Source organism: Perognathus longimembris, chromosome 13 (assembly GCF_023159225.1).
Source record: "Perognathus longimembris pacificus isolate PPM17 chromosome 13, ASM2315922v1, whole genome shotgun sequence".
Classification (NCBI taxonomy): Eukaryota; Metazoa; Chordata; class Mammalia; order Rodentia; family Heteromyidae; genus Perognathus; species Perognathus longimembris.
This window is the reverse complement of record NC_063173.1, coordinates 16086077-16194708: the sequence shown is the minus strand read 5'-3', so window position 1 is coordinate 16194708 and position 108632 is coordinate 16086077. Positions and strand designations below refer to the sequence as shown.

The 108632-nt window shown below is 38.2% G+C and overlaps 5 protein-coding genes and 1 pseudogene across 5 annotated transcripts; 2 read left to right on the top strand and 4 right to left on the bottom strand.

Moving 5' to 3' along the window:
- Positions 1-42675: 42675 nt before the first annotated feature.
- LOC125361899 (olfactory receptor 1030-like) lies at positions 42676-43611 on the bottom strand. The gene has a single exon (XM_048360511.1). It carries the CDS (start codon positions 43609-43611, stop codon positions 42676-42678), a length of 936 nt encoding a protein of 311 aa, XP_048216468.1.
- Positions 43612-63840: 20229 nt separating this feature from the next.
- Positions 63841-67972, top strand: LOC125362139 (annotated as a pseudogene).
- Positions 67973-74807: 6835 nt separating this feature from the next.
- Positions 74808-75752, top strand: LOC125361600 (olfactory receptor 478-like). The gene has a single exon (XM_048360159.1). The coding sequence runs from the start codon at positions 74808-74810 to the stop codon at positions 75750-75752; it is 945 nt and encodes a 314-aa protein (XP_048216116.1).
- Positions 75753-80234: 4482 nt separating this feature from the next.
- Positions 80235-81212, bottom strand: LOC125362432 (olfactory receptor 502-like). The gene has a single exon (XM_048361280.1). It carries the CDS (start codon positions 81210-81212, stop codon positions 80235-80237), a length of 978 nt encoding a protein of 325 aa, XP_048217237.1.
- A 12994-nt stretch (positions 81213-94206) lies between these two features.
- Positions 94207-95148, bottom strand: LOC125362431 (olfactory receptor 502-like). The gene has a single exon (XM_048361279.1). The coding sequence runs from the start codon at positions 95146-95148 to the stop codon at positions 94207-94209; it is 942 nt and encodes a 313-aa protein (XP_048217236.1).
- Positions 95149-103084: 7936 nt separating this feature from the next.
- Positions 103085-104026, bottom strand: LOC125361557 (olfactory receptor 478-like). Its single transcript, XM_048360088.1, has one exon. It carries the CDS (start codon positions 104024-104026, stop codon positions 103085-103087), a length of 942 nt encoding a protein of 313 aa, XP_048216045.1.
- Between the last annotated feature and the right edge of the window lie 4606 nt (positions 104027-108632).

Sequence of the window (108632 nt, the reverse complement as noted above, 5' to 3'; positions counted from 1 at the left end):
AGTGATGTGCAGCGGGGTGACTCTTTTGTAAGTCAGGTAACGAGTACATTTCTTTTTTGGCACTGTCGCCCCTTCCCTCACTCTCGCCCAGGTTTTCCCTCCTGTCCCCACTCACAACTTGTGTAGTTCATTTTCAACATAGTGTCTAGTGAGAGTTTGTAAAATTTCATTGATATTAATGAGTTACTTTTGTGAATGAGTTTTATCTCCACCATACTGACCTGAAGGTTTGTTCTGCTCCACTTTCAGTTGCACTGCAAGAAGCCTGTACGTATAGAAATGAGATTTAACTGTTTTGTGATGAAAAATTTGCTTCATTAATGAATAGGAAGGAACATGTTCTTATGGGAAGGAATATAATCTCTGTATTTAGTGTCTAAAGTGATTCTGACTTAACTCTGGGTCTCATCAGATTATTTTAGGATATAGTCACCTAGTGTTTTGTTAGTGAACATCATGGGATCATTTCTGAAAGTCAATTATGGTATTACCCTCCTTGTCATTTCCTGACTTCAGACCTTGGTCTGAATTTTCTTAATAGGGAAAATCAATCACTATCATTACTATCCTAGTAATGTATAATTTATTTTTATTGTGGAACACAACGTATTATCTTATTGTACCTCTTTTTATTTGTTCTTGAATAATATCAATGTCTGCATGTGATCTTTTCCAGAATGAACAGATATTTTCTAACATTGGAATGTAACATTTTGTTATTTTTGGTGCCAGTCCTAGGGCTTGGATTCAGGGCTGGCACTGTCCCTGTCCCTGAACTTCTGTGCTTAGGGCTCTATCACTTGAGCCACAGCTCTACTTCTGGATTTTTAGTAGTTAATTGGGGATGTATTTCACAGATTTTCCTGACTGGGCTAGCTTCAAACTCTGATCCTCAGGTCTTAGCTTCCAGAGTAGCAAGGATTATAGGCTTGAGACATTTGGTTTTGTCACATTTTAATATTGTTGCACGAGATACCAAAGTTGACATGTACTAAGTATACATCAAAACAATAAACACTTTTGCTCCAGTGGAGGCAATAAAGAGAACAGGTCACTTCCCTTCAAGATGAAATCATTTTTTGGTGAAAATAAATGATTTCATTATTTTCTTTCTATTAATATCTGGCATAGTGTCTACTGCCAAAATGAAGGTGGAGGTGAAAATCTGACGAGCTAATTGGAGAAGTTTCATCAGCCTCAATGTGAAACCCTTGGGTGATATATGAATATTGTTTCACATTGTTTGATGTAATCATCTTAAGTTTTTATTTTTATTATCAAGAAATTGTCCAAAAAGATCACACAAAAGAGTACAATGAGTTTTGATCCATGTCACCTCTTTCATCATTCTCTCCCATGACTCCCCTCCTCAAGTTGCACAGTTGAATTTTTACATAATGTGTATTTAATATAATAACTACATTTGCTCACGTTTCCTTCCTCTATTTGTGCCCTCTCCCCGACATTTTTTTTTTTTTTTTTGCCAGTCCTGGGCCTTGGGCTCAGGGTCTGAGCACCATCCCTGGCTTCTTCCTGCTCAAGGCTAGCACTCTGCCACCTGAGCCACAGCGCCCCTTCTGGGGAATCGAACAGAGAGCTTCATGTGTAGGAGGCAAGCACTCTTGCCACCAGGCCATATTCCCAGTGCCCCCTCCCCCACATTGTTTTTACTTGGGCCTTAAAGACTTGCAAAAATCTTTGATTGCATCCCATCTCTTGTTATTCTAAAATCTTCTGATAGATTCTTAAAGAGCCAATCAAGTAAGACTTGTCTAAAACAAGAAAATGTACAAAGGAAACAAAGCAGAGAACCTCTTCTTAACCATTATTTAATTAATTGGCTCATTCACTTACTGTACAGAGCAATGTTTCTTTTCTTTTTTTTTTTTGCCAGTCCTGGGGCTTGAACTCAGGGCCTGAGCACTGTCCTTGGCTTCTTTTTGCTGAAGGCTAGCACTTCGACATTTGAGCCATGGCGCCACTTCCGGCTTTTTCTGTGTATGTGGTGCTGAGGAATCGAACCCAGGGCTTCATGTATACGAGGCGAGCACTTTACCACTAGGCCATATTCCCAGCCCCAGAGCAATGTTTCTTAAGGAGAATTATTAAATTTATTTCCTTATAGTTCTGAATCTCAATGAACAGTGACACATACAGAAGGATTTAGAATTTATTGAATTACCATAGTGACTTTTGAGAGATCACGAAATCCATATTTTTATTTCCTCGTCCTTCATGGTAATTAAAAGCTTGCATGGACTTATGAAGTTGCAATAAGAAATAAGGCCCATCAATACTAAATGCATTCATGCAAGCATGCATACTTGTGTATTCAAGAATGTGCTGATTTATATATTTGTGATGTTATTTGGGGAGCTAGAATGCTCACCAGTTAAGTTGGCCATTATTTTAAAACTTTTTGCCATTCTGATGAATGAAAATTGTTGCTATGTTTTATATAATTTCATAATCCTGTCATTCCACCATCCTCTTTCTGCCATGGCTTTTAGTTTCCGTCAGGGAGGCAGACACTTCTAGTTAATTACTTTATCTCTACTTCCTTATCTTTGTGCAAGAAAAGAACGATTATTTATTTATTTAATTTTTATTTTTTTAAATTTATTTGTTTATTAATTGAACACAAATGTTTTGACAAGGTGTTGTGCAAAAAGGGTACAGTTACATAGTAGGGCAGTGTGTACATTTCTTGTGATATCTTACGTCCTGTTTTTCTATCTCTTCTCTAGGTCAGGTAGACATATATACAATATACAATGTATCAAGAACATATACAGTAGCCACGTGGCCACGCCCAAGAAAGTTCGCCTAGGGCTTTAAATGTAATGTCGATATTAGACCATATGTCGACAGTAGTCTTATATGAACGTACATACATAGCTTTTGAGCTATTGTATTCCCCTGAGAGGTCAATTTTTGACCTTTATATGTTGAGTAATTGTTTGGTTTTAGTTACATACTGTTGGGTCGCTGCCCCAATCCTGTGGGGAATACTATTTGACAAGCAATTTTTAGTTTCACAGACTTGGTCTCTACTGTCTCTCCGTCTCCCTTTGTTAACAGTCATATATCAGGGAGATCATGCCCCTTTGTTTTCTGTGTTCTAGGCTTGTCTCGCTCAACATTATTTGTTCAAGTTCTGACCATTTCCCTGCGAATAACAATATTTCACCATTCCTAATTGCTATGTAGTATTCCATTGTGTATAAGTACCATATTTTTTGGATCCACTCGTCTGTGGAGGGGCATCTGAGTTGTTTCTATATTTTGGCTATTGTGAATTGTGCCATGATAAACATGGAAGTACAAATGTCTTTTTGATATCTTGGGGTTTGCTGTTTAGGATAGATGCCTAGGAGTGGTATGGCTGGGTCATAGGGTAGGTCTATATTGAGCTTTTTGAAGAACGATTTTCTTAATGGAAGCACTGTACCCAGTTAGATACCCATTTTATCATTTTATCTTGGAGACAAGGCTAGGTTGTGACACAGGATCTGCAGGTGATTTCTTTTGGTGGGGCTACTAAGAATCTGAGACGAGTGGTCTCTGAAATAAAGGTTTATCGAGCAGTTCAAGAGGCTATCCCAACATGGAAAGACCGGTCCCAGGACAAATTCCCAAAGCTACTAGCATGGCCTGTCAGTAGTTGGGAAAATAGCCATGGGTTCTAAAGGGCTAGGATGTTTTATAATGGAATTCTGAGCAAAACAAACATAAATTATTTACCTAATACCTAAACTGTCTGTTATTGAGAAGGCAGGGCAAATGGAAGTGGGCAAAGTCCTGAGATAGAGGAGGGCTCCTCCATGAGGGAATTTTTTTGCTGCTTCTTGGTTGGTTGATTCTAAAGGAGAATGTGATGTGGCCTTGGTGTATGTGTAATGTGTGTGGGGGTAATGAGTTAAAATGGTGTTCTCTTATTTCTCTCATTCCTGTATGTTTTATAATTTAGGACATCTCAGATTTCTTCTCTTACCAAACTCTTTAGAAGAGAGTAACCTAGTGAACAAGGACATATCACTCTTTTTCCTTCACCTTCCTTTTACCTGAAGTAGCCATGATTCTGGAGCAGAGCAGATGTCTTGCAACCAAACTTAGGAACCTGTGAGCAGATGCCAGGCTTCTAAAGAGGCAGAATGCATCATGGGACCATGACGGCCTTGTGCTTCATCCCGCAAAAGCAAAAAGAAAGCCCCCCAAAACTTGAATGTTACTTGAGAAACATATCATAATGATATTGTTACCAACCAATGTAAATTAGTGAAAACTTATGTGGAGTGGAAAATTAGATATTTTAAAAGTCCACCATGCATTTAAGTTTTAAGTCAGAAAATTTTATATTTTTTTAAATTTTAGAACTATTTGGCAATAAAAAATTCTAGAAAGTAAACATACAGTTGTGATTTTCTTCCTGAAAAATCTGGACAAATAACAACTAGTAGGCTAAACCAATTTTAAGGCATTATTTTCCCCACTAAAGATATCCCAAACAAAATTGAAATGAAGAGCAAATAATGTATGTAGCTTCATTTCAAATGTTCATAGTTTTTTAAAATCAGAAAGTAATATATACTGCTCAAAGAAAATCTGCCGAAGATAAAGACGTCACTTCCAATTTTAACATTAGAAATATTCACATTACCGACATTTTGTGAGTTCTGCCATTTTCCTTTCTGAAACTGTAGAAATGCTCTACCGCTGAATTACATCCTCACAAGAATTTTATTTTTCCCATGTAGACATTTGTTATTGTTATTTACATAACTTGAATCACAGGATTATTCAAGTCTGTGGTTCCTTTCTTTTATTTTTTTATTTTTGGCAGTCCTGGGGCTTGAACTCAGGGGCTGGGCACTGTCCCTAAGCTCTATTTTGCTCAAGGCTGGTGTTCTACCACTGGAGCCACAGTGCCACTTCTAGCCTTTTCTGTGTATATGGTACTGAGGATTCGAACCCAGGACTTCATGCATGCTAGGCAAGCACTCTACCACTAAGCCACCTTCCCAGCCACTCCCCCTTTCTTTTACAAACAATGTATAAGGTATTAACTTAGAGCATTCTTATCACTGGAGATAGAGTCTCAAAGATTTCCCTACCTGGGCTGGCTTTGAATCATGATTTTAGATCTCAGCCTCCTGAGAAACAAGGATTACAAATGTGAACCACCAGTGCTTGGCTCCATTTTGGGATTTCTGAGGTCTCTCAGCTTGTTCCCCATGAGTAGGCCCAGGCCTATTCTTTCACCTGCATGGCTGTGAGGTGGGAGAAGAGATATTCTTAGGTGGAGACAGAAGGGCATGGAGGCATTATTGACACACCAGCTTCTCTCTTTTCTGTGTAGATTGTGGAAGCCCACTTTTCTCTTGCCTGAACATTTTGTTTAGTATTCAGGCTGAGGATGTGCCAAAGGCACTGGATTTCAAGGGCTCTGCAGAAGAAATCCACAACTGACTTATAAAGATGATCTGATCTGGGCTGGGAATATGGCCTAGTGGCAAGAGTGCTTGCCTCCTACACATGAAGCTCTCGGTTTGATTCCCCAGCACCACATATATGGAAAACGGCCAGGAGGGGCGCTGGGGCTCAGGTGGCAGAGTGCTAGCCTTGAGCGGGAAGAAGCCAGGGACAGTGCTCAGGCCCTGAGTCCAAGGCCCAGGACTGGGCAAAAAAAAAAAAAAAAGATGGTCTGATCTTTTTCCTTAGTTATACTATAAGATCTTTTTCTTTTTTCCTTCCTTCCTTCCTTCCTTCCTTCCTTCCTTCCTTCCTTCCTTCCTTCCTTCCTTCCTTCCTTTCTTCCTTCCTTCCTTCCTTTCTTTCTTTTTTTTTGTGTATAAGATGTTGAACTGAGGCCAGGTGGCAGTGGCTCATGCTTGTAATCCAAGCTACTCAGAAGACCTGAGATCTGAGGATCGTAATTCAAAGCCAGCTTGGGCAGGGAACTCTGAGAGACTCTTATCTCCAATTAACCACCAGAAAACCAGAAATGGCGCTGTGGTAGATCTCTAGCCTTGAGCTGAAGAGCTCAGGGACAGTACCGAGGCTGAGAGTTCAAGCCCCATGACCAGAAAAAAAGAGATCTTGAATTGACCAGTAACTGATGGATGAAGTAGTATAAGTCTGTACTCAAATCATTTTCACTTGTATATGTCTTTAAAGACTTTCATTATCAAGTTGTTCTAGTCCCTGCATGACTTTGGGTTAAATGCAAGTGACATTTAAAGGCCAACTCCCTTTATAGCAAACTGAATAAATAGCCTGTTTGTATTTGGGTTGTCTTTGCTTATTCACAGAAGCCACACTCCACTGACAATAGTTCATGCTATACCATCATCAAAATCATCATCATCATCATCATTGCCAGAACCATCATAATCACAACTGTCACCACCATCACCATCACCACCACCAAAGTCACCACCACCACAATGACCACCTTCATCACCATTATTGCCACTACTTGTACCTACACCACTACCACCACCACTACCATTGTTATCACTATAATTGTCATCAACATTGTAATCACCACTACCACCACAATCAGTATCACACAACTACTGCTACTTCTACCACCATTATCATTACAACTTTCACTGTGATCACTACCTCTACCACCACTATTTTCACCACCACTACTACTCCTATTACTACCACTACTACCACAATCATCATCATTGATATGACTACTACCACCATCAACATCAAAATTACCACCAATACTACCATTACCACATCTTCACCACCACCACTATCATCATCATCTCTACGACTTCCACCATCACCATTATCACTACCTGTCCTATTACCATCGTCACTAGCATTACTTTTCTTTTTTTGGGTGCCTGTCTTGAGGCTTGAACTCAGGGCCTGGGCATTGTCTCTGAGCTTCTTTGCTCAAGGCTCTAGCATGCTATAAGTTGAGTCACAGCTCCACTTCTAGCTTCTATTTTGATGGCTAATTGGAGGTAAGAGTCTCATGGCATTTCCTGCCTAGGAAGGCTTGGAACCTCAGTCCTCAGCTCTCAGACTGTTGAGCAGCTGACAGGTATGAGCCAGAAGTAGATCTGTGGCTCAAGTGGTAGAGTGCTAACCTTGAGCCCAGAAAGCTCAGGGACAGCGCCCAGGCCCTGAATTCAAACCTCAGCATCAGCACAGAAAAAAAAAAGGATCTCATTGGTATATGCAACTTGGATGTAAGACACAGTTCCTTCCAGGAAGTAAATAAAGGCAGTTCAAGAAAGGTGGTATTTTCCCTACCATTTGAGTAAAACTAGACATTCACTGCAAAAGAAAAATCTCAATCTCTGTTATCACAATTGTCAAGCACAGCTTGCTTTTCTGAACACAGAAGCTTTTGCTAGTAAATTCTGAGGAATCAGATATTTGCTACTTTACAGAATTCAGACACACTGCTTCAAAATACAATGGTAGCAACCTGTTTTGAGTGTTAACGCTTCTGGATGAGTTATTTCTGTTTACTCCATTAGAAATCAGAAACAGGGCAGAGTATCCTGATTTTATGACAAGGCCAGCTCTGCAGATGCTGAAGCACTTTGTACGCCAGGATGGCACGAAGCTGTGGATGTGTGAAGAGCACAGACTCCCATCCTACCCTGCAAACGTGTCTCCTGGCCTATTCCTTTCCTCCAATGTTGTAGTCAGATACAGCTATTTAACGACTACCTTCCATTGCACTTTTATTTTGAGTAGTGGTTCTTCAAAGTTGTCTTAGGGACCTCTGGGAGACGCTGAGACACCTTTTGGGGTTCTATAAGGTCAAAATTACATTCATGCTAATATTAAGATATGCCTCATAATTTTCATACATCCTTTCAGGAACTATGGCAGTTTCCCAGAAGTTATATGATACATCATGTCCCTAGAGATTGAATGAAGATACATTATGTACCTAGAGACTGAATGCAGAAACAGACATGAGAACTTAATTGTAATCTCAGCCAGATACTTAAGAGATTCACAAAAAATGTAAAATAATGGCACTCTTCTCAAACTTTTTTTCGAACTCAGGCCCTGGGCACTGTACCTGAGCTTTTTGTATTTAAGGCTAGCACTCTACCATGTGAGCCACAGCTCTACTTCTGGCTTTTTGGTGTTTAGTTAGAGTTAAGAGTCTCATAGGCTTTACTGCCCAGGCTGACTTTGAACTGTGAGCCTCAGATCTCAGACGCCAGAGTAGCTAGGATTATAGGTATGAGCCATTAGTGCCTAGCTCTCTGAACAATTTTTTTTTTTTTGCCAGTCCAAGGACTTGAACTCAGGGCCTGAGCCCTGTCCCTGGCTTCCTTTTGCTCAAGGCTAGCACTCTGCCACTTGAGCCACAGCGCCACTTCTCACCGTTTTCTATATATGTGGTGCTGAGGAATGGAGGCCAGGTATACAAGGCAAGCACTCTTGCCTCTAGGCCATATTCCCAGCCCTCTCTGAACATTTTTTAAAGGTCAAACTATTTCCCATCAACATGGCTATTTGCAATAATATGTAATAGGGATATGACAGTTCTGATGAGTTAAATACTTTCAAAACCGTTTTAAATTCTAATATAGTAAGTAGCATTTCCTATAATCTATTATTACTCTAATGTATACATTGCAAGAGGATGAAGGAATCCTACTAGAGATTGAGAATGCTGGTTGAGAGAAAAAATTCACTGAATGCCATGCCTCAATGTATGTAAGAGGAAGGATATGTGTTGATTTTTTTGTGCCCCTGGCCTTTCATGAAACAAACACCCCACCAAAACAAAACGAAACAAAACCAGGCAACAGAAATATTTGTGTTTACAGGTCTCTGGACTCCTAGAGCCAAACACTCTTCCCCTACAGTTATTTCGTTTCCTTGGTAACTAAATGTAGCTGCCACCTGTGGCCTATTAACAACCTCGCCCGGCCAGTGGGATTCCTTGCGCGAGATGATTGTCTGGGAATAATTAGGAAACTTGGTAAGGAAGTTTCCTCAAGCAGGAAATTGGTTCCTCTGGAACTTGTTAAATATCCACTCCCCAGTCAAGATCATGAAAACATTTACTGAAGCCAGTTAAGAGTGTTCAAATCTTCTGGGAGCCCTTACCAAAGGTGACTGTGTCAGGAACTAGGGACTCTGAGTTTATTCTTACAGGTTTAGATGCCAGCTCTAAGCTATGATGAGGGTGCAATTAGCTTGGAAAGACTTCTGACTTTCTAATGAAGCCATGCTTTTAAGTCTCTCCCCGGGGCTAACAATGGTCTAAAGCAGGGGTGTGAGATGTAATTAAACTCTACTCTAAAATACAGGTGTTGTCCATCACCACAGGAGAATATAGTAATTGTTACCGAGGCTTGCCAGACCTGCTGGCCAGATGGGAATTTCTAACAACTCCAACAGTCTCAACTCCATAAAAAGCAATAGCATTTTCCCCTGGATAACCCTTGGAAGCATTAAGATTTACCCTCAATAAGCCTATGAACCTATAAAAACCAACAGAGCAAATCTGAAAGCAAACCGCAGTGTGTCTTCCCCATAATGAAAAATGCTGAAGACTCAGTGGAGTGAAAGGGAAGAACGATAGGCCGAGTCCGGAGGTCTTCATGGCTGTGGCTTCCACTACTCTGCCCCAGGCCAAGCCCAGCCCCTGCAGAGAGAAATCCCTCCTTAGACAGAGAGGCGGTGTCACACCTCCTACTTAGTGCCATTCACATGCTCTCTAGATGACCTGAAATGAGCACGCTTCAGTTCCACCTGAGAGACCGACACATTCCATTCTGGATAGCAGGATCAGATAGGGAGAACGTATCAACGTGAGAAAAGGAGAGAAATAGCAGAAATATGAAAACATAACAAACAGGAGTAGTTTGCATGCCTGCTCTGGGATGGGCACTTGGCAGAGTATGTTATGATTTGAATTTAATGTTCACTATGTATGGCCTGGGAGCTGAGGCACTGTTCTTAACCTTCATTCTATTCATGTGTAATCTGGGCTCTGGAGAGCTTGAATAGTTCTTTCTTTTATTTTTGGCATTTAGTAAGAACTTTACTTAAGGACTTCCTACATGGATAACAATAAACTCCAAAGACTAACCATAAAGGAACAAGTACAAGCAGTTGTCTTCCCTTTCCCCCCTTCCCCCCTTCTCCCCTCCCCCTTCCCCCCTCCTCCTCCTCCTCCTCCTCTTCCTCTTCTTCTTCTTCTTCTTCTTCTTCTTCTTCTTCTTCTTCTTCTTCTTCTTCTTCTTCTTCTTCTTCTTCTCCTTCTTCTTCTTCTCCTTCTTCTTCTTCTCCTTCTTCTCCTTCTCCCTCTTCTCCTTCTCCCTCTTCTCCTCCTCCCTCTCCTTCTTCTCCTTCTCCCTCTTCTCCTTCTCCCTCTTCTCCTCCTCCCTCTCCTCCTCCTCCTCCTCCTCCTCCTCCTCCTCCTCCTCCTCCTCCTCCTCCTCCTCCTCCTCCTCCTCCTCCTCCTCCTCCTCCTCCTTCTCCTTCTCCTTCGTCCTCCTCTTCTTCTCCTCCTTTTTTTTTTTTTTTTTTTTTTGCTGGTCCTGAGGCTTGAACTCTCGGCACTGGGTGCTGTCTCTGAGCTCCTTTTTGTTCAAGGCCAGCATTCTACCACTTGAGCCACAGAAACACTTGCACCTTTTTCTGTGACTTAATTGGAGATAAGAGTCTCACAGATTTTCCTGCCCTGGTGGGCTTCAAACCATGATCCTCAGATCTCAGCCTCCCGAGTATTGTGGATTACAGGTGGGAGCCACTGGTGCCTGGCTTGAGCAGTTTTCTGAGTTTTGAGTCCCAGATGATGCCAGCACACAATAGGTATATTCAACAGAATTTAAGGCAGAATGCAAAACTCTCAAACATTTCATTAAAAAAAAAACACCAGGCAAGATATTCAAAGTGCATATAATACAAAAACAATGACTTCTTATCAAAAGCACTTGGACATTATTGGAGTCACTTAATTATTTCAAACAGAACTATGCACATACCTGCCCCTCCCCCAATCAAATAAATTAAGGGAAAGGCGAGGACAGAAATACAATGAAGACAGTCCATGGTGCTTGAATATTTCATTTAAGTCTAGGAGGCAAGAAATGAAAATAGGATAGCTTTTCTTTTAACTCATAGCTTTTAATAATAGGCATATCACATTCCATTTACTTCTTCATAAGCTAATATTTCCTAAGGCATTGCTCCATGCTAGATTCTAAAATAAACAGCCCAAAATAGATGAGGTTCCTACCTGTCTTGATGGGGCTTATGGTAAATAGTAAAAGAGCAAAAAAAAAAATCACATAAATAAGCAGACAAGCCAAGATAAAGGAATATGCACAAATCAATGAATATGTCTATCTATCATATATATATATTTTTCTATTATCTATCTATCTATCTGACTACCTACCTACTTATCTATCATCTATTATCTGTCTATCTGTCTGTCTATCTTGACTTAGTATGGAGAAGTCAACAAAAATATTCTCAAGAAGGTGATACAGTATTTAAATTAAAACCTGAAGTTTGAATAGGTGTTGACCTAGGAGTTTGCATAGAACAAGCTGATATAATTCTGGGTAGAATCAACGGCCTTTCTCTATGCTAACAACCCGAAGACCAAGGCTGAAATCAGGAAAGCAACTCCTTTTGCAATAGGCCCAAAAAACATAAAATACCTAGGAATAACCTTAACCAAAGAAGGGAAAGACCTCTTTGATGAGAACTTTAAAAGCTTGAAAAACGAAATTAAGTCAGAACTAAGGAAATGGAAAAACCTTCCATGCTCCTGGATTGGGAGGATTAATATAATCAAAATGGCAATATTGCCAAAGGCTATCTATAAATTCAATGCAATACCCATTAATATCCCAAGACCATTTTTTAATGAAATAGAGGAAGCAATCCAGAAATTCATATGGAACTATAAAAGACCCAGAATAGCAAAAACAATCCTAAGCAGAAAGAACAGTGCTGGAGGAACTATAATACCCAACTTCAAGCTGTATTATAAAGCTATTGTAATAAAAACAGCTTGGTATTGGCACCGGAACAGGCCTGAAGACCAATGGAACAGAATTGAAGACCCAGAGATGAACCCACAGAACTACGCCTACTTAATCTTTGATAAAGGAGCTAAAACAATAGTTTGGAAGAAAGATAGCCTCTTTAACAAATGGTGCTGGCAAAACTGGTTCAACATATGCAACAAACTAAAACTAGATCCTTATATATCACCCTGCACCAAAATCAATTCCAAATGGATTAAAGACATTGAAATCAAAACAGACACCCTGAAAACACTAAAGGAAGGAGTAGGAGAAACACTTGGGCTCCTTGGCGCAGGACGGAACTTCCTTAACAAAGACCCAGAAAGGCTACAAATCAAAGAAAGGTTGGACAAATGGGACTGCATCAAACTGCAGAGCTTCTGCACGGCGAAAGACATAGCTCGCAAGATAAACAGAAAGCCCACAGACTGGGAGAAGATCTTTACAGGCCATTCAATGGACAAAGGCCTCATATCTAAAATATAAACAGAATTAAAAAAATTACCTTCATGCAAAACAAAATCGCAAAGAACCAATAGCCCCCTCATCAAGTGGGCTAGAGACTTACAAAGAGACTTCTCTGATGAGGAAATGAGAATGGCCAAGAGACATATGAAAAAGTGCTCTACATCACTGACTATAAAAGAAAAGCAAATCAAAACAACATTGAGGGGCTGGGGATATAGCCTAGTGGCAAGAGTGCCTGCCTCGGATACACGAGGCCCTAGGTTTGATTCCCCAGCACCACATATACAGAAAACGGCCAGAAGCGGCGCTGTGGCTCAAGTGGCAGAGTGCTAGCCTTGAGCGGGAAGAAGCCAGGGACAGTGCTCAGGCCCTGAGTCCAAGGCCCAGGACTGGCCAAAAAAAAAAAAAAACAACATTGAGATTCCATCTTACCCCAGTAAGAATGTCCTATATCAAGAAACCTAACAATAATAACTGTTGGAGGGGATGTGGCCAAAAGGGAACCCTACTTCGTTGTTGGTGGGAATGTAAACTGGTTCAGCCACTCTGGCAAGCAGTATGGAGATTCCTCAGAAGGCTAAATATAGAACTCCCCTATGACCCAGCAGCCCCACTTTTGGGTATCTATCCAAAAGACCACAAACAAAATCACAGTAAAGCCACTAGCACAACAATGTTCATCACAGCGCAATTTGTCATAGCTAGAATCTGGAACCAACCCAGATGCCCCTCAGTAGACGAATGGATCAGAAAAATGTGGTATATATACACAATGGAATTTTATGCCTCTATCAGAATGAATGACATTGCCCCATTTGTAAGGAAATGGAAGGACTTGGAAAAAATTATGCTAAGTGAGCCAGACCCAAAGAAACATGGATTCTATGGTCTCCCTTATTGGGAGTAATTAGCACAGGTTTACGCAAGTCACAGCAGAGAATCACAAGAGTCCAATAGCTATACCCTTATGAGCACATAAGATAATGCTAAGTGAAATGAACTCCATGTTATGGAAATGATTGTTTTATCACAGTTGTAACTACTTTCAACGTCCCATGTATATCTGTAGCTTCTATTATTGATGATGTTCTTGTACCACCTTCCTGTGGTTGTACCTACACTATCTCTGTAATCTTATCTGAGTATATTGGAAACCGTGTATACTGGTATTAGAACTAGGAAATTGAAAGGGAATACCAAAATCGAGAGACACAGGGTAAAAAAAGACAAACAATTACAAAAGCAATACTTGCAAAACTGTTTGGTGTAAGTGAACTGAACACTTCAGGGGGGGAAAGGGAAAGGGGGAGGAGGGTGGGGGGAAAGGGGGAGGAGGGTGGGGGGAATGAGGGACGAGGTAACAAACAGTACAAGAAATGTATCCAATGCCTAACGTATGAAACTGTAACCTCTCTGTACATCAGTTTGATAATAAAAATTTGAAAAAAAAAGAATTCTGGGTAGAAACACAAGGCTTTGTAACAGGAAGAAATAAATATAAAATTCCGGCAAAGAACTTAAAGGTCAGTGGGGGATACATGACTATAGAGGCATTAGGACCACATCTGTTTTTTGTTTTGTTTTGTTTTGCCAGTTCTGGGGCTTGGACTCAGGGCCTGAGCACTGTCCCTGGCTTCTTTTTGCTCAAGGCTAGCACTCTGTCACTTGAGCCACAGCGCCACTTCTGGCCTTTTCTATATATGTGGTGCTGGGGAATCGAACCTTGGCCTTCATGTATACGAGGCAAGCACTCTTTCCACTAGGCCATATTCCCAGCCCAGGACCACATCTGTTAAGACCACTTCATTAAGGAAAATATAGAAATGGTTTATTGTTATATTTTCACAGTCTGTTTGTTTTAAATGTTTTCGTTTGTTTTTCTCCAGGAAGAACTATTTGGAGTGTAGAAGCTGGAGAAAAATGTAGTGAATATGTATGTAACCTGCCGCTAGCTTAAATGAAGTCTTACAACTAAACAATACTTTTGAGTAATAGGACTTCAAGGATAATTGAAATCTTTTCTATATCCATATGGCATAGGAAAAGTTTTAAGCCAAGGGAAAATATAGGCAGATTGGCATTTTGTAAAGGTCTTGGAGAAGATTCATGGTAGACACTGAAGGAGAAGGTAACCAGCATGAATGTGGGAATTCTAGCCAGCTAATTTCTTTCTTTCTTTCTCTCTCTCTCTCTTTCTTTCTTTCGTTCTTTCATGCTATCTCTATTTTTATTAAAGATACTATTTTTCAGTAAATTAATTTTTTTATTAAGGTGATGTACAGAGGGGTTACAGTTATATAAGGTAATGAATACATTTCTTCCCATTTCTTTATTGCCAAAGTGAAGTACAGAGGGGTTACAGTTTTATAGTAAGGCAGTGAGTACATTTCTTATCCAACTTGTTACCTCCTCCCTTATTCCCCATTTCTTTTCTATTTTCACAACATACAGTATTTTTCCCTTAGTGGATGCCTCAATTCCTCAGCACTGTATGATTATATTAACTGAAGTAATTCTATGATCTCTTTCTGGGTTGTGATTTGATTTTATTAGGTATTATCTTTTCTGTTTTTGAGATTTTGTTTCTCTTTCTTTGGTGGTTCCTTCACTTTCAGATTGAGATCTTTATTTTTCTGTGGATAATAATTTTTGATGATCTCTTCATCATTTGACAAGCAAGGCAATTCATGTGGAGGGTGTAAATAACTTCCTATTTGTTTTATGTTGTTGGTACAGTTCACCAGTCTTTCTCAACTTATTTGTTTCTAGTATCCTCACTAGCTTCGAAGGTCTTATAGGAAATTAGATTGTGCCCTTCTGCTCAGGAGAAACAGAATAAAGAAGATTGGCAAATGAAGGGAAATTTATCATTGAACTATATGTATAATTACATTGACTGGGTTTTCTAGAACACAACTTGCAACCACTTTGCCATATAGGTGTTTCATATGTATTGTGATGGCTATAGTTTTCATGTTTGTTGGCTCTTGATATAAGTGAAAGTTTCCTTTTACACAATTATGTCATATAAACATTTCTCTTTCTCAACTATATTATGATGCGGGAAAAGTCTGGGAAGTGGTACTCTAGAGCAAAGCAGAAGACAATTCTCTTCACTAAGATTTTAAAAATTTTTAATTTTTATTTTATTTGTAATGATATGGTTATAGTATCATATTGAACCCAAATTATTTTTATTTGTGGCTTCATATCTTTTTCTTAATTCTAATTTTCTGTTTTTTCTTTATTCCACATCTTCCTTTCTGTCTCTCTCCTTCCTTCCTTCCTTCCTTCCTTCCTTCCTTCCTTCCTTCCTTCCTTCCTTCCTTCCTCCCTCTCTCTATCCTTCCCTCCCTTCTTCCTTCCTTTCCCTTTCTTCTTCCTTTTTTTCTCTCTCTTGGGCAGACTTGTCCAGGATGAGCCATTTACTAGTTATTTCAAACAACTAGATTTTTCTCACTAATTGAGAATAATAATTTCCTGCAATTTATTTAATTCCTGATCTATGTATTTATTTGTCTCTTCTTGCCTAGCAATAATTTTTCTAGCCCCTTTTGTTATATGTTTTATTTTATAAATACTTTTCGTTTTTAAATAATTTTCTTCAGTTTACCCCATTGCACAAATAGTAACAGGAAATGGTTTGTTTTGCTGGAAGCAACTCATTTCTAATTATGCCACCAGTGTAAATTCTATTAAAAAATATCAAGATATTTCTAAGAGAAATACTTATTTCCAAGGGCTTAGAACCTTGTTTGTTCTTTCTACTTTCTGTAATAAATTTTGGTTTTCATTTATTTTGGTGCAAATTATATTTTGTATGATTTCTATTTCTATTTTTTCATGCCCAGCTATTTATTTTAGGACACATGTCAGTATTCTCACTTGTAAACATAAACAATGAAATGTATTTCCTCTCCCCTGCCTCCCAAGATACTTTCAGGGTCTGGTCCCAAATCACTTCCCTTAGGGGCATGAGGCAAAAATGTCAGTTTTTTTTTTTTTTTTTTGCCAGTCCTGGGCCTTGGACTCAGGGCCTGAGCACTGTCCCTGGCTTCTTCCCGCTCAAGGCTAGCACTCTGCCACTTGAGCCACAGCGCCGCTTCTGGCCGTTTTCTGTATATGTGGTGCTGGGGAATCGAACCTAGGGCCTCGTGTATCCGAGGCAGGCACTCTTGCCACTAGGCCATATCCCCAGCCCAAAAATGTCAGTTTTAGAACCACTGAGTGAAGTTTCCTTTTGTTACTGATTTACAATAAATGGGCCAAGAATGGTGGCTCATTCTAGTAATCTGTTACTTGGGAGGTAGCATGTAGGAGGACATTGTTCAAGGCCAGCCAGGCAAAAAGGTAGCATGACTTCTCAACTAACAAGACAGATATGATGGCATATATTCATAATCCCGTATACAAGAGGTATAGGCAGGAAGACTGCAGTCTAAGGCATGGCTGACCAAAAAATGTGAGATCCTATTTGAAAAATCATAATGAAAGCAGAAAAGGATGGAGGCATGCCTCAAGGGCAGAGTGCCTAGCAAGCATGAGGCTGTGAGTTCAAACCCCAGTACTTCCAAGAACAGAAAAACAAAAACAACCATGAATTGTGTCAAAACTCGCATGTCATCCTTGTGCAGGTGCCAAATGAATCTCTGCATCCTTCCATTTTCCAGTCTGTGCTGCTTAGTGAGCTCTGATTTCCGTCTTTTGGAATTGAGACTTTCTTTGTAATTTAATGAATGACCAACTGACATGTCACAGACATTCAAAATGCATGCATTCCTGTGGGATCTAGATAGAGTTAAGCTCATGCTCACTTCTGCTTCATATCAGACTCAGTGCACTTGATTGCCTGCCTGCTGCCACCTGCTGGCCAACAGGTGCTTAGCTGTTCCATTGTTGACCTCCAGTCCATCTGCTCATGATGGCTGATTCCAGTTCCATAAGGAGGATCCTTGCTGACACCCGGGCCTTGCGGCTGCTAAAACCTGGAGAGTCCGGATGGTTAAAAAATAGGTCATGTGATATATCACTCGTTTCCATAACATGGAGTTCATTTCACTTAGCATTATCTTATGCATTCATAGGGGCATAGCTATTAGGCTTTTGTGATCCTCTGCTGTGACTAGCCTAAACCTGTGCTAATTATTCTCTATGAGGGAAACCATAGAGTCCATGTTTCTTTGGGTCTGGCTCACTTCACTTATATATCACTGTTGTAATTACTTTCAGCATGCCATGTGAAACCGTAGCCTCTATTGTTGATGATCCTCTTGTATCCCCTTCCTGTGGTTGTCCCCGTGCTATCACTGTATCTCATCTGAGTACCCTGAATACTGTATATACTGGTATTAGAACTAGGAAAGTGAAAGGGAATACCAAAATCGAGAGACACAGGATAAAAAGATAAACGACTACAAAAGCAATACTTGCAAAACTGGTGTAAACCAACTGAACAACTCATAGGGGGAGAGGAAAAGGGGGAGGGGGAGGGGGGAATGAGGTCAGAGGTAACAAACAGTACAAGAAACGTATCCAATGCCTAATGTCTGAAACTGTAACCTCTCTGTACATCACTTTGACAATAAGAAAATAAAATAAAAAAATAGGTCACGTGAAGACATTAAGTCCCGTTAGATATACTACCCAAATTTAGGGTTGATAGGCCATGAGACTTTGGAGAAAGGAGGACTCAACAGCGGGATATGGTGGTGCATGCCTGTAATCCCAGCACTCTGGGAGGTAGAAGCAGAACTAACTGCAAGTTTGAGTCTAATCTGGCCTACTTGGTGAGATCTTGTATCAACCTCCTCCTTCCAAAAAGAATAATATGTGAATTGTGACTATTATACAACCAGCCAACTTATCAAAAACCTTTCCTTCTCCCTCCCTCCCTCCCTTCCTTCCTTTTCTTTCCTTCCTTCCTTCCTTCCTTCCTTCCTTCCTTCCTTCCTTCCTTCCTTCCTTCCCTCCCTCCCTCCCTCCCTCCCTCCCTCCCTCCCTCCCTCCTTCCTTCCTTCCTTCCTTCCTTCCTTCCTTCCTTCCTTCCTTCCTTCCTTCCTTCCTTCCTTCCTTCCTCCCTCCCTCCCTTTTCTTCCTTCCTTCTCCCTCCCTTTTTGTCCTTTCTTTTTCTTTCTATTTCCTCTCTCTCTCTCTCTCTCTCTCTCTCTCTCTCTCTCTCTCACTCTCTCTGTTGGTAGTATTGGGGTTTGAGTTCAGGGCCTTGCATTTTCTGAGAAACCTTGCCTCTAGTCCTGAAAAATAACTTCTAATGATCTTTTAAAAAGTTTCTTGCTATTATTATTGCTGCTGTTGTTTTTTGTTAGTCATGGGACTTGAACTCAGGGCCTAGGTGCTGTTCCTGAGCTCTTTTGCTCAAGGCTATAACTATACTACTTTGAGCTACAGCACCACTTCTGGTTTTCTGATGATTACTTGGAGATGAGAGTCTCACAGGCTTTCCTGCCTGGGCTGGCTATGAACCACGATCCTTACATTCTGAGTAGCTATGATTATGGGCATGAGCCACCAGCACCTGGCTAAAGCTTATTTTCTAAAGCTTTATAAGCTTCATCAGCTGATAAGCTTTCTTTGTTTCTTTTCAATACAGTAATTATAATTTCTTAAATGTGATGATGGCTCAAATTTATACTTAATATGTTATAAGGAGTCAGAAAAGCCTGCCTGAGACCTGGGTTATAACCACAAGCCTCCTCTGCCTGCCGGTGTGCTGTGACCACGAGAATATTACACATTAGCTTTTCCAATCCCCCGTTGTGTCTATCCTTGTAAGTGCTATGCACATTCTTGTTCACATAAACTTTCTGATGTGTGCTACTCTGAACTCTTCTTTTGCAAGTTACTATAAAGACCACAGGCATCTTTCAATGCAGGAAACAATGATGGTAGCCTATGTGTGATAGGCTTAGGTTGATTTATAAGTCCTTCTCTTGATGGGAAATTAAATGGCTTCTAGGCCTTTGTTCATTTTACAGAATGACAAAATGAATATCCTTGCATTTCCTGCTGGTTATTTTGGGGATAAGGTTTTAAGGACTTTTCTGCTTAGGGTTGGCTCTGAACTGTGGTCTTCCTATATCTGTCTTCTGAGTGCTGGGATTACAGTGTGAACCACTCTACCTGCCATTTTTATGTTTATGTGTACCAGGTGATATAATTCAGATATGAGGTATCTTCCCAACAGACTCTGGTGTGGAAGGCTTGTCCCTCTGATTCAAGTAGAGTTCAAGGGCAGGGCTCTTAGGACACGATTGGATCAGATGAATCCATGAATCTATTATATATGGTTTCATAATTTGACAGCATTGTTGGGAGGTAGTGACATTGTTAGGAGGTGAGGCCCAGTTGGAGGAAGTGGGTCCCAAGGGTGTGACTTTGCCAGATGTATCTTGTCCCCTTCTCTGTGTTACTGCTGTCTCTGCTTCCTGGCTGCTAAGCAGTGAGCAGCTTTCCTCTACCAGGCCCTTCCTCCATGTTGTTTCTCCTTGTCACAGCCCTACAGCAAGGGAGCCAGCTAACCATGGGCTGAAACCTCTGAAACCATGAGCCAAAGTAAATCCTTCCTCCTTTCAGGTTGTTTCTCTCAGGTGTCTATCTCAGCTATGGAAAAGTCTGACTAACACAACTAGTATACAAACATAGTATGTTTATATGGCTATATTCTCTATAAACTATAAAAGCATAAATTAAAGTGGATATTTATTATTTTATTGGTTTGTGAACACTTTTAAACACAGGATTATTAAATTAATTATTATAATTATTTTCACAGTTTGTTGTAGTGTGTTTTCTAATGTCTCATAGTATATTTAAAGCATGTTGTGTGACGAAACGTTATTTTCCCTTATGAGTCCTAGTCTTGGCATCATTTCAAAAAATATATTTCCAATATAATCTATAAAACATAGCTTCTGGGGCTGGGACTATTGCCTAATGGTAGAATGCTTGCCTCATATACATGAAGCCCTGGGTTCAATTCCTCAGCACCACATATATAGAAAAAGCCAGAAGTTGTGCTGTGGCTCAAGTGGTAGAGTGCTAGTCTTGCGAAAAAAGAAGCCAGGGATAGTTCTCAGTACCTGAGGCCAAGCCCCAGGACTGGCAAAAAAAATCCAACAAAATGTAGCTTCTCAGTTGGTAGAGGGCTAGGTAGCCAATGAGCGAAAGCATCAAGTACTGAGTTTAAGCCCTGGTCTCAGACCTAAAGAACAAAACAGCAATAACAAAAATAGCTTCTACTTTTTCATAGGCACCTAGGTTTGGCTATGCGAGAGCTAGAGATCTAATATTTCCAAGTTAGCAGTTAATAGTCTTGTACTACTTTTGAGTGCCATTTATTTTTTCTGCATTAACTTGAAGCATTTAATTTTCTCTTATATTGAGTGCTCAGCTACACATTACTCATCATTTGGGTTTGCTTTTTTTCTTCGATCCATTTTTCTTTATTTAGGGAAGCATCATACATTTAGATAATGCAGCTTAATTGTTTAGTTTGTTGTAGAACATATATACTGTTATTCAAGATTTAAATGTCCAATCTACACTTGTTCTTCTGATAAATTTCCAAATTTAAAGACTATTTCATAGGATATTTTTTTCCAATTGAAAAAATCCTTTCATGAAATCCTCTACTTTCCTGGTGATCTAGCTCATTACTGGGTGTGATGGCCTAGCATGTGTGAGGGTTCAAATTTCACCAGCGTGGGGAAAAATTCTCCATTTTGGGGGAATATTTTTAAAAATTATCTTTGGGTAGTTGTACAAAGGAGTTGACATTCACCAAAGCAGTTTATGAATACGGTGCCTCCTGATCATTGTCACCTCCTTTAACATTTTCACCCACCCCTCCCCAATCCTCATTTAAAAGTGAACAATCCAGTGATGTGTAGTGTAACTACAAGATCATTAAACTACAAGGTTATTTCAGGACATTTTCATCACTGCAAGAGAAACATATACCTGTTCTCAGTCATTAGCAATTCTCTTTCCTCTGGCCCCAGAAATTGTGAATCTGCTTGGTTGTGATGGCTTTGCTGGCTCTGGACATTTCCCTTCAGTGAAGTCCTATGACACTTAGCCTTCTGTTTCTTTTTCACCCAGCATGTTTTAAAGATTTCTGCACGTGGGAGCGTGTGTCAGTATTAGGTATCATTTTATGCTACGCTAATACTCCACTGAATGATGTGTTTCCCTTCGTTTGGACATTGATGAGTCGATAAATATTTGGGTGATTTTCATTTTTGGATATCATGACTTTCCCTTCTCTGAATGTGTGCAGGTTTTTGTGTGAATGTATAATTTCAGTTTTCTGTAGGTAGACTTGCTGGATCATGTAGTAACCCTATGTTCACATTTTTGAAGTCACTTTAGCTCCATCCTGTAAGTTTTGACATGCTGTATTTTTTTTAGTTTATTTTATAGTATTTTCTAATTTTCCTTTTGGCACCTTCATCAACTCATTATTTATTTATGTGTGAAGCTATTTAATATCACATATTTGTGAGGTTCCAACTTTCTGTTACTGAATTCTAATTGTGTTCCATTACAGGTAGAGAATATATATCCCACTATTTCTATTTTTTAAAAGTGTAATGGGTTTTTCTTATTAATGTAATGTGTGGCCTTTCGTGGAGAATATCCCAATTATACTTGAGTATAACACATTATAACACATACACTGTTGTTGTTGGCTTGGGTACATTATTGATTTCCACTAAGTCAATTAGGCTTATCATGTTGTTTAGCTTTGTATTTCCCTGCTGATATTCTGTCTAGATATTCTATTTTAACTTCAATTAGAATTAACTGTATATTTTCTCCTTCATTCCCATTAATTTCTATTCCATGTATTTTGTGTCCTATGATTAGGGGACAGACATGTTTATAATTGTTACATTTGGGAATGAACACTGTGCCATTATAAAATACCTCCTCTATTTGAAGGTTTGTTTGGTCTGCTAATAGTGTACTATCTCCATCTTTATTGTGGCTACTGTTTGAATGATACTTTTTACTTGAACCTGTTCAAATATTTTAATTAAAATCATGTCTCCTAGAGAGGAGCCCTTCTCCACTGTTGGTGGGAGTGTAAACTAGTACAAACACTCTGGAGAACAGTATGGAGGTTTCTCAAAAAAAACTCAGCATAGATATACCCTATGGCCCAGCCATACCACTCCTAGGCATCTATCCTGAACAACAGGGTCCAGGATACCATAAAGACACCTGCACATCCATGTTTATCACTGCACAATTCACAATAGCCAAAATATGGAAACAACCCAGATGCCCCACTACAGATGAATGGATCAAAAAATGTGGTACCTGTACTCAATGGAATACCACATAAGAATTAGAAATGATAAAATAATGGCATTCGCAGGGAAATGTGATCTTGAACAAATAATGTTGAGCGAGACAAGCCTAGAGCATAGAGAACAAAGGCATATGGTCTCCCTTGTTAGGGTGGGGGGAGAACAGTAGAGATCATGTCTGTAAAACAACAAACTTCTTTTCACATGTTTTCCCACATGTTTTGGCCAGCGACTTTAACTTATGTCTATAAAACCAAACAATTACTGAATAAGCATAAAACTAGGATAGACCTATCAGAGGTTCAAAAGAGCTCAACAGTTACATACATATGATTATATATGATGAGGCTAAGCAAAATGAACTCCAAGAGAAGGAAACAGGAGGATTTTATCGTTGTCGTTAGGTTTTATGTACTAGGTGAATTTCCTGTGATGTACCCCATGTGGTCACTGTATATTATTTTGGCACACTGGATATTGTATATATGCTTATCTGAACTAGGGAAGGGAAGGAAAAATGAGGGAGTGTGTAATAAATATGATAAGAAATGTACTCACTACCTTATTATGTAACTGTACCCCCTCTGTACATCACCTTGTCAATAAAATTTAATAAAAAAATAAAAAACAGTAACCGATGCAAAAAAAAAAAAAATCGTGTCTCCTATAGATACTAGCGTGAACTCTTGTTTTCCCTCAAGTACAGCCCAGAAGTAGAGTTGTGACTCAGGTGGTAGTGCTCTAGACTTGTAAAGAATAGTTCCCAGGCCCCAAGTTCAAATGACAGTACTGGCCTGGAAAAAGATAAAAACGAATAAAGAAAAAAAAAAAAAGCCAGATGTGGTAAAGCACCAGCTTCAGAAGAGAAAAAGCTCTGTGAACGCCAGACGCCCTGAGCAAGCCCAGAACTGGCAAAAGAGCGTTAAATGTGGGAGCAAAATATGCTATGTAAAACAACTATTAATAGTTTCTTAATTTCTTTCCCTGAAACTCATTCACTTCTCCCGATCTCTCATTTCTGTGCACCCCACATCGCTCTTCTCCAAGACTGCTACAGGAACCTGACAGTCATCACTGTCTTCACCTCAGGTCTTCACCTCCCACACGGAGTTGTAGTCACCTTTCTCAAGTGCATTTCTATATGCCTGTCCTCTGAAACTCTAGTGAATTGATGTTACTCTCAGAATAACCTCCCAACTCTCTAATATGACTGGGAAAGCATCATCTAGTCTAGACCCTCATTTCTTCCTTTTTGGGGCTCTCAGGTTTGAACTCAGCACCTCTCATTTGCAAGGCAGGTGCTGCATGCCTCCAACCCCATGGTTGGTTTTGATTCACTTACTCACCTGGCTCCTCCCCTTAGTTTTTCCCCTCCAGCCTTCCTGTCCTCTGCTTCCAGCTGCCTGCAAGTTAGAGCTCCTCATTTGAGGAATACCTTTTACCACAATTCTTAACATTTGATATTCACATCAGGAACTTACTTACCTATAACCAGGGAAGAGCATGCATGGTGATGTCTACATCAGCATAAAGTAAACATGAAGGATAAAACATGAAGAGAATAACAATGACTTCTCAAGTGTCAGTGCTCCTGCTCCTGTTCCTTGGCTTTTTATGTGCTGTAGCCTATTCAACTGTATGTCTCTGAGCTCATGACCTCTACCTGCCCTCGCCACCCCCACCCCCCCCACCCCCCCTTCCACCTGTGATTCCAAACTAGTGTCCACAAAAGGCCACAAGTGCGAAGGAACTAGCCCCAGGGAGTAGTAGGATAATTCTGGGAAATACTTTATGCACCATCTCTCAGTTTCCCATGGGCATGGACTCCAATTGCCAACCAGGGTAATTCTAATAACACCCTTGGTGGGATGTTTTTCCCCTCCCTGTACTTCATCCCCACTCCCTGCTCCTGTTCCCTGTATGCCCCTCCTCTCCAAATGCATGCGTTTATCCCTGTCTCAGGGTTTGCTTCTAAGAAAATCCAGATTTCTCTTCCCCCTTTTTTTGCACATCAGCTAGATTTTATTAGTATATGTTACATGTACAAAGGAGTTTATTGGGATAAACATGAATAAAAGGTATTTTAATAATATTCACTCCTCTCTTACTTTTTCATATCCCTCTTCGGCCTTTTCCCTTGTTACAATTTTTTTTTTTTTTTTTTTTGGCCAGTCCTGGGCCTTGGACTCAGGGCCTGAGCACTGTCCCTGGCTTCTTCTCGCTCAAGGCTAGCACTCTGCCACTTGAGCCACAGCACCACTTCTAGCCATTTTCTGTATATGTGGTGCTGGGGAATCGAACCTAGGGCCTCGTGTATCCGAGGCAGGCACTCTTGCCACTAGGCTATATCCCCAGCCCCTTGTTACAATTTTTAATGGGTTCCCTTTTCAGATATGCATATGATTTGCTTCAGTAATTTTCACCCCACATCATTTTCTCTTTTCCCCTCCCTAACCTAGCTTTTACTTTTTTGTAGAATAAAGGTGCATTACAGAACAAAATACAAAAGCCACAAACTGCTATTTACCAATATCTAGCTTCAACATTTATCAGCCCAATAAGCATAATGCTATGGGTCAAAATACATGAAATCACAGCATATAAAGCAAAATCTAAGTAATGGACATATTGATGTAGCTGTCAGCACAGTGGGAGATTTTAATACAACTTCTTCAATATGTTTTTCATAAGTTAGATAAAGCCAAGAGAAGTCACAAGTGTATTGTCCTGGTCACCCAGGACTCAAACTCATGACAATCAAATCACCAGCACTCAGTCAATTGGGCTAGGAGTATTTATTTAGCTGTGCACAGTGTCTGCTCTCCACCATCAGGATGGTAAAGAACAGCAGCAAGCCACTGCAGGGCTGGATTTATTTTTCTTTATTTTAAATTTTTTTCTTTATTGTCAAAGTGAGGTACAGAGGGGTTTATGTAAGGCGGTGAGTACATTTCTTGTTCAACTTGTTACCTCCTCCCTCATTCCACGCCTTCTCTTTTCCCTCTCCCTCTATGAGTTGTACAGTTTCTTTACACCAAATGGTTTTGTAAGTATTGTTTGGTAGAAGCTATGCATTCTACAGCAAGTGGTCGCATAGCTCAGGTGCAGGGGGTCAAGCAAGGAAGGGGGTCAACGCAGGGAGTCAAAGCAAGTCACAAATGGGTTAAGCAAGCCATTTACAGAAGCAGAAATTTGTGGTCAGGCTGACCTAATATTAACTTTATTTTAACAATTGTTACCATATTCCCCTAATATCAACTAAGCAAGCATGAGTGGGCTAAAACAATCCAGTATTCAATCATAAGTGGACCAATCTGACAGTCACCATGGCATTTATATAACTACTACTATGGTTATTTCTATAATCTATTACTATGGTCATTTTTACAATCTGTTACTATGGTTGCTACCTAGATACAGAACGGAACAAGGGCTACATATACTTTTAAATGTCAAACTACAAGGAACTAGTCTCACAGGTGGGAGTGCAACCCCCTAGCATGGAGTCATCAAAACGGAGTTATAGAAGCTAAGAGTAAACTCTAAGAGAGTGAAATTTTACAAGCCCTATTGTTTCTAGGAACTTGGGGTGGGAATACACTTTTCGTTGGGTCTCCCAAGAAGTATTTGAATAATTTAACACTTGTTCTTTTAATATTTAATAAAATATTTGCCATTCAAATGCATTAGATTTCTTTTTGAATGTTTGTAGAAAACAACATGACAGCTACATTGAATACTTTAATGGCAAGAAGTAAATTTGTAGCTGGCATAATATATAATACCTAATCATAATAGCCATATGGAATATTTTAGTTAGTTCCAAGAAGTCGATGTCACGTTCTCTGACCATACTTCAATAATGCTAGATAATATTAATGAAATAGTAGTTAAAAATCTAACCAATGGATAAAAAATGAGGTAGACAGATACAAGGGAATGCTATCCAGCCTTAAAAATGTCATTTATGACAACAGTGGAACTGAAGGGAGTTTTGATAAGTGAAACAAGCAAGGCAAATACCATATGAGCTTACTAGTAAGGACCTAAGACATTGATTTGACAGAAACATAAAGTAGAAAGGTGGTTACCAGATGCTGAGGGTGGGAGGTGGAAAGGAACAATGTTGATCAGAGTATGGAATTTCGGTTATACTGGAGGAACAAATTCTAGTGACCTACTTCACTGCATGGTGACCACAGTTAATCGTAGCGCTTTTATCTTGATAGTGGGTTTTATATTTTAGAATTACTAAAATAAATTTTAATCTCAAAGGTGACAACTTGGTGAAACTATAGTCATGTTAATAAGCTTGATTTAATCTTTCTAAATTAGTACAGAGATCAAAGGCATTCCATTGTATGACCTAAGCTATGCATTTTTTGTCATCTATAAATAAAGTAAAGCACGACTTAAAAATAACAATTACAAAACAATGTACTTGGGAATTGAAAAAGAAATCTAACTTACTCCTTGTTCAAAATGGAAATGGAATGAAAATTCTAGTAGCTAATTTTGAAATTACCAATGGCAAGAATATAAACCAAAGCTTCTGGGCTAAGCCAAATGTATACCAGAAAAATATTTTAGAGCCACATTTAGCAAACATTGGTTACTCTTTTTGGTCTCTTAGCCATCAAATGTTTTTCCCATGCTGTGAGGATTGTTCTTCTAACTTGTGATGGGAGGAAGAATTCACTCTTCACTATAGAAGAAGAAAATATTAGGCATGTTTCTCACTTTCTGTGCAGTACAGCACAGATTTATATCCTATATTCTGTCAATCAAACATACCTTATACAAACTTTGAATTAGGAGCTCCTCGTGCAAAGAATCTGAGACAAAGGATTCACTTGCTTTTAGCTGTTAGCTCATACCTGCAATCCTAGCTACTCAGGAGGCTAATATCTAAGGATTATAGTTTAAAGCCAGCTTGGACAGAAAAGTTGGAAAGATTCTTATCTCCAATTAACTACCCAAACACTAGAAGTGGAGATGTGGCACAAATGGTGGAATGCCAGCCTTGAGCAAAAATGCCAAGCAAGAGAATGAGGCCCTGAATTCAAGCCCCAGTACTGGCACATACATACACAATGTATGGTTAGGGATATGGGCTCAGTGATGGAGCTCTTACCTGGCATATATGAAGAGCTGGTCTTGATTCTCAGTACTAAAAAAGTAATAATTGGAGAATAAAGTTAACATTCAGAAACTAATAATAGGACGGATTATTAAATCACACAGGAAAATCCCTACGTAGTCAGGATGGATTTTCAGTCTGAAATGCATTCATAGATGACAAAATCTCCCTTTTTTAGCAATCAATGGTACAATTTTAGCACAAGAAAAGAAAAAAAATGTCATTTACAGATAGAGAAGCTTTCTAAACCTTCTGAAAAAATACGTATCAGAGTGGAACACCATTTGTTCAGTGATTATGGAACAATACTGCTACATTTCTCAAGGAAAGGAAGATTTCCAGTGTGGAAATGTACTACTTCCCAAATGATTAATCAAGAATGAAACCAGAGGGGCTGGGGATATGGCCTAGTGGCAAGAGTGCTTGCCTAGTATACACGAGGCCCTGGGTTCGATTCCCCTGCACCACATATACAGAAAATGGCCAGAAGGGGCACTGTGGCTCAAGTGGTAGAGTGCTAGCCTTGAGCAAAAAGAAGCCAGGGACAGTGCTCAGGCCCTGAGTCCAAGCCCAGGACTGGCCAAAAAAAAAGAATGAAACCAGAATAAAGTTATTTTAGGCTGACATGAACACAGAGAAACTTATTTCTCATTACATTCAAGGCAGTTACTTGAGAAAATGAAAGTAGAATGATGGAGAGCATGAAGGAAATGGGAAATTGGGTCCATAAAAGCACAAGATTTTTTTTTTAAATCAGAGAACACGGGATGCATTCTCTCTCTCTCCTTGTGGATAGACTGTGCGATTCTTATGATTAGGGATTACATCTAACTCAAGTGCATCTGCTCATCACCCAACATGGGGTTTGATGAAAGTGCAAAAGAGAATGCTTTTGGAAATGTGTACCACCCCAAATAGGCCAAATTGTGAATTCATCTTCCCTTAAAGATTTGGTCTTTAATCTTTTATGTTATGAACCACGCTCAGTCTTGGTCACACAGTTGACTGATCTGGCTTTTCTGAGCTGTCCCCAAAAAGCTCTCTAGAGACCAATGGATATGGCCAGGTACCACGGTAGTCATTTGCAAAAAGAATGATTAGAATTCTAAGTTCACATGCTCCAGATGCCCTTACCTGCTTAGGTAGCGACCCTTGAACCTGCAGTGGAGAGGCGCTATAATGTAGTACAAAGCAGCAGTTGAATATGCCTATTTCACACACTGGGATGGATTTTTGGCTTCTCGGATCCCTCACCCATGGGTAATTTCAGGTGGCCCTGCCCTGTATTGCTTACCTTCCCACTCCTCTGCTGATACATTCTGTCTAAATGATAGTTTCAGCGGTGCTAAGCCTCTCCTGCACTGCCCTATAAGCACCAAGACTGGAGGAGAAACTGAAGTGCAATGGTAACGAGAGAAGCAGAGCCTCCAGCACAGAATCAGGATGCATTTGCTGTCCTGCAGGAGCTCTGGACAGAGGATGACAGGAGCCTGAACAATTGTTGGCAACATAGGGGATCAGTGTGATGGAGGAGGCCTGTGGAGGAGGCTGAGGAGAATACTTTACTGGGAGCCTGGCTCAATGTCTTTCTTCAGTGTTCTTTCCTACTGGACTTGTCCTTTGAGAGATTGACAGTGCTTGTATGGCCAAGAAACACACCCAATGACAATGATCTACTTCAGCAAAAGTATGGTGTGAGGAACACAGAGTGTGCCAAGTCTGGGTGGACTGTAGTACATGTTTTGCAAGGGTATACAAGTCTTGTAGTTCTCCTAATAATATCCTCACAATTTTCTCAATAACAGGATTAGTCTTAAATCCCGGGGGGTGGGGGAGATTGCAAGAACCCATTTTCTCAAGTTATTTAAAACTCAGACTCCACAAACTCCCCTCATTTCGAACACCATGTAAACGGGGGAGGGGAAGACCAGCAAGAGAGCAGGGACCTGCAAGGAAGTGGCTCCCAGTGCTGATGCCCGAGACAGACTTACAAAAGGTATTGAAAAATTATCCATAACTCATAAGATAGTTGGTTTAAGAAAATATAAATTGTCAGACTCACATTTGTTAAGGGGTGCATAAGCTATCTGACAGTTCAGTTCGACATGACCCTCAGATCAGTGCTTGAATTCTGCAATGTTTTAAAGGGTAAATAACTTCTAAAATTTTTTTTGTTTTAAAAAATATGCTTTAAAAGCCCTGAAAATAAAAGATTTCTTTTCAGTCATGATGTCTGTGACAGGGAATTTTGAATGGCCTGTTGCTCCTTTCCTTCTTTTTTATTCTTATTTCATCATTTTTCGTAATTATTAGGTTTTCCTGTATCACATCTCAAAAATTGGTTTTCACTACAAAACTGAGAGGTTCAAATGGGATTTAAATTGTCAGAAAAAAAATCGGGTCCATTCTAGGGCCTTTGGAATCCTGAGAGTAATTCGATCTTGTAGTTGAAGAGTGTAGAGGGTTTGTAACTCAAAGGAGCTGTGCAGGTCAAACATCTACCCTGATGCTGATAATTAGGCAGAAGGGCCCACAGAGAGCCGCTCCACGCGCAGTTTCAGTTCGTGTGTGAGGGAGAGACTATACAGGCTGCAAGAAAGCCACAGGGGTGCTCTTCTGAGTTTCTCATTATTTACCTGCGAGTAGTCGGAACAAAAGCAAGCCAGGCTTCTGCTTCACATGGCAGGGGGGAGTGGGAAACACCTGTGTTATGCCGTGGTGGGAATGCTTTGATTGATGCCCACCCAGCCTGTGCTCCATGCCCCCTGCCGAGCCCAGAGCTGGGCTTTCCCATGGTCAGGATGGCAGGGAAGCAGATCTGTCTCTGTGGGTGGAGGGGACACAGGCCACGACCAGCATTACGGCTCCCCTGCACGAGTTCAAAGCCCAAACTGGCTCTAGCACTTGGACAAGCTGCTTAAACCAGAGGGCGCTTGTGCTATATCCACCTCACACTCCAGTTAACACGCCACCCAGGTGACTGTACGCCCCAGTGGTTCCTTTTAAAAAACTGATCAAGCCAGGCGCCGGTGTCTCATGCCTGTGGGCCTAGCTACTCAGGAGGCTGAGATCTGAGGATCACGGTTCAAAGCCAGCCCAGGCAGAAAAGTCCACAAGACTCTTATCTCTAATAAACTACTCAGAAAAGGCCGGAAGTGGTGCTGTGGCCCACGTAAGTACAGCATTAGCCTTGAGCACAGACAGGCTTAGGGATAGAGCTCAGGCCCTGCATTCAAGCTGGACTGGCAACAGCAGCAGCACCAGCAGCAGCAGCATCCACAAAATGGATCAACAACTAAACTTTTTCCTGTAGATTCAATGTACAGGTTTTCCAACAGTGTCAGCATTTCTGAAAAAGAAAGGCAACTGAGTGATCCCCTCCCAGGTTTGAACTCTGTGATCCAGGATGTGTCACCAGTCCCCTCATCATTTCATCGCTGCTGTGCAGCAGTGGATTCACTATTGTAACCAGGTGGTGCAAGATAACCAAGTATAGAAAGTGCTTGGAGGGTCCAGAGAGGCCCCTGCTGGGTGACCGCAGGGCTTAACTCCCCAAACCAGAGGTCCAGATCCTTGGCACTGATATCCCAGGACTTCCTGAACAGGTGCTTCATGCACTCTTTGTGTCAGTTGAGTCCAAAGCACATAAGAGAATGAGATAAGGCAGTGTCCATTCCAGACCAAAAGAATTCTGAACAACTTAAAATCATTTTTACCTGATAAAATGTTTGCATTCTGATCATTGTTAAAGAAAAGGATAAAGAAGTTGAGTTTGGTGAGTTGCGTGATTTCCCAGGCACCAGAAGTGTGGTGACAACCAGAGAAATGAGGCCAGCAGGACTCAATTTCTTTCTCACTTCTGGACTTTGAAAGGAGGCATTCAGGTCTTTGAGCAGACTTAGATGAGTCCTGAGCTGAGAGAACTATTGTGATTTGTCTAGAAACTTTGCTAGTTGGTGGGCAAAACAATCTTTTGATTCTCATTTTGAGGTTCCCTTATATTGCATCAAACTGCCCCTCAGTAACTTCTTGGAATCTTCAGAAATTAATTTGAGGAAAGTAGGGATACAACTGAAAACATAAAGGTTATAGGGAACTATATCCTTCTATTAAAAAGTTGTGTGATTACAGTACTTCATTTAAGGCTCCCTGTTGAAAGTTTAAAAATCCAGTATCTTTCTGCTAAAGTATCTCTCATTTGGCCAGTAGTCTCCTATCAGATAGGCCTGCAAGTCCAGCACCATTCCTTTATTGTCTCACCCTTCCCCTTTCTCTACATCATCATTGCTTATACTTTCTGTACATTTAAATTGCGGCTGAATCTTTCATAATTGATTCCTGCTTCCCAGAGAAACAAAAGTTACATGGTCTCTCTCGTTAGTATAGATAGAATATAATTATAAATCTATAACTAAACACCCTAGTTAGTATGCAAGAAGTTCCAAATGAATTAACTGAATTATAATAGACACTAGGGAGAGCTTCCATAGTACAACTTTTTAGAAAGACTAAGCCAAAGCCCCACAAAATAAGCACAAGAAATGGGAGATTGCGAGGGAAGGTGGAGTCCAGTGGAGAGGGGTCCGTAATGAAGAGGGAAGGAATGCAGTCAGGAATTCATTGTATTTACCACAAAATTAAGAGAAGTAAGGGAAAAGTTGGGCAGAAGGGGGATGAGATTGCTGAAGTGGTGACACAGATCAAGATGCATTGTATTCATAAAATGCTTTGTTAAATGACACCTCCCTTGTACAACTACTTAAAGATAATAATAAAACAATTGATTCCTGCTTCTAGGCTTGTCCCTGAACACTGCAAAGGTGTCATGGAGTTAAACATGTACGGTAGAATCTTGACTAAGGACGTTAGCCTATTTCTTGAATGGGAATCATTTTCTTGTTTTTTTTTTTGTTTATTTGTAAATAAAGACATAAGTGTGCTAAAGCATCTGGGATCTTACCGGCCAGAAATAATTAATACCAACTACCATCAGTAATCGGTATATCTAATATTTCACATATAATTAGTACGACAAAAGAATGTCATATACATCATTTAAAAACCTTTGTGTATATCTATATCTATATCTATATCTATATCTATATCATGAGCCTTTTCAGGAAAGCAAGCATCATTTTAATGATCATTTAAATAGTCATCATTGTATTCTAAATGTTCTAGCTTATTTAATAGTTCTTCATTGACATTCACATACACACACACACTGACTATTATGTTGTGAAAACTATTATAACAAATTACTAAATATTTGAGCCTTTATGAATTGGTTGGAATAACTTCACAAAATAAATTCTTGCATAGGAAATCACAGAATCAAAGCTGTTTAATTTTAAGGTATTTGATGACTATTGCCAAATAATTCTCTGAAAATTCTATACCAATTTACAATCTCTAAAGCATACTTTAAGAGTGGCTCTTCTTTTCCTGCACTGTCACCAGGTTAGTTAGTTAAACAGCTTAACCAAGCCACCAGCACAACTATACTCATTGCAGCACAATTTGTCATAGCTAAAATATGGAACCAACCCAGATGCCCCTCAGTAGACGAATGGATCAGGAAAATGTGGTACATATACATAATGGAATTCTATGCCTCTATCAGAAGGAATGATACTGTCCCATTTGTAAGGAAATGGAAGGACTTGGAAAAAATCATACTAAGTGAACTGACCCAGACCCAAAGAAACATAAACCCTATGGTGTCTCTCATAGGGAATAACTAGTCCATGATTAGGCTAGTCATAGCAGAAGATCACAATAGCCCAATAGCTATGTCTTAATGAACACATAAGATGATGCTAAGTGAAATGAACTCCACCTTATGGAAACAAGTGGTATATCATTGTTGTACTTATTTTCAACATGCCATGTGAAACTGTACCTTTCCCCCCCTGTTTTTGTTTTGTTTCTCTTGTACTCCCTTCCTGTGGTTGTACCCCCGCTATCACTGTATCTCACCTGAGTACCCTGGATACTGTATATATGGGTATTAGTACTAGGGAAAGGAAAGGGAATATCAAAATTGAGAGACAAAGGATAAAAAGACAAACCATTCCAAAGCAATACTTACAAAATTATTTGGTGTAAACCAACTGTACAACTCATGGGGGGAGTGGGGACGGGGGAGGAGGGAGGTGGGGAAAAATGATGGAGGAGGTAACAAGCTGAACAAGAAATGTACTCATTGCCTTACATATGAAACTGTAACCCCTCTGTACTTCATTTTGGCAATAAAGAAAAAATTTAAAAAAAAGAGCTAGTAAGTAGAACATTGCTATGGTTAATAATTTGATTATTTATTTTATTTACAGTTCTTTTTGACTGTGATGTTTTCATAGATCATTCATAAGAATAAAGAATTACTAGAACAAAAAAAAACCAGCTTAGCCAGTCTGAAAGGCATAAAACAATCTCATTATTGTATTACTTAATTTGTACTTCCTTGATTATGAAGAGTTGCCTGTCTCTTGGATATTTTAGGCCATTTTTAATTTTGTGTGTCCACTTTGTATACCTATACTTGATTTATCTCCTTTTTTGTCTATATGAATTCTCTCATGTACTTTAAAATGTTTTCCTATCTGGTGCTTGCCTGGTGTTAATAGAACCTAAATGTCTTGATTTCATCACAGCTTTTTATTTGCAGTTTCTGGCCTTCATTCCTTTATTGAAAAAGCTTTTATTCTTCCAAGGCTGGCACCTGTTTTTTACTTATTATACTAAGAACTGTCTTGAAGTTATTTTGGCATCAAGTGTAAAGATAAGTAATTGTTGTTGTGCTAACATTTATGGCTCTAGTTATTGATAAGTCCATCCTCTCTCCTTATCTTAACACATGAATTTATGAGGGACTTTTTACATGGGGAGATTGGAAGCAGCAATACCGTGGAGACCCAAGAATGAAATAACAGTAAGGGAAATAATTGAAAAGGAAGGGGATTGATGCAAGAAGGCCTGCATGAATTCATAGATGAATACTGGATGCATCCTTTCTTGTGCTTTGAAATAGGGTGATAAGAAGAGGTCAAAGTAATTATGGTTTTTGAACCAGGTGTCTCAGGGAAAGTGACCTATATATAAACAAGGAAGGAGATTTTGATTTTGTGGCATGAATGGAGTATGGATCTGGTGGTGCATGTGGGTGACTTTATTTCCTGGAGTAAACCAAGAGAAAGAGATGAAGGCTTAGCAGATGAACAGTTGTTGAAGGATAGACTGAAAAAAAGTTAAAAGATGACTTAAAAAAGTTCAGAGATCTGCACTTCTAGATCAAAGCTGAGAGTGTTGTTAGTTGTGTCTATGGCCAGTTCTGAACTCATTTGTGATTTGGGGTACATGTAACAAGAAAGACAGTCCAACAATTTAAAAGACACTTTAACCTTTTTTTCATGAAAATGATGACTTCTTATCACAGATGACTTCAATTAGTGTTTTTTTTTCCATTTGAAGGCTAATTATAATTAACATTAATTTATCTGAAAGATATCTAAGGCAAGTTGGTTGTCAGTTTTGCTAAGGCAAATAATCTGATAAAACTCTATCAATGATAACAGCTTTTAGTTGAAACCAGATAATAAGAATAAAGAAGGTGGGGCTGTACAGATTTGGAGAAGCACTTCACTGGCTATATAACAGAAAAGGCCCTAATATCTAAAATATACTTAAAAATATACTAAAAAATGTAAGTTCCCCTAAAACAAATCCCCAAAGAAACAACTGCCCCATTAATAAGTGGGGTAAAGACTTAAAGAGAAAGTTCTTTGAAGAGGAAAAGAGAATAGCCAAGAGGCACATGAAGAAGTGCTCAAAATCCCTGACCATAAAGGAAATGCAAACCAAAACAACACTGAGAATCCACCTCACCCTAGTGAGAATGACCATGCTCAACAAAACTAATAACAACAGATGCTGGTAGGGATATAGCCAAAAAAGGAATGCTACTACACTGTTGGTGGGAGTGTAAACTTGTTCAACCACTCTGGAAAGCAGTATGGAGGTTACTCAAAAGGCTAAACACAGAACTCCCCTATAACCCAGCAGCCCCACTTTTGGGCATCTACCCAAAAGATCACAAACCAAAGCTACCAGCACAACCATGTTCATTACAGAATTATTTAACATAGTTAAAATATGGAACCAACCCAGATGCCCCTCAGTAGATGAATGGATCAATAAATTGTGGTGCATATATATATGTATATATATATATATATATATAAATTCTATGCTTGCATCAGAAAGAATGACATTGCTCTATTCATAAGGAAATGGAAAGACTTGGAAAAAAAAATCATACCAAGCAAAGTGAGCCAGATCCAAAGAAACATAGACTCTATGGCTTCCCTCCTTGGTAATAATTAGTATATGTCTAGGATAGTCCTGGCAGATGATCACAACAGCTCAATAGCCATGTACATATGATCACATAAGATGATGTTAAGTGAAATGAACTCCAAGATATGTAAACAGGTGGTTTGTCATTGTTGTTAATATTTTTAACATACTATGTGAAATATTTCTTTTTTTTTGTTTATCTTCCCTATGGTTTAGTTGTTATGGTTATGTTGTCACTGTATTTGATTTTGGTATCCTGGGTATTGGATATATGTTTGTCTGAATTAGGGAAGGGAAGCAAAGCATCAAAATGGTGAGACAAAGGGTAAAAGATGGATCAAAGCAATAGCAACACTTAAAAGACAGTATATTGCAAACCAAATGTACAATGTGAGGGGTGAGAATTGGGGAGAAGGGAAAGTGGGAGAAAAATGAGAGGGGATGTAACAAGTTTGACAAGAAATGTACTTACTACCTTATGCATGTAATGTAACCCCCTCAGTACATCACCTTGATAATAAAAAAATTAAAAAAGGAAGGTGGGGCTGGAAGTGTGGTTCAAGTGGTAGAGTATTTCCCTGGCAATTTCTAGGCCTTGAGTTCAATCACCAGTACCACCAAACATAAACAAATAAGTATTTCTCCCTAAGAGAAAAGATATTTAGGGGCTGGGAATATGACTTAGTGGTAGAGTGCTTGCCCAGTATGCATGAAGCTCTGGGTCCGATTTCTCAGTACCATATAAACAGAAGAATCCAGAAGTGGTGCTGTGGTTCAAGTGGTAGAGCGTTAACCTTGGGCAAAAGAAGCTCAGGGACAGTGCTCAGGCCCTGAGTTCAAGCCCCAGGACAGGCAAAAAAAGAAAGAAGGAAAGAAAAAAAAAAGAGAAGACAATTAAAAATGGAATAAGCGGCTTCTATTAGAAACCCAGAGATGAGCCAATGAGCTTTCCTTTCTGAAACCTGCTTAAGTCTGATAAATCTGTAGTCATGGAGTTCCCTGAGCTGTGAGACTTAGGCGAGCTAGAGACAGCTGGAGCCTGGTTGGTTCATTTTCCTCCTTCCTCCTTAGACCATAAGGAATGTAATCATCAGACAGGGTCACCTGAAGCAAGAAGCAGAAGCTGCCAGTTGATGGGTGCCCAGGTGTGTGAGTGACTCAGACACAGACAGTGACCTTGTGGAAATAGGCATTTTACTTACAGGCCAGAGAATAAAACCTTTTAGAAACTAGGAAAAATAATCCAACTGCTTAAAAGACCTAAAACAAACTTATTTGTGTGTGTGTGTGTGTGTGTGTGTGTGTGTGTGTGTGTGTGTTGCTACTAGGATTTGAATTCAAGGCTTTGTGCTTGCTTACCATTTGAATCATACGTCAGTCTTTTTGCTCTTGTTATCTTTGAAGTAGGAACTCACTTTTTGCCTGGGCCTGACTGTGATCCTCCTATTTATGCTTTCAGCTATAGCTAGGATGATGGGCGTATGTCACAATGCGTCCATCAGGTTGTGATCAGAGTCTTACAAACTTTTTTCCTGGGCTGGCCTTGAATCATATCTCTCCTGATTTCTACCTTCTAAGTAGCTATGATGGCAGGTTACAAGCCTTATCTGAGTTGTAAAGAATAATTATTTTTTCTTGCCTTGAATTTGCCCTATCTTACCCAAGGTGGAGGTTCTAGTTATTTATAAAGTGCTATATTTTTACAGAAACTTAGTTGGTAGCGAAGGTTACATCTATCACTTTCCCAAGAGCTTGAACTCCTCAAATTCTGACATCAGAAGTTCCTTATCTCTAGTGAAAGCACCATTTAATTGGGGGTAGAGCTCTCTACTCTTGAGCTCTGAATGAACACTTTCCTGTCCCGACCCTCCTGTCAGAGAATGCTACCCATGTAGGGCTGAGTTGAAAATGTGAGTCACACATTTGAGATTTTAAAATGCTTATGTTTTCCTCAAATATTCATGCTTCAAATAGAGTGGAGCAAAACAGAATAGTTGTTGTCCTTCTCATGTCTCTTGATGATGATCAACATAAAAAATCCTTTTGTCCTGATAAACCAACAAAATATGAAATGGGGAGAAATAAGAAGTTTAAATACATACTAATGGAAAAATCCAGCAATTCATGTACAGTGAATATAAATACATATGTATTTCAGTTACATATTATTAACATAATTATGTTATGCTATATTTTAATGCATATTAAAATATGCTACTGCATGAAAACTGCCCATGCAGTAAAAGGTGGCAAGTAAAAATTTAGTTTGAGGATTACCATGAGGAAAAGAATTTACATTTATTGCATATATATAAATTTGCATTTATATAGGCTAGCAATTTTATTTTCACTTTCAATGAAACATTACACTCTTAAAATTCAGTAATAATTTTATTATGTTGATAACATATTCAGAAAATATTTACTTAAGGCTGAAGAATGTTTACTTAGGATTGAAGAATTAGTATAGTTATGTGTGGAAGTATGTCGTTTCTTTCTTTCTTTTTTTTTTTTTGGCCAGTCCTGGGCCTTGGATTCAGGACCTGAGCACTGTCCCTGGCTTCTTTTTGCTCAAGGCTAGCACTCTGCCACTTGAGCCACAGCGCCACTTCTGGCCGCTTCCTATATATGTGGTGCTGAGGAATCAAACCCAGGGCTTCATGCATATGAGGCAAGCACTCTTGCCACTAGGCCATATTCCCAGCCTCTGTTTCTTTTTTTGGAGATAGTGTTTTTTTGTTTTTTTTTTTTGTCAGTCCTGGGGCTTGAACTCAGGGTCTGGGCACTGTCCCTGAGCTTCTTTTGCTCAAGGCTAGCACTCTACCACTTGAGCCACAGTGCCACTTCTGGATTTTTCTGTTTATGTGGTACTAAGGAATGGACCCCAGGGCTTCATGCATGGTGGGCAAGCACTCTACCACTAAGCCACATCCCCAGAACCTACTGGGGTTTTGAACTGAGAACCTCATGCTCCTCCATTTGCTCTCTTCCACTTGAGCCACACATCCAGCCATGATTTTTTTCCTGGTTATTTTATGGTCTTTTCTTCCTGTATTTGGGCCTCAATCTTCCTACCAAAGTAGCTACTATTACAGGTGTGAGGCACCAGTGCCCAACTATCATGCTGTTTCTTTTATTGTTTGACTATTATCTTTTAAAACTATTGTGTACATAATGCTCTGTATAATTTTAAAATATGAATAGTCAATTGGAGGATTCTCTGCTTTGTTTATAGGACTAGAGTCTTTATAAGATAAAGAAGTCCCAATGAGAAGGGAAAATAGGAAAAATAAAATAGGAAGAAAATAGGAAAATAGATAAAGTATAGCTGACTGAGTGTTACCCCTTGCCTAATTCCTTGCTTTTCATGTTTTGGCAATTTAGGAAAATGTTGATTTATGTCCTTCAGTTTATGAGTGCAATGTTCTCTTACTTTTTTACTTTGTTTATAGGGTCTCAAGAAGGCATGATGAGCAATGTGCACAAAGCTGGAAGGTGTTATGAAATGATTTCATGACATGCCTCGGGTTTTCTTTGCAAAGAACTGAAAAAGCAAATATCTCTTTGGAAACATGGATGAAATTCACTTGCAGAGAGGTGGGTGTTAATATATGTGTTATCTACTTAGTGGTTTTTTTCCTTTTCCTCCTTTCCAAGTTAAGCTGACAGGGGAATAGTTTGAAGAAAACATTTAAGAAATAAGTATGACATTTGATTTAAAAATATAGTTTTCCCATCTACATGTTATGACCTGCTCATGTTTTCTCTCCGCTCTTTCCATGAATCTCTTTCTTGTCTAGCAAAGGTCCCTTGAAGCTCATGTTCTATCAGCAGATCCAAAGCTAACCATGTCAACTATCAACTTCCCAAACCCATCCTTTTTCCTGGTCCTTTTGTGTGGTCTTTTTATGTCTAAGCCTTATCGGGGGTTATGAAAAACAGTCTTCCTGTGTAAATCCAATATTTCTTTTCTCTATCACTTCTTAATGGTAGGATCATAACCAGGTACCACCTACATTCATCTATTGGCATTAGAAATAAGTACACAAGAGTTCAACACAGCAGACTGTAGGAAGGTGTTTGTTCTGTGTCAGCAACTGTGTTGGGTGCTGGGGTGCAATGGGAAGAAGAGACTCTGCTTAGTCTCAAGGAAGGAACATATGCTTAATACCCAGGCTTGTGTTTACAGCATTACCCGATCCGCTTCATTCATCCCCTCTTGCTCCATACCTGTGCAACCTCTCCTCTTTTCATGCCTTTCCTCACTCTCCTATTCTGCTGATATTTTTCTTTTTGACCGTAACCCTCACTTCATCTCCATCTATTTAGGAATACAATATATAACTTGATTCTTCAGATAGGCTTTCAGAACCAAGAAAGACTCAATTAAGATATTTTACTACTTTTATTTTTCTGAAAGACGGAATCACAAGCAATGGTAAAAAAAAGATTTGCATCTTACTAGCTGAAGAGTTAACCTGGGGACAACCTTAATTTCATGATTAAATTTAGATTTACTCGTAATCAATTCATAAAACACTTCCTTGATCATTTATGAAATTACATTCCCTTTGAAAATAGTGTGAAATGAATGGTTAATTGTCATGGATTCAAGTGCTTTGAGAATGATCTTGAAAGAATCTTGACAAAAATTGTGTTCAAATTCTTCCCTAAATAAAATCAAGATAAAGAGAATATTTTTATATATGACTACAAACAATAATAAATTACATAGATTTATCTCCAAGAAACAGAAATATAAAATCTGTGGAAGCAGAAATAAAGGACATAGCAAATTAAAAAAACAACAACAAAAACCCAACCTGTTCCACTACAGCATTGAAGTTTCAACAATAATTTTATTTCTCAGAAACATGCAAACCCTGGCCTAGTTAGCTCAGGAAACTCCTTTTTTCCTCCTCTTCCTCCTCCTCCTCCTCCCTTTCCTCCCCCTTCTCTTCCTCCTCCTCCTCGCCCTCCTCCCTCTCCTTTTCCTTCCCCTCCCCCTCCCCTCCCCCTCCTTCTCCTCTTCCTCCTGTGCTTCTTCCTCCTCCTCCTCTTTCTCCTCCTCCTCCTCCTTCTCTTCCTCCTTCTGATGTTTTTCTCCTTCCTACAAAAATAAAACAAAAACCAATCACTGCTGAATTTTATGTGTTTTTCAGCAATTCAAAAATTATACTCTGATAGGTGAATAAGTGACTACTTCTAAGATCTTGGAAAATTCCTGAAACGTTTTCTTTGTTTCTTGTAATCAAACTTGCTTTTATCTAAACAAACCCCATAGTTTAAAGAATCCATTTTCTTTTCTTTTTACCCTTATTTTAAAATTATTATCTTTAAGTAGTTCTATAAAGGACTTGCCATTTAACAGTGCAGTTTATGAATACAGCATATATTGATCCATGTCACAATGCTCTCACAGATCCCTCCTGTACCCACTCCTTTCTTCACTCTTCTTCATTTTGTGAGATATACCTTGGATTCTTGCATTCCCCTTATTCTTCTTTGCTTAAGGCATTTACCCCTTTCCTCTTGACTCCACCCCACCTCTTTTGAGTACCTGCTTTCTGGCGTTTTATTTTGCTGAACTTTGATTTTGGGTTTCTAAGGAATATTTGAGACTTCACTTGAATCTACTGTATTTCACTTAATACATTTGCATACATTCACATGTCAGCCACTGTATTTACTTTTGAGTTTGTAAGCTAAAGCTAGTTTCTACATATAAAGGAAAGCATGGATCCTTTGCTTCTCTGGGCCTAACTTATTTCCATCCTTATTTTTGCTACATATTTTTATATTCACTAAAGTCATGCAGTATTTGAGTCATGTTTGAATTAAAAGCTTTTGGTGAGCTGGCCTTGACAGTTGACTAGCATCTATAGCAAAGTGTTATGAAGAAATGTTTTTAAATTCTAACAATCATTTATTCTACCATAGCCTATTAAGCCTGAAAAATGTTTCTAATACTAGGTTTTATACCCATCTCCATGAATGGTTTTACCCATAACTTTGCTTATGAAAACCGTTTTTCAATTCAGAGCTCATCCATATTGTTATCAACTAGGGAGTACATCACTTAATTTTCAACTCATGAAGGACATAGTTGTTGACATTCTAGCTTATGACTCAATTCTGATCTGTCCATAATAATTGGTTAGAATATTACTGTGTCAAGCCAAGGGTGCATTACTTTTGGTTATTAAAAGCCTCACATTGGATCAACTGCTTTCTGGTTGGGTAGCACTTAGCCTGCTAAACTTCCATTGGATTGTTCATATCGTGTAGTGGATCACCCACATTTTCATGGTGCCATGTTCAAATAACCCACTCATGATGCTTTGCTTTCTAGTAATTTTTTCAGAGTGTCCTTTACTTCCGTGTTCCTCAGGCTGTAGATCAGAGGGTTAAGCATGGGAATGACAAGACTGTAAAATACAGAGACCACTTTGGTGTGCTTCCATGAATTCTCTGCTTTAGGTTGCCGCAGGTACATGAAAAACAGCGTTCCATAGAAGATGATGACCACAGTGAGGTGGGAGGCGCAGGTGGAGAAGGCTTTGCACTTGCCTTCAGAAGACTGGATTTTTATAATAGAAAAGAGGATGCATATGTAGGAGATGAGGACAGTGAGGAGGGAGCCAGTGAGATTCACCGCTGAGAAGACGAGGAGCTGCTCTTCCTTGCTGTGGGTGTCAGAGCAGGAAAGGGCAAGGAGAGGGGGGTCTGCACAGTAGAAGTGGTGGATCACGTTGGAATTGCAGAAAGACAGCTGGAAAGTCAGGATGGTCTGTATCACAGAGTTCAGGAAGCCATAGGTGTAGACCCCTACCACTAACTCTTTGCAGACCCGCTCTGTCATGATGGCTGTGTAAATCAGGGGGTTGCAGATAGCCATGTAGCGGTCATAAGCCATTGTAGCCAAGAGGAAGCATTCGGTGGTGGCAAAAGCACTGGAGAAGTACAGCTGAGCAAAACACCCTGAGAAGGAGATTGTTTTTTTCTTCACCAATAAGTTTTGTAACATCTTGGGCCCAATGGAGGATGAATAACACAGATCAATGAAGGCCAGATGACTGAGGAAATAGTACATGGGAGTGTGGAGTCGATAATCTGCCTTGATGAGCAGGATTAGGCCAAGATTTCCCACCAAGGTGATGAGATAAATTACCAGGAACATCACAAAGAGGGGGAGCTGAAGCTCAGGGCGATCTGTGAAGCCCATGAGGATAAATTCTGTCACTGTGGTACGATTGCCTCTTGCCATCTCATATGCTCACCTGTTGCAAAAGAAAGAAATGTGGCTTAAAAATGATTACTTAAGGGGCTGGGGATATAGCCTAGTGGCAAGAGTGCCTGCCTCGGATACACGAGGCCCTAGGTTCGATTCCCCAGCACCACATAAACAGAAAACGGCCAGAAGCGGCGCTGTGGCTCAAGTGGCAGAGTGCTAGCCTTGAGCGGGAAGAAGCCAGGGACAGTGCTCAGGCCCTGAGTCCAAGGCCCAGGACTGGCCAAAAAAAAAAAAAAAGATTACTTAAAAAGAACAAAGCACCTGCTGATAACAGCACCCCGTGACAAAAATTTGGCCTTATACTCCTAATGCTTAAAGGTTGTCAGTATCCCTTGGGATTTATTCTGTTTAAACAGATTAAGAAAATCTAAGCTAATTCCTTTGCGGAATCAGACTGAAATTTTCCTAGAACAGACCATATTTTTGCTTTAATAGTGGAAATATTTTGACTTTAATTAAATAAAAATGTAGTAAATATGTACTTTTGGGCTCCCCTTAGGGCAAGAGAGCATGCTTGGTGCTGGGATAGAGATTGGGTGCCATATTGTTTTTGTTCTCATGGAATCTGATGGAAGAGCCCACAAAACATTACAAAGGAGAGTGACCTGAGTATGAATAGAGACTTAAGTGGGGCTCTGAGACATAGCTGAAAGAGATTGAATGTGGATGGTAGAAACAGGGATAGTTTCAGTCATAGATTTTTGTTCATTAATCAAAATATGTTGCCCATTTTCAATGTTCTATCTGTTAAATGAAAGCGATACAAACAAGAATGAATTAGCGTCCCCTTTAGTGGGTTCATAAGCTGGGAGGAGAAACATATATTAAGTAGCTAGTTGCAATTCAGAGTGGACAGTGGTAGAAAAGAGTACTCTCCTAATTTAACTTGCCTGCTGGAAGAGTGGTATGTGTGTGGATGGAAGGTCCTCAATCTTTTAAGGAGTGACACCGAATTGCCCTCAATATTATGCTGGATACTTTCAGTTGTAAATGTAATACAATTACTTGGTAACATTTTCAAATAGTATAGAGGGATATAAAATTTTAAAAAGAAGAAGATACTCCACACTTCTCTCATCTACCTCCAATATAATTGCTTAAGGATGTCCAATATTATCAGTTTCTTTTATGTCCTTAAAATGCTGGGTACAAACAAATTTGGACATACACACAGGCAAATGCATCCTTTTTTCCCCCCTACATAAACAAGATCATGCATGAAGCTTTATGTCTTGTTTTCTTCTTGCAGATAGAAGGTAACTGTTGAAGTGAGTTCAAGTCAAAATGTGCACATTAATTTTTGTCTTTTGAGAGTGACAAATTAAATCAGCTCCTTGATATGCACATTGCAATCATGTAAATTTTTTTCCATTTATTCTTGAATGCTTCTATAGTATTTATTTCCTTATGTTACTCAGTAAGTTTCAAATGGGTTGATGTCAAATCTTTTCCTTTTTGAAGTCTCAACCTTATGTCATGGTTGGATAAAAATTTCTCAATTTAATAGTATTTCAATTACCTCCCACTTCGTTCTAGACATTTGCTGGATTTCATTTTTACATTACAGGCTTTGAACTACTTGGAGTTTAACTTTGATGTAAAGACTGAGGTAATCAGCTTCTTTTAGTTCTTCAATAGCTAGCCAGATATCCTAACATAATTTACTGGTAAAATAATTTTTACATATAATTCTGATGATTTTAAACTCAAGCTGTGTGGTATACCGAAGCATCCTTAAGTGTGTGGGTCAACTTCTGATTTTTTTTTTGCAATGTTTTCCACAACCAGGGCCAGATATTTAAATATAGAAGCTGTGAAATTCATTTTAATAAATGGTTACCATTTTCTGGTTATCCTCATATGTATAATTTTTCTGATGAAAAATTTCAGCAGTATGTTAGGAAGTTATTAAAGAAAAAAACAATCCTGTGTATACTTAGAATGCTGTTGCATTGAACTACCATGCTAAGGTGGGACAACTTATATCCTTACAATAGAATTTCTTTTTCTTTTTCCTTTTTTTTTTAAAATTTTATTTTATTTTTATTTTTTTGGCCAGTCCTGGGCCTTGGACTCAGAGCCTGAGCACTGTCCCTGGCTTCTCTTTGCTCAAGGCTAGCACTCTGCCACTTGAGTCACAGTGTCACTTCTGGCCATTTTCCATATATGTGGTGCTGGGGAATTGAACCTAGGACCTCATGTATATGAGGCAAGCACTCTTGCCACTAGGCCATATCCCCAGCCCTAGAATTTCTTTTTCTATGACCAGTCATTTATTAAAAACTATCAGAAGTAGAGTTGCTAATGTTTTCTTTCAATTGTGCAAATGTAATCCCTACATATATTTATTTGTCTGATTTGCTTATTCGATTTATAGGACTTTTGATCTTTTTGTTATTTTAACTCAAACTATTTTTCATTTTGTGATCCATTTAAGTGTTATTTACATGTGCGGATGCTATTAAGTTTTGTTAGTTAATTTTATAATATGTTCCTTACAAAGGTTTCCTATCACTTAAAAATCATTTTTAGTTGATTTTCTTGGGTTTTTCAACATATTCATATTATATGAAGAAAATGGGAATTTCCCTCCTCATTTTTACATCATTTTTTTCTCATTCCTTTCTCTTCTGTAATCATAAGTTTAGCTGGACATTGGTGGCTCACACCTTTAATCCTAACTACTCAGGAAGCTGAGATCTGAGGATTGAAGCCAGCCTGGGCAGGAAAGTCTGTGAGACTCTTATCTCCAATAAACTACTTTAAAAAAAAACCCTGGAAATGGCACTGTAGCTCAAGTGGTAAAGCGCTAGATTTGAGCAAAAGAAGCTCAGGGACAGCACCCAGGCCCAGAGTTTAAGCCCAGGACTGGGGAAAACAAACATACAAACATATAGGCTACTACTACTAGAGCAATGTTAAGACATAGTGACCACTCTTTGGAGGGATGCTTCAGATATTACAGCCAGAGGAGGCAACCTACACAAAGTTGCTGAGGTGTGAGGAAGACCATACATTAACAAGCTGCAAAGGCGTGATATTGTTAAGAGAAGTCTTCTCAAGACAGTGTCTGTCTTTGATTTTCACAGGGCCCTTGGCAAGAATAACGAATGCAGGCTCCTACATCTATAGAGATGGAGATATTTAAAAGTGAAAGACCAATACATAAAAACAATAAGTTATATTCTCTTGTTCATTCTCACCTTTATAATGCCCTGACAAGGCACAGTTTATGGGATTCCATCAGTTTTGTGTGGAATGCAGTGGTGTGGGGAGAGTCTGTCTCCAGCCCCACACGTGGCTTCATAGGTTGGGACACGCCAGCTGGCAAGCGCACACTCTGCTCATACTTTGCAAACAGTCAGCCCTTGGCTATCCTTAAGCCCAAAGTATGAGAACAGTAGTAGTGTGACTTACCCTTTTCAGGGTGATCTGGGAGACGTACAGGGCTCTTGTAGACTCTGGGAGTAAGTTGGGAGCCTTTAGAGTAAAGAATTTTAGGATCCTGTTACCTAGAAGGCAGTCAAGAAGCAGTAGTTAGTGTGGGCAGTGTGGGTGGGCACAACCTCTTTGGCTTCATAGACTCCTCATCCACACAGTAGGAAGTGTCCTAAAGAATAGATTTAAAGTGTGAAGCCAAGTTGGGCACCAGTGATAATCCTATAATTCTAGGTAGCCAGGAGTCTGAGAACTGAGAATCATAGTTGAAAGGTAGCCTGGGCAGACAAATCCAAGAGACCCTTATTTTCAATTAGCTAGGAAAAACAGACAAAAGCAACAAATCCCCCCCTCAAAAAAAAAAAAGCAACAAAAAAACCCTACAATTTAGAAGTGGAGGTGTGGTTCATGTTGTAGAGTGCCAGCCATGAGTAAAAAAAACCAAGCAGGTAATTGAGGCTCTGAAGTTCAAACCCCAGTACTGGCGTGCGTGTGTGTGTGTGCGCACGCGCACACACACACACACACACACACACACATTGTGGGACCAAGGCTTCTCTGTGTTTGGAGCTAAGGTTAGTATTGCCCATCAGGGCTAGATAACTAAGGATCTAATATCCCTTTTTTTTTTTTTTTTTTTTGGCCAGTCCTGGGCCTTGGACTCAGGGCCTGAGCACTGTCCCTGGCTTCTTCCCGCTCAAGGCTAGCACTCTGCCACTTGAGCCACAGCGCCGCTTCTGGCCGTTTTTTCTGTATATGTGGTGCTGGGGAATCGAACCTAGGGCCTCGTGTATCCGAGGCAGGCACTCTTGCCACTAGGCTATATCCCCAGCCCCCTAATATCCCTTTTTAAGGAGCTGGTTTGTATCCTGTAGATAGTAGACAGCCTTGGGAATAAACTGAGATGCTTGTTAGAAGAACTTTAAGGGAAAAACCCTTAAAGTGAAGAATTATTAGAGGAGAGTGTGTTTAGTCAGAGGGACAATTTGGAAAAGAGGTGAACCAGAACATCTCAGAGAATGTTTAGAGACTGTGAACATCCTCTTGGGTAAATGCAAGTGAACATGGAAGAGATTAGTGGGAGACAATGTGGCTGGGGTTAGAAGTGAGTCATATTGTAGAGAACTGTGAGAGCTAATCACTAGTTTGACAATGGACATGGACTCATAAAACAATAAAGTAATGAAATGATTTGTCCAATTTTCTGGTTTCAGGGAACCAATCTAGCAGCATATAAGAAATGTATTGAAGAGAGGGAGAAGGAGAGGGAGAGGAAGAGAAGGAGGAGAGAAAGAGAGATGCGGAGAGAAAACCTGGAACATTTTCCATATAAGAGGTATCACTATTTGACTGAGAAAATAATGCTAGAAATGAAAAAAGGAGGTAGGCACGAGAAATATCATAGAGATAGAATGTATATCACTGTAATTGACTAAAACTCTCAGTTTTCAAGTCTGGGGACTAGAAAAATGCTGATGTAAGAATTGATAGTTTAACTTGAAATTTCTGTATCTCACAGGGAGAGCTGGTACTTTTTTGGGGGGCTGGTAGTGAGGCTTGATCCCAGGGCTTTGGGATCTTGCTTGGTTTTTTCATTCAAGGCTGGTGTTCTGCTACTTCAGACATATCTCCACTTGTGCCTTTTTCTGGTTAATTGGGGGATAAGAGTCTCCTGGATTTGTTTGCCCAACCTGGCTTTGAACCATGATTTCAAATTTCAGCTCCCTGAGTAGCTAGGATTAACGGTGTGAGCCACTGGTACCTGTTGAGCTGACACATTCTAACACACACACGTTTATGTATGCCTGTGCCAAGATGAAATATAATTGAATTAAAAGTAGAAGGTAATCAAGATAAAAAAGGACCAGATTATCCCAGTGTGCTTGACTAAACTCATTTCTGCGAGGCAATGATTTTAGTAGAAACTGAGAGTCTAGGATAGAAGTGAATTAGGAGGGCAGAGTCTTGAAGCAGTGTGAGGGGTAGCACTGATGTCAATCTGCAGCCAGAGCCCAATCTGGAAAGGAACGTGGGAAAGAGAGATAAATAACCCAAGGACAGGAATAGAAGTGCAAATAAGGGACCTGGGATAGGACTTCAGGGAAGTTGTTCCTTTAAGGGCAGACAAGGATAGTTAGCAGGGAACAAAAGCTATTTTTCAGGCTGGCTTCTATCAGGGAATAGCAAGGAGCCATTTAAGTAAAATTCTTGACCATTGCTGTTTTGTGACCATCATGCTTCTCTCAATAATAACTTAAAGTCAAACCAAAGTTTGAGATGGTCAGACAGTATACTTAAATAATCGTACTCAGTAAAATAATGCTGCGAAATGTTTATTGTTCAGAATCTTGTGCTATCTACAGGTAGCAAAATCTTTTGGATTTCTAGAATTAGTCAAGTCTTCTGGTTGCCATTCCAACTATATCAGTTCTCACCTGAAATGGACATGGATAAGTTTAATATGTCTGGAGGAGCCCAAAGCCAAGTGTGCAGGCTTTACTTAACAGCTTTTGCACGACCAAGGATTTTACTATTAGCTGTTACCAATGTGACTTTATGCTTGCCTATGACATTTCTAAAACATGGTTAATGAGTTTTAATTTGAAGATTTAAAAATGTATGTATTATTAGCTAGATGTTTATTTATTATCATGTGATTTTTTTTTCAATCATGGGGCTTGAACTCTGGGCCTGAGTGCTGTCCCTGAGCTCTTCAGCTCAAGGCTAGTGCTCTACCACTTGAGCCACAGCATCACTTCCAGTTTTCTTGTGGATAATTGGAGATAAGAGCCTCATGGACTTTCCTGCCCAGGCTGGCTTTGAACCACGATCTCAGATCTTAGCCTCTTGAATAGCTAGGATTCTAGGCATGAGCTACTGGCGCCCAGCTTATGTGAAATATTATTCTTCATTCCCCAAGTCTTTTGAATTAGTATTGAATTAATCACTAAATTTGAGGGTTACCAGCAATATAAGTTTTTAGTCTATTAGCTCAGAATACAACTAGACCCAGTGGTAAATTTCAGGAGAAACAAAACAAGTGCTCTCTCTATCCTTCCCCCCTCTCTCTTTTTCACTTTACTGGTGTTCTACCATGTGAGTCACATCTCAACCCCAGTTCTTTGCTGGTCATTTTGGAGAATGGAGTTTTATAAACTTTTTCTCCCCCCCAGGGCTGGCTTTAAATCCTTTAGATCTCAGCCTCCTAAGTAGCCATGATTATGGGTATGAATCCATGTAGCTCTAATAATAAATATTTGACTTTAGGTTTTTACTTCAAATTTGTGGTCTTTAAAAGGAAATATGGGCTCACATTTATTTGATAATAATAATGAGTAGTTGTTTGAACATTTTTAACACACCAAGATTCACCCTATTTTACATATATTATTTTACTTAATATAGAGTGTTATTTTCTCCACTTTACCAATGGGGAAATGTTCAGCAATTTGCTAAGTTCACGAAGTAATGAAGCCAGGATTTAAAACTAAGTAAGGTAATTCTAGGGGCTAATTTTGATTCTTCCCATTAGGACTTTTCAGAACTTATTTACTTCATGGTTTTATTTTTCTTAAAAAGTTAGATTCCTATGAGAAAACTTTAGGCATCGGCATGTATTCAATAACACTTGTTCTCAATTCGTTCAGGCACATTTCACATTTTATTGAATCAATATAGTCAACATTTGAGAATGCCAGAATGTGTTGTTTTGTTCCTTACATTATTTCTTATGTATGAAAAACTCAACCAACCTGAGAAACATTCTTTCTTTCTTTTCTGGTTTCTATCAGGGCTTGAATTCAGAGCTTCACACTGACTTGCCTTGCTTCCTTACAGCTGGTGTTCCACCATTTGAACCATGCCTCCAGCCTAGCTTTTTGCTTCTTAGTTGGAGTCTCACAGACTTTTCTTCCCTGGGTTGGCTTTGAACCAGTAGGCTCTAGGTCTCAGCCTCCTGACTAGCTAGGATTACAAGGGTGCGCTACCAGAGCTTCACAAGGAACATTTAACTTCTGAAGAGGAATTGGCACTTGAACTACTTAGAGAAGCTTATGGAAGCTATACCTAACTATTTTCTAGTCATAGGAAAGTTTCTCTCCTACAAAGTATTGCCAATTTCAGAGATTTTTAGGAGTTTCTCATTTTCTTACTATGGTTTATTTATAGAATTGGGCATTGACAAAATTTCCAGTTTTTCCAAATAATAGTTAACCATTATTATTATTTTTTAATTCAACCATCCTTCCTACTTGTTTTCTGACAGAAGCAAAGCACACTTTCCTCTCTGTAGTCCCAGAACGATTTGGGTCTATGACAGCCTTGGAAGTAAATACAGCTTACCCAGAATGTACCAGTTGGTTAGTCAGGATTCCTAACACCCTGGAAGCATCCAGTGAGGGTACTTCCAGTCCGACAAGCCAGCCTCTTTCTTCATGTTAGACTAAAAGGCTTCCTCCTTTCTGGATTCTGTATCCACTCCACAAACCTATATTTATAAAGCTGGGGTGTAATGAGTCTGTGATGTCTTGTTTTTCCAGAGCTTCCTAGATCCCCAAAGGAGCAGGGCGTTCTGTGAGATCCTTTGCCTTTGATTTTTCATCACTCTCGGGAATTAAAATGCCTTCATCATCCTGGTAGCAGATGATGACTCAGGCTGCAGTGCTTCTGTGTCTATTTTCAGGATGACTCCAAGTCCAGAAAGTTTTGGCATGATGCAGAGATACGGGCACTCTTGCCCTTGCCTAGACCCTTGTGTGAATATTTTATAGTGGGGGAGGGGGGATAGAAGATTACACAACGATTAGACGGCTAGGATATTTTTACATGAAAAGAATGGATGATTTTGCCTAGCATATTTATTTATCCTAACAGGAAATTTCAGAAAAAAAGTTGTCTTCAATTTTTTTCTATTGTTGTGTATCTCCTGTTACATGAAATGAAGGAAGAATATCATATAGAAACTCAAGTCAAAAGCTAAATATTCGAAGGGATCCTTAGGCCTCTTGCCTTGTATTTTCCTCTTTCCCAAGCTTCTCTGCATGGAAAATGGGCCAATCAATGATTCACTGTGTGGCCAGAGTCAGTTTATAAAAGCATCTGTTTGTTTTTTTTCCCCTCATGATCACTATGGTAAAAAGAGGTAAGGTCTTTGAGGCTGTTAACTACAGTAATTTAGCATAGCCCTTGTTGTAGTCAATTAGGAGCCCATAGAAATTTTGATGAACGTTGCTTGGAATTATTATTTTTAATATTTTTTTATTGTTACGTAGGTGATATACAGAGGGGTTCCATAAATCAGGTAAAGCATACATTTCTTTTTTTGGACAATGCCACCCCTTCCCTCACTTTCTCCCAGCTTTTCCCTCCTGTTCCCACCAACAAATTGTGCAGTTCATTTTCAACAGTGTTGAAAATGCTGCATTGTTCGCCCTTTGTCCCTCCATTTCTGTGCTGCTCTGAATTATTATGGTTTCCCAGGAGTAGCTGGTGTAGTAATGCATTTATTTTGAAGTTTGAGAATTTTACTATAAAACAAGACAGTTTTTATAGGATAGCAATCCTCGGATCTCAGCTTCCTGAGAAGCTAGGATTACAGGCATGAGCCTCCAGTGCCCAGCCATAGGTCGGTTTTTATGCAAGGTGGCAAGTGTCATAGCCAATCATTTGTGCTATTCTATTCACTATTCAGAAATCAGATTCTGTTTGAACCCTGCATCTCCACCATTTCGGATTCCTTATTCTTGCTCAGAATATGATAGAAGTAAGAAGTAAGATATTAATTTCCAGTTGGTTGTTGATTTCTGGATTAAACCTGACTAAATGACCTTTCTCACTGGTGGGGCAACTGTATATTCAGACAGTATTCACCATCTGGCTGATATTACAAAAATTATTAAAAAATATCATTCTTGAAAAAAATATTAAAAAGCCAGCTTGTTTCAGACTTCTACAAAGGAAAAAATGTGCACTTCTTAAAGTTTATACTTCCTTTTTAGAGTTCTATATTTTTGTATATAATTGGTTTTCTGTATTTGTGGTCTCATATCCATGGATACAACCAATTATAAATTTATTTTGGGGGTTAGGGGCTATGGAGGATTGAAATCAAGGCCTCATGTATACTTGGTAAAAAGTCTACCACTGAGCTGCATTCCCAGCCCTTGAAATATTTGGAAAACATCACAATTGTACTGACTTGAATTTATGTGGACCATTTCCTTATTATTTTCTAAACAAGAGTGCAATAAGTATTTATATAACGGCTACATTGTTATAGGTACTATGAGTAATCTAGAGATGATATATACAGAAATGTTGGGTGTAGGCTACATACATTTTATATAGAGGACTTGGGCAGCCACATAGTTTGGTATCCATGGGAGACTGGCCTGTGATCATCCATGGACCCAATTCCCTATAGATGCCAAGACATGAGTAGATAGAAGGTTAAGAATTAACACCATCTCCTGGTACTCCAATGCCATTATTTAAGGCCATGGCATGACGTGCAGATATTCTGCCTCAACTTCTGAGGAAGCAGAGAAGGTCAGTGATGGTGTCTCAACTACACATCCTCTGTGGCTTGGTTTTCATTTCTGCCTTTTATCTTCAGTTCTAAACAGGGGCGATGCAAAATCTATGGCCTGTTCAAATCTAACACTGACTATGAGCAAATGTTGCTTTGTTCCCTCAGGACTCATTAAGCTATCTATTCTGAGCCATCTAAGCCAAGCCCAAAGTCTAGTTTCATATAAACAACATTCAGATCAAAGGCAATTAATTGTTCCCATAAGCTTGAAAATACATTTGCTTATAATTGCAATAAGATGCGGCAGCCCCTCTTTCAGATCAAAGCTAGCACGCTAGTAGGACTGAATAGTCATGATAGTAAAAGACAGGAGGGGCAGTAGTAAGTGGTAGTGGTAGTAGTAAATGAGTTTTAGCATTGTGATTAGAGGTGAAGCTTTGGGTCTTCACAGTCAGGGTTGGAATTCAAGCTCATCTACTTATCGTCCATATGATCTTTGGCAGATTATTTAACCATTCTCTGCTTCTATTTCCTCAGGTGTCAACTGTTGATAATAACATTTTTCAATGGGTTGTTGAACATTTTAAATTGATGAAGACAGTAAAAAATATTGTTCATGTTACTGCTTTCATGTTTTTGACATTATCTAATATGTAACAAATAATTGTGATGTGCTGGATGGATATCATTCTAAGCTTACACTCATTACTTCATTTAATTACCAACATTTAAACTGGCTTTATTGTATAAATATGGAAACTGAGTAACTTAGCAAAAGTTCCAAGGTGAGTAAGTAGATGGCTGAAATTGAATTTGAAACAGGCAGCCCAAGCCAAGAACTCAGATCTATTTTCTTAATGCTGTCATGACTCTTACCAACTATACTGTGCTTTTATTTATAGTATATTCATCTATACCATCATATTTAAATGCCTCAATGTAAAAGTCCATGTGTAACAGCACCGCCTAAGTGAACAAGAGTCATCTAAATAAAAGCACTCATCATAGAATTTTACTTTGACAGAAAGTGTTTGTGCCCTTCTGTTTGCATGACTAACTTCTGAAAATAGAGCCAAGAGCACATGAATATCCATGAGTGAGGATCTTTGATGGCAAGCAATAAAAACGGATTCTGGATATTTTCAGAACATCAGGAGCCATCAAGAAGAGTTCAGATTCAAATATAAAGCGATGTCTCAACTATCTTTGAGGAACTGGACAAATTGCAGCTGCTGACCACTGGTGTGTGTGGACTGTTACTTAGCCAGTACCACTGCTATGTACTATACGTTAACACAGCATGACTGTTCCTGGAATTTGGTCCCCCTGCTCCAAAAATATTGTTAGAATATTATACTGTGGACTGATGATCATATTTGATTCCTCTGAAGAAAGCAGAATTCTCTTAATTTCCTATGTTGCTGAGATGAGTAGATTCAGAATTTTCCACTTTTGGACTTTTCAACATTATAGCCCTGTTCCATGCATCATGGAGCCAGTGTAGGGGTAATTTTCAGCAGTTGTAAACCAATTCTATTTCATCAATAAACCTGGGTACAGTAAGGCCCATGATAAGATAAAGTAACAATTCTGCTTACGATGTGATTCCTATAAGTTTCCTCTCTAATGGACTACTATGGAGTAATTCTCCAAAGATTCATATAGCTCAGAAGAAGTATGTAGCAAACCCTGGAAGTTCTGAGTGTCTCCCCTTTTCAGCAATTGTTACTTTAAAATGGTTTTACCTTCTCTTGAAATAGATGTGGAATGAGAATGAATGATGACACATGTTGGGGTTCTGGACACCCCCTTTCTCCCCCCCACGGGGAGAATGGTAACCACAAACTCTATGAAAGAGCACTCAGCCTGGCCCTCCGCCAGCGGAAGGCCAAAGGCGTGCTCACATGGGCAAGCGCTAAGTTGAGGACGGGTTGCTGAAGCTTCCCCTCCCCCCAGTCCCCCTACATGTTACCGAGGGCGGAGGCGAAAAGGAAGGCATCAGGGACACGCTGCGGTGGTGGAAAGCGTCTCAAAGACTTTAATATGGAAGGGCACTTATATAGAGGTAATGGCGGGAAAGAAAGGGGGCTGACCAAAGGGCCAGTCATAGGCTAGGGAGCATGTCCATCAAGTGACATCACAAAACTTCCCTTTGTGGGCGGGACAACCCCATCATGGTGGCACGCACGTGTTCACCTCCCAAGGGGTGGAGGCCAGAAGGTGGGAGGGACTTCTATTGTCCCAAGGCTGGTGGAAGGGCAGCCTTTCCCAGGCCATAATAATCCCCAACAGACACATATATCCAATACGATTGCTGGTGTTATTTTTCTTGAGGCTACAGGCTACACCAATCCAAAGCACTCTGGATCTCTGAGTTGTTTAGATATATTACGCCATTGCAGGGACATCTTTGGGGACTCTAATTTTGCCTGCCACATTTACTAAAGGACATGTTTCTAAGTTTGTTAGTGTATACCTGTTATCTCAGAGCTCAGAAGGCTGAGGCAAGAGAGTCATGAGTTCAAGATTGGCCTGGACTACAGCAAGTGCCTGTCTTATAAAAGAGTGTGTGTGTGTGTGGGGGGGGGCAAATGCTCCTCTTCTATTGTACTTTACATTGCTAATGATTTAATTAAATTTGTTTTCTCACATTTCAGGCTACAAAAATGGGGATGATATTAGTCTGAGACAGGCTCTACTTCAAAACAGGGTAAGAGACTTCTGACCTAGGTCTCTACATAGCCCTTACCATGAGGAAGTAGCCAAAGAGCCTAAAAGATTTGAAGATCTTGAGTCCTTGAGTGGGAAAATGATAGGGAGCAGTTAGACATGAACGATAGAAAAATGGAAAGTCAACTTAAAAATGGAAGCTCCTTCAGAGTCTCAAATCCTTGAGTAGGGAAAAATGTTAGGTAATGGTTAGCCAAGGAAATGCCAGGAAGTGTTTGGTACATGCCTAACAACATATTGCTTTTGAAGGCTACAACAATCAGATACACAAAAGTCACACATATCATACTGTCTGATTATAGAAAACCACACAAAAGGTGCCAAAGCACATTCCCAGGCACCTGCTCAAATCAGTTTGAGTGACTAAGAGCTACCTTTGTGCTATTAACATGTCATTTTAATCTTGTTGTAATTAGCTTTTCTCCCTCCTCAGTCCTTGTGGGTTTTTCTTAGGTAGTTGTGTGTAATTGCTTTGTACAGAATAATTCTTAAGTAGGGCTATAATTCTTATTCAGCTTTCATGTCAATTACTCTGTGGTCAGATTCTGGAAGGTTTCCTGTGCCCCCTACATGTCAATAAAGGCCTGTGCCATGGTAAAAGGGTGATTGTTTTTGACTTCTCTTTCTGAGTTGTCTTATTTTCATTTCTGAAAGTGCCTTTCTAGACTAATAAACTTTACTATTTATAATAAATGGTGTTCTTTACTCATCTGAAGAAAAGGGACATTATGTTTTCCAGAAATTGTGACTATCAGAAACCTTTCCTCCTTACCAATACCTAAATCCCTGACTTTTAATATTATCCTAAGTCCATGACTTCTAATATCTTTTAGGTATAGCATATGTAAAGTAAAATGTACCATTATTAGCTCCTGAAAATTGCATAAGCCTGTATAAGCCAAGCACCTGGCATGATACAGAACATTTCCATCCATCCAGTTCTTGGATCAGACTTCAGTCTCGCTTTATAGAGGCATCTACTATTCTGATATGTTTCATTATTGTTTAGTTTAAAAATTTCATACTATTGAGATAATACAATATGTTCTTTTTTTGGTTCTAGGCTTGGGACTTGAACTCAGGGCCAGGGTTTTGTTCTTGAGCATTTGTGCTCAAGGCTAGCTCTCTGCCACATGGGCCACAGCTCTAATTCTGAATTTGCCTGGGAGGTAATAGTCTTTCCTGCTCTGGCTGGCTTTGAACTGCAATCCTCAACTCTCAGCTTCTCGAGTAGCTAGGACTACAGGTGTGAGCCACGGTTGCCTGTCCTTTTTTATTTTGGATAATACTATTCTCAGTCATCATGCTTGTGAAATTCATTATGTTATTGTATATCAATGGTGTTGTTGCCCTTTGTTGCTGCTGTATTCTAATACACCACGGCACATGACCCTTCTATAAATGGCAACTTGAATTGTTTTCATTTTGTAGTTAAGAAGGAAGCTATCTACAAGGGTAGGTATTAGCAAAAAAGAGGAAAAGTTCAGTAGAGAAAAATCAATGAAATATAAAGCTGTTTCTTTGAGACTGTCAACAAAATTTATAAGCCTTTAGCTAGACTGAGTTTTTTTTGTTTTTAAAAAGAGCCAACCCAAATTTTTTTGGACCAAAATAAAAGAAAGAACACTGTCAATGACTTCACAAAAACAAAAAGTACATGAACCAGGGCCTGAACATAAATCAGAAAAAATTGGAGAAAGGAACACACACACACACACACACACACACACACACACACACATACACACACACACTTATTTAAATGGAGTTGAACAAATTACTTTCTTAGAATTTTTAACGATTTCTTTGTATGGTGATGTTTCTCTCGCGGAGGAAGCAGAGTCATTAAGTTTTGAGGAGGGGCGGGTGGATGCTGCCACTAGGTGCCAACCAAAGAAGGGCAGAAGTGTAGCTATGTATAGCAATGAATTAAGACTTTTGAAGCTGGTAGGTATTTTTGTGTAATTCTTTTCTTGGATCTATGTTTCCAAGGCAAGGGACATTCCCTTTAGCTTCCTTGAGGACTGACTGCTCCTATTCAAACACAAATTCTTTCAGAATTGCTTCTGGCTGAAAGGAACATAATTAACTAAAAGAGTCTCTGAATATGTGCACTTTCACTCATCATTGCCCATGCCCACCTGCCGAATAATATAGTGACTTAAAATAGCAGGAAAACGACCAATTGTGGCAAATTCCGAGCACGTGGAGATGCCATTTGTGGTTCAGTGTCCCTGCGGGCCAAGACTAAAGCTACTTCTTTGTCTAGTGCCTCCCTTGCCCTGTCCCGCTCTCTTGCTGTCACCTGGCATTTTAGACACGTATCTTTTCAAATGTTTTTTTTTTTTAATGTTTGCACTATTTCTTCTTAAAAGTCCATCACACCTAGCATTAGCAATGTAGTAATTTACAGAAGATGTAAAGATCCTGGTTTATTCTCATGTTACCTTATGATATGTCTTCATGTCTTACGTTTATATGAAATCACCAGTAGGCAATCGCACCATTATATTTGGTGAGGTTTATGTATTTTAAAGGAATTTGAAGGACTACATGTTTAGATAAGACAGGTATTTGCCCCTTTAGATATATTCTATGCTTTTCCATTAGAGTTAGAGATTGCTGTTCTTTCATAATGTTTATCTTCCTGAGTGCATAACCAGGCTACTACTAGAGTAAGAGTGAACGGACTGTCCTAGGATGTGTGAGAATCTCAGAGATGGTCTTTTCGAATTCCACAGTCAAGGGAATGATGTGTATGCATGGACTCTAAGCCTCCATTATTTGGGATAATATCCAGGGACTTCAGCTGTTGCATGTAGACCCAGAGGCTGCTGATGGCTTCCCAGTGGACAGCACTGGAAACAGGAAACTGACAGTGGGAATTGAAATCCTTCAGCACCGACTGTTTGAAACCTTTGGTCTCAGTTCTCTCAACTGCCAATGAGGATAATATAAGGAACTACCTCATAAAATTGTGTTTAGTGCTTACATACTTGCTGATCTCATAGAGTGAGTTCTGCAGGATATTGATTCTAGTTATTGTGGTGCTTATAAACTGTCTCCGTTAATGGTGGAACTCGAGGGGTTTAGAGAGGAGATTTTAAAATGAGCTTTTGAAAACCTACATCTTAGGGATGAAGATTCTGCACGTTGACACTATTTCTCTTCTAGAGCACATCCAAACATCTTTCTAATTTTTACTACTTTATACAACTTTTGACATGTTTCCTTCCGCCATGATAATGTATGTATTTTATTTATTTTTACATTTTTTTGTTATTTGAAATTCAGTCTTGCAAGTACTGTGCTCCCTGACAGTACCAATTGACATGTGTTATGGATGTCAATACATAATATTTAGCAATACATCCATTGGATGGCTAGAGCTCATGTTAGCAATTTACATGTGAAGTTTAGTGTTGTATTTGTAATGACAAATTCCAAAGTAACCATGGAACTAACATTTATCTAATAGTAAGTCTGGTCAACATTTATTTATAAGAAAGTTTGGTAAATTAATAATATAGATGTAGCATTAAGAAAAAAGGATAAATTGACCACTGGAGAACTGGCAGTCTTTTGAGGGGTTTAGTTGTGGGATTTGGATTGCCTTATCTCCACAATGCAACCTAATGATGCTTCGTTGTACTTTTAAAATCACATTTGAACCATTAGCATATTCAGGGATTTATCCCCAAGAGAGAACAAAAGCTTGAAAAAAAGTAGCTATATACTCACTTTGTGACTTTGCATTCCTACTTAAAGATGAATAAGTCCTTATTTCAAGAGATAAGACTTTGGCTTTGGTTAATGAACTTTTGACTTATTTTTATTTACCATTGGAGAAGAGTTTATCGGTACTCACAAATCATGCTGTAGAAGTAAGGAAGGCAGAATCAAACAATCAACTACTGAGCAAAGTTGGCTGACTTCCACCATCAGTTTTTTTTTTTTTTTTTCTGGTCCTGGAGCTTAAACTCAGGGCCTGGGCACTGACCCTCTTTATGCTTCAAGGCTGGTTCTCTATCACTTGAGCCACAATACCACTTCTGGCTTGTTCTGAGTAGTTTATTGGAGATAAGAGTCTCATGGACTTTCCTGCCCAGACAGGCTTTGAACCCATGATTCTCAGATCTCAGCTTCCTGAGCAGTTAGGATTATAGATGTTAGCCACTTGTTCCTTGATCACCATTAGTTTTGTGTAGTAAATAGTTATAATCCAAGGTATCACGAGTCTGTACTGACCTACCTACAAGACATAAATTCATATGGTATTTCAGCACTGTACAATATGGGCACTTTGTCAAGTGCTAGCTTTGAGATACATTTTTTTTTTTTTTTTGGGCCAGTCCTGGGCCAAAGACTCAGGGCCTGAGCACTGTCCCTGGCTTCTTCCCGCTCAAGGCTAGCACTCTGCCACTTGAGCCACAGCGCCGCTTCTGGCCGTTTTCTGTATATGTGGTGCTGGGGAATTGAACCTAAGGCCTCGTGTATCCGAGGCAGGCACTCTTGCCACTAGGCTATATCCCCAGCCCTTGAGATACATTTTTAATCCATAAAAATTTTTAAAGACTTAAAGATGTGAAAATCTGCAGAAAGACTAACATTCTTCATGTATCTGAAGGGTTTAGATTCAAGCAAGCCCAGAGTTTAAGCCTCAGGACTGCAAAAAAAAAGGGGGGGGGCATGTGGGAGGAAGTTGAATATAGAAGAAAGAAGCAAATAATCTCCATTTGCACATGATCTAATTATCTACTTAAATGTTAGGCTCACCAAAGATGATTTGTGCCTTGGGCTGGACTAAAGGGCTTTGGAGGAAACATCCCCAAACAAATAGACTGCATGGAGTAAGATTTGTGGGTTTCCCACGGTGCTTACTGAATGAATTATTTCAGCCAGATATCAAGTGCAAAAAGATAAAATTGATGACCTGAAAAGTCAGAGGACTGAATGAGGAACAGATAATTTGTTTAGAAGCTGATAGTTCGATGGTTACCTAAATGCAAGGAAACTGCAGGGTCAATTTATTTTCTTTTAAAGCCACATATTACATAGATTGTAGAAAATGTAAATATAAAGGAAATGAGACATTATAGAATAGAAGTTTGGGGGACAGTTTTGCTAAGATTAGTTTAAAATTACAGATGGAATTATTCTGTGTAAGTGTGTATAGTTTCTTGAATATGTGTATGATGGCATTCCATATGTGTTAGTGAAAATGAAATCACTACATTCTTTCACGTAATCTTGTCATTCTAGGTTTATCTTGGTAGCAGTTTCATTGTCTCATGGATTCCCTGGTGAATGAGAACCACATTGCAGTGACAAAGTTCACATTGTTGGGTTTAACACAGGATCTAATTCTTCTACTCATCTTCATCATTATGCTAGGTATCTTTTTATTTTTGGAAGGAATTGTTTTATTGTTAATAATCGTTGAAGTCATAAACATTGTAGACTACATTGACAACGTCCATCCAGGGGAAGGTTTTTTAAAAAATGAAGACAGCAAGGGAGGGTGGGTTGGGGGGATGGAAGGAGGGAGAAAAATGAGGAAGGGGTAACAATTATGACAAGAAATGTATATGCATTCACTACCTTAAGTATGTAACTGTAACCCCTCTGCAATTATGTTATGTATCTATTCCTGGTACTAGTATCTGGCAATCTCTGCACAGTCCTTCTTATCAAAGTGTCTACTCAGCTTCACCATCATGTGTACTTTAAAAAAATCAATTTAGCTTTTGCTGACGTTGAAATTGAGAGTCTATGACTATAATAATAATAATAATTGAGATGAGTTCCACTCTTAGACACTTTTACTCTTCTGGAAGTTATCGTAGCATTTTTGACTACTATTTTCTTATGCATTTTTGGGGGGGCATTAATTTTCTTCCTTCTGGCAGAATAATATAAATATGAAATTGTTTTGCTTCTTGAAATTCAACTTTACATGGCATTCCAACTTACAGTACCCCACAGTACTTAATGCTTTGTGTTCCAGTGGTCAGCATAAAGTACTAGCATTAAGCTATATTGAATGGTCAAAGCAAATGCTAGATTTTATTGTATTTGAAATTTAATACTATTTCTAATCCATATCCAGATATTTATGATTCTTACAAATAATGTTTATCCATGAAGCAATTTGTTTAGTGATGATCTATTAAAAAGATTAAAGGACTATGCATGAAGACCTGGAGAGAAACAATATAATAAATTGACCACTTGAGAATTAGTAGCATCTGAAAAGATCAGGTTTATTGTGTGAATTGCATGGTCCAAGATTTATTGCAGAACTTAATGATGTTCCATGAGACTTTTGAATGCATAGTTGCATCTCCGGCTTCATCAGGGATTTATTCCCAAGAGAAAAATAAAAAATTAAAATTAAAGCTATGTAACACTGTGAGTTTGTGTTGCCACCAAAAGGTGAGTGAATTCTCATTTCAAGAGGTAAAATGTGGCTGGGAATATGGCTTACCGGTAGAGTGCTTGCCTTGCATTCATGAAGCCCTGTGGTGCCCTAAGCAGAAAAAGCTGGAAGTGGCGCTGTGGCTCAAGTGGCAGAGAGCTAGCCTTCAGCAAAAAAGAAGCCAGGGACAGTGCTCAGGCCCTGAGTCCAAGCCCCAGGACTGGCAAAAAAAAAGAGGTAAGATGTTGGATTTTGGTAATGAATATGACTTCATTCTGAAGGTAGCTTGAGCCTGTACAGGTAGCAGTTCTCACCTGGCACAGCTTGGGAACAGGGAAGATGTAATCAAACAATGAGGCAGGGAGCAATTTTGGCTGAGTTGCTCTGCTGAAGGCATCGGTTTCATGTAAGCAACTAGTCATAATCCATTTCCAGGATCCCTTCCTTAACCATCAGACAGAATTTTACACAGTCTTTTCAGCACTATGCATGCTTGGAACTCTGCCAAATTGCTAGCTTTGAGTTGTTTTGGTTTTGTTACTTCAATGATCATAAATAATTAGAAGAATAAAATATGTAAGGGTACATATTTTGCAGAAATACTTTGTTTATACATCAGATGTTTTGTAAAGTAGGCTTTTTTGGAACATTAATAAATGTATGCATTTATATATGTATATATGTACATGTAGTTCAATATGTATATAATTCTTAGCTCCATGCTTTTTATTTAGGAAGCATACAAACATATGTGAACAGCTATTTGAGCCTTCTTGTAACAGCTTATTTATGTTTTTTCCTTTCAGTATACTCAGCTCTCCTTGGAGTTATGATCAACTGTCTTGAATTTTTTATTTTCCCTTAAAGCCACATATTATATAGAGTTAAGAAAATGTAAATACAAAGAAAAAGAGATAGCATAGGATAAAATTTTGGGACTGGTCTTACTAACACCAAATGTGTACTGGTACATGGATATGTTTATGATGACAGTCCATAGGCACTAATGAAAATGAAATAATTACGCTTAATCATATAATGCAATCTATTCATCCCAGATTTATCTTGACAGCAGCTCCATTGTCTGATGGATTCCCTGGTGGAGGGGAACCACACTGCAGTGACAGAGTTCATTTTATTAGGCGTAACACAGGATCCAGTCCTTCGAGTCATCTTCTTCATCGTCATCCTGGGCATCTACCTGGTGACTGTATTGGGAAATCTCTGCACAATCCTTCTCATCAGAGTCTCCACTTAGCTCCACCACCCCATGTACTTTTTTTCCTCAAATATTTTATTGATGTAACTTTTCCCAATTGCATACACATATATATGCATTTATATGTACTTAGGAAAGCTAAACAATGTTCTAAGGCACTTGGAATTGTGCACAGCAAAGTATCCTATTATATTATACCACTAGAGAGAGTTTGCTTCTTAAATAACACAAACACCAGTTGGAATTTTAAAAAAGGTAATACATAGTCTTTCTTTCAGGTTACAATAGTGGAATACATATACATATGTGTGTATACTGGCAGATATTTATACCCACATACTATAATACAGTACAGATTAAGGTCAACAGAAAGAGAAGGTATCAGGTTAATCAGTGTACAGTCCCAGTTATTTACACATGCAGATCTTCTACAGTGTCATCCGTACAACTCAATCACTCACTGGAAATCAGGAATAATTAAGGTAATCTGATAATGCTCAAAGTGAAACCATTTTAATCACTTTAACCAAAACATGAAATAACAGAAAAAATGTCAAGAGCCTATTATTATTATTTTAAAAAATCACTCTTACATAGAAAAAGTGCCTAGCTTAAATTTTTAATAAGTACTTAACTGGGGAAATTGGTATAGAATGCTTTGAACACATTGGACCATTTCTAAGCCACATGAAAAAATACTAAACAAAATGAAACAAAACAAAGAGTGTTTATATTTGAAGTGAGGAAAGTGGTTTGACCTTTGTTTCACTATTTCCAAACTGTAGCTAGTAAAGCAGTGGCAACTTCTCATTGTGGAGATGCTCTACAATAGAAAGACACAGTCCAATCACAAAGGCACCCAGCAAGTGAGGAGCCCTCAGACTGGCAAGTGGCACAAATATTCTTATTGGCATTTTAATATACCATAAAATTGACCTGAGGGTAGAGTGGCATTCTGCCTTGTTGACTCTTTTCAATTTATTCTCTTAAAAAAATACTGCTATTAAAAAAGCTAATATTTTTAAAGCACCATCTGTAAGTTTACGATGTAACCATCTTTATGAACTCTATGTTGCTCTGCCTTGAGGTTTTCTTTTTTAGAATTTTAATATTTCATGCAATTTCAGTGGCTAAGTTAGTTCTATTCACCTTACAAGAATTCATCTACATAACTTCAAGGCCTACTGACTGATCTGTTTCAGTGACAAAGACAGAGAAAGTATGCCCGTTTAGCACTGTTTAACCTTGTTTCACCTGGGTCAACTCATCTTGGTTTGTGTGTTACCATCACAGCTACGCAAATATGAAGGAGCCCATAGTGTAACCACATCACCACACAGTATTCACACATCTTGTTAGAAAGGGCGAACCACAGGACTGTATTGATACAGGGGACTTCATATATGTGCATGCGGATTAAATCCATTAGCAAAATAAATACAAAATTCTTGAAACTGGGAGGGAATTGGAGGGGCATGTAACATTATGGGATGACTTCCAAAGAGCTTTGCGTTGTTAGGTGCATTACTAGAAGTCACATGTTTTAATTCTTGCTACAACCCTGATGATTAACAAGGACTATGGCCAATAGGGTAGTTCTGAAGTAAAAAAAACACACACAGAAAAACAAAAGAAAATCCCTGGTTGCTTCATGTAAAAATCTCTCCTTTAAGTATACACAAGGGCCAAGGCCAAGTCACTACACCTAATGCCCACTATAACTGCTAGGACTGCCCAACAAAAACTGCACGCAGGCAGAAGACTTGAGAAATGATGGCGGTCAGAGAAGAGCAAGCAGGTGACACAAGGCTTGGGAATCGGCACTTTTTCCTGTTGTTTTTTTTTAAATGACAGCAGTCAGTTGGGACTCCAGTAGAGGGGTACCATCCTCCAATGGAGGTCATGTGAACAAAGAGGAAGGCTTTTATTTTTGGTTTTCACAACGCCAAGGGGTGCTGCTGACATTCAGTCAGAAGGGTCCTTAAACATCTTGCAATGCATGGGAGCCTTTCTGTACAACAAAAGAGCGTTTTGATCCAAATGCCAAGAGCACCCCACTGAGAAACATTGATCAACAGCGATTTGCTCATATGTGCAGCTGCGCTAGCAATGTGACAAGCTAAATGACATTTTTAGGGGGTGTGAGTGTACATGCAGTAGATCCTAGCATAGGTTAAAATGACCCTTTTTGGTAAAGGCATTAGATGGGAATAGCTACCACAGGTTTTGTTTGCCAGAAATCCAATGTAGCCAAGGGGATCTCTTAATTTGTGAAGACCCCCAACTTCAAAAAAGCATAGGTGGGTTATGTTTCAGTTGCTTTCTAGAAATGCTAATGATGGTAGATCACAGTTTCTAAGAGCTTAAGTTTGTTGATTATTAAGTACATAGGAAGTGAAAATGAGAATCATTTGAGGGCTTTCTACGTGTGCCCCGCTCACCGTAGTCACTGCAGAGGCTCAAATCTCTCTTTGAAAGCTAGGTTTGAACTATGTAGGGATGTGCTTTCTCACAGGAAGATGTCCCCATTGATTGGATGACTACGTTTTTTTTTTTTTTTGCCAATCCTAGGCCTTGGACTCCAGGCCTGAGCACTGTCCTTGACTTCTTTTTGCTCAAGGCTAGCACTCTACCACTTGAGCCACAGTGCCACTTCTGGCCATATGTGGTGCTGGGGAATCGAACCCAGGGCTTCATGTATATGAGGCAAGTACTCTTGCCACTAGGCCATATTCCCAGCCCCAGATGACTACTTTTGGTACTCGTCCCTTCTGGCACATAGTTGAATGCTGAAAGTTTATTCTGCTTTCTCATGTACTGTGTGTGTGTGTGTGTGTGTGTGTGTGTGTGTGTGTGTGTATGTGTGTGTGTGTGTGTGTGTGTATGTGTGTCCCACCAGGAATCAGACAGCAAATACTTTGTGACGAGAGATTAACCAAGGAGTTAAGGGACAATTGTGTAGAAGAAACTGAGAAGTTTCTTGTATCAACATACTCTAAGGATCTGAGGAAATAAGGATCAGAGTATATGCTTTTACTAGGAAAGGTAGGCTTCACATCACTAGAATTTAGGAATGTTCAGACAATTCTGTTATATTGACATAGATTCATCTATCTGATATTCGTTTAAATCCATCTTATCTACACTGAGGAAAATTCCTTATGAAACACACTGCTAGAACCACTGAAAATGCTAACAGGTGGATGAAAGTTGTGAGAAAGAGAGGAAGAGCACCCCATGTACTTTTTTCTGAGCAATTTGGCTTTTGCTGACATAGGCTATTCATCTTCTGTCACACCCAACATGCTGGTTAACTTCTTGGTGGAAAGAAGTACAATCTCTTACTTTGCATGTGGCTTCCAGCTTGGTTCAACTTGTTTCTTTGGGACATTTGAGTGCTTTATTTTGGCTGCCATGGCCTATGATCGCTTTGTGGCCATCTGCAACCCACTGCTCTATTCATCCAAGATGTCTGCACGAGTTTGTGTGCAGTTACTTGTAGTAGCTTTCATAGGTGGTTGTTTCAATGCATCCTCCTTTACCATTTCCCTTTTTTCTTTAGTCTTCTGTGGACCGAATAGAATCAATCACTTTTTTTCTGTAATTTTGCTCCTTTAGTTGAGCTCACTTGTTCTGAGGTCAGTGTCTTCACAATTATTCCTTCATTTTCTTCTAGCTTCGTTATTGTTTCCACAGTATCTGTCATAACCATCTCCTACATCTCTGTCCTCATCACCATCCTGAGGATGAGATCCAAGAAGGGCGTCACAAGGCCTTCTCCACCTGCACCTCCCACCTCACTGCAGTCACTCTGTTCTATGGGACCATTACATTCATTTATGTGATGCCCAAGTCCAGTTACTCCACTGACCAGAACAAGGTGATATCTGTGTTCTACACTGTGGTGATTCCCATGTTGAACCCTCTCATCTACAGCCTCAGGAATAATGAGATTAAAGAGGCTCTGAAAAGAGAGCTTAGTAGGCCAGTGTTTTCTTAATGAGATATTACTTTGTACAGTCTCTTATAGGAATGACATTCCATAGCTGTCATATTACAAAGAAGCTGGTTATCTGGTTATCGTTGTCATCATTATCTTTAAGTATTCATACATTGGAGTTGCCATTCAACAAGCTGTCCAAAAATGCACTATGTCTTGGTCAATGTCATCCTGAGTATTTGGTTTGAAATCTATCCATGGAGGTAGCATTAGTGATGTGATGATTTTTCAGTAAACCTAGGAGTTCAATTTTTGAGTAACTCCCTCAGAATGAGTTACTTTTACAAAGTAAAATATATTTGCAATTAGGAACATAAATTGTGGCACATTAAACATACATTTCATACATTTCAAAAGTTTTTTCTACGGCATCTCTTAGTGAGCTTGTACCTTGTTATGGGTTGGCTCTTAAATATTGCCAAAGGTGGGTATTTGTTAAAAGTGTTGGTCCCTAGTATAGTGCAATTAGGAGATGGTGGAAACATCAAGAGATTGAGTCTAGGGAGGGTTAGCTCACTGGGGAAGGTGTTTTCTGACCATGATATGAATAGCTTTGCTCTACTATGTGTGATAGCATGATACATCATAAAAAGCTTCAGTAATGGAGTTATTGCATTACTGATTGAAACTCCAAACCTATGAGCCCCGAGCAAACATTTTCTGCACAGAATTTCATATATGAGCCACTATTTTTTTACATAACAGAAAGTTTCTTAACTTTATTCCTAGGCTATATTCATTTCATCATTAGATTATTGTTACCATTCCTTGTAGAATTTGGTTCCATAGTACACTGAATCTGTAAATCAACTTTTGGAGAATAGAATTTTCACTTTAGTGATAGTGGGTTTTCCAGTTAATGAATATAGTTTCCCTTTCTGAGTAGGTTAAGTAGGTATTCTTTAAAAATTTTTTTTAGTAAATATACTTTACATGATATTCATAAATGTATTACTACACATTTGGACACATTTTGAAATATGCTTTTATTACACTTTAAACACACTTTTATTCTCTTTTAACAGTTATCAGTATATAAACAGGATTTTTTTTACATAGATTCTACTTTTGTCCTGTTATCTTTCTAGATGCATATAGCATATGTTTTATAAATTTCTTAGAATTTATTGGATGAAAATTATGTAGAAACAAAGAGTTCTGCTTCTTTTTATTTTATCTCTGGCTTTATATTGGTTTTCATTACCTAATTCAATAGCTCTGTCTTCAGTATAGCCTTGACTAAAAATGGTGAAGGTGAAATTCTCTAAGTTTTTCCCAAAGATGAAAATAGTTCAATATTTTACCATGTGGGTAGTCCTTAATAGGGCTTTATTTTTTCTCCCTATATTTCTTTTCCTTGGATTATTTGAGTTTTTTCCCTTCTGTTGTACTCTTGTTTTTTTCCATTGACATTTTAGCCATAGATCTTTACATTACTTTTTGAACAATTATTTAATGATTATATGTTATTTAAATGTGACATTTTACCCAGAATTAGTTACATAGTAATTTACAGAAAATATAAAGCTCTTCTATGTTTATTTTCCACATCCTACCTTTATGACATTGCTTTTATGTTTAGGTAATGATTCCATAGGCAACACCCTGTTTTATCTGGCGAAATGTATGTATTTTAAGGGAATTAGAAGAGAAATTAGCAGGGAATTTAGGTTCATATTATCCACTCCCATAAATGAGAAATTTCTGTTCCTTCTACTAATGTCCATCTTCCTGGCTGTGTAGTTCATGTCACTGCTTGATTCACAGCAAATGGAGTCTGTCTCTTTGACCATTCCACGCAGGCAGCTGGGAAACAGCTCCTTCTTTGGATGTGGCCACAAGGTCCATCACAAACATGGCACACTTCCTCTTATTTCTAACCTGCTAGGAGAGGTCTTGTTCTTATAAATAAATATAAAATGACATGAAGTGCTTTCTTTACAGGCATTGAAAGATTAAGTCTACTTTATTCAGCGTATCATTCTGATGACTTGGACTTTAAAAAAATCCAGTTGTACCCAATTACCTAAGCTGTGCTTGGGACCTAAGATGAAGCCTTGTACATTCGTGGATTGCACACAATGTATTTTGTAGAAATTCTGCTTGCTTTCCATTCTTTACAAGACCACATTGGCGTCTGTCTCTTCAACTCCACCCAGTTACCCACTCCCCCTCTGCAGGGCCCTTGCCCCCCTCCTGGATCGCTTCTCTCTTGCTCCTCCCTGGGACCACCACTAACCTTCCATGCTATGCAAATGGAACTTCCTCAGAGGGAACCTCCTGGTCACTCACCAGTCCTGTCTAACTCCTTGGGACTCTGCTCCTTCTCTAGCATTTTTTTTTTTTTACCATGCCCCTCTATCTCTTTCTGTGTTGATATTTTTTATTGTTATTAAAAAGGTGAAGTACAGAGGGGTTACAGTTACATAAAACAGGTAATGTACATTTCTTTTTGGACAATGTCACCCAGAATTAATCTCTTTCATCCATTCATTTTATTCTTTCGCACATACAAGTAATATATTGAGTGACTAGTAATATATTGAGTGTTCTAGGCTGAATCTCACAAGTGACAGTCAAAACTGGAATTCGTGTTTTTGTAGGGGACCCATACATTAAAACATAAAAGCAATCATACAGACTATGAGAGGGGAATGAGTTCTATGGAGAAGGAATAAATAAAACTAGGTGTTGAGGTTGCTGTGCCAGGAATGGGAAGGCCAGGCAGGTTTCAGTGGGTACATAGGTCCTGAGCAAGAAGCTAGGAGGTGAGGATACGTCATGGCCAATAGGTAGCAACTGGGGACAGCTGGATGAGTCTACTATTCCACACATGTGCATAAAATTTACCTTTGAGACTTCTGTTCCAACAATAGAGTTGGTCATTTTAATGAGTCCTTGGAAAGTGTAACAAAATGGTAAGGATATCTAGCCTTTTGGGGGAGGGGGTCTAGCCTTGGGGCTTGAACTCAGGGTCTGGACACTGTCCCTGAGCTTTTTGACCTAAATTTAGTATTCTACCACTTGAGCCACAGCTTCACTTCTGGCTTTTTGGTGATTAATTGGAGATGACAGTCTCAGAGACTTTTCTGTTCAGTATTGTGTTGAACCATCATCCTCAGATCTCAGCGTCCAGAGTAGGATTATAGGCATGAGCCACTGATGCCCAGCATATACATCTTAAAAATCAAATTAGCACTTAGTAAGGAATTGCATAATCAGACAGTATGAGCACCCAAGCAATATACCTGAAACAAAAAAAAAAAATCTCTTGTGACAACAGAATTCGATTAGCTAGAAGAAAATCTTACAGAGGTGGGCTATAGATTTTACCTTCTTTTGGTATAATAGGAAAAACAAAAAGAAATCGAGCCCTGTGGGAAGTCTGATTAATATATTTCATCTATATCCTGAGAATGAAAGTGTAGAGCAAGGAACATAGGAGGTAACATTTGAGAAAAGAAACATATAATCAAGTGCTCATCATTCCTAGCCATAAAGGAAATGCAAATCAGAACAACTCTGAGATTCCTTCTCACCCTAGTTAGACTAGTCAACATTGTGAATGCAGACAACAAATGTTGGTGGGGATGTGGGAAAAAAGGAACCCTACTACCCTGTTGGTGGGATTTTAAGCTAGCACAGCCACTTTGGACAGCAGACTGGAGGTTCTTCAAAAAACTAAACACAGATCTTCCCTATAATCCAGCCATAGTACCTGGGCATCTACCCAGACCATCGCAAGCCAGGATACCATAAAGACACTTGCACATCCATGTTCATTGCTGCACTATTCACAATGTCCAAGTTATAGAAACAGTCCAGATGTCCTACAATAAATGAATGGATCAATGGATTTTTACACAGCCATTAGAAAAAATATTTGCAGGGAAATGAACCTAGAACAAACTGTGTTAAGTGAGGTAATCCAAACTCAGAGAGACAAAGGGCTCATGTTTTCTCTCATATGTGGAAGCTAGGTCTAAAACATATGAATTATACAGGATTCTAGGCATTCACATACAGTGAGACCAAAGGAGGACACTCTTATGGGATGAAAAAAGGTGCAATACCGATGTCTCTTTAATCGTATAAAATAATAGTTATTGAAATGAATTCTTGGAAATGGAAACGAGGTTTTTTTTCTTTGTTGTTGCTTTCTTTTCTTTTTGTCTAGTTTGTTCATTTATTTGTCTTGGGCGGGCTAACAGGGGTTGCAGAAATGGAGGCACAAAAGGTGAACAAATGCAAAGGTGGTGCTCAATAGACACGATGTGGAAAATGAACTATATGACTTGTGGTTGAGGATGTGAGGGGAAAATCTAGGAGAGAGCAAGGGAAGGAGTGACCTTATCCAGAAAGAAATGTACTCACTACCTGACTTATGTAACTGTAACCCCTCTGTACATCACCTTTATAATAATGATAAAATAATTTTTAAAAAGATGATAAAAATGGCAAGCCTTGAGCTTGCATGTGGGATGGCCAAGAAGCATGATTATCTCAGGGTGAACTCAAAATGCAAACAGAGAATCCATCCCATCAAACAGTGAAAATTATAACCAGACAATAAAAACTCCCAAGATATCACACAACAACACCAAAGCTTCTGAGACTTTAAGTTTAGGAAAATTTTAAGTTAATTGTTATAGACCATAATATTAATTTGATTAAAGAGGAAAAGAATGGTCAAAACCAGCAATGAGTCTTTGATATCTAATCATTGAGAGCTTGTTTGCATCCTGTACGCTGGATTTGGGGGCTCAAGAGCTGTCACCATGCCCCACAATGACTATCACTGTGAATGTCTTTTGGGATACTGTGAGAAAAAGAAACAGGAAACCAAGAGGTTCATGAACAACAATATGGAATGGTTAAAGCTAATGCTGGATTTTATACTTGAAGTTTAACACTATGTCTTAGTCATACACATCAAGATGTTTATGATTCTCATGACTCTATCAGACTATTGTCTAATTATACTCTCTAGTAAATGTTAAACAAAGATGGTAGGTCTGTGCATGAAGAACTAGATGAAAATGAATAAATTGACCACCAGAGAATTAGTAACAGCTTGGAAGATCTGTTTTGTTTTGAGAATTGAGTTGTTCAATATCCATGGAAGAACCTGAATATGCTCCACTATGCTTTTGAATTCATAGCTGAATCTCTAGCTTCACTGGGGATTTTTACCCAAGGGAGAACAAAAGAAATATTTTAAGCTTTATGACCACTGTGACTTTGTGCTGCTACTAAAAGGTGAATGTGTTCTTATTCCAAGAGGTAGGGGTTTGCATTAAGACTTCTGTCTCTTGAGTTTTACTTGCTTAGCCATAAGACAGACTCCCAGGAGCTCAGCACTACCCAAACTTGACACTCTGACAAAATGCTAGCTTTGAGAAACTTTGGCTTGTGTTGATACTTAAAATTGGTTTGAAAGTTTTCAGAAATACTGATTTTTTAAGGGTCAAGCATGGTGTATAAAAAGATTAGCCACAAGCTGAGATCCTTTTTAAATTTTTTAGTATGCACTTTATACAAATATATATCATGTTCAAAGTGACTTTGCTTCATTAGAAATTGCCACTGAGAAATCATTATTATAGAAGAAAGTTATTTGTTTTATTTGAAAGAACATGCTCTATATTGGTTGATATTAATGGCTTTTTTTCCACAGTGATTATATTGGTATTTCAATGTGCTTGCTAAAACACTATTACCTGTTTCAAAATATATAAAAGTACCTAATAAACTTTAACAGTTGGTGAAGCAATAAGTAATTTCTTTCTAGCACTAATTTAGAACGTTTATCTACTATCAGAAATATTTTCATTACTTCTTAAAAAGGGTTATAATTAATTAATGGCCACCTTGAAATGTAAAACATGCTAGGTCATTCTATCATGGTAACATTAGGAAGATTAAGCAAATCTGTTTTACATTCATTGCTAAGTGTATTGGACTTAGTGCCTACTATAACTTAATTTTATTGTTGCATAGTAACAAAGAAAGTTACATATTTGTAATTGGCACTTACACAAATGTAAACATATAACTTGAATATGTAATTTGCTATGTAATTATAAGCAAGTTACATAGTCTTTTCTAAACTCTTCTAACACAATTTTACATGATAAAGAATATATTATATTAGTGACTTGGGCCTGTAATTCTAGCTACTCAGAAGGCTGAGATCTGAGGATCAAGGTTCAAAGTCAGCCCAGGCAGGAAAGTGCATGAGATTTTTTTTTTCACCACTTAACCACAAAAAAGCTGGAAGTGGACCTGGGCTCCATTGATAGAGCACTGGAAGGCTCAGGCAGAGTGCTCAGGACTGGCATACATATGCAAAAAGTATGTAATGTACTATATGTGTAACACATAGTTCAATAGTTATATAATTCTTAGCTGCATATTAAGATTTAGCAAGCATATGTCTGCATACATATGTATATTTACCAAGTATGTAAATATAGATCAACTGCTATCTGAGCTTTCCTTGCAATAACCTATTTATGTTATTTTCAGTTAGAACACTCAATCATTCTTGTGGTACTCTTCACCTATTTTGAATTTTTATTCTCCTCTAAAAACATATATTATGTAGATTTAAGGAAACATAAATATAAAGGAAAAGAAAGAGTACAGGATAAGGTTGCTAAAATCAATTTTATTATCATAGATGGAATCATTTTTCCATGTAAATGTGTACTGAACTTGAACATGCTTATGATGAGATTCAATGTGCACCAAGAAAAATGAAAACTATGTGATTATAAATTTTTCATGTAATCTATCCATCCTAGATTTTTCCTGGCAGCAGCCCCATTGTCTCATGGATTCCCTGGTGGAGGGGAACCACACTGCAGTGACAGAGTTCATTTTATTGGGCTTAACACAGGATCCAGTCCTTCGAGTCATCCTCTTCATCATCATCCTGGGCATCTACCTGGTGACCTTATCTGGAAATCTCTGCACAATCCTTCTCATCAGAGTCTCCACTCAGCTCCACCACCCCATGTACTTTTTCCTCAGCCATTTAGCTTTTGCTGACATGGTCTTTTCATCTTCGGTCACACCCAACATGTTGGTTAATTTCCTGACAGACAAAAATATGATCTCCTACCATGGATGTGCCATCCAGCTTGGCACAGCTGTTTTCTTTGGGGCAGTTGAGTGTTTTCTTTTGGCTGCCATGGCCTATGATCGCTTTGTGGCCATTTGCAACCCACTGCTCTATTCAACCAAAATGTCTACACAAGTCTGTGTGCAGCTACTTGTAGTAGCTTACATAGGTGGTTGTTTAAATGCATCATCCTTTTCTATTTCTTTCTTTTCCTTAGTGTTCTGTGGATCAAACAGAGTCAATCATTTCTTTTGTGATTTTGCACCACTACGTGAAGTTGCCTGTTTCGAAGACAGGGTCTTCATACTTCTTACCACATTTACTGCTGCCTTCATCCTTGCGGTCACAGTGATTGTCATAGCCATCTCCTACATCTACATCCTCATCACCATCTTGAAGATGCGCTCCACCGAGGGCCGTCAGAAGGCCTTCTCCACCTGCACCTCCCACCTCACTGCGGTCACTTTGTTCTATGGGACCATTACATTCATTTATGTGATGCCTAGATCCAGCTACTCCACTGACCAGAACAAGGTGATATCTGTGTTCTACATGGTGGTCATCCCCATGTTGAACCCCCTCATCTACAGCCTCAGGAATAATGAGATCAAGGGCGCTCTGAAGAGAGTGCTTGGGAGGAAAATGTTTTCTTAGTCAGGTTTGGTATTTTCTAGCTTTATTATGGAAATAATAATTGCAAGTATACATAAAAGTTAACTGACTTTCTGAGATGGGGAAATGTTTGTGAGCATGGTTCATTTTGAAATCATGTACCAACTAAGACGTTTGAAGTGCTGTTATAAAATCTCACTGAATTTATGATTAAGAACATAAACTGTTATTGAAACACAAAATTTCCTAAAAATTCTTCCAAAGGTTTTTCCTTCCAAAAGGTGTTTATTTTAATGTATTAGTTTGGATCTTAAGTCCCCTCAAGGTCTATATAATTAGTCAGATAGTTGGCCTTTTAATGTTCTTGAAGTGGCTTGTAAGCCTTCTTCATTCCTCTTTATTCCTTTTTCATATTTTATGTCAAAGATTGTATTTTAATGTAGCCTGTCTATGAGCTTACTAGTTCATTCTTCTGTTTGCTCTACTCTCCTGGTGATGTATTCTGTCACATTTTTAATGTGATAATGGATTTCCGGTTTATTTATTTTTTATTATTTCAAAATAAAATATTTGAACAGGGTGCTGGTGGCTCATGCCTGTAATGCCAGCTACTCAGAAGCCAGCCCAGGCTACGTGAGACTCTTATCTCTAATTAACTACCAAAAAGAGTTAGAGGTAGAACTGTGGCTCAAGTGGGAGCACGCTAGCCTTGAACACGAATGCTCAGGGACTGCATTTAGACACTGAGTTCAAGTCCCAGGACTGTCCTCCCCCCACATGTGTGTGTGCACACATACTCACACACACATTATATGTGTAGTATTTTTTTTACAACCTCATTAGTCAGTAGTTACTTAGTTTTGTCAAATACTTTTTTTTCAGAGAAAAAGTAAGCACTGCCAAGTCCACAGTGATACCTTTTTCACATGATCTATAGATGTTCCACAATTTTTCTGAGGATCTGGTACTGGCCATACAACATGTAGCACATTTCTGAAAAATACTGTTCAGGATTTTTATATTTCTCCTACGATCCAGTATGAAATACTAAGCAGTATCTTTGTCCACAATTGTATAGTGAAGCTGCATGACATTTAACAAGCCTGATGGTATTTATTGTTACTGTCAGGGAAAACAAATTAACAGACTATTTTGACTTAAACAAATTCTGTTTAATTCTTTTCAATGACTTCAATTTCTCCCTTGAGGTTCTTAATTAAATCTACATATGTTCTTGCTAGAATAAACTTAATCTCATGTTAATATATTATGGTGTTCACAAACTGCTGATAAGGTCACTAATGTTCTTTAAAATATTTTTTTTTAATCTATTTTCATAAAAATGAGGCTGGACTATAATTGCATTTTCTTTTGTGCTTATTGGGTTTTAGAATCAAGACATCTCAGATGTTATTCCTTCATTGAAATAGACACTCTTTAGTCCTATCGAAAGGTAGAATTATTATTTCATTGAATGCATTTAGTATGTAATAAAATTTAATAGCAAGTCATTGCTGCCTGCATTTTTCTTTCTCATATGCTGATTACATTTCTTTAATGATCAATGGATCCTGCTTTTTTTTCTATTTGAGATGTTTTGAATTATTTCTGAGTTTAAATAAATTCTTCAGTTTACCTAAATTATCTGTTACATACAAATGCTTATGATTACTATATTCTTAATAATAGAAGTAAAAGCTATAGTTGTATTGCTTTTTATGTTCCTTTTATGGCTTTTTGGATTTTATACTCTCATTTTATTTTTACATGATAAAAGGTAACAAAATCACTGTAAGAAAACAAGTATTTATCTGTTTTCTCTTTCAATATGTATTGACATTCTATTAATTATTTCTATTAATTGACATTATACTAATTTATTTTCTTAATTTTATTATTTTCCTTTTTGTACCCTGTTCTTTATATTACTATTCTTTTCTAACTAATTGAAATAAATGCAAATCTTCTAGTTTTTGATATTCTTCTAGTACTCAAATCAGTTTACAAAACGGTGAGTTTTTTAAGTTAGAATTTATCTTTTCAAAATTCTCTCTCATCTTCCTCTCTTTCTCTCTTTCTCTGTCAATGTTGGATGTTCAGGAGCCTCTTGCTTTACTTCATATCTCATGTTCATCCAAATATTATGCATAATGCTTATAGTGTACGCCAATGTGTTCTTGTTTTATCGTAGTGACAGCTGAGGGCCCCAGGTCCATCTTGGGATGCACAGAAACTCTAAAATTTGAGTCTCAGAAACTTAGGAACTGAAGAGCTGGAGACTTCTTTCTCTTTTTAATAAAATAATATTATTGACTTTGATGACTACCATATATCTATATCATAAAACTTAATGTTTCTGTTTTCATTGCATTCACTGACTCTCCTTAGTGTCTTGGTTTCTTAGAGCTGGACATACTTATCTTAATAAATGATAGATCTGGTCATTTAATTGCATATTCAGTTCACCCTGATAAATATTAGTCTGCTCATCTTATAGGTTTGATTATCTCAAGATTTGAGAAGTGGCTGCATATCTGTGCAAGGCCTGATTACTTCTTCTTTCCCTTCATCCTGAAGCTATATGTGACGTGTGTCAACCAAACTTTTCATGGTACATTCACCGAGATTTTTTTAAATTTTACTTTGGTGCTGTTATATCAAAACAATACAAAATCGACTTCCTGTCGTAGTGTTTTGTGTTAGTAAGACTTTTTCTGACTTGTCAAGTTCTGTTTTCACAAAGTAACACTTCAGTGCTGTGTATATTTTCTGTGTTCTATTGACTGGTAATGAAATTTCTTTTATTCTGTGAGTCAAACATCATTTTAAGGACACACTTAACATTTCATCATTTGTTCCAGTTGTACTCACCATGAGATTAATTAAAATGACCAAAGCTGACTGATACGGTTGGTCAGGAACCCCCGTGTGAATGTCATGTACACGAGTGGGCTGCCACACTCACCGCCCTGCAGAGTGAAGGTACCATGCCCAACATGAACGGTCCTCACGTCCTGCCATCCTTGCTCAAGCACTTAGTACCCACTGAGACCTGCACTGACCACTCCTGTCCCTGGTACATCAACCTCCCACACTGGACTCTGTTTATTCTTTCTCCATGAAATTTGTTCCTCTCTTATATTCTATATGGTTTAACTTTTCTATCTGTATCCTACACTGAAATATATATTCCATCATGTCTATTTCTCACTGTAGTATCAAAAGGACAAAGAGTTGCTTGAGAATATGAATTATTCAAAATACTTTCATATGTATGAAAAAAGAGGGGAATGAATAAAAAGACTAATAGCTTTGGCTTTATTCGGTGAAATTTGTTTCTGAATTACTTTAAGGAGAGGAAAAGTAAAGGCATATACATGCTTGTTGTCAGCATATAAAGATAGAAGGTATCTCTCCAGGAAGAAATAACAATTTTAAAGGAAGGAATACCAAGACAGCAACATGTGGGTCAGTCTGTGAAGTCAATCTAAAAGTTTAGTTGTAACAGTCTCACTGTCATCTCAACGTAAACTGAATACTTAGACACAGGTTTTCTTCCACTCAGTTCTTACAGGCCCAGGAACTCCCTGCTTTAGCAGAAGAACTCGCCTGTTTTGACCAAAAAGTGGAATTCACAAGTCTGTCATTGATAGTTCCTCTTATTCTTTTCTTGAGACCACACAGTTTGACTAGAGCAAGAGATTAGGAGCACAGACCAGAATGATATGTAACCACAAAGGTGTCTCCCCAAAGGTATTTTTTTTAATAGAAGAAAAAGTTTCCAAGAGTTGTTCTCTCTGATTCCTCTTTATATTTCTCTCACAGTCTACTTAGTCAGAAATATACCTACCAGGTTAATGTCAGGATAAACAAGTGTTGAAATGGATACAATGAAGTGATTGAAATGTGTGTAGTCACTTCTCCATTGTTGTAACAGCTGAGATAAACAACTTACAGAGATGAACAGTTTGCCTTGGTCCTTGATGAGTTGATCCTGAGTCTTTGGTGGCACATTATGGCAGGGATAAAGTAGGGCAAAACCACTCACTTGTGTGGTCAGTAAGCAAACTGAAGGAGAATAAACTGGGGTCCCACAGTACCCTTTGATACTTTGTCCTCAATAAGCCAAAGAACTTTAACTTAGCTCAACCTCTCAATCACTCCCTAATCCATCCATCACTACCTCACCCATTACATTCTCCCTCATTACCTAATAGAACACATGGAGCCACAACTTAAGTAATAAACTATATTTAACGACCTGAATATACAGCAGTGAACGGCATTTGAAAATCATAAAGAAAACTCTAAAAAGGTTTTCAGCAACATTTATTTTATGAAAACAGCTTATGTTGTTAATATAATTGTAGTGAGGCTTTACATAGCTAACATATGAGCAACTCTTATTTACTATAGCGTCTGAACTCTACCATCATGTTTACGTTAAGCTTCATCATGAATAGTTGCATATCAATAAATACAAGACAACTTCAGACACTTTTCTTTAGATATATCTGTGGACTATTATTTCATCGTAAAGACTAGAAAATGACAGGCCTTTCTAATTTTTTTCCCACCAAGCTCTTTCTTTAGAGCACTCTTAATCTCATTATTTCTAAGACTATAGATGAGGGGGTTCAACATAGGGATCACCACCATGTAGAACACAGATATCACCTTGTTCTGGTCAGTGGAATAACTGGATTTTGGCATCACATAAATGAATGTAATGGTCCCATAGAACAGAGAAACTGCAGTGAGATGGGCAGTGCAGGTGGAGAAGGCCTTCTGGCGTCCTTCAGTGGAGCGCATCTTCAGGATAGTGATGAAAATGTAGATGTAGGAGACCATTATGACAATCACTGTGAAGACAACAATGAAACCAGCAGTAAATGTGGAAAGAAGTATGAGGACACTATCTTCAGAACAGGCTACTTCACGTAGTGGAGCAAAGTCACAGAAGAAATGATTGACTCTGTTGGGTCCACAGAAGAGGAAAGAACAGAAGGAAATGGTAAAGGATGAAGCATCAAGAAATCCTCCTATGTAAGCTCCTACAAGTAGCTGCACACAGACTTGTGTGGACATTTTGGTTGAATAGAGCAGTGGGTTGCAAATGGCCACAAAGCGATCATAGGCCATGGCAGCCAGAAGAAAGCACTCAGCTGCCCCAAAGAAAACAAATGTACACAACTGGATTGCACATCCATGGTAGGAGATTGTATTTTTATCTACCAGGAAGTTGACCAACATGTTGGGTGTGACAGAAGATGAAAAGACTATGTCAACAAAAGCTAAATGACCAAGGAAAAAGTACATGGGGTGGTGGAGCTGAGTGGAGACTCTGATGAGAAGGATTGTGCAGAGATTTCCCAATACAGTCACCAGGTAGATGCCCAGGATGATGATGAAGAGGATGACTCGAAGGACTGGATCCTGTGTTAGGCCCAATAAAACGAACTCTGTCACTGCAGTGTGGTTCCCCTCCACCAGGGAATCCATCAGACAGTGGAGCTGCTGCCAGAACAAATCTATGATGAATAGGGTATATAAAAGTTTATAAATGTAGTCATTTCATTTTCCTGAACACATATGGAATGTCATCAGGAAGATATTCATTTACCTGTACATTTTTACATGGAAAGATGATTCTTCCACCTAGAATTTTAAAACAGAATTTAGTAAAACCACCCTCAAGATCCTATCTTATACTGTGTCTTTACCTTCACATTTAATTTTTCTTCAATTTATATAATATGTTTCATTAACATCAAATAAAAAGATGAGTATAACCAGAAGGAAAATTGAGTGTACTTGAAGGAAACAAGGTCCTTAAGCTGTTGCAAGGAAGACTGAGGTAGCAGTTCATATATATTTGCATGCTTTCTAAATGGTAAGCTTGCAGTAAGAATTAGATCCCTATTGAACTATAGGTACCTCCATAGTTTATTTCCTGTCCCAAAAATGATATATAATCTTTATCATTTTAATTTGAGTTAGTAGAGTCTGGTGATGAATATGTACCATGCCCACATTTGTATAGCAAATGGTATATCCCAAATATTCAGCCCAGAACATTGATTTCCTGTTCCTTTCCTTTCTGCATTATAATGAAATTAAAAAGGTGTAAAAGGCATCAAATGTAGCTATAAATAGGATTTTGATTCATTTGATCTTCAGGCTACCATAATATAGCATCTCTTAGATGGTTTTATATTTTAAAATAGCTATCAGTTAAATAAAACCTTTTCTGAGAAGTAGCAAATTTATTTCTGATACTTAGCTGGATAAACATTCTAAAGTAGGCATATAAATTAGGTTATTTTCTTTTTTTAAACTGTTGAAATAAATTAAATATTTTTGAAACAGAGAATAGTGTTTTGTATATACTTTGACTTACCATTACAATCTCTATACAAATAGTACTAGATACTCAGCTCAAATTAAAGCTGATTCATTCAAATCATTTTGTACTGTAGCAGTAATTTTTTTTTACTTTTTTTTTTGCCAGTCCTGGGGCTTGGACTCAGGGCCTGAGCACTGTCCCTGGCTTCTTTTTGCTCAAGGCTAGCACTCTATCACTTGAGCCACAGTGCCACTTCTGGCTGTTTTCTATATAAGTGGTGCTGAGGAATCGAACCTAGGGCTTCATGTATATGAGGCAAGAACTCTTGCACTAGGCCCTATTCCCAGTTTTTTAAACACTTTTTTTCCCCTTTATTGTCAAAGTGAATTACAGAGGGGTTACAGTTTCACTTGTTACCTCCTCCCTCATTTCCCTCCCGTCTTTCCTCCCCATGTTGTACAGTTGGTTTATACCAAATGGCTTTGTAAGTATTGTAGCAGCAATTTCTAATTGTTATTTTATTTGCACCAAGCCAAGACATTTTGAACATAATATAGAGCTCTATAAAATACATAGAAAAAGTCCCAGGTTGACACCTGTGTCTCAAATCTTCTGTGTGAATATATAAACATTTTCATAAACTCTGTTCTTCCAAAATAATCAAATGGATAAACAAATTAGGTCTGCCAAGATTTTATAGCTTACATTGAAAAATATTTAAATAATTAGCAACATTTAAGTATCAACCTAAACCTAAAGCAACTGAAATCTAGTATTTTGGCAGAAAATTGAGTAGTACTGAAATGACTATGTGCATAGCTTACTGTTAATAAACAAATAATCTTGGTAATGAATTATAAGTAATTACTCATATGAAAGTGATGGAGTAAATTGAGCAAATCACTCATCACCTGATTGCTTGATTGCATCTGCCATATTTCTACATGTGTGAACCATAGACTTTATAGAGTTTAGTTTTCTCCAATAGGAATTGTGTAACAAATTAATGAACAAAATCCAATTTCTTATGTCTTGAAAAGAAAAGTGACCCACACTTTGTACTCATGCAAAATCATAGTGGTTATATAACCTTTTAAAATATTTTTGGTTTTACCTTATGGAGAAATCCTGGATAAAGCTGGAGTGTCAGCAATGAATTGGAATGCATTATGGAGATTCGTTAAATTCTGGATTTTTTATTGAGCAACTCAATTCACAAAACAACCCAACCGATTTTTCCAAGATACAATTCACTGGTGGTCAATGTATTCATTTGTTTCTATCTAGGTGCTCATGCACACATCTCAAAAATTTAATATTTACAAGAGAATTTAATAAAATTGACTTATAGGTAAACATTATTTCCATGTTTATTTTGATATCTGTGATTAGGAAATGGTACTAAAATCCTGGAATGAAATAATAACATTAGCTTTAGTCATTCAGGATGTGTCTACTGCTAAGGATTTTGTTTTGATACTTGCAACACATGACCCTAAGTACTATACAGGCACATGAGGTAGGAATATGTAACATTCAGTTTTAAATAACAAAATAGGCCATATAATGTTATATAGAAGATAAAACGTAAATCCTTAAAATTTCTCCCAAGAACTATACATTTAAAAGATGTTCAGATGACTTCCAGAAATAATGCCAAAATATTGTATTGAGTATTTTCTTACAATGCAGAAGAGCAGAATGTTCACAATGAAGACACAATGTTCCCCTAGCTCTCTTACGAATTCTCCATGTAGAATCTCCTGTATGTAAAACACTGTAACTCAACTGTTGAGAAGGAGGTTTTAGAACATTACGATACCTAGAAACTCTATTCCTAAAGATCTTAATTTTCACAAATATGTATTCCTAACATCAAACACATATTTAATCCTCATAGCATTTTTATAAGGTAGGTTCTTTTTCTCTTTTTTTTTTTTGCATTTATTCTTCAGAGGAAAAGAAAGTAAAAAGAGTTCAAACAACCTGTGATGATGGGTTTCAGCTTCCACTGTTACTTCCCTGGTTCCACTACTATCTACTGAGGTCTCTAGGTCAATGTCAAACAATCTTCACTGAAGCCTTAATCCTTCTGAGAAGCCACAGTAGACTTTTGAGTACACAGACAAGAAGCTCGCAGATATGGAAGCTGTTCAGGTCCCTGAGGGCAATCTCAAATAATGGAGTTTGGAATTCAGTTGCATGAACATGATTCCCTGAATTTCAGGTGGACCAGGCTGGAAGGTCAGCCCTGAGTGAATCATATGACACAGGAGAAATGAACTGTGGTTGAAGCAGGCCAGCCAGGTAGATGGATATTAAGGAGAGATACGATCTCTTTTTTTAGAAGAATGAAGTGAATTTAAAATGCAAATATCTAGTATAATATACACATGCAATCCTTCTAATTGTTTTAAATAAGGAAACAACAAATAATACTAGAACTGATTTTTGGTGTCTTTATATAAATGGCTATAAGATGTAACACAATGATATGCTGAAAGTAGAATGAGGAAAATGAACATTTAAGATCCTGGGATATTTTGAAGCAAGTCAGATCGAGAGAGGCAAAGGATGCATTGCTTCCCTTACCTGTGGAAACTAGGTTTAACTTATAAAATTGTAAGTGAATGCAGCAGGTGGTATACAAGTGCATATAAATAAATATTATAGATTCAAGGGAGCAAATTGTATATATATATATATACATATATATATATATGTATATATATATATATATATATATATACCACATTTTCTCTTTTTAAAAATTTCATTGTAAAGGTGGGGTACAGAGAGGTTACAGTTACATAAGTTAGGTAATGAGTCCATTTCCTTTTGTTTGGTTTTGGTTTTTGCCAGTCCTGGGGCTTGAACTTAGGACCTGAGGACTGTCCCTGGCTTCTTTTTGCTCAAGGCTAGCACTCTGTCACTTAAGCCACAGCACCACTTCTTTTCTATATACGTGGTGCAGAGGAGTCGAACCCAGAGTTTCATGTATAGGAGATGAGCACTTTACCACTAGGCCATATCCCAGCCCCATACATTTTCTTCCTTTTTTTTTTTTTTTTGCCAGTCCTGGGGCGTGGACTCAGGGCCTGAGCACTGTCCCTGGCTTCGTTTTTGCACAAGGCTAGCACTCTGCCACTTGAGCCACAGGGCCATTTCTAGCCATTTTCTGTATATGTGGTACTGGGGAATTGAACCCAGGGCTTCATGTATACGAGACGAGCACTCTTGCCACTAGGCCATATTCCTAGCCCCGTACATTTTCTTTTGAACAGTGTCCTTCACTCCCTGGTCTCTCCCAGTTTTTCCCTTCTCATGTGCCCTCCCCCAAAGTTGCATAGTTCATTTCCCACATAGTGTCTAGTGAATATCGTTGCTGAAGTGTCTTATCCTTTGTCCAACTGTTTCTGTGCGTCCCCTTCCACTAATACACAAGAGAAAGGGCATAGAAACCAAACACAGTGACAAAAGTGGATAAACAAAACAAAAAAGGAAAGAAAAATAATTAAGAAGCACAACGGTGCAATAAAAAAACACTCTTGTTTCCATTTTTTGTAGTTCACTTTGATAAACATAATTTCATATGGTCAAAGGCACATAGCTATTAAGCCTTTCTGATCCTCTCCTAAAATATCCTCTTTGGTTTCACTGTGTGAATGTTTATAATGTTGATTAATTAATCATGTCCCAGAGTAATTATTCATCTTTTACTATCCATTGGATATACTCGCAGATTTATAGACACATTCTAATTATTACAAATAAGGGAAACCATGTAGTCTATACTTTCTTGGGGTCTGGCTTACTTAGTATAATTTTTTCCAAGTCTTTCCATCTCCTTATGAATGGGGCAATGCCATATTTTTTCTGATGGAAGCATAGAATTCAACTGTGTATATTTCAGAATGGCCATTATCAAGAAAACTAATAACAGATGCTTGCAGGGATATGGCCAAAAGAGAACACACTACTACAGTGCTGGTGGGAGTGTAATCTTGTTGAACTACTCTAGAAAGCAATATGGCAGTTCCTCAGAAGACTAAACATAGAGCTTTCCTATGACCCATCAATCCCACTCCTATGCATTTATCCAAATGACCAGAAATCAGGCTGCACTAAAGCCACCAGCATAACCATGGTCATTGCAGCATTGTTTACCATAGCTAAGATATGCAATCAACTTAGATGCCCCTCAGTGGACAAATCACCAAATTTTCTTGATCTATTGATCCATTAGTGACATCTGGACTGATTTCTTGGCTATGATAGTGTTGCAATGAACAGGGTTGTGTTGGTAGCTTTACTATACATTTGTTTGTGCTGTGTTGAATAAATGTCTAGGAGTATAATTGCAGGGTCATAAGGTAGTTCTATGTTTAGTTTTTTGAGGAAACTCTGTCTTGTTTTTCCGAATGGTTGAATAAGTTTGCATTCCCACCAACAGTAGTAAAGTTCCCTTTTGGTTGTATCCTTGCCAGCACTGTTGTTTGTTTTCTTTTTACTTTTTTAGAATTTTATTTCATTTTAAAGATGATATACCGAAGGGTTGCTATTATATAAGTAAGCTAATAAATGCATTTCTTTTTGAAAAGTGTTACCCCTTCCCTCATTTTCTCCAGCTTTTCCTCCTTCCCTTCCCTCCTCTTAAAGTAGTAAAGTTCATTTCCAACATAGTGTCTAGTGAATATTGATGTTGCATTGGTTCACTCTTTGTCCCACTGTTTCTGTGATTCCCTTCATTTCCCCAAATCAGATAAACTTATATACAAGACAAAGTGTACCAAAATCAGGATTAGTGACGACAGGGAATAATCCACAGGAGAAAAAAAGGAAAGCCAAAAAATAACTGCAAATAGTACACTTAAAAAAAAGCAACTACATTAAGAAAGACTTCTTGTATCCATATCATGGAGATCATTTAGATTAGCATCATTTTATGTGATCCTATGTATATAGCTATTTGGCTGTTGTGAATCACTGCTAGGGCTATTCTTTGGATCTGGCTTACTTTACTTAATATGATTTTTTTTTCCCGTTTTTCCTTATGAATGGTTGAATACTACACTTGCAGGTGTCATTCCTATAGTTTTTTTTTTCTTGATAATGGCTGTTCTCAAATGTGTGAGGTGGAATCTCAGTGATTTTTTGATTTGCATTACTGTTGTGGCCAATGATGTTGAACATTTCTTCATGCTTCTACTTCTGGCAAGTGTGTAATCAATCAAGTCATAAGTTCATTTATTAACTGGATTTGTTTCTTTGAGGTTTTATTTTTTGAGAATTTAATATTTAGAGCTCTAATTATATTCTTGATATTAGGCCCTTATCTGAAGTATAGCTGGTAAAAATCATATCCCATTCTGTGGAGTTTATTTTTAGCTAGTTAGCTATGTCCTTTAAACTTGAAGCAATCCATTTATTGAGTCTTTCTTTGATTTATTGTGTTTCTGTTTGTTTTGTTTTTGTTGCCAGTCCTGGGGCATGCACTCAGGGCCTGAGCACTGTCCCTGGCTTCTTTTTACTCAAGGCTAGCTAGCACTCTACCTCTTGAGCCACAGCACCACTTCCGGCTTTTTTCTACATATGTGGTGCTGAGGAATCGAACCCAGGGCTTCATGTATATGAGGTGAGCACTTTACCACTAGGCCATATTCCCAGCCCTTTGCTGTGTTTCTGTATCTTAGAAAGTTTTTACTTGTTCCAGGAGCCTTAGTGTTTCCCCTACCTCTTCCTATAATAGTTTCATAGTTTTCAGTCTTACATTGAAGTCTTCAATCCATTTTTTCAGTTGATGCTGGTAGAAGGGGATATAGAAAATTGCAGTTTCCATTTTCTCATGTGGATATTGTTTTGTCATCACCATTTGTTGAGGAGGCTTTCCTTTTTCCAACCAATGCTTTTGGCTCCCTTATCAGATATTAGTTGGCTATAGTTCTATGGATTCATTTCTGAGTCTTGTAATGTGTTCTATTTGTTCTCAGGCTTTTATTTGTGACAGTATCATGCCATTTTTATTACTTTGGGTTTGTAATAGAGTTCAAACTTTGGTATAGTTATTTCTCGAATCACTGTTCTTTCTGCTAAGGATTGGATCAAGTGGTATATATACAATAGAACTTTACTCATTCATTAGAAAGAATGGCATTGTACTATTTGTAAGAAAATAGGAAGAGTTGGAATTAAAACATATTAAGTGAAGTAATCCAGACACAGACACAAAAGTTACTCGCTTTCCTTCACTTTTACTAGCTGAATGTGCCTATAAATCTGTAAGTAAACAAAGTGGGTGCTATTCTAGCACTTACAAATGAATTTACTGAAGTATAATAGACTCTATGGAGAGCTCAAATAATATAATTCTTTAAAAAGACTAAGTTAAAGCCCCCCCAAAATAAGCACCAGCACATGGGTACTTGCAAGAGACGGGAATGGGTTCAAAGAGAGAGAGGGGAGAAAGAAGGGGAGAACAGAGTCAAAAATTCATTGTAAATAGTACAAAATGAATTAATTCATTTTATATACCACAGTCAAAAGTTCATTATAAATACAAAATTAAGACAAAGAATAGTTCAAAGATGTGTGAAAATATTGAAGGTAATAACATAGATCAAGATGGACTGTAGATTATATCACTGAGGAATATGTCCTTTGTGGAACAAGCAATAAATATATACATTAATATATATATATATATATATATATACATGTGTGCATGTTCAATATGTGTGTAACTCTTAGATGTATCTTATCATTTAGGAAGGATTCAAATATGTTTGCATGTTATAATTTAGGAAGCATGCAAATATATATGGTCTCCTACATGGATGTGGCATTCAGCTTGGTACAGCTGTTTTCTTTGGGGCAGATGAGTGTTTTCTTCTGGCTGCTGTGGCCTATGTTTGCTTTGTGGCCATCTGTAACCCACTGCTCTATTCAACCAAAATGTCCACACAAGTCTGTGTGCAGTTATTTATAGTAGCTTTCACCTGTGGTGGTTTAAGTGCTTCATCCTTTACTATTTCTTTCTTTTCTTTAGTGTTCTGTGGGTCAAACAGAGTCTAGCATTTCTCCTGTGATTTTGGCCCTCTACTTGAAGTTGCCTGTTCTGAAGACAGTGTTCTCATACTCTGGCTCCATCATTGTGTTCACAGTGATTGTCATAGCCATCTCCTACATCTACATCCTCATCACCCTCCACTGAGGGTCACCAGAAGGCAAGGCAAGGGTCCTAAAATCCCCCAAGGCCCATAAAATCAGTAAATTTCAGTTCCTTGTGTGATTTTAGGTAGTAGTTGATGTGAGGATGAGGTAAGAAGGCAACCTTTAACAAATTGATTAAAGACATTATCCCTTTTGACCTACAGTGACACAGATATTTGTCCTTTTAGTGTTCTTCTACGTGTCTTGTAAGCTTTCTTTATCCCTCTTTATTCCTTTTATATTTTATGTCCAATATTGTATTTTAATTTTAATGTAGTCTATGAGCTTACTATTTCATTCTTCTGTTTGTCTACTCTCCTGGTGATGTGTTCTGTCACATTTTTAATGTGATGATAGATTTCTGGTTTATTTATTGTTTATTATTACAAAATATACTATTTTAAGCAGGGTTCCGGTGACTCACGCCTGTAATTCTAGATACTCAGAAGGCTAAGATCTGAGGATTGTGGTTTAAAGTCATCCCAGGCAGGAAAGCAAGTGAAACTCTTATCTCCAATTAACTCCCCCAAATCTGGAATTGGAACTGTGACTCAAGTGGTAGAGTGCTAACCTTAAGCATAAAAGCTCAGGGACTGTGTTCAGGCCCTGAGTTCAAGTCCCATGACTCAACCCCCATACACTCTATATAAATATGTGTAGTACTTTGTACAACCTCATTATTTAGTTGTTATGTAGTTTTGTCAAATACTTTTCTGAAAAAAGTGAACACTATAAAGTTCAGAGCGATACTTTTTTATATGATCTGTAAATGTTACACAATTTTTCTGAGGATCTGATACTGGTCATAAAACATGTAGGATATTTCTCAAAAATATTGCTCAGGATTTTTGTATTTCTCCTATGATCAGTAAGAAATACTAAGCAGTACATTTGTCCAGAATTCCACATTGAAGCTGCATGTCATTTAATAAGCCTGATGACAGTTAATGTTACTGTAAGGGAAAACAAATTAACAAAATATTTTGACTTTAATCAAATTCTGATTAATTCTTTTTGATTACTTCAGTGTCTCTCTTGAGGTTCTTAATTAAATCTACATGTTCTTGCTAGAATCAAGTTAATCTAATATTAATACATTATATTATCCAAAAATGGCTGATATGATTACTAATGTCCTATAAACTTTTTTCGTCTTTTTTCATAAAAATGAAGCTGGACTGTCATTGCATTTCTTTTGCGTTTGTTGGGCGTCAGCATCAACATATGTCAGATGTTATCATAGCATTGAAATATGCAGTCTTTTGTCTTAGTGTACTTATGTAAGAGTGGAATTATTATTTAATTGAATGTCTTCAGTATTTAATAAAGTATAATAGTATGGTATTGCTGTTTGCATTTTTTTCTTTCTCATATGCTGATTAAAATTTCTTTAATGATCAGTGGATCCTGCTAGTTTTTTTTTCTGTTTGAGATGTTTTGAATTAGTTCTGACTTTTTTCAAAATTCTTCACTTTACCAAAATGATCAGTTGTTACATACAAGTGCTTATGATTATTTACATTCCTAATAATAATTGTAAAAGCTATCTTTGTATTGCTTTTTACCATCTCTATTTGGCTATTTGGATTTTGTACTTTCATTTTACTTTTACATGATAAAAGGTAACAAAATGACTGCAAGAATTGATCTATTTTCCTTTTCACTGTATATTGACTTTCTATTAATTTTTATTAATTGACATTATATTAATTTCTGTTATTAATTACAGACTTATTTTCTTTTTGGTACCTTGTTATTTTTACTACAATTCTCTTCTAGCTAATTGAAAGAAATGCAATTCTTTTAGTTTCTATTCTTCTTCTAGTATTCAAATTAGTTTGCAAACTCGCTGAATTTTTTTTTTTTGGCCAGTCCTGGGCCTTGGACTCAGGGCCTGAGCACTGTCCCTGGCTTCTTCCCGCTCAAGGCTAGCACTCTGCCACCTGAGCCACAGCGCCCCTTCTGGCCATTTTCCATATGTGTGGTGCTGGGGAATCGAATAGAGAGCTTCATGTGTAGGAGGCAAGCACTCTTGCCACTATGCCATACTCCCAGCCCAAACTCGCTGAATTTTATAGCAAGAATTTGTCTCATCCATTTTCTCTCTCCTCTTTCTCCCTCTCTCTGTCTATGTTAGATAGATGTTCAGGAGCCTCTTGCTGTACTTCATTTTTCATGTTCATTCAAATGGTATGCATAGTGCTTATAGTGTATACCAATATGTTCTTATTATGTCGTGGTGACAGCCTCAGGGCCCCCAGGTTCAGCTTGGGGTGCACAGAAACTAAATTTTGAGTCTCAGAAACTCACTGACTGAACAGCTGGAGCCTTCTTTCCCTTTGTAATAAAATAATTTTATTGTCTGTTTTGCTTAACACAGATCTATAGGTTAAAATTTAGTGTTTCAAAACAAACCTTAGTGTTTCTTTTTCCATTGTTTCCACTGTATCTCCTTTTTGGTGTCTTGGATTCTTTGAGTTGGACATATTTATCTTAACAATTGATAGAACTAATCACAGCTTTGGTCATTTAATTGCATATTCATTTTACCCTGATACAATATTAGTTTGATCATCTTATAGGCTTGATTGTCTCAGTATTTGAGATTTCCTAGAGCTCTATGGCTGCATATCTGTGCAAATCCTGATTACTTTTTATTTCCCTTCATCCTTAAGATATATGTGAAGTGTGTCAATCAAACTTTTCACGGTCAATTCACCGAGATTATTTTTTTATTTTGGTGCTGTTATATCAAAACAATACAAAATCTAGTTCCTGAACTAGTGCCCCGTGTTAGTATGACTTTTTTCTGACTTGTCAAGTTCTGTTATCAAAAAGTAATACCTCGGGCTGGGGATATAGCCTAGTGGCAAGAGTGCCTGCCTCGGATACACGAGGCCCTAGGTTCAATTCCCCAGCACCAAATATACAGAAAACGGCCAGAAGCGGCGCTGTGGCTCAAGCGGCAGAGTGCTAGCCTTGAGCGGGAAGAAGCCAGGGACAGTGCTCAGGCCCTGAGTCCAAGGCCCAGGACTGGCCAAAAAAAAAAAAAAAAAAAAAAAAAAGTAATACCTCAGTGATGTGTATATTTTCTGTGTTCTTCCATTGTCTGGTAATGCAATTCCTTATATTCTGTAAGTCAAATATTATATTTAACATATACTTAACATTTAATTATTTGTTCTAATTGTGATTACCATGGGATTAATGAAAATAAACAAAAAGTTATCATTGGACAGGAACCCACAAGGAAACTTCATGTATATGAGTGGGATCTTACATTCATAACTCTGTGGAGAGATGGTACCATGTTCAACATGAATTGTTCTCACCTCATGTCATCCTTGGTCAAGTGTTTAATGCCCACTGAAACCTGCACTAACCAATCATGTCCCTGGCACATCAGCCTTCCACACTTGCCTCTTTTTATTCCTTCTCCATGGAATTTATTCCTCTCTTATATTCTATATGGCTTAAGTTTCCTGTGTGGAATCTACATTCCAACATATATTCCATCTTGACTATTTCTCATTGTAGCATCAAAGTGCTAATATTTTCTTGGCAAAATACTTTTATATGTATGAAAAGGAGAATGAATAAAAAACTAATATTTTTGTCTTTATTAGAGGTAATTTGTTTCTGAATCACTTTAAGGAGAGGAAAAGCAAAGGCATATACATGCTTGTTGTCAGCATATAAAGATGGAAGGTGTCTCTCCAGGAAGAAATAACAATTTTAAAGGAAGAAATGACAAGTCAGTAGCATGTGGGTCAGTCTATGAAGTGAATCTAAAGTTTAGTTGTAACAGTCTCACTATCATCACACTATAAACTAATTTCTTCTCTTGGAAATTGTTTTATTTTCTTCGATTCAGTTTTTAATAGTCCACGATATATCTCTTTTACTCAGCAGAGAATTCACCTATTCTGACCAGAAAGTGGAATTCACAGATCCATCAGTGATAGTTCCTCCTATTCTTCTCTTGGGACCCAGTAAGTTGACCAGAGCAAGAGATTAGCACCAGAGGCCAGAATGCTATATATCCACAAAGGTATCTCCCAAAGATATTATTTTCTACAACAAAAAGTTTCCAAAAATTGTTCTCTATGTTTCCTCCTTATTTTTCTCTTACACTCTATAAATAAACCTACCAGGATAATCTCAGGACAAACAGGTGTTGAAATGGATACAATGAAGTGATTGAAATGTGTGTAGTCACTTCTCCCTTATTGTAACAAATAGCTGAGAAAACCAATTTACAGAGATGAACAATTTGCCTTGGCACACAGGTTTGGCTGTTTTGGTTCCTGGTAAGTTGATTCTTAGTCTATGGTGGCACATTATTGCAGGAACATAGTGGAGCAAAACCATTCACCCATCAAAGAATAAACTGGTATCCCACAATTCCCTTTGATACTTTGTCGGCCCTCAATAAGATAAAGAACTCCCACTTAGCTCACCCTCTCTCAATATTTATATCAGTACCCAAGAGGACACAAGGAACCACAGCTTGAGTAACTTTATAGAAAAAACTTCAGATCTAAACTATAATAAGACTTAACAACCAGACTATACAGTAGTGAACACTTTGCAAAACACAAATAAAACCTTACCAAGATCTTCAGCCGAGTTTGTTTTATGAAAGCTGTTTATGTTCTTAATATAGACTTAGTGAGGTTTTATACAGTTAGCATAATAGAAAACTCTTGTTTACTACAGGATTTGGAAACTACCACCATTCTGACTTTAAGCTTCATCATGAATACCAATAAATATGACATATTAATATCATATTAATCATTACCATATCACATGAATCACATTAATCATCATATTAATATTTATTGTATATCAATAAATATGACAACTTCAGAGTCTCAATTTTCTTCTATATATATCAGTGGATTATTATTTGTAAAGATTAGAAAATAACAGACCTTCCTAATTTTTTTTCCTATCAAGCTCTCTCTTTAAAGCACTCTTAATCTCATTATTTCTAAGACTATAGATGAGGGGGTTCAACATGGGGATGACCACCATGTAGAACACAGATATCACCTTGTTCTGGTCAGTGGAGTAGTTTGATTTGGGCATCACATAAATGAATGTGAGAGTCCCATAGAATAGAGAAACTGCAGTGAGGTGGGAGGTGCAGGTGGAGAAGGCCTTTCGGCGTCCTTCAGTGGAGCGCATCTTCAGGATAGTGATGAAAATGTAGATGTAGGAGACCATTATGACAATCACTGTGAAGACAACAATGAAGCCAGCAGTAAATGTGGAAAAAAGTATGAGGACACTATCTTCAGAACAGGCTACTTCACGTAGTGGAGCAAAGTCACAGAAGAAATGATTGATTCTATTGGGTCCACAGAAGAGAAAAGAACAGAAGGAAATGGTAAAGGATGAAGCATCAAGAGATCCTCCTATGTAAGCTCCTACAAGTAGCTGCACACAGACTTGTGTGGACATTTTGGTTGAATAGAGCAGTGGGTTGCAAATGGCCACAAAGCGATCATAGGCCATGGCAGCCAAAAGAAAACACTCAGCTGCCCCAAAGAAAACAGCTGTACCAAGCTGAGTGCCACATCCTTGGTAGGAGATCATATTTTTGTCTACCAGGAAGTTAACCAACATGTTGGGTGTGACCGAAGAGGAAAAGATCATGTCAGCAAAAGCTAAGTGGCTGAGGAAAAAGTACATGGGGTGGTGGAGCTGAGTGGAGACTCTGATGAGAAGGATTGTGCAGAGATTTCCCAATACAGTTACCAGGTAGATGCCCAGGATGATGATGAAGAGGATGACTCGAAGGACTGGATCCTGTGTTAAGCCCAATAAAATGAACTCTGTTACTGCAGTGTGGTTCCCCTCCACCAGGGAATCCATCAGACAGTAGAGCTGCTGCCAGAACAAATCTTGGATGAATAGAGTATATAAAAGTTTCTAAATGTAGTCATTTTATTTCATGAACATATGCATAATGTCATCATAAACATATTCAATCATTAGCACACATTTGCATGGAAAAATTATTTCATCTAGAATTTTAAAACTAAACTTCGCAAAACTATCGTCCAAATTCTATCCTATACTGCCTTTACTTTTATATTTAAATTTTCTTCAAGCTATATAGTATGTAACATTCAAGCCAAATAAAAATATTAGACCAATGAATATAACCACAAAGGAAAACAGAGTGTAATTGAAGCAAACAAGGTCCTTACACTGTTGCAAAAAGGGTTCAGGTAGCAGCTCATCTATATTTGCATGCTTTCTAAATGGTAAGCTTGCAGGTAAGAATTAGATTCCCCACTGAACTATGGGTCAATACGTACTTTATTGCATGTCCCAAAAAGGATATTACAATCTTGGTCATGTACATATGAATTATCAGAATCTGGTCTGAATATGTAACATGCTCATTGTTGCATAGCAAGCTGTATATTCCAAATATTCAGCTAAGAACATTGCTTCTTCCTTCCTTACTGCATTATAATGAAATTAAGTTGTTGTAAGCATCCAGTCAATAAACCTGAATATAAATAGAAAATGGAATCATTTGATCTTCTTCAGGCTAATATGTTATTGAATCTTCTAGATAGGTTTACATTTCATGATAGCTATCAGTTAAATAAAACCCTTTCTAAGAAGTAGTAAATTTGTTTTTGGATACTCAGCTAGATAAAAAATTCTAAATTAGGGCTATTCATGAGTTTACTTACTACTTTGCAAACTGTTAAATTTGATTAAATATTTTCATATTTTTGAAACAGAAAATAGTATTTTTATATACTTTGCACCACCATTGCAGTCCCTGTGCAAAAACTACTTAACATTTAGCTCAAAGTTGATCCTTCAAAATAAGTCTTTATAACAGTAATGTCTAATGGTTTTTTTTTTGCAGGAAGTCAAATCATTTTGAACATGGTATATGGCTGTAAAAAGTACATATTTAAAAATTCAAGGAGGATCTCGGTGCTTGCTCCCAGGTTGATCTTGTTGTCCCAAATCTTCTGTTCATATACATGAGAATTTTCATAAATCCTACTGCACTCTAAAAAAATCAAATGGGTGAATAAAGTAGTTCTGCAAATATCTGCATAACTTTACTTTAAAAATCTTCAATATAATTATTAACATTTAAGCATGAACACAAGTTGAGGGCAGTGCTGAAATGATAATGTGTGTTTCTCACTGCTGAGTAACAAAGCAATCCTGGTAATGAATTACATCTAATTACTCACATGAAACTGAAGAAGTAAAAAGAGCAAGTCAGCCCAAATCCCTCACTACCTCATTGCTTGATGACATGGGCCATGTTTCTACATGCATAAACTGTGGACTTTACAGAGAGTCAAATTTCCTCCACTAGCAAGTGAAAGTTGCATCAAACTAAAGAACAAAATCCAATTTATTGTGTCTTGAAAGGAGAATTCACTCATCCTTCTGTAGTCACACAAAGTCATAGTGGTCATATCACTTTAAAAAAGACTCCTGTTCTCCCTTGTGGAGGAATCCCGGATGAAGCTGGAGATCCAGCTATGAATTGGAAAGCATCATGGAGCCTCATTAGGTTCTGGAGTGGCTATTGTACAACCCAATTCCCACCGCAACCCAAGTGATCTTCCAAGATGGCACCAATTCTCTGGGGGTCAATTTATTCTTTTGTTTCTATGTAGATGTTCATGCATACATCTAGAAACTTTAATATTTACAAGAGAGTTTAATTAAACAAATTGTCTTCTAGACAGATATTGTTTCCAAGTTTACTTTGATATCTATGATTAAGAAATGATAATAAATTCCTAGAATGAAATAATAACATTAACTTTTTGAAGATTTTACTTTATTGTTATTATAGAGGTGCTATACAGTGAAATCACATTTATGCTGTTCTTGTAATAAGTACATTTCCTTTTATACAGTGTCATCTGTTTTTTCATCTCTCCCATTACTTCCCTTTCATCCCCACCCACGAGTAGTATAGCTCACTTTCATCAATGTGTAGTGCATTTCACTGCTGCACTTTTCCACTCCTTTTTCTAGGATTTTGTGCCTTCTCCCCATCCACCCACAGATATCCCCATGAACACACTGTATATAAGGTACAGAATACAAAATCATCAGAAAAAGAAAACAAACAATAAAGAAAAAGACTCTTGTTCCCATACCTTTAGAATGTTTCAGTACGTATATTCTTTTATACACATATGAAGCAGCTCTTGGGTATGGTGTCTTTGTGATTCCCTCCTAAGGTTAATCTCTTTTGGTCTCACTGTATGTGAGCATCCAGAACCCTATGTAAGTTGTTATTTTAGATCTAACTTCCACACATCAGGGACAGCATGTGCCATTTGTCCCTCTGATCTTGGTTTACCTCACTTCACCTGGTTTGTTCTAATTCCATCCATTTCCCTGCAAATGACATTGTATTATTCTGTTTAATCGCTGTGTAAAATTCCATTGCATACGGTACCACATTTTTTGGATCATCTACTCATCTACTGTGGGGCATCTCTATTTTATCCATATCTTGACTATTGTGAATAGAACTGCAATGAACATGGATGTACAGGTGTCCTTATCATAGGGAAGGTCAATGTTTAGTTATTTGAGGAATCTCCGGACTACTTTCCAGAGTGCTTGTACTACTTTACATTTCCACCAGCAGTGCAGTTCAGTTCCTTTCCCCCCATATCTCTGGAGAGCCAGTATTTGTTGTTTGAATTAAAAATGTTGGTCAAGTAACAGTGGTGAGGCGGAATCTAAGTGCTGTTTTTGTTTGTTTGTTTGTTTGTTTGTTTTTGCCTGTACTGGGAGTTGGACTCAGGACCTGAGCACTGTCCCTGGCTTCTTTTTTCTCAAGCCTAGTACTGTACCTCTTGAGCCACAAAACTATTTCAGGCTTTTTCTGTTTATGTGGTGCTGAGGAATCGAACCCAGGGCTTCATGCATGCAAGCCAGCACTCTACTGCCAAGCCATACTCCCATCCCCTGAGTGCTGGGTTTTTTTTTGGGGGGCGGGCAGTCATGTGGCTTGAACTCTGGGCCTGGGCACTGTCCCTGAGCTCTTAAGCTTAAAGCTAGCACTCTACCACTTGAGCCACAGTGCCACTTCTCTGAGTGCTGTTTTGATTTTCATTTCCTTTATGCCAGAGATGATGAGCATTTCCTCGTGTGTTTCTTTGTCATTCTTATCTCTTCTGAGAAGTGATTCCTTAGCAACCTTGTCCTTTTTTAGTAATTAGTTTGGGAAAGGTTAGTTTCTTAAGCTCCTTGTATATACTGGATATTAGACTAAGATCTTTTCCCAACTGGTTGGCTGTCTTTAAAAAAATATTCTTAAAATAAAAGACCTAGAATAGCAAAAACAATCCTAAGTGGAAAGAATGGTGCTGGAGGAATTGCAATACCCAAATTCAAGCAGTATTATAAAGCTATAGTAATAAAAACAGCTTGGTATTGGCACCGGAACAGGCCTGAAGACCAATGGAACAGAACTGAAGGCCCAGAAATGAACCCACAGAACTACGCCTACTTAATCTTTGATAAAGGAGCTAAAACTATAGTCTGGAAGAAAGATAGCCTCTTTAACAAATGGTGCTGGCAAAACTGGTTCAACACATGCAACAAACTAAAACTAGATCCTTATATATCACCCTGCACCAAAATCAATTCCAAATGGATCAAAGATCTCAAAATCAAAACAGATACCCTGGAAACACTAAAGGAAGGAGTAGGAGAAACACTTGGGCTCCTTGGCACTGGGTGGAACTTCCTCAACAAAGACCCAGAAAGGCTACAAATCAAAGAAAGGTTGGACAAATGGCATTACATCAAACTGCAGAGCTTCTGCAGGACAAAGGACATAGCTTGCAAGATAAACAGAAAGCCCACAGACTGGGAGAAGATCTTTACTGGCCATTCAACGGACAAAGGCCTCATATCTAAAATATATGCGGGGCTGGGGATATGGCCTAGTGGCAAGAGTGCCTGCCTCATATACATGAGGCCCTGGGTTCGATTCCCCAGCACCACATATACAGAAAATGGCCAGAAGTGGTGCTGTGGCTCAAGTGGCAGAGTGCTAGCCTTGAGCAAAAAGAAGCCAGGGACAGTGCTCAGGCCCTGAGTCCAAGCCCCAGGACTGGCCAATAATAAATAAATAAATAAATAAATAAAATAAAAATAAAATAAAATATATGCAGAACTAAAAAAATTACCTTCCTCCAAAACAAAACCGCAAAGAACCAATAGCCCCCTCATCAAGTGGGCTAGAGACTTACAAAGAGACTTCTCTGATGAGGAAATGAGAATGGCAAAGAGGCATATGAAAAAGTGCTCTACATCACTGGCCATAAAAGAAATGCAAATCAAAATAACATTGAGATTCCATCTCACCCCTATATCAAGAATGTCCTATATCAAGAAACCTAACAATAACAACTGTTGGAGGGGATGTGGCCAAAAGGGAACCCTACTTCATTGTTGGTGGGAATGTAAACTGGTTCAGCCACTCTGGCAAGCAGTATGGAGATTCCTCAGAAGGCTAAACATAGAACTCCCCTATGACCCAGCAGCCCCACTTTTGGGTATCTATCCAAAAGACCACAAACATAATCACACTAAAGCCACCAGGACAACAATGTTCATCGCAGAACAATTTGTCATAGCTAGAATCTGGAACCAATCCAGATGCCCCTCAGTAGATGAGTGGATCAGGAAAATATGGTACATATACACAATGGAATTTTATGCCTCTATCAGAAAGAATGACATTGCCCAATTCGTAAGGAAATGAAAGGACTTGGAAAAAGTTATACTAAGTGAAGTGAGCCAGACCCAAAGAAACATGGACTCTATGGTCTCCCTTATAGGGAATAATTAGCACAGGTTTAGGCAAGTCACAGCAGAGGATCACAGGAGCCCAATAACTATACCCTTATGAACACATAAGATAATGCTAAGTGAAATGAACTCCATGTTATGGAAACGAGTGTTATATCACAGTTGTAAATACTTTCAATGTGCCATATGTAACAGTAGCCTCTATTATTGAAGATATTCATGTATCACCTTCCTGTGGTTGTACCTACACTATCTCTGTATCTTATCTGAGTATATTGGAAACCGTGTATACTGGTATTAGAACCAGGAAATTGGAAGGAAATACCAAAATCGAGAGACACAGGGTAAAAAAAGACGAACAACTACAAAAGCAATACTTACAAACTGTTTGATGAAAATGAACTGGTCAATTGAACAACTCGTGGCGGGGAAGGGGGAAGGGATAAAGGGAGGGGGGAGGGGGGAATGAGGGACGAGGTAACAGTACAAGAAATGTATCCAATGCCTAATGTATGAAACTGTAACCTCTCTGTAATTCAGTTTGATAATAAAAATATAAAAAAAATTGTTAAGATGGTGTACAGAGGAGTTACAGTTACATATGTAGGGTCGTGAGTAAATTACTTGTCAAACTTGTTACCTTCTCTCTCATACTTCTCCCACCTTCCTCTCTCCCATTTCCCTCCTTTTCTAGGTGTCAGTTAGTTTACAGTTGTCTTTTAAGTATTGTTCTTGCATTGGTTCACCTTTTATTGTTTGTCTCATCATTTTGATGTTTCCGTCCCTTCCCAAATTCAGAAAACATATATACAATACCTGGGGTACTAAAATAAAATACAGTGACAACAGGGGCTAAACCATAGGGAAGATAAACAAAAGAAAAAATACTTTCACCTAGTTCATTAAATATAATAACAACAATGACAAACCACTTGTTTCCATAACTTTGAGTTCATTTCTCTTAGTCATCTTATGTGTGATCATATGTACGTAGCTATTGAGCTATTGAGATCATCTGCTAGGACTGTCCTAGACATATACTATCTTTGTAGTTCAATAACTATGTCCTTACCCATGCAGAAACTACTTTAATGTACTGTGGTCCTACTTTTCTGGTCTCTCTCCTATCTGCTGTGCTCCTGGGACTCTATTCAGAAAGTTGTTGTCTATACTTAGCTATAAGTTCTAATGTTTGATTTACTGTCTATTGCAGTAGTTTCGGAGTTTCAGGTCTGATGTTGAGATCTGTGATTCACGTTGAGTTGATATTTGTGCATGGTGACAATCAGATTTTCTCCATATAGCTGTCCAGTTTTTCCAACGCCATGGGATTAATTAAAATAACCAAAAAACATATTGTTGGACAAGAACCACCAAGTAACTTTCATGTATATGAAGGGATCTTACACTCACAACTCTGCAGAGAGATGGTACCATGTTCAACACGAACTGTCCTCACCTCCTGCCATCCTTGCTCAAGTGCTTAGTGCCCACTGAGACCTGCACTGACCACTCCTCTCCCTGGCACATCAATCTCCCACACTGGCCTCTGTTTATTCTTTCTCCATGGAATTCATTCCTCTCATAATTTATATGGTTTAAGTTTCTTGTCTGGATCCTACACTCAAAAATGTATTCCATCTTGACTATTAAAAGAGCAAATAAAGAATTACTCAAAATACTTCATAGATGTAGAAGAAAGAAGAGGTGAATAAATAAAAAGACTAGTATCTTTAGCTTTATTAGCAAATTAGGTGGAATTTGGTTCTGAAATGCTTTAAGGAGAGGACAAGGAAAGAAAGGCATTATACATGAGTGTTGTCAGCTTATAAAGATGGACGGTGTCTCTCTTAAAAATAACAATTTTAAGTGAAGGAATACCAAGTCAGCAGCATGTGGTTCAGTCCATGAAGTCAACCTAAAACTTTAGTTGTAACAGTTTCACTGTCATCATACTATAAACTGATGCTCTTCTTGGATATCATTTGGTTTTCTTCCACACAGTCCTTAGAAGCCCAAGAACTCCTTGCATTGCCCAGCAGAACTCACCTGTTTTGACCAGAAAGTGGAATTCACAGATCCATCAGTGATATCCCTTTCTACTCTTCTCTTGGGAATGCATAATTGGACCAGGGCAAGAATATTAAGTGTCCACAAAGGTCACACCACAAAGAACTTTTCCACAAGAAGAGGTCTCCAAGAATTGTTCTGTATCCTCCTTACGTTCTTCTTACAGTCTACTGAGTCATAAATATATCTACCATGTTAATCTCAGGATAAACTGGTTTTGAAATGGACACAGAGAAGTGATTGAAATGTATGTAAGTCACTTCTCCATTAATGTAACAATAGCTGAAACAAACAACTTACAGAGATAAATAAGTATCTTGGCATACAGGTTTGGAGGTTTTGGTTCTTGATGAGTTGATTCTGGGTCTTTGGTGTTCCATTAGGGCAGGGACAAAGTAGGGCAAAACCATTCACCCCTGTAGTCAGTAAGCAAACTGAAGAAGAATAAACTGGCTTTCCACATATTCTCAATAAGCCAAAGAATTCCCACTTAACTCAACCTCTCAATACCTCCATCACTATCCAACTGGACACAAGGAACCATGACTTAAGTAACTTTATAGGCCATAACTTAAAAATCTAAAGTATAATAAGATTTAGCAATTGAATATATAGCAGCGAACACCATTTGGAAAACATAAATAAAACTCAAAAATATTTTCAGCAAAATTTGTTTTACAAAAAACGTTTGTTCTTAATATAGATTTAATAAGGTTTTACATAGGTAACATAGTAGGAAACCCCTATTTACTTTGTGATGTGAAAACAGTCACCATCTATCCTATAAGCTTCACAATGGATAGTTGCATATCAATAAATAAATACCTGAGAAGTAAGACACAGTATTTTAGGTATATCTATGGATTATTATTTCTATAGCGAAGATACAAAACAACGGACTTTCCTAAAATAGTTTCCTTACAAGCTCTCTCCTTAGAGCACTCTTAATCTCATTATTTCTAAGACTATAGATTAGGGGGTTCAACATGGGGATCACCACCATGTAGAACACAGATATCACCTTGTTCTGGTCAGTGGAGTAGCTGGACTTGGGCATCACATAAATGAATGTAATGGTCCCATAGAACAGAGTGACTGCAGTGAGGTGGGAAGTGCAGGTGGAGAAGGCCTTCCGGCGGCCCTCAGTGGAGCGCATCTTCAGGATGGTGATGAGGATGTAGATGTAGGAGATGGCTATGACAATCACTGTGACCACAACTATAGAGCCAGCAGAACAAGTGGAAACAAGTATGAAGGCACTGTCTACAGAACAGGAGAGCTCAACTAAAGGAGCAAAATCACAGAAGAAATGATTGACTCTATTGGGTCCACAGAAGAATAAAGAACAGAAGGAAACGGTAAAGGAGGAAGCATTAAGAATGCCACTGGTGTAAGCTACTATAAGCAACTGCACACAGACTTGTGTAGACATTTTGGTTGAATAAAGCAGTGGGTTGCAGATAGCCACAAAGCGATCATAGGCCATGACAGCCAGAAGAAAGCACTCGACTGCCCCAAAGAAAACAACTGTACCTAGCTGGATTGCACATCCATGGTAGGAGATCATATTTTTGTCTACCAGGAAGTTAACCAACATATTGGGTGTGACAGAAGAGGAAAAGATCATGTCAGCAAATGCTAAATGACCAAGGAAAAAGTACATGGGGTGGTGTAGCTGAGTGGAGACTCTGATGAGAAGGATTGTGCAGAGATTTCCAGATATGGTGACCAGGTAGATGCCCAGGATGATGATGAAGAGGATGACTCGAAGGACTGGATCATGAGTTAGGCCCACTAAAATGAACTCTGTCACTTCAGTGTGGTTCCCCTCCACCAGGGAATCCATCAGACAATGGAGCTGCTGCCAGGTACAATCTAGGATGAATATGTTACATAAAAAAAGTATAGGCGATTTATTTCATTGTGTATCATAATGTCATCATGTGCATTTTCAAGTACTAGTACATGTTTACATGGAAAGATGATTCCATCTATAATTTAAAAATTCATTTTAGCAAAATCACCTCCAAAATCCCATCCTATACTGTCTCTTTTCTTTTTCATTTACATTTTCTTCAATCTATATAATACGTGTCACTAAAGCAAAAAAAAAAACACAAAAAACAAAAACAAAAAAACAACGCAGTTCAATGAGTATAATCACAAGGAGGAACAAAGGAGGTAACAAAGTACTTACATTGTTGCAACGAAAGCTCAGCTTGCAGCTCCTATGTACTTGCATGCTTCCTAAATGGTAAGCACACAGCTAAGAATTAGATATCCATTGAAATATGATTCTACATATAGCTTATTGTATATTCCAAAAATAATATAATTTGTTATATAGAACTGAGTTAGCAGAGTCTGATGATGCATACATAACATGCTTATGGTTGCATAGCAAGTGTAAATCCCAAATATTCAGCCCAGAAGATGGATTGCTGGTTCCTTTCCTTACTGTAATTATAGGAAAATTAAGCTGCTGTAATGACCAAGTCCTTAAATTTACCTATAAATAGAAATTGGCTTCATCTGATCTTCTTAAGGCTAACATGTTATAGCATTTCCTAATTATGCATGAGTTTACTTACTGCTTGGAAAGTTGTTAAAAATGATTAAACATTTTTATGTTTTTGAAACAGAAAATAGTATTTTATATATACTTTGCATTACCATTGTAATCCTTGTGCAAATAAATGCTTAATACTTAGCTAAAAATTTATCCATTCAAACAAATAATTTTCTGTAGTAACAGTAATGTCTAATGGTCCTTTTTTTTTTTAACAGGATGGCAAATCATTTTGAACATGGTATATAGCTGTAAAAAGTACATATTTAAAAATTCAAGGAGGATCTCGGTGCTTGCTCCCAGGTTGATCTTGTTGTCCCAAATCTTCTGTTCATATACACGAGAATTTTCATAAATCCTACTGCACTCTAAAAAAATCAAATTGGTGAGTAAAGTAGTTCTGCAAATATCTGCATAACTTTACATTAAAAAATCTTCAATATAACTATTAACATTTAAGCATGAACACAAGCTGAGAGCAGTGCTGAAATGATAATGTGTGTTTCTCACTGCTGAGTAACAAAGCAATCCTGGTAATGAATTACATCTAATTACTCACATGAAACTGAAGAAGTAAGAAGAGCAAGTCAGCCCAAATACCTCACTACTTCATTGCTTGATGACATCGGCCATGTTTCTATATGCATGAACTGTGGGCCTTACAGAGAGTCAAATTTCCTCCACTAGTAAGTGAAAGTTGCATCAAACTAAAGAACAAAATCCAATTTCTTGTATCTTGAAAGGAGAATTCACTCATCCTTCTGTAGTCACACAAAGTCATAGTGGTCATATCACTTTTAAAAAGACTTCTGTTCTCCCTTGTGGAGGAATCCCGAATGAAGTTGGAGATCCAGCTATGAATTGGAAAGCATCATGGAGTCTCATTAGGTTCACCCAACTGATCTTTCAAGATGGCACCAATTCTCTGGGGGTCAATTTATTCTTTTGTTTCTATGTAGATGTTCATGCATACATCTGGAAACTTTAATATTTACAAGAGAGTTTAATTAAACAAATTGTCTTCTAGACAGATATTGTTTACAAGTTGATATCTATGATTAAGAAATGGTAATAAATTCATAGAATGAATTGGTGTATTAATTTTGGGAGGAGCTAGTTTTTTGAGCTCCTTGTATATATTGGATATTAAGCCTTTGTCTGATGTATTATTGAGTTAGTTGGCTATCTTTCTAGTTTAGTAACTATGTCATTAGCTATGCAGAAACTTTATTTTAATGTACTGTAGTCCCACTTGTTGAGTCCCTCTCCTATCTCTTGTGCTCCTGGGACTCTATTCAGGAAGTTCCTGCCTATACCCATAAGTTCTAGTGTTTGTCCTACTCTCGCAGTAGATTCAGAGTTTCAGGTCTGCTGTTGAGACCTTTGATCCACTTTGAATTTCTATTATTGCATGGTGACATGCAGGGATCCACATTGCGTTTTCTGCATATGACTGCCAATTTTCCCAACACCAATAGTGGAAGAGGCTATGTTCTTTCCACTTTATAATTTTGGCTTCTTTGTCAAATATCTAATGTCGATAAGTATGTAGTTTTATTTCTGTGTCTTTTCTTGTTGGATCCTCAGGTGGCTTTTTGTGCCAATACCAAACTGTTTTTCTTATTACGGTTCTTCAGTAGGGTTTGAAATCTGACATGGTAATACAACCTGCTTTTTTAGACTAAGATTGTTTTGGATATTCTATGTGTTTCATTGTTCCAGGTAAATTTTTGGATTGTTTTCTATATCTCAATAAAGAACGTCATTGGGATTTTTTTGGGGTTATTACTGAATTTGTATATCATTTTTGGTAGTATGGTCACTTTTGCAGTATGGATTCTACCTATCCATGAGCATGCAAGGTCTTTTAAGTTCCAGGTGTTCCTCTTTGATATCTTTCTTCAGATTTATATAGTTTTCACTATAAAGATCTATTACACTTTTTCTTGGGTTAATTCCTAGCTGTTTACATAAATTTTTTGATGCTACTACAATGGAGTTTTTTTCATGATTTCATTTCTGCTTGTACATTGTTGGCATGCAGACAGGCTACTGACTTTTGTGGTTTAATTTCGTATTCTGCTACTTTGTGAAAGGGGTTGATAAACTCTAGAATTTTTTTGGGGGGGGTAATAATTTTTAGGGTCCTATATGTTTAAGATCATGTCTTCTGCAAAGAGGGATAGTTTAATTTCTCTACTCTTATGTCCCTACTCAGCTCCACCATCCCATGTATTTTTTTCCTCAGCTATTTAGCTTTTGCTGACATGGCCTTTTCCTCTTCTGTAACACCCAACATATTGGTTAACTTCCTGGTGGACAGAAATATGATCTCGTACCATGGCTGTGCCATCCATCTTGGTATAGCTGTTTTGGGGAGGCAGTTGAGTGCTTTCCTCTGGCTGCCCATGGCCTACGATCACTTTGTGGCCATCTGCAACCTACTGCTCTATTCAACCAAAATGTCTACACAAGTCTGTGTGAAGTTACTTGTAGTAGCTTACATAGGTGGTTGTTTTAATGCTTCACCCTTTACTATTTCTTTCTTTTCCTTAGTGTTCTGTGGACCAAAGAGATCAAATAATTTCTTCTGTGATTTTGCATCACTATGTAAAGTTGCCTGTTCTGAGGACAGTGTCCTCATCCTTCTTTCCACATTCACTGCTGGCTCTATCCTTGTTGTCATAGCCATCTCCTACATCTACATCCTTATCACCACCCTGGAGATGAGATCCACGGAGGGCTGCCAGAAGGCCTTTTCCCCCTGCATCTCCCACCTTACTGCAGTGACTTTGTAATATGGGATGACTACATTTGTTTATGTTTTGCCTAAGTCTATGTACTTCACTGATCAGAACAAGGTGATATCTGTGTTCTACATGGTGGTGATCCATCTGTTGATCCCCCCTCATCTACAGCCTCAGGAATAATGAGATCAAGAAGGCTCTGAGGAGAGCGCTTGGGAGGAAAATGCTTTCTTAGGTTTGATATATTCTAGCTTTATTACGGAAATAATTTTGTCTATATGCAAATATATACTGACTTTCCTATAATCATTGATACATAATTATCCATTGTGAAATTTTTAGTAAGCATGGTTCATTTTGAGATCATGTACCAATTAAAGGTTTGAAGTGCTGTTATAAAATCTCACTGAATTTATGATTAAGAACATGAACTCTTATTTAAAAACAATTTTCTAAAACTTCTTTAAAAGATTTTTCTCTCCCAAAGTGTTAAATCTTAAGTGTTTGGATCTTAACTTCCCAGAAGGTCCATAAAATTAGTAAATTCAAGTTCCTTGTGTGATTTTGGGTCGTGGTTGAAATGATGAGGGGTGAAGAAGTGAATCTTTAACCCATTAATTAAAAGTATTCTCCTTGAGCTACAGTGACACAAATGTTTTGCCTTTTAATGTTCTTCCAAGTGTCTTGTAAGGTTTTTTTTGTCGTTATTCCTTTTTCATATTTTACATACAACATTGTATTTTAGTGTAGTCTGTCTATGTGCTTACTCTTTCTTTCTTTTGTTTGCTTTTCTTTCCCAGTGTTGTATTCTATCACATTTTTAATGTGATAAAGGAGCTCTGGTTTATTTTTTATTTCAAAATACTATATTTTGTGGTGGGTGCTGCTAGCTTATGTCTGTAATTCCAGTTACTCAAAGTCTAAGATCTGAGGATTGTGGTTCAAAGCCAGCCCTGGCAGGCAAGTATGTGAGACTCTTATTTCTAATTAACTACGAAAAAAACCTGGGAGTGGAACTGTGTCTCAAGTGGTAGAGTGTTACCTTAAGCAGAAAAGCTCAGGGACTGCATTCAGGCCCTAAGTTCAAGCCCCACTACTGCCCCCAACCCTATACACAAGTGTATATACATATACAC

Bases quoted from the DNA above. Each gene is read 5' to 3' on its own strand.
- LOC125361899 (XM_048360511.1), bottom strand. From the start codon at position 43,611: ATGGCAAGAGGCAATCGTACCACAGTGACAGAATTTATCCTCATGGGC.
- LOC125361600 (XM_048360159.1), top strand. From the start codon at position 74,808: ATGGATTCCCTGGTGGAGGGGAACCACACTGCAGTGACAGAGTTCATT.
- LOC125362432 (XM_048361280.1), bottom strand. From the start codon at position 81,212: ATGGATTCCCTGGTGGAGGGGAACCACACTGCAGTGACAGAGTTCGTT.
- LOC125362431 (XM_048361279.1), bottom strand. From the start codon at position 95,148: ATGGATTCCCTGGTGGAGGGGAACCACACTGCAGTAACAGAGTTCATT.
- LOC125361557 (XM_048360088.1), bottom strand. From the start codon at position 104,026: ATGGATTCCCTGGTGGAGGGGAACCACACTGAAGTGACAGAGTTCATT.